Source organism: Macaca fascicularis, chromosome 15 (genome assembly GCF_037993035.2).
Source record: "Macaca fascicularis isolate 582-1 chromosome 15, T2T-MFA8v1.1".
Classification (NCBI taxonomy): Eukaryota; Metazoa; Chordata; class Mammalia; order Primates; family Cercopithecidae; genus Macaca; species Macaca fascicularis.
This window is the reverse complement of record NC_088389.1, coordinates 118,818,264-118,962,442: the sequence shown is the minus strand read 5'-3', so window position 1 is coordinate 118,962,442 and position 144,179 is coordinate 118,818,264. Positions and strand designations below refer to the sequence as shown.

Sequence of the window (144,179 nt, the reverse complement as noted above, 5' to 3'; positions counted from 1 at the left end):
GGCATGAGTTCTGTTAAGGATTACATTCACCTGCTTCAGTTGTCGTTACAAAGGACCACAGATGGGCTGTTGGGGGAGTTGCTGAAACAGCAGAAATCTATTGTCTCACAGTCTTGAAGGCTGGATGTCCAAGATCAAGGTGTTGGCAGGGTTGGTTTCTCTAAGGCCTCTCTCCTTGGCTTGCAGATCACTGTCTTCTCCCTGTATACTCACATGGTCATCCCTCTGTGTGTGTCTGTGTCCTCATCTCCTCTGCCTATAACACACCAGTCAGGTTGGATTAGAGTCCACTGGAAGGATCTCATTTTACCTTAATCACCTCTTTAAAGACCCTGTCTCCAAATACATCACATTCTGAATTACTGAGGGTTAGGACTTCAAAATATGATTTGTTGTTGTTGTTGTTGGGGGGGGGATGCACTTCAGCCCACAACAAGGACATGCTTCCTTTAAGATCCAAATGAAAATGTTTATCAGGCCATTGTACCATGAAGCCTAGAGCACAGAAGAGAGGACTGCGCTGGGAGTGGACAGACAGTTTGAGAGGGAAACTAATTGAGAGGTGCAGGTGGCTGTAGGAAACCCCAACCCAGGACAAGCTGGGTTGGGGGTGGTGAGTCAGAACACTCAGATCATCATGCCTGCTCAATGCCATTCTCCAGCAACAGGAAGGAGGGCTCCTCAGAGAAATATCTGGTCCCAGGTCTGGTGCAGGGAACACATAAGATGAGCCTGGAGGGTCACACAGCCCTGGAAATTAAGGAAGTGTTAGAAGAGGATGGAGACACAGCAAGAGGACCCAGGAGCCAGCTGAAAAAGGCATCCACTGGTCAAATTTGGAATAATTTGAACTAAATAGTGATAATGAGGGATTATAACCTATATCATAGACAAGGAATCCATGTACCCACACAGATATGAGCAAATAAATATGGGAGAAGGGCCAGCTCTTCCTTGCAGGGGAATGCCAACCCATATATGCAAAAGAAATGACAGAATTAGAAAACCACTTGGCACCCACAACTGTAATGACTGTTTTAGGCAAAAATCATCAAAAGATGCTAAAATCAACCGGCAAATGTGTGATAAGAAGCAGGATATTTGCATAGTCTCAAAGTATCACCTCCCAAGATTCTCATTAATAACAAAGGGGAAAATAGGAACTTAGCAGTGAAGAAACCTGTGGCACTGTGTTCACCAAGTAACTGTCGCTACCATCACCAGCGATGGGGCAAATTGCTACCACGTTCCTCCTGATCTGACACAGCACAACTTCTGTTGTATCTCTGCCAAAAATGCATGAACTGTATGCCCATGCACGCATCACAAACACACACTGCACACGCACATGCACACACACGTACACACACACATGTTCTGCAGAAACATCAGTCAAACCCATTTGGAGGAATATTCAACAAAATAATGAACACCACTCTTCACAAACATCAAAGCCACGGAAGATTAAAAAAAGACTAAAGAACTATTCCAGATTAAAGGATACCAAGGAGACCAGACAACGAAAAGCAATGTGGGATGCTGGATCAGAAAAATAACAATAGTGCGACACCTAGAAATACTGGAATAAGGTCTGTAGATTAGACAATAGAATGGTATTGATGTTAATCTCCTGCTTTGATAGTTGCACTATAGTTATAAAAGAGAATACCCCTGGGTTTTGGATATGCACACTTAAGTGTTCCAATAAGAAAACCACATGTCTGCAATTTATTCTTTTTTTTTTTTAATTTATTTATTATTATTATACTTTAAGTTGTAGGGTACATGTGCATAACGTGCAGGTTTGTTACATATGTATACTTGTGCCATGTTGGTGTGATGCACCCATCAACTCGTCATTTACATCAGGTATAACTCCCAATGCAATCCCTCCCCCCTCCCCCCTCCCCATGACAGGCCCCTGTGTGTGATGTTCCCCTTCCTGAGTCCAAGTGATCTCATTGTTCAGTTCCCACCTATGAGTGAGAACATGTGGTGTTTGGTTTTCTGTTCTTGTGATAGTTTGCTAAGAATGATGGTTTCCAGCTGCATCCATGTCCCTACAAAGGACACAAACTCATCCTTTTTGATGGCTGCATAGTATTCCATGGTGTATATGTGCCACATTTTCTTAATCCAATCTGTCACTGATGGACATTTGGGTTGATTCCAAGTCTTTGCTATTGTGAATAGTGCTGCAATAAACATACGTGTGCATGTGTCTTTATAGCAGCATAATTTATAATCCTTTGGGTATATACCCAGTAATGGGATGGCTGGGTCATATGGTACATCTAGTTCTAGATCCTTGAGGAATCGCCATACTGTTTTCCATAATGGTTGAACTAGTTTACAATCCCACCAACAGTGTAAAAGTGTTCCTATTTCTCCACATCCTCTCCAGCACCTGTTGTTTCCTGACTTTTTAATGATCGCCATTCTAACTGGTGTGAGATGGTATCTCATTGTGGTTTTGATTTGCATTTCTCTGATGGCCAGTGATGATGAGCATTTTTTCATGTGTCTGTTGGCTGTATGAATGTCTTCTTTTGAGAAATGTCTGTTCATATCCTTTGCCCACTTTTTGATGGGGTTGTTTTTTTCTTGTAAATTTGTTTGAGTTCTTTGTAGGTTCTGGATATTAGCCCTTTGTCACATGAGTAGATTGCAAAAATTTTCTCCCATTCTGTAGGTTGCCTGTTCACTCTGATGGTAGTTTCTTTTGCTGTGCCAAAGCTCTTTAGTTTAATGAGATCCCATTTGTCAATTTTGGCTTTTGCTGCCATTGCTTTTGGTGTTTTAGACATGAAGTCTTTGCCCATGCCTATGTCCTGAATGGTACTACCTAGGTTTTCCTCTAGGATTTTGATGGTATTAGGTCTAACATTTAAGTCTCTAATCCATCTTGAATTAATTTTCGTATAAGGAGTAAGGAAAGGATCCAGTTTCAGCTTTCTACTTATGGCTAGCCAATTTTCCCAGCACCATTTATTAAATAGGGAATCCTTTCCCCATTTCTTGTTTCTCTCAGGTTTGTCAAAGATCAGATGGCTGTAGATGTGTGGTATTATTTCTGAGGACTCTGTTCTGTTCCATTGGTCTATATCTCTGTTTTGGTACCAGTACCATGCTGTTTTGGTTACTGTAGCCTTGTAGTGTAGTTTGAAGTCAGGTAGCGTGATGCCTCCAGCTTTGTTCTTTTGACTTAGGATTGTCTTGGAGATGCGGGCTCTTTTTTGGTTCCATATGAACTTTAAAGCAGTTTTTTCCAATTCTGTGAAGAAACTCATTGGTAGCTTGATGGGAATGGCATTGAATCTATAAATTACCTTGGGCAGTATGGCCATTTTCACGATATTGATTCTTCCTATCCATGAGCATGGTATGTTCTTCCATTTGTTTGTGTCCTCTTTTATTTCACTGAGCAGTGGTTTGTAGTTCTCCTTGAAGAGGTCCTTTACATCCCTTGTAAGTTGGACTCCTAGGTATTTTATTCTCTTTGAAGCAATTGTGAATGGAAGTTCATTCCTGATTTGGCTCTCTGTTTGTCTGTTACTGATGTATAAGAATGCTTGTGATTTTTGCACATTAATTTTGTATCCTGAGACTTTGCTGAAGTTGCTTATCAGCTTAAGGAGATTTTGGGCTGAGACAATGGGGTTTTCTAAATATACAATCATGTCATCTGCAAACAGGGACAGTTTGACTTCTTCTTTTCCTAACTGAATACCCTTGATTTCTTTCTCTTGCCTAATCGCCCTAGCCAGAACTTCCAGCACTATGTTGAATAGGAGTGGTGAGAGAGGGCATCCCTGTCTTGTGCCAGTTTTCAAAGGGAATTTTTCCAGTTTTTGCCCATTCAGTATGATATTGGCTGTGGGTTTGTCATAAATAGCTCTTATTATTTTGAGGTACGTTCCATCAATACCGAATTTATTGAGCGTTTTTAGCATGAAGGGCTGTTGAATTTTGTCAAAAGCCTTTTCTGCATCTATTGAGATAATCATGTGGTTCTTGTCTTTGGTTCTGTTTATATGCTGGATTATGTTTATTGATTTGTGAATGCTGAACCAGCCTTGCATCCCAGGGATGAAGCCCACTTGATCATGGTGGATAAGCTTTTTGATGTGTTGCTGAATCCGGTTTGCCAGTATTTTACTGAGGATTTTTGCATCGATGTTCATCAGGGATATTGGTCTAAAATTCTCTTTTTTTGTTGTGTCTCTGCCAGGCTTTGGTATCAGGATGATGTTGGCCTCATAAAATGAGTTAGGGAGGATTCCCTCTTTTTCTATTGATTGGAATAGTTTCAGAAGGAATGGTACCAACTCCTCCTTGTACCTCTGGTAGAATTCAGCTGTGAATCCATCTGGTCCTGGACTTTTTTTGGTTGGTAGGCTATTAATTATTGCCTCAATTTCAGAGCCTACTATTGGTCTATTCAGGGATTCAACTTCTTCCTGGTTTAGTCTTGGAAGAGTGTAAGTGTCCAGGAAATTATCCATTTCTTCTAGATTTTCCAGTTTATTTGCGTAGAGGTGTTTATAGTATTCTCTGATGGTAGTTTGTATTTCTGTGGGGTCGGTGGTGATATCCCCTTTATCATTTTTAATTGCGTCGATTTGATTCTTCTCTCTTTTCTTCTTTATTAGTCTTGCTAGCGGTCTGTCAATTTTGTTGATCTTTTCAAAAAACCAACTCCTGGATTCATTGATTTTTTGGAGAGTTTGTTGTGTCTCTATCTCCTTCAGTTCTGCTCTGATCTTAGTTGTTTCTTGCCTTCTGCTAGCTTTCGAATGTGTTTGCTCTTGCTTCTCTAGTTCTTTTAATTGCGATGTTAGAGTGTCAATTTTAGATCTTTCCTGCTTTCTCTTGTGGGCATTTAGTGCTATAAATTTCCCTCTACACACTGCTTTAAATGTGTCCCAGAGATTCTGGTATGTTGTATCTTTGTTCTCATTGGTTTCAAAGAACATCTTTATTTCTGCCTTCATTTCATTATGTACCCAGTAGTCATTCAGGAGCAGGTTGTTCAGTTTCCATGTAGTTGAGCGGTTTTGATTGAGTTTCTTAGTCCTGAGTTCTAGTTTGATTGCACTGTGGTCTGAGAGACAGTTTGTTATAATTTCTGTTCTTGTACATTTGCTGAGGAGTGCTTTACTTCCAATTACGTGGTCGATTTTGGAGTAAGTACGATGTGGTGCTGAGAAGAATGTATATTCTGTTGATTTGGGGTGGAGAGTTCTATAGATGTCTATTAGGTCTGCTTGCTGCAGAGATGAGTTCAATTCCTGGATATCCTTGTTAACTTTCTGTCTCGTTGATCTGTCTAATGTTGACAGTGGAGTGTTGAGGTCTCCCATTATTATTGTATGGGAGTCTAAGTCTCTTTGTAAGTCTCTAAGGACTTGCTTTATGAATCTGGGTGCTCCTGTATTGGGTGCATATATATTTAGGATAGTTACCTCTTCCTGTTGAATTGATCCCTTTACCATTATGTAATGGCCTTCTTTGTCTCTTTTGATCTTTGATGGTTTAAAGTCTGTTTTATCAGAGACTAGTATTGCAACTCCCGCTTTTTTTTGTTCTCCATTTGCTTGGTAAATCTTCCTCCATCCCTTTATTTTGAGCCTATGTATGTCTCTGCGTGTGAGATGGGTCTCCTGAATACAGCAGACTGATGGGTCTTGACTCTTTATCCAGTTTGCCAGTCTGTGTCTTTTAATTGGAGCATTTAGTCCATTTACATTTAAGGTTAAGATTGTTATGTGTGAACTTGAGCCTGCCATTATGATATTAACTGGTTATTTTGCTCGTTAGTTGATGCAGTTTCTTCCTAGCCTCGATGGTCTTTACATTTTGGCATGTTTTTGCAATGGCTGGTACCGGTTGTTCCTTCCCATGTTTAGTGCTTCCTTCAGGGTCTCTTGTAAGGCAGGCCTGGTGGTGACAAAATCTCTAAGCATTTGCTTATCTGTAAAGGATTTTATTTCTCCTTCACTTATGAAACTTAGTTTGGCTGGATATGAAATTCTGGGTTTAAAATTCTTTTCTTTAAGAATGTTGAATATTGGCCCCCACTCTCTTCTGGCTTGTAGAGTTTCTGCCGAGAGATCTGCTGTTAGTCTGATGGGCTTCCCTTTGTGGGTAACCTGACCTTTCTCTCTGGCTGCCCTTAAGATTTTTTCCTTCATTTCAACTTTGGTGAATCTGGTAATTATGTGTCTTGGAGTTGCTCTTCTCGAGGAGTATCTTTGTGGCGTTCTCTTTATTTCCTGGATTTGAATGTTGGCCTGCCCTACTAGGTTGGGGAAGTTCTCCTGGATGATATCCTGAAGAGTGTTTTCCAACTTGGTTCCATTTTCCCCCTCACTTTCAGGCACCCCAATCAGACGTAGATTTGGTCTTTTTACATAATCCCATACTTCTTGCAGGCTTTGTTCATTTCTTTTTCTTCTTTTTTCTTTTGGTTTCTCTTCTCGCTTCATTTCATTCATTTGATCCTCAATCGCAGATACTCTTTCTTCCAGTTGATCGAGTCGGTTACTGAAGCTTGTGCATTTGTCACGTATTTCTCGTGTCATGGTTTTCATCTCTTTCATTTCGTTTATGACCTTCTCTGCATTAATTACTCTAGCCATCAATTCTTCCACTTTTTTTTCAAGATTTTTAGTTTCTTTGCGCTGGGTACGTAATTCCTCCTTTAGCTCTGAGAAATTTGATGGACTGAAGCCTTCTTTTCTCATCTCGTCAAAGTCATTCTCTGTCCAGCTTTGATCCGTTGCTGGCGATGAGCTGCGCTCCTTTGCCGGGGGAGATGCGCTCTTATTTTTTGAATTTCCAGCTTTTCTGCTCTGCTTTTTCCGCATCTTTGTGGTTTTATCTGCCTCTGGTCTTGATGATGGTGATGTACTGATGAGGTTTTGGTGTAGGTGTCCTTCCTGTTTGATAGTTTTCCTTCTAACAGTCAGGACCCTCAGCTGTAGGTCTGTTGGAGATTGCTTGAGGTCCACTCCAGACCCTGTTTGCCTGGGTATCAGCAGCAGAGGCTGCAGAAGATAGAATATTTCTGAACAGCGAGTGTACCTGTCTGATTCTTGCTTTGGAAGCTTCCTCTCAGGGGTGTACTCCACCCTGTGAGGTGTGGGGTGTCAGACTGCCCCTAGTGGGGGATGTCTCCCAGTTAGGCTACTCAGGGGTCAGGGACCCACTTGAGCAGGCAGGCAGTCTGTTCTCAGATCTCAACCTCCGTGTTGGGAGATCCACTGCTCTCTTCAAAGCTGTCAGACAGAGTCGTTTGCGTCTGCAGAGGTTTTGGCTGTGTTTGTTAGTGCCCTGTCCCCAGAGGTGGAGTCTACAGAGACAGGCAGGTTTCCTTGAGCTGCTGTGAGCTCCACCCAGTTCGAGCTTCCCAGCAGCTTTGTTTACCTACTTAAGCCTCAGCAATGGCGGGCACCCCTCCCCCAGCCTCGCTGCTGCCTTGCCGGTAGATCACAGACTGCTGTGCTAGCAATGAGGGAGGCTCCGTGGGTGTGGGACCCTCCCGGCCAGGTGTGGGATATGATCTCCTGGTGCGCCTGTTTGCTTAAAGCGCAGTATTGGGGTGGGAGTTACCCGATTTTCCAGGTGTTATGTGTCTCAGTTCCCCTGGCTAGGAAAAGGGATTCCCTTCCCCCTTGCGCTTCCCAGGTGAGGCAATGCCTCGCCCTGCTTCAGCTCTCGCTGGTCGGGCTGCAGCAGCTGACCAGCACCGATCGTCCGGCACTCCCCAGTGAGATGAACCCAGTACCTCAGTTGAAAATGCAGAAATCACCGGTCTTCTGTGTCGCTCACGCTGGGAGTTGGAGACTGGAGCTGTTCCTATTCGGCCATCTTGCTCCGCCCCCCGCATGCTCTATTCTTAAATACATCAAAAAAAACTATGAACTATACACACGAACAAGTGTGCACACATACACACACGCACACATGGGGCTGGGATGAGAACCAAATACTCGGTAACATTATACTATTTTTTGCAATTTCTTGTAAGTCCAAAATTATTTCAAAACAAGAAATTGTTAAAAGGAAAGAAATGACAGCAGCAATAACAAAACAGAGTGGGATGTGTGGAAGTACCCGGTGAGCTCCTGTGTTGCTCTAGTTCTCAACCTGGAACAGCTTACCATGTACATGCAGCTGTAATGAAACAACTAATTCAAACAAAATTCTTCTTGTCATTAAAGGCAGGCATCTGGTGGACCTTCTTCTTCTTAGATTGTGATTCAAAAGCCCAAACCATTCCTCACTGGTCTGAAAAGTGAGTCAATTGCCGAAGCCTCCTGAACCTGGATGTGGGAGGGTTCTGCTTCTAGAGAGGTGATTTCCTTTCCTTTCAAAGCAGCTGGCTAATGACCACATGCCCCTCTAGGCATGAAGACAGGGGAGCAACTGACCTTGGAAGGGAAAACTAGGAACCATAACACAGTTTCTTATCTCCTCACATTCTTGGCCTCATTTGATCAATCCAAGTAGTTTCCAGCCTTTGAACATGGCCAGAACAGCCCAGAAACCAAGTTCCCATTTTTGGGCAAAGAGCTGAAAGAGTTTCCAAAGGTGAATTGCCAGGTCACCTTCCTCCTCCTCTCTCCTCCAGCTGCTTAGAGGAGTAGAAGTTAAAAGCTGATTAAGTAACTAATATTAAAAAATAATTTGGAGAATCACAAAGATTCTCACACAAGAGGACTTCACATCGCATAGTCCAACTCTGATTTTCTAGATGAAGAAGCCGGAAGCCCATTGAAGCAAAACAGTTTGTTCAAAGTTACTCTGGTCGGGGCAGGCCAAGACAAGAGATTGTACCAGGGGCCATAGGGCATACAGAGGACACCTGACCCAGATTGGGGGTCATTAGAGAAAAGTGTCTGGAGAAAGAAAGCAGTGAGACAGAATCCTAAGGAATTCAACAGTGGGAGCTGACACATGTCCTAAGGAGACGGATTCACAGCCCAGAGCTGGCAAAGCAAGGCAGGGTGCGGGACACAAGCAGCAGCCCCCCACATGTGGCCTGTGGGCAGATGAACCTGCAAGGAGCCGCAGAGTCCGGGGCCCAGGGAGAGATTGGGGTTCGATCCAGAGGACATGGGGAGCCTTAGAGGAGTTCAAGCCAGAACTTTCATTCTCACATTCCGCACTGCACTCCAGGCAAGGTATGGCATTGTTTCTCCTCCTTCACTCCACCTAGGCTTAGAGTTCTTGACACCAGCTCTAGACCCAGAGGGAGGTCTCCAGCAGAGAGACTGGGATGAGCTCTGGACCCTGAACTGGTCAGTCTCTGTCACTCCTGGGGTCTTCCGTCCCTGTCTGGTGTGCCCTTCCAATGGCTGGGCCTTGAGTGGCCACTCCTGTGGTGTCAGCTTCCAAATGCTGGTTATTTATCACATACATCACACACACCCTCCACACATTGCACACGCACACACCTGATAACCAAGATGAGTGACTAAGGTACCAAGGCTTATCAAGCCAGCTTTAGGGCACATCTGGAAAAAAAGAAAAATGAGCCACAGACACATCTGTGGCTGTTCTTCCAAAGATGTTTTCAGGAGCCTTAGTATTTATACATTTCCTTAAATTGAGGGATGGCAGACAGAAAGAGGGGCAGATAGGTAGTAAAGCAAATGGTTACATTCCTGTTAGACTTTAGTTAGTGCCCAGTTAATCTACATTTCACATAAGAAAAGGTGAATGTTTGAAGGGAAAAAAGGGGAGTAAAGGAAGAGTGAATTCTGCAGCCACCTCTCGGTAGGAGGGAGGAGTCTTCATTCCGAACCTGGGAAGATAAGCTTGTAATTGACATTATCAATATGGAATGAGTAGACTTTAGTTTTAGGAGCTAGACTTAGATTGTACACCTAAAACTACAATGGGCAGGCCCTTGTTTATGGGAGGCCAGCAAAAAATTTACTCCTGAATCATCTGTGGGGCAGCCCATGGTAGATCCCTGAGGCTTCCTACCTGTCCATGGGGACCTGGCTAGTGCACAATGCTAGAGCTATTCATTTGGAAGCTGGTGTTGCATGGCTCAGCCTCCCTGCTTCAGTTTGGGAGTCGTGGTATTTTTTATTTTCCTTTACACACCATACACATTAGGCACACTATACACACACCATACATACATCACACACACACACACACACACACACACACGTCCTCAGTCACATACTTGCTCTTTCTCTTCCTCTTTCTTACTATTTCTCTTACCCTCTTCCTACTAGTTTCCTGAGAGCTTCCTCTTCATTACTAAAGGGGGACCCTTACAGAGGGGTAGACTGAGGTTGCTTATGCTGCCCTCTCTGGCCCCTCTTTCCTGACCAATTCCTGCTCTCTGAGCCCAGCACCTTTGTGAGACTGAGTGCCCAGTGCTGCCATGCTGCCAGCCAAGAGCTGGGGTGAGCAAGGTTCTCTCCTTCTCTTGGCTGAGAATGAATATGCCCAACATCCCAAACCTGCCCTCACCCTGTGCCCTTTATTGACACATAGGGACTCAAAGCCACTTTGTCTCTGGGCACCTTACTCCTACCTGCAGGGAGCTTTTCATAAGCTGATGACCATGCAGTAATACTGGAGTCACTCCCAGCCCAAATCACCACGCAGAGATGCAAGCCAGCCCCTTCTCTCACACAAGGGAAATTTCAACTCATTGAGATACTCAAAATGGATGCCCTGGGCTTATCAAAATTTTGATGCAATATTCAATTTTGTTTAAAAGTCATACATACAGATATGCATGAATATATATACTGTATATATAGATAGGATTAGAAAAAGTTATTGGAAGAACATACACTAAAACACATGTTTGAGCAGTAGTAGATTTACAAGTGATTTTTTAATGCCCTGTTTTATTCGATTTTGGTATAATAAATATGCAACAGTTTTAGAATCAGAAAAGACATGACATAAAAATTGCCCATGAGACTAGAACAAGTAGAAGAAAGAATTTTAGGGCTTGAAGACAAGGCTTTAGGATTAACCCAATCAGAAAAGACAAAGAAAAAAAGAATCAAAATAAATAAAGTCATCAGGAAATATGGAATTTTGTAAAACAGCCAACTCTAAGAATAATTGGTGCTCCTTAGGAAGAAAAGAAGTCTAAAAGTTTGGAAAACTTATTTGAGAGAATAATTGAGGAAAACTTCCCTGGTCTTAGATACTTCCTTGGTCTGAGAGATCTAGATATCCAAATACAAGAAGCTCAAAGAACTCCTGGGAAATGCATTGCAAAAAGATCATCACCAAGGCACATAGTCGTCAGGTTATCTAAAGTCAACATGAAGGAAATAATTTTAAGAGCTGTGAGACAAGAGCATCAGGTAATCTACAAAGGAAAACCTATCAGTCTAACAGCAGATTTCTCAGCATAAGCCTTACAAGCCAGAAGAGACCCAGGACATATCTTTAGCCTTCTTAAACAAAATAATTGTCAGCCAAGAATTGTGTATTCAACAACACTAAGCTTCATAAATGAAGGAGAAATGAATTATTTTTCAGACAAACAAATGCTGAGGGAATTTGCCACTACCAAACCAACACTACAAGAAATGCTGAAAGGAGTTCTAAACCTTGAAACAGAAGCTCAATATAAACTAAGATAGAACCTCCTTAAGGCATAAATTTCAAAGGGCCTATAAAACAATAACACAATGTAAAAACAAAGTATTTAGGCAACAACTAACAAGATAAATAGAACAGTACCTCATATCTCAGCATTAAAGTTGAATGTAAATGGCCTAAATGCTCCACTTAAAAGATACAGAATGGCACAATGGATAAAATCACCAACCAAATATCTGCTGACTTCAGGAGACTCACCTAACACATAAGGATTCATATAAACTTAAGATAAAGGGGCGGAAAGAGATATTTCATGCAAATATAAACTAAAAGCAAGCAAGAGTAGCTATTCTCATATCAGACTAAACAGACTTTAAAGCAACAACAATAAAAAAAAAAGAAAGAAAGACAAATAAGGGCATTATATAATGATAAAAGGATGAGTCCAACAGGAAGATATTACAATCCTAAATTTGTATGCACTCAACACAGGCACTCCCAGATTTATAAGGCAATTACTACTAGACCTAAGAAATAAGATAGACAGCAACACAATAATAGTGGGGGACCTCAATACTCCACTGATAGCATTAGACAGATCATCAAGACAGAGGGTCAATGAAGAAACAATGGACTTAAACTATACCCTAGAACAAATGGACTTCACAGATATTCACAGAACATTCTACCAAACAACTGCAGAATATACATTCTTCTCATCAGCACATGAAACATTCTCCAAGATAGACCATATGATAGACCACAAAACAAGTCTCAATAAATTTAAGAAAGTAGAAATCATATAAAATATCTTCCCATACCACAGTAGAATAAAATGGGAAATCAACTCCAAAGGGAACCCTCAAAACTATGCAAATACATGGAAATTAAATAATCTGCTCTTAAATAATTTTTTGGTTAACAATCAAATCAAGATGGAAATGTAAAAATTACTTGAAATAAATTATAATGTGAGACAACTTACCAAAACCTATGGGATACAGCAAAAGTGGTACTAAGAAAACGGTTCATAGCATTCAATGCTGACATCAAAACATCTGAAAGAGCACAAATAGACAATCTAAGGTTATACCGCAAGGAACTACAGAAACAGCAACAAACTAAACCCAAACCCAGGAGAAAAAAGAAAAAGCAAAGATAAGAGCAGAACTAAATGAAATTGAAAGAAAACAACAACAACTACAAAAACAACACAACGGCTGGGTGCAGTGGCTCATGCCTGTAATCTCAACACTTTGGGAGGCCACAGCAGTCAGATCACTTGAGCTCAGAAGTTTGAGAAGAGCTTGGCCAGCATGGTGAAACTCGTCTCCAAAAGAATATAAAATAATTTTGTATTTTTTTGTAAAAATACAAAAATTATCCAGGCATGGTGGTGCACACCTGTCATCTTAGCTACTTGGGAGGCTGAGACAGGAGAATCACTTGAACCAGGGAGGCAGACACTGCAGTGAGTCAAGGTCATGCCACTGCACTCCAGCCTGTGTGACAGAAGGAGACTCAGTCTCACAAAAAGAAAAAAAATACAAAAGAGAAATGAAACAAAAAGCTGTTTCTTTGTAAAGATAAACAAAATTGATAGACCATTAGCAAGATGAACCAAGAAAGGAAGAGAAAAGATACAAATAAGCTCAATTAGAAAGAAACTGGAGATATTACAACCAATACCACAGAAATACAAAAGATCATTCAAGGGTACTATGAACAGCTTTATGCACACAAACTGCAAAATCTAGAGAAAATGGATAAATTCCTGGAAATATGCAACCTTCCTAGATTAAGTCAGGAATAAATAGAAATGCTGAACAGACCAATAACCAGCAGCAATATTGAACTGGTAATTTTTTAAATGCCAACAACAAAAAAAAGTTCAGGACCAGATGGATTCACAGCTGAATTCTGTCAGACATTCAAAGAATAATTGGTACCAATTCTACTGAAACTATTCCAAAAGATAAAGAGAATCCTCCCTAAATCATTTTATGAAGCCAGTATCACTCTAATACCAAAACCAGGAAAAAAAATAAAATAAAATAACAAAAAAAGAAAACTACAGACCAATATCCCTGATAAATATAGACATAAAAATCATCCACAAAATACTAGCTAACTGAATCCAACAGCATATCAAACAGATAATACATCATGATCAAGTGGGTTTCATACCAGAGATGCAGGGATGGTTTAACATACACAAGTCAATAAATGTGATACATCACATGAACAGAAATTTTTTTAAAAACCATATGATCATCTCAATATGCAGAGAAAGCATTTGATGAAATTCAGTAATGCTTTATGATTAAAAAAAAAAAAAACCCTCAACAAAATAGACATAGAAGGGACTTACCTCAAAGTAATAAAAGCCATATATGACAAACCCACAGCCAACATTATACTGAATGGGGAAGAGTTGAAAGCATTCCCCTGAGAACCAGAACAAGACAAGAATGCCCACTTTCACCCCTTATATTCAACATAATACTGGAAGTCCTAACCAGAGCAATCAGACAAGAGAAAGAAATAAAGGGCATCCAAATTGGAAAAGAGAAAGTCAACCTGTTGCTGTTTATTGATGATATGATTGTATACCTAGAAAACCCTAAAGACTCACCCTGAACGTTCTTTAGATTTGATAAATGAATTCAATAAAGTCTCAAAATACAAAAATCAGTGTACACAAATCAATAGCACTGCTATACACCAACAATGATCATGCTGAGAGTCAAATCAAGAAATCAATCTCTTTTACAACAGCTGCCAAAAAAAAGTAAAGTATGTAGAAATGTACTTAACCAAGGAGGTGAAAGATCTCTACAAGGAAAACTACAAAACACTGCTGAAATAAATCATTGAGGACACAAATGGAAACAATCCCATGCTCATGGATAGAAAGAATCAATATTGTGAAAATGACCATATTGCCAAAAGCAATCTACACATTCAATGCAGTTCCCATCAAAATGCCATTGTCATTCTTCACGGAACTAGAAAACAATACTAAAATTCATATGGAACAAGAAAAGAACCTGCATAACCAAAGCATTACTAAGCAAAAGGAAAAAATCTGGAGACATCACATTACCCAATGTCAAATTATACCACAAAGCTATAGTTACCTAAACAGCAAGGTACTGGTATAAAAATAGGCATGTCAGTCAATGGAACAAAACAGAGAATCTATAAATAAAGCCAAATACTTAGAGCTAGCTGATCTTCCACAAGCATACAAAAACATAAATTGGGGAAAGACACCCTGTTCAACAAATGGCACTAGAAAAAACTGGCAAGCCACATGTAGAAGAATGAAACTGAATCCCCATCTCTCACCTTATACAAAAATCAACTCAAGATGGATCAAAAACGTAAATCTAAACCAGAAATTATAAAAATTATAGAAGATAACATTGGAAAAATTCTTTTAGACAATGGCTTAGGCAAATAATTCATGACTAAGACCCCAAAAGCAAATATGACAAACTCAAAAATGAATAGACGGAACCTAATTAGACTTAAAACCTTTAGCACAGCAAAGGAAATAATCAACAGAGTAAACAGACAACCCACAGAGTGGGATAAAATATTCATTAACTATGCATCCAACAAAGGATTAATATCCAGAATCTACAAAGAACTCAAATCGGTAAGGAAAAAACAATCCCATTAAAAAATGGGCAAAAGACATGAATAGACAATTCTCAAAATAAGATATACAAACAGCCAACAAACAAACATATGAAAAAGTGCTCAACCAGGAAGAAATTGAGTCCCTGAATAGACTAATAATGAGCTCTGAAATTAAATCAGCAATAGATAGTTTACCAGCCAAAAAAAAAACAAAAACAAAAACAAAAACCCGGGACCTAATGAATTCATAGCCAAATTCTACCAGATGTACGAAGAAGAGCTGGTACCGTTCCTACAGAAACGATTCCAAAAAATTGAGGAGAAACTTCTCCCCAACTCATTCTATGAGGCCAGCATCATCTTGATACCTTGAACATTGATGCAGTGTTCATCAAATCAGCAATATCTCAACAAAATACTTGCAAACTGGATCCAGTAGCACATCAAAAAGTTAATCCAGTCTAGGCACAGTGGCTCATGCCTGTAATCCCAGCACTTTAGGAGGCCAAGGCAGGGGGATTGCCTGAGCTCAGGAGTTTGAAATTAACCTAGGCAACATGGCGAAACCCTGTCTCTACTAAAAATACAAAAAAATAGCTGGGCGTGGGCCGGGCGCGGTGGCTCAAGCCTGTAATCCCAGCACTTTGGGAGGCCGAGATGGGTGGATCACGAGGTCAGGAGATCGAGACCATCCTGGCTAACACAGTGAAACCCCGTCTCTACTAAAACTACAAAAAAAAAAAAAAAAAAAAAAAAAAAACTAGCCGGGCGAGGTGGCGGGCGCCTGTAGTCCCAGCTACTCCGGAGGCTGAGGCAGGAGAATGGCGTGAACCCGGGAGGCGGAGCTTGCAGTGAGCTGAGATCCGGCCACTGCACCTCAGCCTGGGCGACAGAGCGAGACTCCGTCTCAAAAAAAAAAAAAAAAATAGCTGGGCTGGTCAGGGGCCCCTCTAATCCCAGTTACTCAGGAGGCTGAGGCTGGAGAATTGCTTGAACCTGGGAGGCAGAGGTTGCAGTGAGCCGAGATCATGCCACCGCACTCCAGCCTGGGTGACAGAGCAAGATTCTGTCTCCAAAAAAAAAAAAAAAAGTTAATCCACCATGATCAAGTAAGCTTCATCCCCAGGATGAGAGGTTGGTTCAACACACTCAAAACAATAAATGTGATTCATCACATAAACAGAACTAAAGACAAAAACCATATGATTATCTCAATAGATGCAGAAGAAAAGGCTTTTGACAAAATTCAACACCCCTTCATGTTAAAAACACTCAATGAACTAGGTATTGAAGGAAGATACCACAAAATAGTAAGAGCCGTCAATTACAAACCCACAGCGAACATTATATTGAAAGGGCAAAAGTTGGAAGCATTCCCCTTGAAAAGTGGCACAAGACAAGGATGCCTCTCTCACCACTTCTATTCAACATAGTATTGGAAGTCCTAGCCAGAGCAATTATTGGATCATTCGATCCAGCAATCCCACTACTGGGTATCTACCCAAAGGAAAAGAAGTCACTATATGAAAAAGACACTTGCACACACATGGTTATAGCAACAAAATGTGCAATTGGAAAGATATGGAACCAACCTAAATGCCCATGGACAAACAAGTAGTTGAAGAAAGTGTATATACATAGCATGGAATGCTTCTCAGCCATACAAAGGAATGAAATAATGTCTCTTGCAGCAACTTAGATGGAGCTGGAGGCCATTATTCTAAGTGAAGTAACTCAGGAATGGAAAACCAAATATCATATTTGCTGTTTATAAGTGGGAGCTAAGCTATGAGGACTCAAAGACACAAAAATGGTATAATGGACTTTGAGGACTCAGCAGGGAAGGCTGGAAGGGGGTACGGGATAAAAGACTACATACTGGGTACATCGTACACTGCTCAGGTGACAGGTGCCCTAAAATCTCAGAAAACACCACCAAATAACTTATCCTTGTAACCAAGAACCACCTGTACCCCAAAAACTATTGAAATAAAATTGTTTTTAATGCCTCATCGTTTTAATTTAACTTGAAAGAAAATCATGTTGCATTTTTAAAGTTTATTTTCAGGAAAACATTGACCATGACTTTATCTTCATTCCATGAAGGTTCAATGAGAGGGTAATGATTATAAAAATAGTGGCTATGTCCAGATAATATCTGGATGATTGGTATCGCAAGCTGGTACTTTTCCAAAATATTTCTGAAAACTGGGCTAAGGCCCACGACTTGGTGAAAACAAAAAAATGTTGATCTTTTAGGGACTTTGATTCCAAATAAGGGCTCTGATTTATAATAAGGATATTATAAAAATTTATATTATCTTGAACAGCAGTTAGCTGCTCAATGAATATGTTCATGTTTTCTAGGAGAAAAGAGTTTTGCCTTATAATCATCTTTAAAACAAATACTTCTTGAAAGAAACCTGCAAAAATATTTTGAGTCACATGGAAACCTCAATGATAAACATGCAAACGGTACAATAATGTGGTTTACATTCTGCTGGTAAACGTGCTAGGGATGAGCCAAGGGCATTGAAAATGTGTAAATATTCACAATGAGCTCACTCCTCCCACCCAGGAAAATTCTTGGTCCACTGTCTACAACTTCAGGAAATGCATGGAAACTGATTCCTGAGGCTGGTGAAACGGCTTCTAAGGTCAACCTCTTCTGAGTCCATACACATAACTCCAGAGCATGTTCCTTAACAGCAAATGGGCTCTGGGGTCTGCAGACAGATGCTTGCACCAGTGACATTCTCTGTTTCTTCTCTCTTCCTGTCCCTGTTCTTTCTCTAGCCCTGTCTTTTTCCAATTATTTTGTCTCTTACTATTAGTATCTACAGAGACAAAATACTGTTGTGATTTTCTTGCAATCATAGGGACAAATACCTGAATTAGTCAAATAATGGAGCCATTAGCATATTGCTTGGAGTTATATTGTCCAGACCATTGCCTCGGGAATTCACTTGTGGATAGCCGTAGGCTTTATAGCTCAGAGGTTTAGAACCACAACTTCCAAGTTGTAGTTTTTTCCCCAGTGCTTCACCAAAATTAGAGAACAATGCATTTTTCTCCAGTAAAGTGGTTCTCAAGTATGGTCCAGGGACTCCGGGGGTCTCCAAGATCCTTTCAAGGGATTCATGAAGTCAAAACTATTTTCATGATAACACTAAGACATTATTTGTCTCATCCTCTTATGAGTCTAGAATGGAATTTTCCAGAGGCTACATGATGAGTGACATCACGACAGGCTGAGTGCAGAGCCAGCTATGAGAATCCAGCTGCCTTCTATTAAGGTAGGCATTAAAGATATTTTAAAAATGTAAAACAATGCCATTCATCTCCCTAAATAGCCTTTATTTTGGAAAATGTAGTTATTTTTATAAAAAGATTTTATTTATATTAACATGTAATGGTTTATATTCTTATTTTTAAATAAATAAGTTAATTTTTAGATTTGTTTTAATTTCTAAAACAATAAATATCAATAGCTATGATCCACTTAAACAAAAGCTATTTGGGATCCTCAATTATGTTTAAGAATGTCAAAGAGGAATGACAGAAAAATTGATTACTGCTTTTCTAGTACAATTTAAAACAAACAACTTTATTAAATTGGCTTATTTTATTTTGGCCTTGTCTGATAGAATCTCTTTGGGGCTAGATATGGCAGCTTTGTAAGGTGTCCACTTGGCCAGGCTGAACCACATTTCCACAGTTGCCTTTCTCATGTGTTTCTGGCCAGAGGGAGCCAAAGAAAGACTCTAGTGCAGTATTTGAAGCACAGACATGAAGCAGCCACCATCTTGTAACTCACCTTACCATATCTGCTTCCAAGAAATAGCCACTTCAAGTCATTCACATGCCTTTGGTATTCACCCCTCATCTGCGGATGCACCTCCTTGGCGCGAGGCACAGCCAGGCCTCCTGCTGCTCCACCTTCCCCCCAGTCCTCCTTCAGGTTCTCTGACTGCTGGGCCAGCTGTGTGTGATGAAAGACCTGGCTTCTCCAGGACATGCAGACCATCAAGGGCAGAGGGAACACAATAAAGGGTCTGCATTTCTATCTGTTCTCCCGGGCTCCAGCTGATGCATTTCATCTCCTTCTTGCTCTCCCCATTTCACATTCATCTTATTTTCCAGGTACCCTTTCTGTGGGTACCTTCAAGCTCTAGCACCAAATATGAAGGTGACTGCTCTCACCAGCTCCCACCCCTACCTGAGGTCAAATCTCTGAATGGCATATAACACACTAGAGCAATTAAGAGGATCTAACTAATGGTAGGGAAGGAAAAATGTGTGTACAGAGGCAGGAAGTCATGGACACAGTTATATTGAAAGATACAATGACCTCCTCCTCCTTATTGTTATATTATCATGCCTTTCCACACTTGGGCTTCTGAGATTGTTATGCTGAAAGTCTGCCCTAACTACAGGGTCACACATAGAACTGTGTCCACAAAGAGGCAGATTGATTGCAGGATGGTTTCATGGGCATATATTTATCTCCAAATTCATCAGATTGTATACATTAATTAAATACAGTTTTTTGTGTTACAATTATACCTCAATAAAATGAGAGCTTTTTTCAAAAAAGAGGGGAAGAAGGCTGGGCTCATTTGAAACAATGGCTCAGGTTGTCACACCTGGAAGCACATTTGTTATCAGGCCAAGGAAGTTGGAAAAAAGACCTTCATGGCATCATTCTGGCCATCTGTGTAAGACAAATAGCCAGCCTCCTAGCTGGGGATAAATGGCAAGTGTGCCTACATACATTCTGCTTCCCTGTCATTCTTCCCTTTAATTTCACTTCGTTTTTCAAGTATTTGTTGAATTTCATGCCCTCTATGTGACCAGCACTGGGTTGGATTCCATGGGCAAATACATGTATTTTCGTACTCGGGGAATTCATTAGTTACCTATTGCTGCATAACAAATTACCCCCAAAACTTAGCAACTTAAAGCAACAATTCTCTATTAACTCACAAAGTTCCTGACAGTCAAAAATCTTGGAGTGGTTTATCTGGGTCTTTCTGACTCAGGCTCTCTTATGAGGTTTCAGTCAAGTTGTTGGCCAGGACTGCAGTTATCTGAAGGTTTGACTAGGGCTGGAAGATCTGCTTCCAGGAAATAGCCACTTCAAGTCATTCACATGCCATTGGCAAGAGGCCTCAGTTTCTCATTATGTAGACTCCTCCATAGGTGATACGGTTGAGATGTGCTTGCCCTCCAAATCTCATGTTGAAATGTGGTCCCCAGTATTGGAGGTGGACCTGGTGAAAGGTGTTTGGGTCATGGAGGTGGATCCCTCATGAATGGCTTAGTGCCCTCCTTGCAGTAATGAGTAAGTCCTTACTCTGAGTTCATGTAAGATGTAGTCACTTCAAAGAGCCAGGCAGCTCTCTCCTCCCTTTTTCTTGCTACTTCTATCACCATGTGACATGCTGCTCCCTCTTCACATTCCACCATCATTAGAAGCTTGCTGAGGCCCTCACCAGAAGCAGATGCCATCAACATGCTTCCTGTACATCCTGCAGAATCATGAGCCAAAACAAACCTCTTTTCTTTATAAATTACCCAGTTCTGGTATTTCTTTATAGTAACACAAGTGGACTAACACAGAAAATTGTTACTGAGGAGTGGGATGTTGCTATAAAGATACTTGAAGATGTGGAAGAAGCTTTGAAGTTGGGTAGCAGACAGACATTGGAAGAGTTTGGAGGGCTCAGAAGAAGACAGGAAGACAAGAGAAAGTTTGGAACTTCTTAGAGACTGGTTAACTGGTTGTGACCAAGGTACTGATAGAAATATAGACAGTGTTTTTCCAACAAGAAACTATAAGAACAAAAAAAACTTAAAAAAAAAAGAAATACAGACAGTGAAGGCCAAGCTGATAAGGTCCCAGACAAAACTGAAGAAGTTACTAGGAGCAAAGGTCACCCTTATTATACCCTAGCAAAGAGCTTTGCTTCACTGTGTCCATGTCTTACAGTTTTATGAAAGGTTGAACTTAAGAGTGATGACTGAGCATATCTGGCAGAAGAAATTTCTAAGCAGCAAAGCATTCAAGATGTGCCCTAGCTGCTTCTAACAATCTAAGATCAGATATGGAAGCAGAGGAAAAACTTAAGTTGGAACTTGTCATTAAAAGGGAAGCATAGTGTAAAAATTTGGAAAATCTGCAGCCTCGCTATGTGGTAGAGAAGAAAAGAGTATTTTCAGGCGAAGAATCCAAGCAGGCTAAGGAACAACCACTTGTTAGAGAGACTAACATAACTAAAAGTGAGCCAAGTGCTAATAGTCAAGACAACAAAATAAAGTGCTTGAAGGCATTTCAGAATCTCTGAGGTGGACCCTCCCATCACAGACCTAGAGGCCCAAGAGGAAAGAACAGTCTCAGGGGCCAGGCCCAGGGCTCCATTGCCCTGCTCCCAGAAACCCAGCAGTTCCATCTCCAGCCTCAAGTGAAAAGGACCGCAGATATAGTTCAGGCCACAACTCCAAATGGCACAAGCCATAAACCTTGGTGGTTTCCACATGGTGTTAAGCCTGCAGATGTGCAGAATGCAGAAGTGAAGGAGGTTTGGAAGCTTCCTCCTAGATTTCAGAGGATGTATTGGAAAGCCTGAGTGCCCAGGCAGATGCCTGCAACATGGGTGGAGCCCCCACAGAAAAACTCTGCTAAAGAAGTGCTCAAGGGAAATATGGGGTTGAAGCCCCACACAGAGTCTCCACCACCAGGGCACTGTTTAGTGGAGCTGTGGGAAGAAAGTCACTGCCCTCCAGACCAGAAAATGTAGAGCCATCAGCAGTTTATACCCTGAGCCTAGAAAAGCTCCAGGCATTCAACTCCAACCCATGAAAGCCGCCAGAGGGGTTGCACCCTGCAAAATCACAGGGGCAGAACTACTAGGGCTTTGTGAACCCACACCTTGCACCACTGTGCCCAGCATGCCGGACATGGTGTCAAGGAAGATTATGCTGGAGCTTTAAGGTTTAATGTCTCCCGTGCTGGATTTCAGACTTGTGTGGGTCGTGTCGCCCCTTTCTTTTGGCCAATTTTTTTCCTTTTGGAATGGAAATCTTTACCCAATACCTGTTCCATCATTGTATCTTCTAAGTAAATGACTTGTTTTTTATAATTTTACAGGCTCATAGGTAGAAAAAACTTGCCTTGAGTCTCTGATGAGACTTAGGACTTTGAACGTGAGACTTTTGAGTTAATACTAGAATGAGTTAAGACTTTGGAGGACTATTGAGAAGGGATTATTGTTTTTTGCCATGTGAAAGGACATGAGATTTGGAGGGCTGGGGGCAGAATGATATGGTTTGTCCCCTCCAAATCCCATGTTGAAATGTAATCCCCAATGTTGAAGGTGGGCCTAGTGGGAGGGTTTGAATTTTGGGGGTGGATCCCTCATGAATGGCTTAGTGTCCTCCTCACAGTAATGAGTGAGTTCTCACTCTGATTTCACACAAGATCTGGTTGTTTAAAAGAGTGTGGCACCCTTTTTGTCTCTTGCTCCATCTCTCATCATGTGACATGTTGCCCCCTGCCTTCACTTTCTGCCATAATCGGAAGCTCCCTGAGGCCCTCCCCAAAAGTAGATGCTGGCACCATGCTTCCTGTACAGCCTGCAGAACCATGAGCTAAATAAACATCTTTTCTTTATAAATTACCCAGCCTCTGGTTTTCTTTATAGCAATGCAAATAGACTAATATGATAGACTTTTAGTGAAATGGCAGCTGACTTCTCCCAGAGTGAGTGATCAGAGAGAGAGAGAGAGAGGAAAAAAAAAAAAAAAAACCAGAAGCAACAGAGTCTTTTATAGCCTGTTGAAGTGATATGTCATTACTCCTGCTATATTCTGTTGGTCACACAGAACAATCCAGAAAGTAACCCACAAGGGCATGAATCTTGGGAGGTGGGAATCTTGGGAGGTTGGGAACTGCCATGGAGGCTGTCTACCATAAGGAACTCCTCATCTTATGACCCAGGAAAAGATAGAATAATGAACACATAATCCTCAAGCAACTAAATTAATTTTTCTTTACATTTATTCATTGGTTCATTTTATTTTCATGGAAAAAATTAATGTGATGCCAGCAAGGAGATATTATTTCTTTTTTGTGGATGAGAAAAATGAAGCAAAAACAATTTTTGACTTGCCCTAAGTAATCAAGTAATGATGCAGCTGAGACCAGATCTTGAACTTTTAGTTGACTGGGTTTTCCACCTCTGCTTTTCCATTACAGAGTGAGGCAATGAGGGTTCATAATGAAGTTCCCCATGGGATGGAATAAAGAATGACTTGCAGACAGGAGATAAAGAGAAGGTTTCTGCCATTTCAGGAGAATTTCCTACATGATCGTCCTTCATGATTTTCAGATTAGTAGTTTTCAAATAATGCCCTTTCTCTCTACCCTGAACAAGATGTCCTGCTGCTAAAATTAAATTATGCCAAATTTTTACCAAATACTCATACATATACAATATTGGATAAAATTTTCTTTATTTTAAGTTTTTCTCTCCTAAATTTTTCTTAAATTTAGAAGCTTGGTACCAATTATCCACTGAGAACTGGTAGAAAACAAAATGAATAAAGAACAAATGACTAGTAGAAAAAAACATAAACAATATGTTCAGTTAATGCTTTGTGGCATTTTGAATGTATTTTCACATGCAGTTAAGATTATTTCACATTATGCAAATATATTTTCATAATTATTCATAACTTGTGTGTTTCATTAAATGAATTGATATTTGCAGTGTCTTACCAAGGCATACTGTGACCCCTATCTGGAGATTAGCTTCTTGAACAAAATCAATAGCACTGAAGATGAGATTCGTTCTAATTCACCATCTCTCCTGGTCAGTATAATTCTGATCTTTATCTTCCATGAAAATATACATTGGAGGAAAACAATTTTTAATGTTCTGCCCTGGGAGATATAGACTAGGAAAATATCTTCCTAGTGGCACCCAGTTAGCTTAATTTTCTGGGGCCACTATGCTCTCCTGTTATTGAGATATCTAAGAGGAAGAAGAGTCTTCCCTCATACCTGGAAATTCTTTTCCTTCCCCTCTGATAACATGTGCAAACTTGTCATTAGCAATGCCTATGGGGCTATTCGCCTCTCCAGGGTAGGAATCCTGCATCCTTAGCCTCCCACGGTACCTTGTTATAGAGAAGTGGTAAATAATTATCTGTTGAATGAATGACAGTCTCAGAAGCCTCAGAAGGCCTAAATCTGTTCCCGGAGCTTTCTCATCACAGCTTTCTTCAGCCAAGGATCCACAGGAGAATTAACCTACAGGCAAGTTGCAGAATGCAAGGTAATAATTTCTTTAAAAAGTTAATTGCTTTCTTACATAGCAACAATGAACACTGAAATTGAACGTTAAAAACACAATATTGTTTTTATTGTCACCAAAAAGTGAAGTCCTTGGGTATAAATCTGTAATGGAAATGGCACAGCAAAGGTTGCTGTGTCTAGGCATTAGAAATAGAACGCCATGCTCAAATAGCTCAAGCCAGTGGCCAAAGATAAGAACTTAGAGGTTTCTCTCCCACCTAGCAAACTGGGCTCTCTGTTTTTTCTACTGCTTCCTTTAAGCAGATGAGCCTTCAATCTGAATTTGTGCCTTCCATCTGAAGAACCAAGGGCTACCCCAGGCTGGGTTTTCCCTGGGAAACTAAGGAGAACTCAAGGTTGGGCTACCAGCACCAAAGCAATACTCAGGTAGGCATAAATCGGACACAGCTCAAACAAGAACCACAAGGTCATCTGCTAAGGTAAACAAGTTTCCTGTGTGAGGGACACTGGCCGTAGGTCAGACAATGAGGCATTAGGCTGTCTACCAAGTAAAATAAGGATCCTGTGAAAGCCACTCTATAAACACCCCCATTTACTACTCTTCATTTCCTATTAGGGTAGGGTTACTAGCCACTGTGGTACTGGAACACCAATTTAGCTAGGGGCTTTCAAAACAAAACCTAACAAAATACGTGCAAGACCTATATGAGTTGCATAAAAACCACAAAACTACGATGGAAGTCAAAGAATACCTAAATAAATGGAGAGATATTTCATGTACATAAATAGAAAGATTTAATATTGTCAAGATGTCAGCTCTTCCCAACTTGATCTGTAGATTCAACATAATCCCAATTATAATCTCAGCAAGCTGTTGTGTGGATAAGGACAATAAGACTCTAAAGTTTATATGGAGGGGCAAGAGACCCAGAATAGTCAAGACAATATTATAAAATGGCAAAGTTGAAGGACAGAAACTAATTTCAAGACTTACGATAAAGCTAAAGTAATAAAAACAATGTGGTATTGGCAGAAGAATAAATAAATAGATCAGTGAACAGAATCCAGATACCAGAAACAGACCCACATAAATACAGTCCTCTGATCTTTAACAAAGGAGCAAAAACATTTTGGTGAAGAAAGGATAGTGTTTTCAACAAATTAGGTTGAAACAATAGGACATTTACAGGAAAAATAAGGATCCAGACATAGCCTTTACGCTTTTTACAAAAATTAACTCAAAATGGATCATAGCCCTAATTGTAAAATGCTAAATTATAAAATTCCTAAAAGGTAATATAGAAGAAAACCTAAGTGTCCTTGGATTTAGTGTTTAGATGCCACACCAAAGACACAATCCATGAAAGAGAACATTGATAAGTTGGACTTCAGTAAAATCAAAAATATATGCTTTGTGAAAGATTATGACAATAAAAAAAAACACAGACTAGAAAAAACATTTGCAAAACATATATCTGTTAAAGGACTGGTATCTAAAATATACAAAGGCCTCTTAAAACTCAGTAATGAGACAATAAACAACCCAACTGAAAATGAGGCCACAGATCTGAACAGACACTTCACTGAAGAAGATACACAGATAGCAAATAAGCATATGAAAATATGTTCAACATTATATGTCATTAAGGAAGTTTTTGAAAAGCAATTAAGGCCAGTCGCAGTGGCTCACGCCTGTAATCCCAGAACTTTAGGAGGCTGAGGCGGGCAGATCACAAGGTCAGGAGTTTGAGACCCGCCTGACCAACATGGTGAAACCCTGTCTCTACTAAAAATACAAAAATTAGCCAGGCATGGTGGCATGCACCTGTAATCCCAACTACTCAGGAGGCTGTGGCAGGAGAATCGCTTGAACCCAGGAGGCAGAGGATGCAGTGGGCCGAGATCGCCCCATTGCACTCCAGCCTGGGTGACAGAATGAGACTCTGTCTCAAAAAAAAAAAAAAAAGCAATTAAAACAATGAGATACTGCATTTCTATTAGAATGGCTAAAATTGAAAACACTAAAGGTGTTAGTGACATCAGTAAGATGTCAGAATAGGAAGTTTTCAGCTTTATTTCCCAACACACGAAGTCCAACTGGCAACTACTCACAGACAAGAACACCTTTGTGACAATCCCAGAACCTGGGGGTGAGGTTGAGACATTCCACCTAATTGTGGGGTCCAACCATTATTATCACCTTGCCAGGACCACAGCCCACAACTCCACAACCAGAGGCAATTGTGGAGCCCAGTTAGTGGCACCACACAACTAAGAAGCCCAGCCAACAACCTGCCTGAACTCGGAGCCCAGCCAGCAGCCTTGCTTGACTACAGGCCCTGCTAGCTGACCCACCTGACTTCAGAGTCCATCCAGCAACCCCACCCAAGCTCAGAGTACAGTCAGTGGTCCTGCCCAACTAGAGAATTAACAGCAAGCCCCACTTGCCCAATGACACTACCAACTGGTCTGTCCAGACCCCAGGTTGGACTGAATGGTTAAGGTATATCCCTGCCAAAGTGAACTTGTAAAGCTAGACAAGGAGAGCACTTCCACAAATGCACAGAAACAAACACAAGAATACAAAAATTGGAAAGAGTCAGGGAACATGACACCATCAAAGGAAACTAACAAAGCTCCAATAATTTACCCAAAAGAGATGGAGACCTATAAACAGTCTAAAAAACAATTCAGAATAATCCTCTTAGGAAAGTTTGATGAACTACAAGAAAACATAAGTGGATAGCTAAACGATATTCAGAAAAACAGCACATGACCAAAATAAGTAGTTCAACAAAGAAACAAAAGACAACATAAATTTTTTTATATCCCAAATAGAAATCCCATAGATTAGGAATGCAGTGACTGAACTAAAAAGGTCAGTAGAGAACTTCAACAGCAGACTCAGTCAAGCACAATAAAGAATCAGAGGACCAGAAGATAGGTCATTTGGAATGATCTGATCAGAGGGCAAAAGGAAAAAAAACAAAAAGCGGTGAGGAAAACCTACAAGATATATGGGACACGACCAATAGAAACAAATTTGCATTATAGAAATTCCAGGAGAAGATGGAGAGAGAAAAGGACAGAATGTGTTTTTAAAAATAATGACTGGCCAGTTGCAGTGGCTCATACCTGTAATCCCAGCACTTTGGGAGGCCAAGGCAGGAGGATCAGTTGAGGTCAGGAGTTTGAGAGCAGCCTGGCCAACATGGTGAAACCCCATTTCTACTAAAAATACAAAAATTACCCAGGCATGGTGGTGTGCACCTGTAGTCCCAGCTACTTGGGAGGCTGAGGCTAGAGAACTGCTTGAATCTGAAAGGCAGAGGTTGCAGTGAGCTGAGATTGTGCAATTGCACTCCAGCCTGGGTGACAGAGTGAGACTCTGTCTCAAAAATAAATAAATAAATAAATAAATAAGGCTGAAACCATATCCAGAAAATTGAAACTGGATCTCTTCCTTACATCTTATACAAAAATTAACTCAAGATGGATTAAAGACTTAAATGTAAAACCCAAAACTATAAAAATCCTAGAAGAAAATTCGGGCAATAGGCCATTCAGGACATAGGCATGGGCAAAAATGTTATGATGAAATCACCAAAAGCAATTGCAACAAAAGCAAAAATTGACAAATGGGATCTAATTAAAGAGCTTCTGCATAGCAAGCAAAACTATCATCAGAGTGAACAGACAACCTACAGAATGGGAAAAAAAATGTGTGCAATCTATCCATCTGACGAAGGTTTAATATCCAGAATATACGAGGAACTTAATCAAATTTACAAGAAAGAAACAAACAACCCAATTAAAAAGTGGGCAAAGAATAAGAACAGACACTTCTCAAAAGAAGACATTTACACAGTCAACAAACATATGAAAAAAGCTCAACATCCCTGATCATCAGAGAAATGCAAATCAAAACCACAGTGAGATACCATCTCATGTCAGTCAGAATGGTGATTATTAAAAAGTCAAGAAACAATAGATGCTGGCAAGGCTGTGGATAAATAGGAACACTTTTACGCTGTTGGTGGGGGTGTAAATTAGTTCAACCATTGTGGAAGACAGTGTGGTGATTCCTCAAGAATCTACAGGCCAGGCACGGTGGCTTACGCCTGTAATCCCAGCACTTTGGGAGGCCAAGGTGGGCGGATCATGAGGTCAGGAGATGGAGACCATCCTGGCTAACACGGTGAAACCCCATCTCTACTAAAAATACAAAAAAATTAGCCAGGCATGGTGGCAGGCACCTGTGGTCCCCGCTACTTGGGAGGCTGAGACAGGAGAATGACATGAACCCAGGAGGTGGAGCTTGCAGTGAGCCGAGATCGCACCACTGCACTCCAGCCTGGGTGACAGAGCAAGACTACATCTCAAAAAAAAAAAAAAAAAAAAAAAATCTAGAACCAGAAATACCATTTGACCCAGCTATCTCATTGCTGGGTATATACCCAAAGTGATATAAATAATTCTACTATAAATACACATGCACACGTATATTTACTGCAGTGCTAGTTAATAGCAAAGACATGGAGCCAACCCAAATGTCCATCAGTGATAGACTGAATAAACAAAATGTGGTGCATATACACCATGAAATACTGTGCAGCCATAAAAAGGAATGAGATCATGTCCTTTGCAGGGACATGGATGAAGCTGGAAGCCCTCATCCTCAGCAAACTAACACAGGAACAGAAAACCAAACACCACATGTTCTTATAAGTGGGAGTTGAACAATGACAACACTTAGACACAGGGAGAGGAACAACACACACCGGGACCTGTCGGGGGACAAGGGGAGGGAGAGCATTAGGACAAATACCTAATGCATGTGGGGCTTAAAACTTAGATGACGGGTTGATAGGTGCAGCAAACCACCATGGCACATGTAAACCTATGTAACAAACCTACACTTTCTGCACATGTTTCCCGGAAATTAAAGTAAACTGTTTAAGAAAAGAAAGAAAAATAGCTCAACATCACTGATCATTAGATAAATGCAAATCAAAACCACAGTGAGATACCATCTCACACCAGTCAGAATGACGATTATTAAAAAGTCAGGAAACAACAGATGCTGGTGAGGTTGTGGAGAAATAGGAGCGCTTTTACACTGTTGGTGGGAATGCAAATTAGTTCAACCATTGTGGAAGACAGTGTGATGATTCCTCAAAGATTTAGAACCAGAAATACCATTTGACCCAGCCACCCTATTACTGGGTATATACCCAAAGTAATATAAATAATTCTGTTATAAAGATACATGCACATGTATTTTCACTGCAGCACTATTCGTAATAGCAAAGACATGGAATCCACACAAATGCCCATCAGTGATAGCTGGATAAAGAAAATGTGGTACGTATATACCATGGAATACTATCCAGCCAAAAAAAAGAATGAGATCATGTCCTTTGCAGGGACATCGATGAAGTTGGAAGCCATTATCCTCAGCAAACTAATGCAGGAGCACAAAACCAAACACTGCATGTTCTCACTTATAAGTGGGAGCCGAACAATGAGAACACACGGGCACAGGGAGGGGAAGAACACTTACTGGGGCCTGTTGGGGGACGGCAGGGGTGGGAGAGCATTGGGGAAAACAGCTGATGCATGCTGGGCTTAATACCTAGGTGGTGGGTTGAAAGGTGCAGCAAACCACCATGGCACACATTTACCTATGTAACAAACTTCTACATCCTACACATGTACCCCAGAACTTAATTTTAAAAATAAAAAAAATTAAAAAGTGTTAATTGGACAAAAAAATTGGCTGAAAACTTCTAAAACTTGAGAAGAGAAATGAACATCCACACTCATGAGGCCCAAAAGTCTCCAAATAGGTTGAGTTCAAAAAGTCTACACCAAGACACATTATAATTAAATTGGCAAAAGTCAAAGACAAAGAGAAACTTAAAAGCAGCAAGAGAAAAGCAACTCATTACATACGTGTAAGCCCCCTTAAGACTACCAGTAGATTTTTTTAACAGAAACCTTGTAGGCCAGGAAGGAGTTGGATGATATATTCAAAATAGTGAAAGAAGGCCGGGCGCGGTGGCTCAAGCCTGTAATCCCAGCACTTTGGGAGGCTGAGACGGGCGGATCACGAGGTCAGGAGATCGAGACCATCCTGGCTGACACGGTGAAACCCCGTCTCTACTAAAAAATACAAAAAACTAGCCGGGCGAGGTGGCGGGCGCCTGTAGTCCCAGCTACTCTGGAGGCTGAGGCAGGAGAATGGCGTGAACCCGGGAGGCGGAGCTTGCAGTGAGCTGAGATCCGGCCACTGCACTCCAGCCTGGGTGGCAGAGCTAGACTCCGTCTCAAAAAAAAAAAAAAAAAAAAAAATAGTGAAAGAAAAAATACTGTGAACCAAGAATACTATACCTGGAAAAGCTATTCTTCAGAAATAAAAGAGATAAAGAGTTTCCCAAACAAAAACTGAAGGAGTTTATCACCACCAGACCTGCCTTATAAGAAACACTAAAGGAAGTTTTTCAAGCTGAAATAAAAGAACAGTAATCAACAACATAAAAACATATGAATGTATAAACCTCACCATAAAGGTAAATATATAATCAATGTCAGAATTCCCTAGTATTGTAATAATGATGCATAAATCAGTTTTAATTCTGGTATAAAAGTTAAAAAACAAACATATTAAAAATAATTGTAACTATAATGATTTGTTATTGGATACACAATGTAAAAAGATATAAATTGTAACATCAATAAACTAAAATGTGAGGGGGAGAAGTAAAAGTACAAATTTTTGTTTGCAATCAAAGTTAAATTGTTATCAGTTTAAAATAGTGTAGTGACTATAGTTAACAATACTTTTTTTTTTTTTTTTTTTTTTTTTTTGAGACGGAGTCTCGCTCTGTCACCCAGGCTGGAGTGCAGTGGCTGGATCTCAGCTCACTGCAAGCTCCGCCTCCTGGGTTTACGCCATTCTCCTGCCTCAGCCTCCCGAGTAGCTGGGACTACAGGCGCCCGCCACCTCGCCCGGCTAAGTTTTTGTATTTTTAGTAGAGACGGGGTTTCACTGTGTTAGCCAGGATGGTCTCGATCTCCTGACCTCGTGATCCGCCCGTCTCGGCCTCCCAAAGTGCTGGGATTACAGGCTTGAGCCACCGCGCCCGGCCAACAATACTTTTTCCTATACTAAAAATTTGCTAAGAGAGTAGACCTTAAATATTCTACTATGCAGAAATGTTCTACTAGCACTGGTAAAAAAAAAATAACTAGGTGAGGTAAAAGATTAACTTGATTATGGTAATCATTTCATAATATATATGTATATCAAATCACCATGTTGTACTCCTTAAATTTATACAATTTTACTTGTCAATTATACGTCAATGAAACTAGGGAAAAAACAAATACTGGTAAGGATGTGTTGCAATGAACAACAGAAAGTCTCATTTATTGCTGATGAGAATGCAAAATGGTACAGTTACTCTGAAAGACAGATTGGCAGTTTTATACAAAACTAAACATACTCTTACCATATGATTCAGCAGTCACATTTTTTGGTATTTACCCAAATGAGCTGAAAAATGTCTACACAGAAAGCTCTTCACAAACATGTATAGCAGCTTTATTTGTAATTGCCAAAAGTTGGAAGCAACAAAGGTGTCCTTCAATAGGTGAATGAATAAACTGCAACATATCCACACAGTGGAATGTTATTTAGCAATAAAATGGAATAAGTTATTGAGCCATGAAAAGAGATGGAGGAATCTTAAATACAAATTATATAGCCAGCTCTGTTCTTTAATCAGGAGATAGAAATATAGTCTCAGAAAAGCAATGCACCAATTATTAAGTCAAAAAAATCAATCTGAAACAGCTAAAGACTATGATTTCAACTATATGACATTGAGCAAAACTGCATAAACTGTAAAAAGATCTGTGGTGGTAAAGGCTTTGGGGAGAAAGACAGGGATAAATAGAGCGCAGGGTATTTTAAGGCAGTGAGACTATTCTGGATGATACTGTAATGGTGAATATAAATTATTGTATATTTGTCAAAATCCACAGAATATACAATGCGAAGAATGAGCCCTAATGTAAACTGAACTACTAACTTTAGTTAATAATAATGTGTATCAATATTGGTTCATCAATTGTGACAAATGTACCACAGTAATCCAAAATGTTAATAATAGGAGATTCTAAGGGTGAAGGAGTGAGGTGATAAATAGAAAATCTCTCTATTTTCCACTCAATTTGTCTGTAAATGTAAAACTGCTTAAAAAGTAAATTCTATTTTTAATAAAAGAGAAATTAAAACATTCTAATACACAAAAACTGAGTTTGTCACTAGCAGACCTGTTGTACAAGAAATTCTAAAAGGGTCCTAAGGCTGAAATACAATGACACTAAACAGTAAGTTAAATATTACAAAGAAATAAAGAACACCAGTAAAAGTAGCTACATAGATAATATGACAGTGTTAATGTATTTCTTGTTTGTAACCCCCGTTTTTCCTAGATAATTTAAAAGACAATTGCATAAAGCAGTAATTATAAATATATGTTGTTGAGCATGTAATGTATAAAGACATAATTTGTGATAATAATATAAAAGGAGAGGAACTGGAGCTGCATAAGAGCTAAGTTTTGGTATACTATTGAAAATTAAGTTGTTAGTAATCTAAATGAATTATTATAAATTAAAATGTTAATTGCAATTTCCAAGGTAACCACTAAGTAAATATATTTTAAAACATTACAAAAGAAGTGAAAAGAGAATAAAACGGAACACAAGAAAATACCTATTCAACAAAAAAAATTAAGGAAGGAATTGAGAAAGAAAAAAGATGTAAGATATAGAAAACCAATAGCAAAATGGCAGAAGTCTTTCCTTATCAGTAATTCTATTAAGTATAAATGGATGAAACTATCCAATTAAATGGCATAGCCTGGCAGAAAGGATTTTTTTTTTTTTTTTTTTTTTTTTTTTTTTTGAGACAGAGTCTTGCTCTGTTACCCAGGCTGGAGTGCAGTGGTGTGGTCTCAGCTCGCTGCAACCTCTGCCTCCTGGGTTCAAGTGATTCTCCTTCCTCAGCCTCCTGAGTTTCTGGGATTACAGGCGCACACCGCCACTTCCGGCTAATTTTTGTATTTTCAGTAGAGACAGGGTTTCACGATTTTGGTCAGGCTGGTATTGAACTCCTGACCTCGTGATCCATCTGCCCTGGCCTCCTAAAAGTGCTCAGATTACAGGCATGAGTCACTGCACCCAGCCAAAATGGATTATTTTTAAAACATGGTTCAATTATATTCTGTCTACAAGAATTCACTTGAGATTTAAAGATGTAAGTAGGTTGAAAGTAAAATGTTGAAAAGATATTCTATGCAAATAGTTATCAAAGGAGAGCTGGAATGGCTATATGCATATCAAACAAAATAGACTTCAATATAAAAATTGTTAAAGAGATAAAAAGGACATTATATAATTATTAATATAAAAGAGTCAATTCATCAAGAAGGTATAACACTTATAAACATATATGCACCTAAAAACAGAGCACCACAATACACAAAGAAAAAATTAACACAATTGAAGGCCAAATAATAGAGTTTAACAATAATAGTTGAAGACTTTAATAGTAATTTTCAATGATGTCTAGAAAAACTAGATAGAAAATCAACAAGAAAATAGAAAACCTGATCAACACTATAAGCCAATGCAATCTAACAGATATCTATAGAACACTCCACCCAATAACAGATGAATACACATTCTTCTCAAGTGAACTATTCTCCAGAATGGGCCATACATTAGTCCAGAAAAACATATCTCAACAAATATAAAAATATAAAAATTATGCCAAGTATATTCTCCAACAATAGAATGAAATTAGAAATCATTAATAGAAGAAAATTTAGAAAATTCACAAAGAGTGGAAATTAAACACTCCTAAATAACTGGTGAGTCAAAGAGCACATCACAGGGGAAACTAAAACATATTTTCAGGTGAATTAAACCAAAAACATAGCATACCAAAACACTGCTCAAAGAAATCAGAAGTGACACAAACAAATGGAAAAACATGCTGTGCTCATCAATAAGAAGAATCAATGTCATTAAAATGGCCATACTGTCCAAAGTAATTTACAGATTCAACACCATTCCTATCAAACTACCATGATATCCTTCATCGAAGTAGAAAAAAACTATTTTAAAATTCATATAGAACCAAAAAAGAGCCTGAATAGCTCTTTAAGGCAATCCTTAAAAAAAAAAAAAAAAAAAAGACCAAAGCAGGAGGCATCATGTTACCTGACTTCATTTTCTTTTTTTTTTTTTGTGGGGGGGTCAGGGGGTGGGGATAGAATCTTACTCTGTCACACAGGCTGGAGTGCAGTAGAGTGACCTCGGCTCACTGCAACCTCCGCCTCCAGGGTTCAAGCGATTCTCCTGCCTCAGCCTCCAGAGTAGCTGGGGTTACAGGCATGCATCACCATGCCCAGTTAATTTTTGTATTTTTACTAGAGACAGTTTTGCCATGTTGGCCAGGCTGGTCTGGAACTCCTGACCACAGGTGATCCACTGGCCTCAGCTTCCCATAATGCTCGATGACAGGCACGAGCCACTACACACAGCCACATTGCCTGACTTCAGTTACTAAAACAACATGGTAAGGGTACAAAAATAGATGTATAGACCAATGGAACAGAATAGAGAGCCATAAATAATGCTGCATACCTACAACCATGTTATCTTCAACAAGGCCCACAAAAATGAGCAATAGGGAAAGGATTTTCTATGCAATAAATGGTGCTGGGGTAACTAGCTAGCCATATGCAGGAAATTCAAACTGGACCCCTTCCTTAAGCCGTATGCAAACATTAACTCAAGATGGATTAAAGACTTAATGTAAAATCCAAAACTATAAAAACCCTGGAAGAAAATCTAGGCAATGCCATTCTGGACATAGGACCTGGCAAAGATTTCATGGCAAAGACACCAAAAGCAATTACAGCAAAACCAAAAATTGACAAATGGGACCTAATCAAACTAAAGAGCTTCTGCACAGCAAAAGAAACTATCAATGGAGTAAACAGACAACCTACAGAATGAGAGAAAATATCTGCAAACTATGCATCTAAAAAAGGTTTTATATCCAGAATCCATAAGGAACTTAAATTTACCAGCAAAAAACAAACAATACCATTAAAAAGTAGACAAAGACCATGAACAGACACTTTTCAAAAGAAGACACGTATGCAGCCAGCATGCATATGAAAAAATGCTCAGTATCACTAATCTTTAGAGAATTGCAAAACAAAACCACAGCGAGGTACCATCTCACACCAGACAGAATAGCCATTATTAAAAAGCCAAAAAATAACAGACGCTGGTGAGGTTGCACAGTAAAGGAACACTTAAACACTGCTGGTGGGAGTGTAAACTAGTTCAGTCATTGTGGAAAACAGTGTGGCAATTTCTCAAAGAACTGAAAACAGAATTACCATTCAACCCAGCAATCCTATTGTTGGATATATATCCAAAGGAATACAATTTGTTTTGCCGTAGTGACACATGCACACATATGTTTACTGCAGCACTGTTCACAACGAAGACATGCAATCAACCTAAATGCCCATCACCAGTAGACTGAATAAAGAAAAGTGGTACGTATATACCACAGAATCCTACACAGCCATAAAAAAGAACGAGATTATGTCCTTTGCAACAATGTAAATTGAGCTGGAGATCATCATCATAAGCAAACTAATGCAGAAACAGAAAACCAAATACTGTATATTCTCATTTATACGTGGGAGTTAACCAATGAGAACACATGGATACAAAGAGGAGAACAACTGGACACCAGGGCCTACTTGACAGTGGAGGGTGGGAGGAAGAGGATCAAGAAAAAATACCTATTGGGTATTATACTTATTACCTGAGTGACTAAATAATTGGTACACCAAACCCCCATGACACACAGTTTACCTATATAACAATCCTGCACAAATACCCCTAAACCTAAAATAGAAGGTTTTTAAAAAGACTCTAGAAAAAGAAGAGCAAACTAACCCTAAACAAGAAGAAGGAAAAAAATAAACATTATAGGAGAGATAAATGAAGTAGAGAATAGAATGACAATGGAAAAAATTAATAAAACAAAAAATTAGTTATTTGAAAAGATCAACGGTGTTGAGAAAACTTTGGCTAGACTAACCAAGAAAAAAAAAAAGAGTAGACTTAAACTATTCAAATCAGGAACAAAGGAGATGTTGCTAATGATCATAGAGCAATTAAAAGCATTGTAAAACAATACTGTGAACAATTATATGCCAAAAAATTAGATAATCTAGATGAAATGGACAATTTTTGGAGACACATAAGCTGCCAAAATTGACTCAGGAAGAAACAGAAAATCTGGCATAGACCTATAACAAATAAAGAGATTGAGTCAACCATCCAAAAACTTCCAATAAAGAAAACCTGAGGACCACATGGTGAATTCTACCAAATTTTAAAGAATTAGTAGAAATACTTCTTAGACTCTTCCAAAAAAATAGAATTGAGAAAACTTCCTAACTCACTCCATAAGGTCGGCATTACCATGATACCAAAACCAGATAAAGACATCACAAGAAAAGAAAACTGTAAACCAAAGTCTCCTATGGATGTAGACGCCAAAACACTCAACAAAATACTAGCAAACTGAAGGCTGGGCATGGTGGCTCACACCTGTAATTCCAGCACTTTGGGAGGCCAATGCAGGCATATCACTTGAGGCCAGGAGGTCGAGACCAGCCTGACTAACATGGTGAAACATCTTCACTACTAAAAATACAAAAATTAGCCTGGTGTGGTGGCACATGCCTGTAATCCCAGCTACTTGGGAGGCTAAGACATGAGAATCACTTGAACCTGGGAGGCAAAGGTTGCAGTGAGCCAAGGCAGAGCCATTGCACTCTAGCCTGGGGGACAGAGTGAGATTGCATCCCCCAAAAAATAAAATAAAATAAAAAATACCAGCAAACTGAATCCAGGAGCATATTAAAGGGATTATGACCAAGTGAGAGTAATCCCAGGAATGTGAAAGTGGTTCCAACATATAAAAATCAATCAAAGTAACACAGCATTGTCAATAGAATAAAGGAAGAAACTGATTCTTCAGTGTGTTGCATTCTGGATTCAGAGCTTTCCACACCCCAATAAATTGCCCTAAGATCACCAATTGCAAGTTCACTGCAGAATTTAATAGATTTTAATCTTTCTGTCACTTGATCCCTCAAGGACATGAGGCCTGTTGGCCACATGCTTCTGGTTCTCCTCATGTCATCCAAGCATTTCTTTCCAGTCTCCTTCATGAGGCTTCCTGTCTATTCTTTGACAAGTGACCTTCTTCTGTTCATACTCTACCATCTCCCTGAATACAGTCATCCACTTTTTGGTTTAACTGCCACCTTATATCCTATCCCAGGATCCTCCCCTGCCCTCCAGACCCATGTATCCTTTTGCCCACTGGATAATGCAAACTGGATAATTCCAAGTTGTTCAAATTCCACGTGGCTAGAATTGGACTCCTTATCTTCCACCCAAAACCTTCTACTATTCCATGATCATTTGATACATTTAAAAGAATAACCACAAGCCTGTTATTATTAGTCAACCCAGTTGTCCAAAGCACAACCTTGGAAATCACTGCTGACCTCTTCCTCAACACACAGCATTCAAGAGGTCACTAAATCCTGAGGATTAGTCTTCTGACACAGCTCTGCCAAAATCTATACCATCTGTTTCCTGGAATATTACTTTAGGCTCCTAAATGAATTTTCTTTTTTTTCCCCTTCAATCCGTTATTCACATTGCAACCAAAGTGATCTTTCCATAACTAATGTGATCCCATGACTCCGAATAATACCCAAGATACACAAACATATACACAAATAATAGTAACAGCATTATTTCAATTCTTAAACATCGCTGGATTCTTTCAGATCCAGCTAAAACACCCCACTTTTGGTTAAAAAATGACTTAAAATTTCTCTTAAAATCCTATGAGAACACCCTCTTTTGTGCTCCAACGCTTCTCCCCAACACACATGCACACCTCCTACCTCCTACCTAGCTATGGTCAACCACTCAATACACATCTCTCCTGTATGACTTCAAGGTCCTTGAAGAATGAACCTTATTGTTATTCATTTCTGTACCCTCAGGGTATATATCACTGTCTGACATGTTATGAATTAAGAGCTTAAGAGCTATTTCTACATAGTCAATGGATTATTATGAATTATAATACTATCTCAGACAGTATTAAAGTCTGCTACTTATTCTGAGCACAGAGCACCATAATTTAATGGGCACATGAAGAAAGAGGAGAAAATATGAGAAAAGCGTCTAACGTTTGGAAAATTATACTTATTCGGAGACTAAAGAACATCTCAACTTGAAAAATAGAGGCTGAGGAGGGATTTAAATATATCTTCAAATACAGCCATTATGGTAGAAAAGAAATCCTTGCAGGTCAAGGAGACCAAGCCTTTCTTCTACTCCTAACTAGCTGTGGGAACCCAGGCTTTCTGGGCCCAAGCTTTTGTTCCAGTTAAATTCTAAGGCTCTAAGCTCCCTGACAGCACTAGTGCTCTACGATTCTAAAGTCCTACATTACACTGAAGCAGAATAAAGAAAAATACACAAGTGTCAGCATAAGGGACTTTGTTAAACCCAAGAAATAATTTCCCAGAGCAGGAACTGGTTTCAGAGTGGAGTGACTGTGAGCAGGGTTGTACAGACTTGTTTGCTGAACACCCTGATCAACAGAGGAGTTTTCAGTCATCCTGCAGGATTCATTTTGTGTTCTCTGGAGGGAGTAGAGGGGCTCAGGGGAGAGTTTGAGACAGATTACCCAAACCTGAACCTCTGATATTTTCATAAACATTATGTGTCAAAGAAGGTCTTCTTTTCTAGAAAGATCACACCAACTCCTCTGGGCATATAGAAAAAAATCAAAGGGTCATCATCAATGCTTCCTGTCATCAGAATAATCAAGAGTGATAATCCTATAAAGAGTGGCATGTTATGGGGTATGAGGGCAAGGGGGCTTTTTGTAAAAAGATAGCAGAATTTTGTCCTAAAACTAGAAATTCAAATATAACTGGGAATATATTTTCACAGCAGTGTGAACTCCCCTCTACAAATCCACAGCAGTTGACCTCTGTGCTTGATCTTAAGGAAGTTGAATGCTGGGGTGAATTCACTGTTTTCTGAAAAAAGATACAAAAAATCCAGATGGCAGCTTATGGCCTCAGTCAATGTTCTGCCATCAGTCCTCTCTAAGTCTATATTTAGCATGATCTGATTGAGTAAGATCACATGCTCAGAGTAAACTCAGTCCAGAATATCAGCTATGATTTACTTCCAGAGGCAGTAATAAATCTCCCTGGTGGAATTTTATTCAGTTGCTGCTGGCTAAATTCTTTGTCCATTTGTATTATGCCCTGAGGCTGTAAATATGTAGAATTAAAATGGGCAAGAGATATCTGTATTTATATCTGTTTCAATATCTCTATTTCTATCTATCTATCTGCTCTACTGCTTGCCTCCTGCAGAATGAGATTAATCCCTTTAAATATTATTAATCATGGTCATTTGCTCAAGACAATACAATAGGGGGAATAAACAGCTTCCAGGAACCACCTACTGCACTGTGGATTTCCCACCAAGAAAAATAAATACTGAATTTTTCTCGGCTACTGAAAATAGCAATTCCACCACAGCAGCAGAAAAATAACCTTAGTAGGTAAAGACGTTTGAGCCAAGTTAGACTTTGGGAACATAGTGACCTGGTCTTGAGATGAAGCCAGGGGAAATCAGCTCTCTGTCCATTTATGGGAACTGAATTTGAGCAGGAGGAGGAGAGTTGGGCACATCTTGGAAGTGACAAGTTTAACGTTTGCATTTCAGTGATCATAGCCTGCCCTATCCCAGGACGAGGATATGCGTCTGTCCTTCCCAAAATAACCCTGAGTCTTCTGCTGGCCTGGATAAGCATCCTCACCCAATGAGTCAGGAGGGGCTGGATGGGAAAGGGGCATGTCTAGCCCGGACCAGATGAGGCCACACCATTTTACTGGGCTCATGGGGCTCAGGTTCGGTGCCCATTCAAATACAGCCAGATATTTCTTCCCAGATAAAGTAGAAGACTCCACATCTACCTTGTGTACTCCCACCGTAAACCAAGTTCGACTGGAAACTTCAACTGGCCTTTCTCAATAAAGATTGCTGGTAGAATAAAAGCTCCAGTCCATGAAGGCAACCAAATACCTAACAAATTAGCTTATCTCCTCTCCATCTACAATGGTACTAGCTATGTTGCATTCTTGGGAAATGGAGAATTAGTCACTGAAATCACTTGTCTGTAAGCTAATTCTCTTTTGGGACCCTGATTGGAAAAGGCTACAGTTAGAAAACTTCAGGGATAAGATGAAGCCTTCTGAGACTTGAGGACCAGATCTGTGGACTTCAGTCTAGAACACAGGTGGAGACTGGGGTTTTCTGGACCTTATCCAGTCTTGGCATGGCAAGCATGCCTTTTGTCCCACAGTGGGGCCTATCAAGATTTAGTAGCAACTCCGGACCTTGCTATTGCAGTGCAGGCCTATCACCCTATTACTCCTGCTGCCTACAATAGCTGTTCATACAGAGGAAGCATGCCAGTGATTCACCTTCGTTTTTGTCCTGTATCTAAGAATTAAGAGTGAGTTTCATGGTGACACAGTGGGCTGAAAATCTTAGTCAAGGGCATTTATAGACTTGATTATACTGTTTCTTTTTTTGTTGAAATACACTCTCATTGGCTTTATGGTGTGAAGATTACAATTGCGGGTACTTGAAACAGACAGACCTGAGTCTAGTATTGCTTTGTGTCTTATAAGCTATGTGTCCTCAGAAACATTACTTAGCCTCTCTAGACTAACACAAGGCAGTGAAGGACAGTGATCCCTGAGTGAGCCTCTCTCACCCAGGAGTGAGGGTGGCTGCTCTCCCCCATCTAACAAGATAGAAGTTGAACGTAGTTGAGGTGATTCTGAAAAAACAGTTTTTTATTTGGAGTAGCAAGGAAATTATTGGGAACCAAAAATAAATACTCTATGCAATGTTTCTCAACCTTTTCCCATGTTATTCACTTGTCTACAGAAGGAATAAATTAAACTGCATGATTTTAAAAATTTATATCAGATAAAAATTTATATGCCACTTATTTTCTCTCAACAATATATCATGTCTATTCTTTTATGTCAGCACATATAGATGTATCTTATTCTTTTCAAAAACTTATTTATTAGGTAAGTCAAAATTATATATACTTACATTGTACCATATAGTGTTGGTGCAATGGCTAAATCAAGCTGTGTAACATTTCCATTACCTCACACATGATTTGTGGTGAGAACACTTAAAATCTACTCTCTTGGCAATTTACAAGTATATATATATTTTTAATTATACCTTAAGTTCTAGGGTACATGTACAAAATGTGCAGGTTTGTTACATAGTTATAAATGTGCCATGTTGGTTTGCTGCACCCATTAACGCATCATTTATATTGGGTATTTCTCCTAATGCTATCCCTCCCCCATCCCCCTACCCCATGACAGGCCTCAGTGTGTGATGTTTCCCTCCCTGTGTTCAAGTGTTCTCATTGTTCAATTCCCACCTATGAGTGAGAACATGCAGTGTTTGGTTTTCTGTCCTTGTGATAGTTTGCTGAGAATGATGGTTTCCAGCTGCATCCATGTCCCTACAAAGCACATGAACTTGTCCTTTTTTATGGCAGCATAGTATCTCCATGGTGTATATGCCACATTTTCTTAATCCAGTCTATCACTGATGGGCATTTGGGCTGGTTCCAAGTCTTTGCTATTGTGAATAGTGCCGCAATAAACATATGTGTGCATGTGTCTTTATAGTAGCATGATTTATAATCCTTTGGGTATATACCCAGTAATGGGATCGATGGGTCAAAAGGTATTTCTAGTTCTAGATCCTTGAGAAATCGCCACACTGTCTTCCACAATGGTTGAACTAATTTACACTCCCACCAACAGTGTAAAAGCATTCCTATTTCTCCACATCCTCTCCAGCATCTGTTGTTTACTGACTTTTTAATGATCGCCATTCTAACTGGTGTGAGATGGTATTTTACCATTGTAGTTTTGATTTGCATTTCTCTGATGACCAGTGATGATGAGCATTTTTTCATGTGTCTGTTGGCTGCATAAATGTCTTCTTTTGAGAAGTGCATGTTCATATTCTTTGCCTACTTCTTGATGGAGCTGTTTGTTTTTTTATTGAAAATTTGTTTAAGATCTTTGTAGATTCTGGATATTAGCCCTTTGTCAGATGTGTAGATTGCAAAAATTTTCTCCCATTCTGTAGGTTACCTGTTCACTCTGATGATAGTTTCTTTTGCTGTGCAGAAGCTCTTTAGCTTAATTAGATCCCATTTGTCTATTTTGGCTTTTGTTGCCATTGCTTTTGGTGTTTTAGTCATGATATCCTTGCCCATGCCTATGTCCTGAATGGTATTGCCTAGGTTTTCTTCTGCGGTTTTTATGGTTTCAGGCTAACATGTAAGTCTTTAATCCATCTTGAATTAATTTTTGTATAAGGTGTAAGGAAGGGATCCAGTTTCAGCTTTCTACATATGGCTAGCCAGTTTCCCCAGCACCATTTATTAAATAGGGAATCCTTTCCTGATTTCTTGTTTTTGTCAGGTTTGTCAAAGATCAGAAGGTTGTAGATGTGTGGTGTTATTTCTGAGGCTTCTATTCTGTTCCATTGGTCTATATCTCTGTTTTGGTACCAGTACCATGTTGTTTTCGTTACTGTAGCCTTGTAGTATAGTTTGAAGTCAGGTAGCGTGATGCCTCCAGCTTTGTTCTTTTTGCTTAGGATTGTCTTGGCAATGTGGGCTCTTATTTGGTTCCATATGAACTTTTTTTTTTTTTTTTTTTTTTTGAGACAGAGTCTCACTCTGTCGCCCAGGCTGGAGTGCAGTGGCTGGATCTCAGCTCACTGCAAGCTCCGCCTCCCGGGTTTATGCCATTCTCCTGCCTCAGCCTCCCGAGTAGCTGGGACTACAGGCGCCCGGAACCTCGCCTGGCTAGTTTTGTTTTTGTTTTTGTTTTTTTGTATTTTTTAGTAGAGACGGGGTTTCACCATGTTAGCCAGGATGGTCTCGATCTCCTGACCTTGTGATCCGCCCGTCTCGGCCTCCCAAAGTCCTGGGATTACAGGCTGGAGCCACCGCACCCGGCCCCATATGAACTTTAAAGTAGTTTTTTCCAATTCAGTGAAGAAAGTAATTGGTAGCTTGATGGGAATGGCATTGAATCTATGAATTACCTTGGGCAGCATGGCCATTTTTATGATATTGAGTCTTCCTATCCATGAGCATGGAATGTTCTTCCATTTGTTTGTGTCCTCTTTTATTTCATTGAGCAGTGGTTTGTAGTTCTCCTTGAAGAAGTCCTTCACATCCTTTGTAAGTTGGATTCCTAGGTATTTTATTCTCTTTGTAGCAATTGTGAATGAGACTTCACTCATGATTTGGCTCTTTGTTTGTCTGTTATTGGTGTATAGGAATGCTTGTGATTTTTGCACATTGATCTTGTGTCCTGAGACTTTGTTGAAGTTGCTTAACAGCTTAAGGAGATTTGGGGCTGAGACGATGGAGTTTTCTAAATACACAATCATGTCATCTGCAAACATGGAAAATTTGACTTCCTCTTTTCCTAATTGAATACCCTTTATTTCTTTCTCTTGCCTAATTGCCCTGGCCAGAACTTCCAACACTGTTGAATAGGAGTGGTGAGAGAGGGCATCCTTGTCTTGTGCTGATTTTCAAAGGGAATGCTTCCAGTTTTTGCCCATTAAGTATGATATTTGCTGTGGGTTTGTCTTAAATAGCTCTTATTATTTTGAGATACGTTCCATCAATACCTGATTTATTGAATTTTTAGCATGAAGAACTGTTGAATTTTGTCGAAGGCCTTTTCTGCGTCTATTGAGATAATCATGTGGTTTTTCTAGTTGGTTCTGTTTATGTGATGGATTACATTTATTGATTTGCATATGTTGAACCAGTGTTGCATCCCAGGGATGAAGCCAACTGGATCGTGGTGGATAAGCTTCTTGATGTGCTCCTGGATTTGGTTTGCCAGTATTTTATTGAGGATTTTCACATTGATGTTCATCAGGGATATTTGTCTAAAATTATCTTTTTTGTTTTGTGTCTCTGCCAGGCTTTGGTATCAGGATGATGCTGGCCTCATAAAATGGGTTAGGGAGGACTCCCTCTTTTTCTATTGATTGGAATAGTTTCAGAAGGAAGGGTACCAGCCCCTCTTTGTATCTCTGATAGAATTCGGCTGTGAATCTGTCTGGTTCTGGACTTTTTTTGGTTGGTAGGCTATTAATTATTGCCTCAATTTCAGAGGCTGTTATTGGTCTATTCAGAGATTCAACTTCTTCCTGGTTTAGTCTTGGGAGGGTGTATGTGTCCAGGAATTTGTCCGTTTCTTCTAGATTTTCTAGTTTATTTGCATAGAGGTATTTATAGTGTTCTCTGATGGTAGTTTGTATTTCTGTGGGATTGATGGTGATATCCCCTTTATCATTTTTTATTGCATCTATTTGATTATGCTCTCTTTTCTTATTAGTTTTGCTAGCAGTCTATCAATTTTGTTGATCTTTTCAAAAAACCAGCTCCTGGATTCATTGATTTTTTGAAGGGCTTTTTGTGTCTCTATCTCCTTCAGTTGTGCTCTGATCTTTGTTATTTCTGCTAGCTTTTAAGAATTTGTTTGCTTTTGCTTCTCTCATTCTTTTTTTTTTTTTTTTTTTTTTAATTTATTTATTATTATTATACTTTAAGTTGTAGGGTACATGTGCATAACGTGCAGGTTTGTTACATATGTATACTTGTGCCATGTTGCTGTGCTGCACCCATCAACTCGTCATTTACATCAGGTATAACTCCCAATGCAATCCCTCCCCCCTCCCCCCTCCCCATGATAGGCCCCGGTGTGTGATGTTCCCCTTCCTGAGTCCGAGTGATCTCATTGTTCAGTTCCCACCTATGAGTGAGAACATGCGGTGTTTGGTTTTCTGTTCTTGTGATAGTTTGCTAAGAATGATGGATTCCAGCTGCATCCAAGTCCCTACAAAGGACTCAAACTCATCCTTTTTTATGGCTGCATAGTATTCCATGGTGATACCATCTCACACCAGTTAGAATGGCAATCATTAAAAAGTCAGGAAACAACAGGTGCTGGAGAGGATGTGGAGAAATAGGAACACTTTTACACTGTTGGTGGGATTGTAAACTAGTTCAACCATTATGGAAAACAGTATGGCGATTCCTCAAGGATCTAGAACTAGATGTACCATATGACCCAGCCATCCCATTACTGGGTATATACCCAAAGGATTATAAATTATGCTGCTATAAAGACACATGCACACGTATGTTTATTGCAGCACTATTCACAATAGCAAAGACTTGGAATCAACCCAAATGTCCATCAGTGACAGATTGGATTAAGAAAAAAAAATGCTTCTCTCATTCTTTTTATTGTGATGTTAGGGTGTCAATTTTAGATCTTTCCTGCTTTCTCTTGTGGACATTTAGTACTATAAATTTCCCTCTACACACTGCTTTAAATGTGTCCCAGAGATTCTGGTACGTTGTGTCTTTGTTCTCATTGGTTTCAAAGAACATCTTTATTTCTGCCTTCATTTTGTTATTTACCCAGTAGTCATTCAGGAGCAGGTTGTTCAGTTTCCATGTAGTTGTGCGGTTTTGAGTGAGTTTCTTAATCCTGAGTTCTAATTTGATTGTACTGTAGTTTGAGAGACAGTTTGTTGTGATTTCTGTTCTTTTACATTTGCTGAGGAGTGCTTTACTTCCAACTCTGTGGTCAGTTTTGGAATAAATGCTGTGTGGTGCTGAGAAGAATGTAGATCCTGTTGATTTGGGGTAGAGAGTGCTGTAGATGTTGATTAGGTCAGCTTGGTGCAGAGCTGAGTTCAAGTCCTGGATATCCTTGTTAACCTTCTGTCTTGTTGATCTGTCTAATATTGACAGTAGGGTATTAAAGTCTCCCATTATTATTGTGTGGGAATCTAAGTCTCTTTGTAAGTCTCTAAGGACTTGCTTTATGAATCTCGGTGCTCCTGTATTGGGTGCATATATATTTAGGATAGTTAGCTCTTTTTGTTGAATTGATCCCTTTACCATTATGTAATGGCCTTCTTTGTCTCTTTTGATCTTTGTTGGTTTAAAGTCCATTTTATTAGAGACTATGATTGCAACCCCTGCTTTTTTTTGCTTTCCATTTTCTTGGTAGATCTTCCTCCATTCCTTTATTTTGAGCCTATGTGTGTCTTTGCACGTGAGATGGCTCTCCTGAATACAGCAAACTGATGGGTCTTGACTCTTTATCCAGTTTGCCAGTCTGTGTCTTTTTATTGGGGCATTTAGCCCATTTACGTTTAAGGTTAATGTTGTTATGTGTGAATTTGATCCTGTCATTATGATGTTAGCTGGTTATTTTGCCCGTTAATTGATGCAGTTTCTTCATAACATCAATGGTCTTTACAATTTGGCATGTTTTTGCAGTGGCTGGTACTGGTTGTCCCTTTCCATGTTTAGTGCTTCCTTCGGGAGCTCTTGTAAGGCAAGCCTAGTGGTGACAAAATCTCTCAGCATTTGCTTGTCTTTAAAGGATTTTATTTCTCCTTTGCTTATGAAGCTTAGTTTGGCTGGATATGAAATTCTGGGTTGAAAATTCTTTTCTTTAAGAATGTTGAATATTGGCCCCCACTCTCTTCTGGCTTGTAGAGTTTCTGCCAAGACATCCACTGTTAGTCTGATGGGCTTCCCTTTGTGGGTAACCTGACCTTTCTCTCTGTCTGCCTTTAACATTTTTTCCTTCATTTCAACCTTGGTGAATCTGACAATTATGTGTCTTGGGGTTGCTGTTCTAGAGGATTATCTTTGTGGTGTTCTCTGTATTTCCAAATTTGAATGTTGACCTGTCTTGCTAGGTTGGGGAAGTTCTCCTGGATAATATCCTGAAGAGCATGTTCCAACTTTTTTCCATTCTTCCTGTCACTTTCAGGTACACCAATCAAACGTAGATTTGGTCTTTTCACATAATCCCATATTTCTTGAAGGCTTTGTTCATTTCTTTTTACTCTTTTTTCTCTAAACTTCTTTTCTTGCTTTATTTCATTAATTTGATCTTCAATCACTGATATCCTTTCTTCCGCTTGATCAAATCAGCTATTGAAGCTTGTGCATGCATCACGTAGTTCTCATGCCATGGTTTTCAGCTCCATCAGGTCACTTAAGGTCTTTTCTACACTGTTTATTCTAGTTAGCCATTCGTCTAACTTTTTTTTAAGGTTTTTTAGCTTCTTTGTGATGGGTTAGAGCATGCTCCTTTAGCTCAAAGAAGTTCATTATTTCCAACCTTCTGAAGCCTACTTCTGTCAACTCATCAAAGTCATTCTCCATCCAGCTTTGTTCCATTGCTGGCAAGGAGCTGCAATCCTTTGGAGGAGAAGAGGTGCTCTGGTTTTTAGAATTTTCAGCTTTTCTGCTCTGGTTTCTCCCCATCTTTGTGGTTTTATCTACCTTTGGTCTTTGATGTTGGTGACCTACAGGTGGGGTTTTGGTGTGGATGTATTTTTTGTTGATATTGATGCTATTCCTTTCTGTTTGATAGTTTTCCTTCTAACAGTCAGGTCCCTCAGCTGCAGGTCTGTTAGTTTGCTGGAGGTTCACTCCAGACCCTATTTGCCTGGGTATCACCAGCGGAGGCTGCAGAACAGCAAATATTGCTGCCTGATCCTTCCTCTGGAAGCTTCGTCCCAGAGGAGCACCTACGTGTATGAGGTGTCTGTTGGCCCCTACTGGGTGGTGTCTCCCAGTTAGGCTACACAGGAGTCAGGGACTCACTTGAGGAGGTAGTCTGTTCGTTCTCAGAGCTCAAACGCCATGCTAGAAGAACCACTGCCCTCTTCAGAGCTGTTAGACAGGGATGTTTAAGTCTGCAGAAGTTTTGCCTCCCTTTTATTCAGCTATGCCCTACCCCCAGAGGTAGAGTCTATAGAGGCAGTAGGCCTTGCTGAGCTTCAGTGGGCTCCACTCAGTTAGAGCTTCCTGGCCACTTTGCTTACCTACTCAAGCCTCAGCAATGGCAGATGCCCCTCTGCCTGCTGGGCTGCAGCCTCACAGGTCGATCTCAGACTGCTGTGCTAGCAGTGAGCAACACTCCGTGGGGGTGGGACCTGCCCAGACAGGCACAGGAGAGAATCTCCTGGTCGGCCAGTTGCTAAGATCATGGGAAAAGTGCAGTATTTGGGCTGAAGTGTCCCATTTTTCCAGGTACAGTCTGTCACAGCTTCCCTTGGCTAAGAAAGGGAAATCCCCCAATTCCTTGCGCTTCTTGGGTGAGGCAATGCCCCGCCCTGCTTCAGTTGGCCCTCCATGGGCTGCACCCACTGTCCAACCAGTCCCAATGAGATGAACCAGTACCTCAGTTGGAAATGCAGAAATCACCCATCTTCTGCATCAATCATGCTGGGAGCTGCAGACTGGAGCTGTTCCTATTTGGCCATCTTGGAATGGAGGGTGAAGCATCTTTCGTTCTAATGAGGCAACTCTTGGTGGCTCCCTAGATAGCTTGAGGATTGGAACTAGTGGCCAAAAAGATCAAGCCTTCATTAGAAACTTGGAACTTTTGTCCCCACTCTTGACCTTTAGGGAGGAAGGAAAGGCTGGAGGGGAGTTAATCACTAATAACCAATAATCAATCATGCCTATGTAATGGAGCCTCCATAAAAACAAATTAGGGGTTCAGAAAGCTTCATGGCTGGAGAATACATGGAGATGGTGGGAGGATGAGGTACCCAAACAGGGCATGGTAGTTCCCCACCCTTCCCCCACACCTTGCCCTCTGTCTCTCTCCCTCAGGCTGCTCCTGAGTTTTAACCTTTATAATTAACTGGTAACAGTAAGTGAAGCACTTTTCTAAGTTCTGTGAGTCATTCTACCAAGTTATTAAACCTGGGAGGGGGTGTGGGAACCCCAATTTTGTAGCTAAATTAGACAGAAATGTAGGCAACCTGAGGATTTGGTTCTTGCAACTGGAGTCTGAACTGGGGACTATCTTGTGGGACTGAGCCCTTAAACCTGTGGGGTCAGCTAACTCCAGGCAGTTCATGTCAGAATTATGGAGTCCTAATTAGGGAAAAGACTGGTGAGACCAAGAAAAAACAAAAAGGGAAAACAGATAAGCTCTAAGTCTGCCTTTCTTCATGATCCAGGACACATAACCCTCCTGTGCAAATAACTCACAATCTTCCTGTGCCCAACTGTCACCAGATACCTGCAAGCCAGTTCACTGCAACCTCAGCATTTTCAGTACTGCACAAACTCTTCTTCGGCTTATAGCATAAACACTATTCTATAAAATCCCCACCAAGTCTTTGTCTCCTTGCAGTCGCTCCTCTCTTGCTGATTCTGTCCATTGCTTTCTTACAATGTATTTTCCTACTTCCTCTAATAAATCTGCCTTTCTTTGCCTACAACTGTCTTGATAAATTATTTTACCCCTGCACCACTGGCCCAGGCAGTCACTGCTTGCCCACAACAAGAATAGGACTGAGTTACTGGACACTCAGTTTGTGTTTGGAGAGTTGCAGAATTGGTTGTTGGTGTGGAAAACTGACACACTAGTGTAAGTAAACATTGTGAATAAAAAAAGACCTGTGTATGTGTGTATGTGTGTTTACAATTACATCTCTGTCTACAGAGAGAGAAGGAATGATGAGGCAAATATGGTAAAATGTGAAAAATTGGAGAATCTGGCTGAAGGGTGTCAGGGGCTCTTTCTATGCTTTTTGTAATTCTGAAAAAATGCTGTTTTGTTAGTGTCCTTTGTGCTGCATGACACACTGCTCCCTCGCATGGAAGGAACCACCTATTTCACCCAGTTTGTCCACTGGCAATGACTTTGTATTCTTCAAATTTAATTTGAACATGTTATATCAGGTGTATATATACCAGGTAGGTATAATAGTTCTCAATGCTGTGTAGCAAATTATCACACACTTATGGTTTAAAACAACACTTCACCAGCTCACAGGTCTGTAGCTCAGAATTTTGCAATGGCATGGCTGGGTTCTCTGCTCAGAGTCACACAAGCATAAAATCAAGGTGTTGACAGGCTGAGTCTTCATCTGAAGGCTCTAGGGGAATATTTGCTTCCCAGCTCATTATTGTCATGTCAGAATCCAGTTCCTTGTAGCCATGGGCCTGGGGTATATGTCTCCTCACTGACTGACTACAGGCACTCTGCTGTCTTCTAGGCCAGCAGAGCCAGAGAAGGGCTCATGTGACTAGGTTAGCCCACGAGACCGTCTCCCTATCTGAGGTCAACCATGCTACATACCCTAACCTAATCACAAGAGTAAAATTTGTCACAAAGGACATTAAGTGAAAATTCATAGTCCCAGGATGTGCATAATCTTCAGAGATGTCTTATAATTCTGCCTACCACATACTTCTATAGATAAGAACTTAACATATTTTAACACACCCAACTGTAATGAATTAGTCAATACTTGCTGCTAGAAAAATTATTGACCTCATTAAGGGAAAAAATAATCAGCTTTCTAGTCTAACTTCACGTTATCAAGATATGTTATCAAGGTAAATGTTGAATGGATTAAAAGGTGAAATATAAATCTGAAATCATAAAAGTATTAGAAAAACTGTAGGTGAATAGTTATCTTCCTTTTGCATGGTGGTAGGAAATTTTGCATAAAAAACAGCAAAAAAAAACTAATAGAACTCAAATTACCATAAATAAAATTAAATAATGCAGTAAGCAAAAGGGGAAATGTTCACATTAAATAGGAGAAAGTTTATATTCATAATATTTCAAGAGCTCGCAAATTTGGTGAGAAAACCCTAATTGAAAAAGAGGCCAGGTGTGGTGGCTTATGCCTGTAATCCCAAGACTTTGGGAGGCTGAGGCTAGGAGGATTGCTTGAGCCCAGAAGTTCAAGACCTGCCTGGCCAACGTGGCAAAACCCTGTCTCTACTAAAAATACAAAAATTAGCTGGGCATGGTGGTACACACCTGTAGTCCCAGCTACTCAAGAGGCCAAAATGAGAGAATCACCTTAGCTCGGGAAAGCAGAGGTTGCAGTAAGCCAAGATGGTGCCACTGCACTCCAGCCTGGTCAGCAGAGCAAGACTCTGTCTCAAAGAAAAAAGAAAAAAAATAAACAAGAGACAGAACCTTCAAAAAAGAAGAAACACAAATATGCAAACAAGTGCCTGTATGAATGTTTGCACTCACGGTCATTAAAGAAGTTCAGATTTAAGCCATACTGGAATGGCATGTTTTGCCCACGAAATTGTAAACATTGAAAATGCTAACAGCCTATGACAGCAAGGATGCCATAGGAAGCCCACTCCACTCATCCTACTGCTGTTGAAATCGTGAATTGGGACAGCATGTCTGAAAATGAGAATTTAACAATGTGTATCAAGAGGTTAAAAATTATTTAAATCTCTGACCTAGCCGTTCCACTTCTAAAAATATATACAAGGGAAATTAAATGAAAAAGAGACAAAATTATATCCACACAGTGATGACAAGAGTGCTGTTTCTAATGGTCAAGAAATGGGAACAGCCTAAAAATCCAACAGTAACCTATGGTTCGGAGACGGAGTATTATGTAGCCATCAAAAAAGAGTTTGTGAAGAATTTTTATGGAAAACGGCTTTTTGAAAGCATAAACTTTTGAGAAAGACTGAAAAGAAAAGCAAAATGTTAACTGTGGTGGCTGTGGAAATATGGTTTGGTTTTATTTCCTGCACTTTGCAAAATTTTCTCTCAGGGTATTCTTAACCTGGAGTTATGGGCCCCCTGGTGGTGAAGGGGATCTATAAAAACCCTCAACAATTGTATATTGGGTGTATGTGCAATTTTCTCACATATAAATCAAGCACTTGAAATGAAATTATGTGGGCTCTAACCACCAAGAAGCTGAGTCATTTTTTTCCTCAAGAAAGCAAAGAGCCTGAGGACCTACACATTCTTTTCCCCACCACAGCCTACCCTTTCCAGGGGCAAAAGAGAACCATGGTGCCCCACAAATCCCTCCTGCCGAGAATCTGCCTCAGGCAGTGCCTCTAGAACTTCTGGGCAGGTGGAGGAGGCTGCAGGGGGCTGCAAAGAAAAAACCAAGTTTCCATTTGGCATTTGCAAAGCCTTGACACAGAATGAGGTTTGCCTTTGGTTTTTTGTTTCTTTGTTTGCTTTTGCACCTTTTTGTAGCTGCATTTTTTTTCAAAAGGCAGAGAATTTCCTGGCTCGTTCCCCTTGTCTGCCTGAAAGATGCAGATGGAATGTGTACCTGTATCCCCAGTGGAGATTCGTTCAAGGTCCTGAGCCTGCAAAATGATCTGCACTTGTTCCTTCTTCATGGAATCACAAGAATAAAAATGTTAGTAATCTCGTCCTCTTTGTCTGTGAGTCAGTTGCTCTGAGAGTGTCCCAGGCAAAGACTTTTGGATCTCCCTGTTGCCCCAGAAGCCTCACCTGCGAGGTGTGCACCCTACACTCGCCATTGTTGCTCCTGCCGAGCTGCCTGGCCTGGGCTTGAACAACCAGACTGAATGACCAGACAAATCAGTAAGATCCAACGGGCCGAGGGGACACATAGTCCTCAGCGCCAGTCTACAGGCTCTGCACAGATGCCGATAGGTCATTTTTAATCATGACTTTCGATTTTTCGACCCCAGAGTGCCTTATACACCCAAGTCTCACTGCAGATTCCCTTCTTGAGAAATTGCGGAGCTGCATGGAAAGAGGCTGCCGGCAAGCTTGTGCTGCCTGGGTCAGCGTCTTCCATGGGTCACTGATCAGGGCTCAGAAGGCTTCGAGGAGCGCATCTCAGTGTCTTTCCAAAAGCCCAAAATTCTGTATTATGTGGCATCCTCAGACTGGTCTAGGAGAGCCCAGAGCTCCTCCAACTGCTCCTGAGATCAGCTTTTCAGGGGTTGAGAGGGAAAACACAACACTGAAACACGCACATAACTAACAATAATATCCTTCCTCTGCTGGTAGCTGAGGCCCGAGAATGAGTTTGAATAGTTTGGGAATGGCCCGGCCCACTGACCTTTCACCTAGCCGCAGATGGTGCACTTTTATTTTTATTTTTACCAACTCTTTCTCCTTCTCCTGATCCCTTCAGGTTTGAACTCCATCCTACCTGTTGTTCCCCTCTGTGTGCCCATTGCTGCAGATTCATTACAGTAACCTATGGTTCGGAGACAGAGTATTATGTAGCCATCAAAAAAGTAAACTCGTGCACAGCGGTTTGGTATACAGGTTATTTTGTCACCCAGGTACTAAGCGTAGAATGTAGAACCCACCAGTGAGTTTTTGTAATCTGGCCCTGAACCTAAAATAAAAGTCGAATAAAAAAAAACAAAAAAAACTACCTATCAGGTACTATGCTCACTGCCTGGGTGATGATATCATGGTAGTACTCACACCCCAAACCTCAGCAACATGCAATTTACCCATGCAACAAACCCACATACATACTCCCTAAACCTAAAATAAAATCAAAAACATAAAAGAACCATGTCCTACACAGATAGAAATCATTTCAAAACATACCCCAAAATGCCAGGACCTCATGCTCGTTTGCCACCTGGTTAAGTCACAGATATCTCACGTGACTGTTATATGAGTTTCCTTCCAACATGAGCCTTCTTCTTAACAGAGAGTTGTTCCTGACTTGGAAACTCTGCTTTTCTGTGGGCGATGAGGTGCCCTTCACTCACTTGCAAAGTGCAGGGAGGTTCGTGAGCTCCCCTGCCTGGAACACAGCAGGCAATTTCCTCCATGAAGCCTAACTTTTATTTTATATAAAAATAGATAAGTTTTATGTACAACATATAATTTTTAACTTACAACAAAGTATAGCAACATAATTTTATAGTGGAGTTTTGTGATGACACATTAGGTCAAAGTAAAGAGCACAAAGTTGAGCTGCAATCCTGCCAGTTGCGACGCTGCCCACACGAAGGGAGCTGGTCCACAGTCACGTGTGTGGCACGTTCATGTCCTCACAGCAACGACGTGGCTTCTGAGCTCCATTCTCTGCCTGGAACCAAGCAAGTCTATTCTGCTGCTAATAGTAAGGCCCATTAAAGAGAGAAATAATTCTGTGTTGAGACTCAACAAAATACTGTTCTCAAAATGTGTGCAGCTGCTGCGGGGTCCTCATTCACTGGCCTTGCCAGGAACCCACAGAGTCAGCAGGCAGAACACGATGCCTACACTGAGTGGAGAATTTCTGTTTCTAATGAAATCTTCCATGCAACGGATGGCCTGCATACCCTGGCCTACTTTCCACAGCAAACAGAGTCCTTCCAGAAGATTCATCAACTTAGCAGTATGCATTACATATGCACACAATAGACCCTTTCCCTCTCCATTACCACCTCTCAGCTGACTGCATTTGGCCTGAGGCATTTCAGGGCTAGAAAAATCAATAGTGTGGAGGGCAGCCACCCCTTGCCAGTGGATCCATTATCTGTCTCTTTCCTATCTCCATTTGTAGAGGGAAATGTTTTCTTAGTGTTATGCTAATTAGAGAAAGAAGCAATGTCTGCCACGGAATGTTGTATTTGTTAAAATTGCCTCTTTGGTGGAAATTTGTCATAAAGTATCTCTGACCAAAGGTTAAAATCACCCAAGACTCCTGATTCACTTTCCCTCTTCCTGCTCCCAAGAGAGCATCGGCATTGGAGGTGCATGCTCTCCAGGGGACGTGGATGAGAGTGAGGCAGGATATTTTCTTGACCCTTTGTGGGACTCATGAGAAGGGTGCCCCTTGTACTCAGCTGACCGTGCTCACCCCTCACAGGAGGGAGCACATAAGAGAACCAGTGCAGGAATCAGCCAGCCACTTCTGACTTCCGTGCAAGCAGGAGCAAACTCTGTTTACTCCAGTCCACCACACTCCACCCCTTGCCAGAGGGAGCGAGCAGGCAAGCTAGTGCAGGAACCAGCGGCCACTCTGGCACCAGCAGAGCAAACTCCGTGTAGGCCTTGCGTCAGCATCCAGGTGGGAGTGCCTGCAATCCCAAGGCCCCAGAGGGCATGTTGCAATACTCTCTTAGCTCTGCTGTCCACAGACGGCAGTGTGTTATCAGCTCAGTGGGCCTTTTGCCTCACTGCGTGGGGCAGCTGCCCTCTGCCAGTGAGGGCAAAGGGCCAGTGTGACAGCCTTTTTGGGTACCTGCACTTGGTAGGTCTTGAATTCTTGTCCAGTGTCCAAGAAGAATGAGGTCACATGAACAAATTGAAGGAGAGTGAATGTGGAGAATTTTATTGAGTGATGAAAGTGGCTCTCAGCAGAGAGTGGAACCGGAAAGGGGACAAAAAGGACAGGTCACTCTGCCCTGAAGTCAAGCAGCCTCTGCCGCCCTCCTCTGAAATCAGGTTGCCTCTCTCCGAAGTACAGCTGCTTCTCTCTACCAGCTAAATCTGGGGTCCTTACAAGCACAGGATGGGGGGTGGGGCAGGCCATAAGTAGTTTTAGAAAAGGCAACATTCAAGTGGTAAAAACACATTATTCAGAAAAAACCAATAGGGAGAGCAGGCAAACAGAGACGGAAGTTCTCACTTTGAGCCGTGGGTGTCAGGCTTTTTGGCTTGAAGGTGGGACTTTGCCAGGGATCCACCCCTGTCTGTCTAAAGTTTCTCTGCCTCCTGCCTCTATCAAGAGGAAATAGTAAAAGTAAGTGAGGTGACAGCCATGCCCTGTTCCGGGTATCAATGTACAGTGGGTCGCAGGCAAGGCAGTGGGGCCAGTGGCTCCCTGCTGGGCCTTGTCTTCAGATGGGCACAGTGGGTGGCTCACAAGGAATTTGAGAGGTCTTCCCCACTGCCTTCCATTGATTCTGGAGCCTGTGTGTGCCAGCCTTCCAGTCCCTGCAGGGCCACCCTCCCTGAAGGCATCTAGAACAGGGATGATGCTGGGGTTGCCCCACACCACGCTCAGCCCTGCCCTCAGTCAGGCTCACCGCAGGGAGACAGGGTATGCAAGAGGGGTGTCTACACACCCCTACACCAGGCCAGGCCAGTGGGGACTTCTGGAGGCATCACAGGTGTGCATGTGGCAAGAGGCACATTTAAAGCTGGGTTCTAGTTCCTACAGAGAAGAGGAAACCAGAGCTTCTCTCCTGTGCCCTGTGTGTGCACAGCCTCATTTTCAACCTTGCTTACCAGCCTTGGCACCATCCCCGGGAACATTCCAGTTTTTAAGCCTCTCTGCCTCTCTGTTTAACTCTGGCCCCCTCGTCACACCAGAGCAAATCCTGTGACACAAAGGTGTCGCAGCAGGACATGGGGTTGACAGAAAAAGGCTATGGGGTGGTAGAACAAACTAAGATTCGGAGCCCAAGTTCAGTTTCTCTTGAGGTTTCTCCATGGAACCAAGTGAAAATAATGACCCGCAGCCCTGTGCTTACACTGTCCCGGCATGGACACACACACCACAACCTGCCATGAGCAAAGGAGAATTCTAGGCAGCACAAGCTACTGTGGCTAAATCCAGAATTAGGGCCCATTTTCCTAGGGTGATATCCCCTTGCCCACAGCTGGTTGCCTTCCCTGCTCATGCATAGAGCAGACACTGAGGCCCAGGACACCCTGCCCCACAGCCGAGCAGGGCAGACAGATGCAGATCAAATCTCTCTTTCCTTTGTGTGAGGTTCTTGGGTATCTTTTGCCACTATTTTCTGTAGGCAGAAAAGGGATGGTATAGAAATGTGTCATCTCCCACCCACAAGACCTCCACAGTCAGGAGAGAGGTAAGGGTTGTTCTGCCAGCTCCTATTCACTTTATTCGTTATTGAAGACTTTAAAGACAAGGTCATGAGACACCCTGGACCCTGTTGAAGTATATCAATAGTAGAATTTTTAAAAACAGAGCATGGCCCCTCTGCACAAAACCCACAAACTTTTTTTTTTTTTGGAGACGGAGTCTCCTGTCGCCCAGGCTGGAGTGCAGTGGCCGGATCTCAGCTCACTGCAAGCTCCGCCTCCCGGGTTCACGCCATTCTCCTGCCTCAGCCTCCCGAGTAGCTGGGACTACAGGCGCCCGCCACCTCACCCGGCTAATTTTTTGTATTTTTTAGTAGAGACGGGGTTTCACCAGGTTAGCCAGGATGGTCTCGATCTCCTGACCTCGTGATCCGCCCGTCTCGGCCTCCCAAAGTGCTGGGATTACAGGCTTGAGCCACCGCGCCCGGCCTAAAACCCACAAACTTTTGTATGTCTGCATGGCTTTGGGGAGAGAATGGGCAGGATTGACGCCACTCCTGCCATTCCACCAACCAACCTCCCTGGCAGGGTCCTTCCTTCGAGGAAGCTCAGCCAATGAGTGGTATTAGTTCCTGTCTTCGTCTGTTCGGGTGGCTATCATGGAATACCATAAACTATGTGGTTGATAAACAACAAAAATTTATTTCTCACAGTTCTACAGGCTGGGAAGTCCAAGATCAAGGCACCAGATTTGTTGTCTGGCCAGGTGAAGGCTCCTTCCTCAGAGACAGCACCTTCTCGCTACATGGTAGAAGAGGTGAGGCAGTTCTCTGGGGTCTCTTTCAGGAAGGCACTAGTCTCACTCACAAGAGTTCTACCCTCGTGACCTCATCCCCTCTCACAGGCCCCGCCTCTTAATGCCATCACACTGGAGATTCAGTTTCAGCACAGGAATCTCAGGCGACACAAACATTCAGGCCCTAACAGTTCCTTTCCCATGATCTTTAGTGCACTGACCACTGAAGATCACCAAACTAATCACCTCCATCTGTACTCTACCTCCACCTGTCCCTATCTTCTCTTGACCACCCCCCACCCCGTCTCCTGCCTGCATAGGAGAGACCTGCTCAGCAGCCTGAAATCCATATGGAAACATCTTCACAGACCCAACACACCTAGCAAGAGCAGGGGCTCCGGCCATGGAGGATCCTTCAGAGCCCATAAAGGCTGTGTTTGGCCTGGGACATTGCACAGGCACCTCATGGTGAAGAAGAGGTTCTGAGAGGACCTTGTGTTTCACCCTGAACAAATGCACACCCTGCTGGATGACCGCAAAAAAAGGACAAGATCCCACCACCTACACCTGGGGAACCCTGAGACCAGCCCTCCCTGCACACCCAGGGATGCTCCAGACCAGGTCCTGATCCATGCACGGGGATATGGGGACCAGTGGCCCACCCACACACTCAGGGACATAGGGATCAGAGCCAACTGTCCTTGTTCTCTTCTACCATGTACCTCAGGAGCTTAAGGCACTGGCTTGTGTGCCTGGAAAAGCAGAAGATTGCAGAAACTGTGTTTTGAAGGGAAATGAACTTGCAGGGGATTTTTGGTGACAGGAAAGGCTGTTCCCTGCCTGGATCCTAAATTTGTTTGTGAAGCATCTTTCTGAAGGTGGTCTGTCTTTCAAGGGTCAGAGCCTAGTTTTCTAAATTCAAAATCATAATTGATTTTCATGCTTTCACACAGGCCAAGTTTTATTCTCCTTCCCTCCCTTCCTTCAGCAGTGGGCAGGGACCTGATGTCAGCCTGGTGCCTGGGCTCCATCACTGGGCAGAAAGGACCCAAGAGGGTGCTTGAGAGAGTTAGAATTCAACCAGGAGCACATCCTCATGCCCACACTTCCTCTGCTGCTCCTTAATTTCCTTGTCTTGGCTCTTGTCTCCACTGCAGCTCTATAGAGGAAACACGCAGCCCTCACCCAAACACAGCCTGCAGCCCTGGCCTCAGTGTCACCCTGTGCTGTTGGCACCCAACCGTGGCTGGCTGCCAGCAAAACTGAAGAAGAAAACACGACCTGAGTCAGTCCTTCAGATCTATTGAGAAATAGATGAGTCATTCCAATTTGAAAGGAAAGACAACCACAAGTTGGAGAGTAGGGGGTGGCTATCTTTTAACAAAAAAATTAACAACAACAAAAAACCCTGCTAAGAAAATGACAAAACACTATTTTTTTATAAAGGGAAAGATATTTGGATGTACTGATAGACACAAACCACCTAGACAAAGACCCTCCAGCCTGTAAAGAATGACCACTGTGAAGCACTAAGCACTGGCTCAGTGTTAAGCAAACAGGTGAATGGGTTGTATAAAGGAGGTAGAACTAGGGGCATCTTTAAATCTTTAACTTTAAAGTTAAGGCTTCACGTACCACCTCATCATCAGTGAAGATGTTGTGTTTCCTCCTATCTTCCTGAAGACACTCATACCTAAAAAACTCCAAGGGAAAATTATTTTCAGCCTGAAATTATACATTCAGCAAAGTATTCGTCACATGTAAGGACAGACTAAAGAAATTCTCATACATACAAAGATTCATAAAATTGACCTTTCTTGATCCTTCCTTAAGTAGCTACTGAAAATAATCTCCAGTAACATTAGGAAGACGAGGAAGCAAAGAAACGGTAGGCCCCACCCAGGAGAGTAAGAAGCAGCTCCAGGGTGAGAAATGTGCCACAGACCTAGACAGCAAGCAACCCAGATGTGATGGGTTTATAGAAGTATGCAGAAGGGAAGGCTCTTGGGGAAAGGGAGAAACCTAGTAGAACAAATTATAAAAATTGAACATTTGGAGACATAACAAAAATATGTGACTAGAAAATATACAAGTGAAAAATGAGGCAATTAAAAACTCCAGAAGAAACAAAAAGCTCCACAAAACAGGAAATTGACACATTGTATATTCACCTCTTGGGGCCTCAGTGAACAATATGTAAATAGCTATCCTAGTAATCAAAATATTGATTATTGATTCAACTGTATGATAAGACATGAGAGAAGACAAAAACATGAGGCAAGAAAATTTGTCATTACAGAAAATCATTTCACAATTACTTTCTAAAATTGATCAAATTAAGAAGTAATTATATGAGCATACTGGCTAAAAGCTATGGAGGTGACTACCAGAAGAAACTGCTAAGAAGTTTAAAAGTGAGTGACTCTGAGAAGCTGGGCTGGGGGACCTTGGGGAGGGGCAAGGGGACTTATTCTTTTCATTGTGAGATTTTCAGTTCTGTTTGATTCTTTGAATAAGTATGTTTTGCATTGATAAATATGTATTTATTGATTTTAATAAATAAATATTCCCAATGGATGAACAAACCAATGTCTGGCCTATGAAAGGGCAGAAAGAAGTAGGGTAGCAATTGGTGGTGAATGTGATGCAATAAATAACCAAGGCTGGAGGGTAGGACTTCCAGAGGACAGGTGCAGGCAAACCCTTGGAGACAAGTACAAAATTCAGATAGAAGGGGAAAGGTGAGAGGGGCCTTCCATTCAAGTCCTGTCCAGTCTTCACTGCCGGGAGAAATTTATTGTCAAATGTGGTGTCAATTCAAATAGAAATGTCTTCACTTTCATTACTCCTTTTTTACTCTCCTAAGCAATACTAGGAAATATTTGCTTTTGGGATTCCTGGACACTTGGCAAGGAGTAGAATTTGTTTGTAACACACTGCTGCTGTGTTTATGCACATGACTGGAACACATTCAGGGAAACTGTGCCACAAAAGTCCAAGAAATGTAATTCCCAGTGGTGAAAATAAGCATGGTTTCTGGAGAAAATGCTACATATAATCATTACATGTTTGTCTGGATTCAAGAGAATGTTAAAATCACTTCTCGAGGAAAAGAAATCATCCAGGATAAGTGCACAGAATTGACCATTTTCCAAGACAATGATGGCAGAATTTCAGCTCTGTCTGGTATTATTGGTGTGTCTGGCTCAAAAAAAAACTTAAGAAAATAATTTCTCCATGGAAAACTGAGTTGACTTGCTGGGGTGTGTCTTTACTTCTAATGTACATATATGTGAGAAGGGACATAGCTACATAACCTAGACTTCATAAAATGAAGTGAGAATGTGCTTTCTCGTTAATTTATCAAGGGTTCTGTGCTTAATGACATGTAGGTGGTGATCTTTGTGTCTCACCATTCAGAAATGAGATGTCATGAGCTAAGACTTCAAATAGAGCTAAAGTTGTTGCCTCTAATCCTTCACCCTCTTCATCAGGACGCACTTCTGAACTGACTTAGAAATACAACAGGAGAGGCAGGCGTGGTGGCTCATGCCTGTAATCCCAACACTTCGGGAGGCCAAGGAAGGCAGATCACTTGAGGTCAGGAGTTTAGGCCAGCCTGGCCACCATGGTAAAACCCCGTCTCTATTAAAAATACAAAAATTAGCTGGGCATGGTGGCGTGCGCCTGTAATTCCAGCTACTCAGGAGGCTGAGGCAGAAGAATTGCTTGAACTCGAGAGGTGGAGATTGCAGTGAGTCCAGATCATGCAACTGCACTCCAGCCTGGGCGTCACAGTGAGACTTCATCTCAAAAAAAAAAAAAACAGAAATGCAACAGGAGAAAATACACATCCACACCCCATACCTCATTGTAGCTCAGGAGACTAGCCACAGGTGAACTCCCCTGTCCTTAGTGTAATACCTAAGCTTATTTTTACTAACTTTGTTTTTAGACTCTCCCTTTCTCCCTTAATCACCTAGCTTTGTTTCCACATGAATAAGCTCTCCCTTAGCTGAGAAAGCCAGACAAACTCCATTTGGCTCCTTCATCTACAAGACATCAAGGACTCCTTACCCACCCGCTTCCTCAAGGAGTTAACTTGTGTAAGCAGACTCTCAACATATCAAAGAGACCAATTAACTGATAAGGTACTGAAGCAAGCAATGTACATGTTCCCAGGATTTTGCTCAAGAGATAACACCATAAAGCCTTGAGCTTGTTCCAGCAGAGCCCCCATATCTAACATCTTATGAAAGATTCGGAGCCCCTGCACCTGGAACTGCTTGTTTCTCTGTAACCATTCGTCTTTTTAATTTTTTTGCATGTTTTTACTTCTGTAAAATTGTTGCAACTGAACTCCCCTCCCCTTCCTAAACTGAAGTATAAAAATCGAGCCCCGGCCGGGCGCGGTGGCTCAAGCCTGTAATCCCAGCACTTTGGGAGGCCGAGACGGGCGGATCACAAGGTCAGGAGATCGAGACCACAGTGAAACCCCGTCTCTACTAAAAATACAAAAAATTAGCCGGGCGTGGTGGCGGGCGCCTGTAGTCCCAGCTACTCAGGAGGCTGAGGCAGGAGAATGGCGGGAACCCGGGAGGCGGAGCTTGCAGTGAGCCGAGATCGCGCCACTGCACTCCAGCCTGGGCAACAGGGTGAGACTCCGTCTCAAAAAAAAAAAAAAAAAAAATCGAGCCCCTTCCTCGGGGCCAAGAGAATTTCAAGCATTAGCCGTCTCTCGGTCGCCAGCTAACAAAGGACTCTTAAATTCATCTTAAAGTGTAGCGTTTCTCTCACTCGCTCGGGTACAACATTAGAGCCTCTAGGAACTTGAGTTGATAGCTCAGATGGCTCACACTCAGGAGGAATGATGACTGATCCTCCCTGAGTGGATGGTTTCTTCGCCTCACACGTGTTTTTTCTCTGTGGACATTAGATGACTGTATTTGTCCGTTCAGGCTGTCATAACAAAATACCATAGGCTGAGTAGTTTAAACAACAGACATTTATTTCTCACAGTTCTGGAGGCTGGAATTCCAAGATTAAGATGCCCGGCAGGATTAGTTTCTAGGCAGAGCTCTCTTCCTGGCTTGCAGACAGCCGCCTTCTTCTTGTGTCCTTGCATGGTTTTTTCTCAGTGAACGCACACACTTCCTGGTCTTATAAGGACACAGGTCCTATCAGATTAAGGCCCCACCCTCATAATCACATTTAAAGTTAATTACTTCCTTACTCCAAACACAGTCAATGATGAGTTGTATGACCTTGGGCAAATCACCTCAACAGCCTTGACTTCTTCTGAGATGATTTCATATTTAGAAATACTAAAAACAGACTGACTGTCAGGCTAAAGAATTGCTTCTTAGTTCCACCAGCTTCTTCCTAGTGATGCTTTCAGATGATTCTGCAGGCATTTGGATTGCTTCCACCAGATGGCTTGGAACAGAAAGCACAGGCATGGAGAGAAGGTGGCCGCATGTATTAGTTGGCTCAGGCTGCTGAAACAAAATACCACTGACTGAGTGGCTTACAGAATAAAGAAAATTACATCCTCATAGTTCTAGAGGTGGGGAAGTCCACATCAAGGTGTCAGCTGATTTGGTTCCTGGCAAGGGCTGTCTTCCTGGCTTGCAGACAACTGGCTTCTCAGTGTGTTCTCACATGGTGGAGAGAAAAGAAGCTCTTTCTCTTCTTCTCCTTATAAGACCACAGTCATATCAGATTAGGGCCTACCCTGTGACACATTTAACCCTAATTGCATCCTACAGACCTTGTTTGCAGACACAATCACATTGGGCATGAGGGCTTCAACACATGAATTTGGTAAATGCAGGACACAATTCAATCCACAGCAATGATAAACCACCACCATCATGACCAAAGTCTAGCTTTCATCCCAAAACATCAGAGCAGCACCATCTCAGCACCATCCCAAGATTTCATACCCCCAAAGTGGGGGGGTCTGTGTAGGGTAGAGTCACCTGTGAACAGTCAGACCCCTCAGATGCTGACCAGAGACCAGTGGGGTGATGGAAATCCATTTTAGGGCCAGATTACCATGCAGCATCAAATACCATTATTCCTGCTCAGACCTAAGAAAGCGAGCTATGGATTGGGGGAATTCAGAGAACATTCCCTCTCACTCTTGGAAGTTGTGCCATGGTGACAGAGTGAACCCTGATATTCCAAAGGAACCAAAAAGATAACACTGAGCGGGTCTCCATGAGCATGCCAGGCATTAGGGCTTTCGCCCACATTTGCAGTGCAGCAGTAACAAATGCAGCAGCAGCAGAGACTTGAACAGTGCTGCACAGGCTTGGAACCCCAAAACCACCATGGGAATGAGCCCAGCTGGGCCTGCCAGGGGATAAGAGGCCACAGAGAGCAGCATCAGGGTGCCCTAGCTGCCTGGCTGCCCACTGGTCACAGACACATGGAATTGTCCAGTAGAGACCATCAAGCTGGCCCAAACTAGAAGAAATGCCCAACCAACTCCTAGACTAGTAAACCAAAGAAAATGGGTATCGTTGGGCCAGGCTCAATGGCTCATACCTGTAATTCCAGCACTTTGGGAGGCCAAGGCAGGAGGATCACTTGAGGTCAGGAGTTTGAGACCAGCCTGGCCAACATGGCAAAACCCCATCTCTACTAAAAATACAAAAATTAGCCCGGTATGGGGCGCATATCTGTAATCCCAGCTACTCAGGAGGCTAAGGCACAAGAATTGCTTGAACCCAGGAGGTGGAGTTGGCAGTAAGCCAAGATTGTGCCACTGTACTCCAGCCTGGGTGACAGAGCAAGACTGTCAAAAGAAGAAAGAAAGAAGACAGAAAGAAAGAGAAAGAGAGAGAGAGGGAAGGAGAGAAAGAAGAAGGGAGGGAGGGAGGGAGGAAGGAAAGAAGGAAGGAAGGAAGGAAGGAAGGAAGGAAGGAAGGAAGGAAGGAAGGAAGGAAGGAAGGAAGGAAGGAATTGTTTTAAGCCTCTAAGTTTTAAGATATTTTGCTATGCAGCAAATGATGCATAACACTTGCTAATGGTGCAATCTCCCCACTTAGACTTTTTCTTCTTCTTTTTTTTTTTTTTTTTTTTTTTTTGAGACAGAGTCTCGCTGTGTCACCCAGGCTGGAGTGCAGTGGTGCAATTTCAGCTGACTGCAAGCTCCGCCTCCCAGGTTCACACCATTTTCCTGCCTCAGCCTCCCGAGTAGCTGGGACTACAGGCGCCCACCACCACACCCAGCTAATTTTTTGGTTTTTGTTTTTTGTTTTTTGTTTTTTGGTTTTTTTGAGATGGAGTCTCACTCTGTCGCCCAGGCTGGAGTACAGTGGTACAATCTCGGTTCACTGCAAGCTCCACTTACCTAGTTCACACCATTCTCCTGTCTCAGCCTCCCGAGTAGCTGGGACTACAGGCACCCGCCACCACATCCGGCTGATTTTTTTTTTGTATTTTTAGTAGAGATGGGGTTTCACCATGTTAGCCAGGATGGTCTCGATCTCCTGACCTCGTGATCCGCCCACCTCAAACCCCCAAAGTGCTGGGATTACAGGCATGAGAATTTTTTGTATTTTTAGTAGAGACAAGGTTTCACCATGTTAGCCAGGATGGTCTCAATCTCCTGACCTCATGATCCACCCGCCTCGGCCTCCCAAAGTGCTGGGATTAGTTGTGGTGACCCGAGATCGCACCATTGCACTCCTGCAGCCTGGGCAACAAGAGCAAAATTCCATCAAAAAAAAAAATAAAGTGGTTGCTTAATTTAAAATTACTCATATTCACTATTGCCAAACTCCCCCAAAAAGTGGTAGCATTGCCTTTGTCTTTGGGTACACTGGTGCTGGAGGTCATTGATGAGGAACTCCATGTGGACCCCCAGTCGGTTTTGTCCTCTTGGTTTCAGTGCAGCTCCAGTTAGGCTTCACCCCTTTCCTGCAGTGGGTGCCTGCAGACAGAAGCTCCTTCCAAGGCAGTGGCTAGGACAGCAGCTAAAAGACTTAACTTGGCAGACACTGTGAGTCAGTGCATGAAAAGGCCAGTGTGGAGATATAGATTAATTACATAGGGGAAAATAGCAACTGTCCAGAAGAGAAAGCTGCAGACAGCACCTTCACCAGGTGAGCGGGATTAGCATCATCAGTCATGCCACATACTGGCCTTAGGTGCCCTCTGATACCATGCACTGAGGAGGACACCATGTCACTCTTATGATATTTTTGCAAAAAAAAAAAAAAATGCATAAGCTACATTTAATCAGGAGGAATAAGCCACAAAGTCATGGCCAGTACTCTTCAAAAGTCTAAAGGTCATTAGAGACAAAGAAAAGTTGTTTCAGACTGAAAGAGACCAAGGACATTTGATGACTTAAATACAGCATGAGATATTGGACCGGGTCCTGAATCAGATAAAGACATCAGTGGGACCATGGATGAAATGTGAAGAGGATGGGTGGATTCGTTAACAGTACTGCATCAATGCTAAGTCCCTGGGATTAACTATCTTAACATAATTACGTGAGGTGTAAACACTGGGGAAACTGGGATAAGGCATACGGAAAATTAGTGTACTGTTTTTGCAACTGTAAGTTCCAACTTATTTCAAAATCAAGTTAAAAAAGTAAAAAATAAAATCTCTTTAAAATTTAACAAGAAGGGGGGAAAAAAGAGAGAGAAACTCCCATCACTGTTGGCTGACATCGATCTTCTTTAAATTTAGTAGGAAAGAAATGATCATTTTTGACCAGGCAAGGTAATCCCAGCACTTTGGGAGACCGAGGCAGGTGGATCTCCTGAGATCAGGAGTTCGACATGAGCCTGGCCAACATGGTGAAATCCCATCTCTACTAAAAATACAAAAAAAATTAGCTGGGCGTGGTGGCTGGTGCCTGTAATCCCAGCTACTTGGGAGGCTGAGGAAGGAGAATCACTTGAACCAGGGAGATAGAGGTTGTATTGAGCTGAGATCGCACCATTGCACTCTAGCTTGGGCAACAAGAATGAAACTCCATCTCAAAAAAAAAAAAAAAGAAAGTATTTTTTTTTTTTTTTTTTTTTTGAGATGGAGTCTTGCTCTGTCACCCAGGCTGGAGTACAATGGCGTGATCTTTACTCACTGCAATCTCTGCCTCCCAGTTTCAAGTGATTCTCCTGCTTCAGCCTCCTGAGTAGCTAGGACTACAGGCGTGTGCCACCATGCCTAATTTTTTTTTTTTTTTTTTAAGTAGAGATGGGATTTTACCGTGTTAGCCAGGATGGTCTCAATCCCCTGACCTCGTGATCCGCCCTCTCGGCTTTCCAAAGTGCTGGGATTTCAGGCATGAGCCACCACACCCACCCATGATTTTTGAATTCATTTGGCTACTGGCCCTCAGAAGGTTAAGAGACAGCCATGTGGTGGACATTTGTTTGGGGCCATCCTGCATCACCCACTCACCCACTTCTCTTGCCCTAGGTTTTCATTGAGGAGTCTATTGTTCGCTTGACTCGCAGTCATAAGATTCTGGGGAAGGAGCTGCTAACTCCAGCCCTAGGAAAGAGGTGTGTGGCCCAAGCCTACCCAGCAGCATATTCTGTCTCCTTGGCCCTGGTCTTGGTCTTGCTCTGTTGCCCAGGCTGGAGTGCAATGGCCCTCCACGGAGGGCATGCGACAGCAGGAAGAAGACTTCATTCTGAGAGTCCGGCTTAAGCATCAGGAGGCTGTCACGACCAGCCCCACCTCCACTGGACCTGAACGAGCACAATGGGGACCAAAGCTACCTCTGTGACCAGCTGCTGCTAGGAGGGCGTCTGTCCCAGCAAGGAGCCAGCTCTGAAGCTGCAGAAATGAGTCCTGCCACAGCACCCGATCCCTGGTCAGGCCACACCTGACTCCACCCGTGGGCCTTGTAGCTAGAAGAGGTCACGAAGCCCCCTGTCCTTCAGGCACTCCAGATTGCAGGGGCCTCAGGCAAACAAGACAGCCATGTTTAGCTGAGTTCCATCTCCTGCTGAGAAAGTCAAGATCAGTCAAACCACATGCTGCGGTGTCAGAGCCTCAAGTTAGGAAAGGCAGCATCAGTGGGGTAGTGAGGACACGAGGAAAGGGCAAAGAGGCCACCACTGTGCCTCTGGGAGGACAAATGTTTTGCATTGGCCAGCAAGCCCCCATACTTTGGTGTTCTGACAACCCACCCCCTTAATCAGCAGGAAGTCTAGCCTTTCCTGTGATTCCCATGTCTGGTTCATCCTTTGCAAGTTCCTGGGCGGGGAGCAGAGTGGCTGTCACATAGACACAGATGTAGGCCGCCCACCAGTGCCTAGATCTCCAACTTCAAGGTCCCCTGCTCTGTCCACTGCTCCTCAGATGGCCTGGGCATCCCTGAACGTGGCCAGCCCTTTCCTCGTGAATCAGTTCCCTGCATGGAGTCCAGGTGGGTCAGAAAGGCCTGTGGACAATGTCTGAGCCCCAGTCAAGGCTGAACTTCTCCACCAGATCCTGCCTCCTAAGAAAGTCAGGAGATGGGGCTGAGCGTCCAGCCTTCCGGAGGTCGGGGCCGGCTGCCTAGCGGATGACCACGAGGGGGCAGTGTGGAGCAGCTGGTAGGCCAGGCCGGCGGCTCCTGGCTGACCAGCCGGACCTGACTTCCCAACCTGAAATCCAGCCGGAAGGAAGAGAAAATAGGCGGCCAGCGGCAAACAGCCAGTCCTGAGTGGCGGGTGGCAGATTATGCTTATTTCCCAAATGTCCTGTAATTGATAAGTAACTGATTACCAAATAAGTTTTATTACTAAAAAGAAAGAAAGAAGCCAGATCAGTAGATACCTGTTTTTCTGCATTATTTGTATCCAAATTCACACATTTGTCCAACTACAAAGATCCTGGACAGGCAGCACGGACCACTCCAGGACCAGCAGGGACTGCTTCAGGCAAGGGAGATTTGTACCCCTGGGAGCCGCTGTGCCCGTCTCCACCTGGGATCCAGCGCAGTCCACCTGGGTTCCGGGAACCCTCGCCTTGAGGACAGGTGTCTCTTATCCTAAGTCCAGTTATTTTGGTTGTGACGGAACCCCATTTTCTCTTGGAGATTAACAGCACCTGCACTGTGTAGGCTTGAGGACATTGCCAGGGGTGCTCTCTACCACCCTGCTCTTGTTTTCATAGCAACATTTCCCAAATTCACAGTCATTTCACGTGAAGCCTTCCCAGTTTCTCCACCATGAAGACACTGGACACGGAGTGACATGAGGACTGAATACAATGGCGGGGCCTGTGCCTATGGGCAGGTCCCACAGCAGGACACAGCAGTTCCAACAGTGGCTTCTTGCTGCCAGACCCACTGCTGGACCCAGGGTTTCTAAGCATTGATGACTCCCAGCCACCCAGGGTTCTTGTTATGGACAGGATCATGTGCCCATAGTTCATATGTTGATGCTCTAAACCCCAATATGGCTTGGAATGGCCCTTGGAAGGACATACTGGATCAGGGACTCACACTTTTGAAATAAGGTCATAAGTGAGTCCCTGATTCAATATGATGATGCATGCTTAGAAGAAGAGGAAGAGATGCATGGTGCTGCACTTGCTTGGTCTTCTCTCTCTCTCTCTCTCTCTCCACATAAGCACAAAGGGAAAGGCCACGTGAGGACACAGTGTCCACAAGCCAGGAAGCAGGCCTTCATCAGAAACCAGGTTTGCCAGAACCTTGATCTCAGACTTCAGCCTCCAGAACAGTGAGAGAATGAATGGCTGCCGCTTGAGCGCCCAGCCTGTGGTATCATGTGAGGCAGCCTGAGCTGGCACTTCTCTTCAGACCGTAGAGATGCTCACCTGGGACAGAGACCACCGTGTCCATCGTCTGTGCAGGGCTGTCTGAACCCCTGCCCAGGGGTGCACCACAAACACCTGATGGTCTCATGCCGCCCCCAGCCACAAACACACACTCCCCATCCATGACCAGTAGAAATAAGCATCCAGGAAAGGAATCAGGGAGCTAATTCCTCTTCCTAATGCTGAGAATTGTTCAGCAATCCACGCACTTTACCCCTCTCACTTGTCTGGGGCTCTGACAGACCTCCCTCTCTGGATGGCAGCTGTGTGTGCTTCAACCTGTTTCAAAACAGGTACCCCACTCCCCTGCCTCCCCTCTGCTACTCATGGCCGGGACACTTCGCAAGGACCCTCCCTCACCCTCTACCTTGAGGGAAGCCATAAGCAGTAGCCTGGAGCTTGGGGGATGGGAGCTGGGATCCCCCTATCTACCACTCTATGGGGGATGGCTCACCCCAGTTGGCGATAAGGCTGCAGGGAACACAGTGTTGAAGCCCCTTAAGCATGGCCGAGAAGAAGCACTTCATGGAGACACTCAGGCAGGAATATGGCAGGGGCAGTGTCTGGTGCTCAGGCTCCTACGTCCCAGAGAACCCAGAGGAAAGCAGGGCCGACCTCCCTGCCACAGGCTGCCTCTAGTCTACCCCATAGTCCCAGGAAAACAAGCTCTGCCCTTTCCCTTTGCGGGGCTGGTGGGGAGGGGAGCAGTCCCAGCCAAGAAGACACAAGTTCAGGAGCATCCTTCCAGGCCTGTGGGCCCCAAGGAATAGCTGCCCCTCCTGCACCTCCATTGGCCATTCTTGCTCTTCCCCTTCTCCCCTCAGGAGAGCAGACATGTCTCCCTTGTCACCTGCTGGCAAACTGGAGGTCTCTCTCCTTCCTTCAGCAAGCACCCCTGAGAGTCTTTATCTTCAGCAGACAAGCTCTTTGCTCACCCTGCACAGGGAGAACTCGGAAGGCCTTGGAGGTCACGGGGAAACCTGGCCCACGTGGGAGCTGGGGGTCCAAGGCCACCACATAGGTGTGAGCCCCCAAATGAGAAAGAAACAGCCACCTGTTGAACCGGGTATAAAAGGAGTAGAGAAATCTTGAGAAGTCTAGGTCCATCGCTGTGGGCTCACGTGTCGGGAGGGTCTAGCGCATTGGGTTTTTGTTTGTGTTTTTCAATATTTTGTTTGGTTGGTTTTTTTGTTTGTTTCTGAGACGGAGTCTCGCTTTGAGGCCCAGGCTGAAGTTGAGTAGCACAATCTCAGCTCACTGTAACCTCCGCCTCCCCGGCTCAAGCAATTCTCCTGCCTCAGCCTCCCAAGTAGCTGGGATTACAGGCGCATGCCACCACACCCAACTAATCTTTTGTATTTTTTAGTAGAGACGGTATTTCACCGTGTTGACCAGGCTGATCTCGAACTCCTGACCTCGTGATTGACCCGCCTCAGCCTCCCAAAGTGCTAGGATTACAAGCGTGAGCCACCATGCCTGGCCTAATTTTTTTATCTTTAGATTTTGTGGGTACATAGTAGGTGCATATATTTATGGGGTACATGAGATGTTTTGATACAGGCATGCAATGCATAATAATCACATCAGGAAGAATCGGAGTATTCATCCCTTCACGCATTTATCTTTTGTGTTACAAACAATGCAATCATAGTTATAGTTATTTTTAAGTGTACAATCAAATGATTATTGACGGTAGTCACACTGCTCTGCTATCAAAGATTAGGTCTTATTTATTCTTTGTATTTTTTTGTACCCATTAATCATTCCCACCTTCCCCCCAACCCCACTACCCATTCCAGCTTCTGGTAATCAGCCTTCCATTCTATGTCCAGAAGTTCAATTGTTTTGATCGTTAGATCCCACAAATAAGTGAGAACATGTGATGTTTGTCTTTCTGTGCCTGGCTTATTTCACTTAACATAAGGGCCTCCAGTCCCATCTATATTATTGCAAATGACAGAATCTCATTTTTTTAAAGGCTGGAGTACTCCATTGTGTTTATGTACCATGTTTTTATGTACCACATTTTCTTTATCCATTCATCTGTTGATGGACACTTAGGATGCTTCCAAATCTTGGCTGTTGTGAACAGTGCTGCAGTAGATATGGGGGTGCAGGTATCTCTTCAATATACTGGTTTCCTTTTCCTTTCTTTCGGGTACATACCCAGCAGTAGGACTGCTGAGCCACATGGTTCCAGCACATGGTTGATGAGCAAAGACTCGCAGAATGCAGGACAGGGATGGTGCGGCGGGAGAACAGCTGCACTCTCAGGGTGTCCAACTCCTCTTCAATATCTTTCCCTCACCTAATTCACAGCAATGGCATCAAAGGAATAAGAAGGGGAGGGTGAGCTTAATGCCAGATCTTTTAATGACCTCCTTTTAAGCTTGAAAATGTGGTTTCTAAATCAAAGAGTCCTATAAAAAGAAATGATTTAAAGTAAGTTATGCAACATGTGCCCTTTGGAAAAACAGCACTGTCCTTAGAGTTATGCCCTCAGGATGGCAGGAGACAGGCCCTACATCTGCAAACACATGTGTTCAGACCACCGGGCCCCTGCCAGGATCCCCCGTCCCTGGCCCTCTGCAAGTTTCCAGTCTGCAAAAATCCATTCAAGTCTGGAAAACATTCCTCTCCCCCACAAGCTGGCTCCTTCCCTCTATTCAGATCAGCTAACAATCCTCTTCCTAAGGATCCAGCCCCAAATATGCTGTATAAGGAAGTCCCCGCCTCAGAATCTCCACTGCTCTATTTCTTACTAAAATTCCTGTGGACGAAGAACAGACAGAGCTTAATGTCAACTCTCTGCACACTGACATAAATGCACATCTAATTGCTTCCTTTGGAACAACTAATCAGAAACTCGAAAGAATGTAATCGTTTGCCTGTTATGTACCTATGACCTAGAAGCTCCCTCCCTGCTTCAAGTTGTCTCACCTTTCTGGACCAAACCAATGTACATCGTACATATATTGATTGATGTCTCATGTCTCCCTAAAATGTATAAAACTAAGCTGTGTCCTGACCACCTTGAGCATATGTCATCAGGACCTCCTGAGACTGTGTCACAGGCATGTCCTTAACCTTGGCAAAATAAACTTCCTAAATTGATTGAGACTTGTCTCAGATACTCTTTGGTTTACAGTATGGTACCACATTTGTGTATCCATTCATCAATTGACAGACATATGGCTTGCTTCCAGTATTTGACAATAGTGAATAACACTGCTAGGAACATTTGTGTATATGCCCCAGAAAGGCATATATATATATATATATATGGAATTGCTGGACCATATGAAAACATTTAACTTCTTAAAGAAACCACTAAACTATTTTACAAAGAGGTCTCACCATGTTACAATCCCAGCAGGAATACGGATGTTCCAGAGGCTCCACATCCTCACCAATACTTGTTATTAATAGTCTTTCTCATTCTAGCCATGCTAGTGGCAGGGAGGTGGTATCTCACGGTGTTTTGATTTGCATTTTTTTGATAACTACTAACGTTTAGCACCTCTTCACATACTTTTTGACCACTTGTATATTTTCTTTGGAGAACTGTCTATACAGATCTTTTTTAAAATTGTGGCAAAATGCTCATAATGTAATACCATGCTAAACAGTTTAGTGTACAGTTCAGCAGTGGTCAGTATGTCTGCCCTGTTGGGCAACCCGTCTCCAAAACATTTTCATACCCACTAAAAACCATGCCCCATTTCCCCTCCCCCTGCTCTTGGCAACCACCAGTCTACCATTTCCGTGCATTCGACCACCTGTTCTTGAGTGCAGTGAGTAACTCTGTTCAATCCGCCAGTGTGATGATACTACATAAAACATTTCCATTTTATTATGGAACTCTCTGGGGCACCGATCTCTGTTAGAGCATCTCTCCAATATCACCCAAGACATTATGAGTATTTCATGTTTCAAGACTACTGTATGGCCAGGCACAATGACTCATGCCTGTAATCCCAGCACTTTGGAAGGCTGAAGCAGGGGGATCACTTGAGTCCAGGAGTTAGAAACCAACCTGGGCAGCATGGCAAAACGCCTTCTCTACAAAAAATACAAAAATTAGCTGGGCATGGTGGTGCATTCCTGTAGCCCCAGCTATCTGCGAGGCTGATGTAGGAGGATTGCTTGAGCCCAGGAGGTAGAGGCTGCAGTGAGCTGAGATTTCACCACTGCACTCCAGCCTTGGTGACAGAGCAAGATCTTGTCTTAAAAATAAAAAAAAATAAAAATAAATAAAAATAAAAATAAATTTGACTATTTTATGTCCTTCAATCAATCATAGGAACAATTTCCATTAATGTTCAATAGCAAGCTAGTAATTGCTCCTCACATGGGAACTCCCTGGTCCACAGGTAACTCTGCCCTTCAGGCAATATTAACTGGACATTTTAATGGGAACGAGCGAGATTATCGAGGCCCACACAGGGTGCCAATTTCAACAGTGCAGAACAGAGGCTGCAGTGCTGGCACCAAAGTCTCTGCACAATGGCCTCCTGTGGACACAGACTGAGGCTTATAGCACCAGCCTGTGAGCACATCCCAGCCACACTTGATTTAGATCCATCTCTGTTTTGGGCACCTCTTCACCAGGAGGACTAAAGAAGAATATTGAGGGTGCCGTCAAAGTGCTGGGCTTCCTTCTCCTAACTCAGATACTCCTAAGGTGACATGGAGGATGGAGATCTAAGGTGTCCGTCATTAAAGCAAGGCTCAGCCTCACCTCGGAGGGAAGCTCATGATCCCCCTTCACCTCCCAACACCCAGGTCGCGGCACAGGCCAATCGCCTGTGGTTTGCCAGAGTTGGCGACTCCTTCCAGCTGAAGGAGCTTCCACTGCTGAGCATGTCGCCTAGTGGGGGCACGGCTCACCCGGTCCAAGGGCATCTCCAAATGCTTGTCACCTGTCACATGTGTGACTACCTGCAGAGTGTGCTGTGCGTGTTTAACACTCAGCTGCAGGAGGAGCCGCCACTTAGAAGTGTTTTCTGATTTCTGCTCTGTGAATACTCCCCCATGGCCCATTTCAGTCTCGTTTCCTGCTGTGGGTGGGAGGCCGAACAGGGGTTTGCAGGAGGGCCCTAGGAGCTGTCCCCAGCTAGGATCTACTCCACCATCCACAGAGTCAGAACGTGTGTGTCCCAAGAGCAGGCACAAGGGCTGGGATAGAGAAGGCCCCCCATAATACAACACAGTGAAAGAATGAGTGCATGCCCCAGAAACAACGCTACCAAAAGTGTTAAAGGTTCTAGTGCTACAGATGCATCTGCCTGGAGGTGGGCTATGGGAGACTGAGGGAGGGAGAAACCGCCTTCTCGGGGCACATGCTCCTCAGCCTTGGGACACCTACTCACCTTCTTCATTTGTTTGGGGACCAGAGGCCACTTAAGTCTGTCAGGAAGAGATAAACATGGACCCTGTGTGGCCAGGACTCAAAGTCGGGCACCCTGTAACCGAGTTATGTTTCCACCCCCTCCCTGCGTGCCCTCTGATGATGGAAATGTTTCTCTGAATAGATGTGGTCCTGCCTCTCCTGGCTGAAGGTCTCCGGTGGAGACTTTAAATGGGCAAGGCACAATTCTGAGGAGGACTGGCCTGCTTTCTTTTCTTTGATGCTTTCTTTTCTTTTTCTTTTCTTTCGAAGGCCTGTACGTGGGAATGTACAGTGAGATGCCCCCAGGTGTTGCCCAGTGAGATGCCCCCAGGTGTTCAAGGCCTCATGGTGGGACTGGGCCCCTCCTCCTGATGGAGCAAAGCCCTTGGTGAATTACACAGGACTGGACTAAACCCACTGACACAGGAACTTGCCATTGAGTTTAATTCAACCCTTGCTTGGAAACAGGAGCTCTTTCCATAGCAACGGTGGAATCACAAGGTTCCCTGCCCACTCCACACGCGCAGCACGGTTACCAGAGCCAAACTGTGGTAGGAGAGAAAGGGAATTTCAACAGAAAAATAAAACATCAGTTCTGATTCTGCCAACTAGCTTTAAGATTATTAAGATCTTTAAGATTTTCCCATGTACAGGCCTCAACATTCTTCCTACACAGTGGGGGCATCTTCCAAAGCACCTACAACTCCAAGCTCTGATCATTTGAAAGCATCAAAACAGGGCCAGACGCGTGGCTCACACATGTAATCCCAGCACTTTGGGAGGCCGAGGTGGGTGGATCACCTGAAAGTCAGGAGTTCGAGACCAGCCTGGACAACATGGTGAAACCCCATCTCTACTAAAAATACAACAATTAGTCTGGCATGGTGGCACGCACCTGTAGTCCCAGATACTCAGGAGGCTGAAGCTAGAGAATCGCTTGAACCCAGGAGGTAAAGATTGCAGTTAGCTAAGATCACACCACTGCACTCCAGCCTGGGCAACCAAGCAAGACTCCAGGAAAGGAAAGGAAAGGGGAGGGGAGGGGAGGGGAGGGGAGGGGAGAAGAGGGGAGGGGAGGGGAGGCATCAAAACAGTATCGGGGACCTGGCACTGGTGGCTCACACCTGTAATCCCAGCACTTTGGGAGGCCAACTCAGGTGGATCACCGGAGGTCAGGAGTTCGAGACCAGCCTGGCCAACATGGTGAAATCCTGTCTGTACTAAAAATACAAAAATTAACCAGGCATGGTGATACACTCCTGTAATCCCAGCTCCTCGGGAGGCTGAGGCAGAAGAATCATTTGAACTCAGGAACCAAGGTCCCTCCACTGCACTCCAGCCTAGGCGACAGAGTGAGACTCCATCTCAAAAAACAAAACAAAACAAAAACCAGTATTGGACTCTTCCTGTTAAACCTGAGATTCTCTGAAGCTAGCCAAAGGAACCAAGCATTTACATAATGTTTGCTGGTTGCTGGATGCTCTTCTAAGAAGTCTGCATATATTCACAATCCATCTATTCCCCCAACAACCTTATGAGATAAGTTTGATAATTACCTCTATTTTACAAATGAGGAAATTGACGCATGATGAGGTAAATAAACTTGCCCAGGAGTTTGCATCTAAATAAAGGATTCAAACCTAGTACATCTCCATACTCTATTCACCAAAAAGAAAAGCACATCTTTGAAAATTAAAAACAAGTTAAACCTGCCGGGCATGGTGGCTCACGCCTGTAATCCCAGCACCTTGGGAGGCCAAGGCGTGGAGATTGCTTGAGGTCTGGAGTTTGAGATCAGCCTGGCCAACATGAAGAAACCTCATCTCTACAAAAATACCAAAATTAGCCGGGATGGTGGTGTGTGCCTGTAATCCCAGCTTTTTGGGAGGCTGAGACAAGAGAATCACTTGAAGCTGGGAAGCAGAGGTTACAGTGGGCGGCGATCACGCCACTGCACTCCAGCCTGGGCAACAGAGCAAGACTTTGTGTCAAACATAAAAATAAAAATAAAAATAAAAAGTTAATTAATTTTAAAAAATTAAAACAAGCAAAATCAAGAGTGGCACCCTATGAAAAACCACCGAGTACACTGCAAACTACGCGGGTGGGTGGACGAAGCCCTGAATGGGCATGGAGGTTTGCAGACATGAGGCCCCTGCAGAGGCCTTCAGAAAAGACTGCACATTGCTGGGAGTGGCAAGATCTGGGGGCAAAAAGGGCAGAAGAAATAGCATACAAAAAACAATCTCTGCAAATAACCTAAATAAAATATTAGCAAATCTAATTCTAAAACTCATTAAAATAATAATAAACCATGGCCAAATAGAATTTATCTCACAGTAATGCAAAGAAAATTCAAATTAAGAATCTATTAACATAATTCACATATTAATAAGTCAAAGAAGGAAAACCACATAATTGTCTGCATACAGCTAAAATGGCACTTTAAAAATTCAGCATTCCTGATTAAAATTTTAAAACACTTAATAACAATAAGTGCATATTATTATAAAGAGCATATCTTCAGCCAAAAATAAGTGTTAAACTTGAGACCAAAACACCAGACATATTTTCATTACGCCTCTGCCATTATTAAATGTCAATTTAAGGCAAGAGAAAAGCCAAAGAGATGAAAAATTATACAAAGGAAGACAAAATTGAAAGATGGTACCTCCATGTGCTTGGGAAATCCAGATACAACTGAAATGCCTTAAAAACAATAAGGTGGCCGGCAAGAAACTACATGCTACACAGAACTTCTTTTCTATATATAAAGTTTGAAGGAAGAAAAAAAAGGAAGAAAGGATTATCTTTACAATGACAACAGCAATAACATATGTGAAAAGTTGCAAGCCATGCAGACTTGTATGGAAAAAACATTAAAACTCCAGCAAGTGGGCCAGGCATGGGGGTTCACGCATGTAATCCCAATATTTTGGGAGGCGGAGGCAGGAGGACCACTTGAGACCAGGAGTTCAAGACTAGCCTGGGCAATGTGGTGAAACCCAGTCTCTACAGAAAAAATACAAAAAAATTATCCTGGTGTGGTGGTGCATGCCTGTATTCCCAGCTACTCAGGAGGCTGAAGTGGGAATATCGCTTGAGCCTGGGAGGTTGAAGCTGCAGTGAGCCATGAGTGTGCCACTGCGCTCCCGTCTGGCTGAGAGTGAGACCTTGTCAAAAAAAAAAAAAAAGAAAAGAAAAATTCATCAAGAGTCATGAAACAAAATTTGAATAAAAGATCACTCAGATCTTCTTGTTGGATCGAAGCCTCCGTGATATAACCAAGTGGATTCTCATCAAATTATTATAAACGAATATGGAATGAATGTGGATTGATGTAAACACAACAGGATTCTCTTCTGAACTACATATTGACATTTAGCTTATTGCAGAAAAACTAAACATGTGGGAATACCAAAGAAGTTCTGCAAAAGAAGAAAAAACAGGGAAGATTTGCTCTACCAGATGATAAAACATTATAATGACACAGAAATTAAAATAGCTTGATAAGACAAACAGATTGATGGACTCCATGGAAAGACTAGAAAGAGGCCCATGTATAAACATAAATTTGGAAAGATAACGCCGATGCAGGTAACTCAGAGTTCGAGGTTGTGGCCACCACTGCTGATCCCCTAGGGGGCCCAGTGTCCCGTCAGTCTTTTCAGTGGCACCAGGCCTGCCTCTCACTCTCCCCGGTGCGGAGCTGGGTTCATGGCTGTCTGACCAAGGACGACACCCCCAGGCTGTCTCTACTCAAGTACAGCCATGTGACCAAGTCTTGGCCGGAGAGAGGAAAGCTGAAGTGCAGAGTAGGGATCCCCCTGTGCCATCCCATTCAGTAGCCACTAGCCACGTGTGAGCGTTTAAATTTAAATTACTTAAAATAAGCCATCGTTGGCCGGGCGCGGTGGCTCAAGCCTGTAATCCCAGCACTTTGGGAGGCCGAGATGGGCGGATCACGAGGTCAAGAGATCGAGACCATCCTGGCTAACACGGTGAAACCCCGTCTCTATTAAGAAATACAAAAAACTAGCCGGGCGAGGCGGCGGGCGCCTGTAGTCCCAGCTACTAGGGAGGCTGAGGCCGGAGAATGGCGTGAACCCGGGAGGCGGAGCTTGCAGTGAGCTGAGATCCGGCCACTGCACTCCAGCCTGGTTGACAGAGCGAGACTCCGTCTCAAAAAAAAAAAAAAAAAAAAAAAAAAATAAGCCATCGTTAAAGATGCAGTTAGTTGCACTAGCCATATTTCTTGTGCTCAAATAGTCGCATGTGCCTGTGGCTGCAGTGTTGGGCTATAGGGAATTCCGTGTACCTGATCATCTCTAACTTAAAAGCGAGTCACTTCCCCTGGGTATCCCCCAGCCCAGCCTGGCTCCACCCACGGTAGTAACCATCTGTGGTCACACAGTAAGAACACGACCTGTGTTGGGGGCAGGGCTGGGACTGGGTGAGGCAAGCCACGTACCTAGGTTGCAAAATTTAAGGAGGGACTGGCACCCAGCGTCACCCAAGTGAGGGTCCCCCTGAATTCTGAGCATCAGTGCCTCCCTCAACTCGGGCTGGTCTTGACTCTGCTGTAGGGAGTGGAGAGCAACCCGATGGAGAGAGTGCAGGGGCTGGCCTGGAGTCTGGGCCGCTCCCCACACAGAGAAGAAAGGCCTGAGTACTTAAGTCACAGCTCAAGGCCCTTGCGGTGCAAGTGAGAGATTAGTGCCTTACGTATTAGTGTCTTACTGTATTTGTGGGAGAAAGACAGATTATTCCTAAGTCGGGATGGGACACTGGCACACTGTTTAGAAAAACAGAGATGAATCACTTTTTTTACTCTTTTACCAATTCTTCTTCAAGTTAACTGTAGTCCAACAAAAGTCCTGGTTGGCAAATGTACGAGGACATTTATTGCAATAATAGTTAAAGACTGGCATCAATTCTATCAACAAAGGACTGTAGAGAAGAAATTATAGTATGCCCACTTTCACATGCTGCATAGACATTAAAAAGAATTCAAGGTCAGGTGTGGTGGCTCATGCCTGTAATCCCAGCACTTTGGGAGGCTGAGGCGGGCATATCACAAAGTCAGGAGTTCGAGACCAGCCTGGCCATCATGGTGAAACCCTGTCTGTACTAAAAATACAAAAATTAGCTGGGGATGGTGGCAGGCGCCTGTAATCCCAGCTACTCGGGAGGTTGAGGCAGGAGAATCTATTGAACCTGGGAGGCAGAGGTTACAGTGAGCCCAGGTTGCATCATTGCACTCCAGCCTGAGCAACAGAGCAGGACTCCTCCAGAAAAAAAAAAAAAATTCAATAAGTCAGCAAACAGTTATAGAGAGTCTACTACACACCAGTTCTATCAACCAGGCAGATGGAATTTCTGCTCGCAAGGAAGTCACAGTCTGTCTGTGGAGAAAGAAAACATATTAGAAGATTAGATAGATAGATAGATAGATAGATAGATAGATAGATAGATAGATCATAGATCATAGATTAGAAATGATAGAGAGATGATAGATAATAGATTAGATAGAAAGATAGATAATTACCACTTTCAATAGCATCAAAAGTAATAAAATATTTAGGAATAAACGTAACTAAAAAGTTGAAAGACTTGAACACTGAAAACTACAAACTTTGATGAAAGAAGTTCAGTAAGTGGTGTTGGGAAAACCAGAAAAGAATGAAACATGCAAAAGAATGAAATGTGCCCTTTGTCTACACCATACACAAAAATCAACTCAAAATGGATTAAAGATTTAAATGTAAGACCTGAAACTGTAAAACTCCTAAAAGAAAACATAAGGGATTGGCCGGGCATGGTGGCTCACGCCTGAAATCCCAGAACTTTCCGAAGCTGAGCTGGGTGGATTACCTGAGGTCAGGAGTTTGAGACCATCCTGGCCAACATGGTGAAACCCCGTCTCTACTAAAAATACAAAAATTAGCTGGGTGTGGTGGCCGGTGCCTGTAGTCCCAGCTACTTGGGAGGCTGAGGCAGGAGAATCGCTAGAACCCGGGAGGCAGAGGTTGCCATGAGCCGAGTTCACTCCACTGCACTCCAGCCTGGGTAACAGACCAAGACTCCATCTCAAAAAAAAAAAAAAGAAAAGAAAAGAAAACATAAGGGAAATCTTCATGACATTGGCCTTGGCAATGATTTAACAGATCTGGCACTAAAAGCACAGATAACTAAAGCAAAAATAGACAAGTGAGATTACATCAAGCTGAAAAGCTTCAACACAGCAAAGAAAACAATCAACAGAGTGAAAAGGCAACCTATGCAATGGGAGAAAATAGCTGTAAACCGTATATCTGATAAGGGGCTTATTTCCAAATTATATAAGGAATTCATACAACTCAATAGCAAAAAAACAAACAAAAAAAACAAGAAACTAATAACTCAGTTAAAAATGGGATTAGGACTTGAATAGACACTTCTCCAAAAACATACAAATGGCTAACAGGTATATGAAAACATGTTCAACCTCATAATTATCAGGGAAATTCAAATCAAAATCATAATGAGATATCACCTCACACTTGTTAGAATGGCCATCGTTAACAACAACAAAAATACAAGTGTTGGCCGGGCACGGTGGCTCATGCCTGTAATCCCAGCACTTTGGGAGGCCGAGGCGAGCAGATCACCTGAGGTCAGAAGCTCGAGACCAGCCTGGCCAACATGGTGAAACCCCGTCTCTAAAATACAAAATTAGCCAGGTGTGGTGGCAGGCGCCTATAATCCCAGCTACTCGGGAGGCTGAGACAAGAGAATCATTTGAATCTGGGAGGCAGAGGCTGCAGTGAGCCGAGATCATGCCACTACACTCCAGCCTGGGCGAGACAGAGCAAGCGTCTATCTCAAAAATTAAAAAAAAAAAAATTAAAATTAAAATACAAGTGTTGGAGAGGATGTGGAATAATTGGAACCCTTGTACCCTGTTGGTGGCAACGCAAAATGATGCAGCTGCTATGGAAAACAATATGGAACAATTCCTCAAAAAATTAAAAATAGAACTCTCATATGATCCAGCAATCCTACTTCTGGGTATTTATCCAGAAGTATTGAGATCAGGATCTGGGAAAGATACCTGCAGTCCCAAGTCCCCTACAGGATTATTCATGATAGCCAAGATGGAAAAATAACCATCATGTCCATCGACAGATGAACGGATAAAACATGTGGCACACATGTATCATGGAATATTATTCAGCCTCACAAAAGAGAGAAACCTTGCCATTTGTGACAACACAAACGAACCTTGAGGATATCATGCTCAGTGGAATAAACTAGGTTGCAGAAGGACAAATACTGCAGGATTCCACATATAGAAGGTGTCTAAAGCAGTCAAACTCACAGGAATAGAGTAGAATGGTGGTTGCCAGAGGCTGGGGGAGGAGAAAATGGGAGGTTGCTACTCAGTGGATATGAAGTTTCATGTGTGCAACATGAGTAAGTTCTAGAGACCTGTTCCAAAGCATTGTGCCTACAGTTGGCAATACTGCATTGTCAACTAGAAATCTGCTAAGAGAGGAGATCTTATGTGAAGTCTTCTTACCAAAATAAAATCAAAATAAGAATCGAGAGATCTAAAGAAAAAGAAATATCAATAAATGTATAATGGACAGATGATTAACAGAGATAAAGATAGATGAGAAAGAAAAAGATAAATAAAAGACAGATAATAGATTAGACAAATTAGTAGACAGATACAGCTGGGCACAGTGGCTCACGTCTGTAATCCCAGCACTTTGGGAGGCCGAGGCGAGCGGATCACCTGAGGTCAGGAGTTCAAGACTAGCCTGACCAACATGGAGAAACCCTGTGTCTACTAAAAATACAAAATTAGCCAGGCATGGTGGCACATGCCTGTAATCCCAGCTACTCGCTTGTACCCGGGAGACGGAGGTTGTAGTGAGCCGAGATCGCACCACCGCACTCCAGCCTAGGTGACAAGAGTGAAACTCCATCTCAAAAAAAAAAAAAAATAGATACGTACATACATTGTACATATATACATGATAGATAATAGATGACAGATAAACAGACGATAGCTCTACATAGATGATAGATAGATAGATAGATAGATAGATAGATAGATAGATAGATAGATAGACAGACAACATTAGAGAAGGGCATTTTTTTTTTAACAGAGTTTCGCTCTTGTACCCCAGGCTGGAGTACAATGGCACTATCTCAGCTCATGGCAACCTCTGCCTCCCAGGTTCAAGCGATTGTCCTGCCTCAGCCTCCCAAGTAGCTGGGGTTACAGACATGTGCCATCACACCTGGCTAATTTTTGTATTTTTAGTAGAGACAGGGTTTCACCATGCTGGCCAGGCTGGTCTCAAACTCCTGACCTTAATCGATCCACCCACTTCAGCCTCCCAAAGTGCTAGGATTACAGGTGTGACCCATCACGCCCGACCCAGGGAAGGGCTTTGATGAAACTCAAGTGCACTAGAAGTCAGGTGCCAGTTTTGAATGGGAGGGTCAGGGAAGGATCCTCTGAGGAGATATTTAGGCAGAGGTGCGAACAATTGCAGAGTGATGACTGCAAAGAGGTGGGGAAGGATGTTCCTGAGAGAACGCCCAGCCAGCCACAAGCTCTTGAGAGAAGAGGGTGGTGTGTCTGGAGGGGAGAAAGGGAGGTGCAGAGAAACAGGGGAGCAGCAGAGCGGTTGGGAGAGGACTGGGCTTTAGTCTAAAGGCACTGAGAAGCAGCAACACCACATGATCCAATTTAAACCTCAGAAGGCTCATTTGAGTGGCTGCATGGACAAAGCATTATAGGGGAGCAAGAGTGGGTACTGGGAATCCGTCGGAGAGCCAACTGTGACCGTGCAAGTGAGAGGTAAGGGGGCGCGAGGAGGATGGGAGTGGGCGGTTCGAGATAGATGCCTCCCAAAGCACGGGGGTCTGGGATATGAGGAACAACAGGCACTGGAGATGACTCCACAGCTTTTGACCTGAGCAACAGGAAGTCAGGAGAAGAACTAATGTATGAATATAAAGTAGTCAGCAACAGATGCGGTGACATGAGAAATTCAGGGTGCAGAAAAGTCAGAATAGAAAGTGGCCAAGAGCGCACATGTGTGTGTGTACACACATTTATATGTGTGAGCATGCGTGTGCACGAGCATACATGTGTATGTCTGTTCGCTGTGTCCATTACCACAAACAGGAATCAAGTCGGTCTATCTCTGTGTTCTGATCCCAGACCCCACATGTGGTAAGCCCTCAGTCTGTTTATTTTATTTCTATTTTTATTTTTATTTCTGAGACGGAATCTCGCTGTGTCGCCAGGCTGGATTGCAGTAGCACGATCTCAGCTCACTGCAACCTCCGCCTTCTGGGTTCAAGCAATTCTCCTGCCTCAGACTCCCAAGTAGCTGGGACTACAGTTGTGTGCCACCACGCCCAGCTAATTTTTGTATTTTTAGTAGAAACAGGGTTTCACCATCTTGGCCAGGATGGTCTCGATCTCTTCACCTCGTGATCCACCCGACTTGGCCTCCCAAAGTGCTGAGATTTTGTCAATAAGCAAAATTTCTTCTGCCTTCTGTCCTACTATTTGTATTTCTTTTAATGCCTCATTACAATTTTTTTTCTTTTTTTTTTTTTTTTTTTTTTTTTGAGACAGAGTCTTGCCCTGTCACCCAGGCTGGAGTGCAGTGGCACAATCTCAGATCACTGCAACCTCCACCCACCGGGTTCAAGTGATTCTCCTACCTCAGCCTCCTAAGTAGCTGGTATTACGGGCCACATCACCATGCCTGGCTAATTTTTTTAATTTAGTAGAAGTGGGGTTTCACCATATTGGCCAGGCTGGTCTCGAACTCCTGACCTCAAGTGATCCAGCCACCTCAGCCTCCCAAAGTGCTGGGATGAGCCACTGCTCCCAGCCTCCTTACTACAATTTAAATTGCTTTTCTTTCTTTCTTTTTTTATTGTTTATTTGAAAGTTAACAGGAATGAAGGGCCTGATGGATTTTCACAAAGTGAACACAGCCGTGTAACCAGCACCTAGATGGAGATGCAGAATGCCTCCAGCACTCCCAGCCACCCCAGCCGCACCCTTGGGTGCCCTTTGCATTTCTAACCACCCCTCCACCAAGAGCGAGCACTCTCTGACTTCTAACAAACACAGATCAATCTTCTCTGCTTTTGTATTTTCTATCAATGGAAACATACAGTATGTACCTGTGTGTCTGGCTCCTTTTCCTCCACGTTAATTGTTGAGATTCATCTCTATTGTACGTAGTTGCAGGTTGTTCCTGCGTCGTATCCTGTTGTGTAAATATACTACAAATGATTTACGCATTCTACTTCTGAGGGGTGATGGAGTTATTCCCAGTAAGGACCTGTTACAACGATTGTTGCTATGCAAATTCCTGGTCTTGTCTTTGGGTAACATAGGATCTGTTGGGATACTCCTTGGAATTCCTAGATGTGCACTTTTTCAGCTTTAGTGCAATCAGCCAAATTCAATTTCCTGCATGGCTGTATCAGTCCGCATCCCCACCAGCAGCACAGAGACTTCCGGTTATTCCACCTCTTCTCCTGACTTGGTTTTCCCACCTTTAGGATCAGAGTCCTTCTGGTGGGTGTGCACCAGTGTGTCACGGCTGGTGTGGTTGGTTTCTAATCCTCTGGGCGGAGGTTCTCGGCACATTGGGATTACTGTCCACACAAGGCTCCCCTCTTGTTATTGTTGCTTATTTATGCCCCTTCGTATCCCCACACCCCTACCTTTCCCCCTCCTCCAGCATTAGGAATTCACTCTAAGGCTTTTATTGTGTAGACTGGTTTGTGTGTGTCATTGTCCCATGTATTAGTCAGGGTTCTCCTAGAGGGACAGAACTAATTGGATAGATAGATGACAGATAGATGATAGATAGATGATAGATAGATAGATAGATAGATAGATAGATAGATAGATAGATAGATAATAGATAGATAGATAGATGATAGATAAAGAGGAGTTTATTAAGTATTAACTTACATGATCACAAGGTTCCACAATAGGCTGTCTGCAAACTGAGGAGCAAGGAGAGCCAGTCCGGGTTCCAAACCTGAAAAACTTGGAGTCTGATGTTTGAAGGCAGGAAGCATCCAGCACGGGAGACAGATGTAGGCTGGGAGGCTAGGCCCGTTCCATCTCGTCATGTTTTACTGCCTGCTTTACATTTGCTGGCAGCTGATTAGATGGTGCCCACCTGACTGAGGTGACTGCCTTCCCCAGCCCACTGACTCAAGTGTTAATCTCCTTTGGCAACACCCTCACAGACACACCCAGGATCAATATTGCATCCTTCAATCAAGTCGACACTCAGTATTAACCATCACAACCCATGTGTGGGGTTTTCTTGTATGTGTACGTATATTTTTAATTACATAAATGATAATGTTGCACACGTAGCTCATGTATCATCCCATGTTTTGCTTTCCTCGCCCAGTGCAGTGCTCTCAATATCCATCCCTGCTGCTGCAGGATCACATTCTGGGTCTCAGCCCAAGGCCACCCCTCTCCACTCTACACTGCGATGCTAGGAATGAGAACCTATAGTGACATTCAACATTCCCAGGCTCATTGTCTGCAGCTTCCTAAATCTTCTTTCTCTTTTTTAGAGACTGGATCTTACTATGTTGCCCGGGCTAGATTTGGACTCAAACTCCTGAGCTCAACCTCAGCATCTGGAATAGCAGGGATTTATAATGCACAGCACTGAGCCTGGCCTGTGTCTTTCTTGCTCTCCAACTTTGCATAGCCAAGATATTTCTGCATGCTCTTCTCTCTGTTTGTCACAGGTAGCATAGTTTCCCTTTTCTAACTGATTCGGTTACACTTCATAAACATCTAGTCCCCTGCATCCTAGATGCTGCGTCCACCATATGGATCTCCGCTTTGGTGGACAGCCAGGCCCCTCCGATTCCAGAGATGCCCCGGTGATCCATTTCTCTGATGACAAGTGAGGTTTAGCATCTCCTCGTGGGGGCATCAGTCTTTCCGTCTCTTTTCTGTGGCTTGCCAGTTTGTGTCTTTGTCTAGTACTGGGTAGGAGCTCCAACAAGCCGAAAGGCAGTGCGGGGATCTGAAGGGATAACTTCCCTCTGGCAGAGAGATGCGTCCACGTCCAGAGGTCCAGGAAGGGCTGTCTTGCAAAAGTGACCAGACATTTTTTCATCATCTTCACTGAGGCCAGAATTTACTGGGAATTGTTTAAACCGCTGCCTAAGGACGTGGATTAGGTCCCTGATGATGAAAGACAGGAAGACCCTGCAATTATTCCCAGGGAAAACGACAGACCTCCTTCCACGAGCCCCACTAGATCCTGAGGCCACGCAGCATGGCCAGGACAGGGCAGGCCATGAAAGTTAACCCAAAAAGGTTTCAGAGACCCTCCAGACACTCACATCCTGTGTTTACACCTGTCCCATTTCACTCAAACCTTTTATGTTCTCAGGACAGGCTGACTTCATAAAACCTGCCACTTGGTGACTTTGCTCTGTATGAGGAGTGGAAATGGCCAGGAAGGGCACTGGCCTGTCCTGAAAGATGGGCACACATGCTCTTTCTTCTGAGGCCATTTGTTTTGCAATTTCAGGGTAGAGGGACTTACTTGTGATTGTTCTGAAGTGTGGGATTTAAACAAACTGGGCAAGCAGAATGAGGCTCTGACCACAGGCAGTGCATGGAGTGTGGATTCTGTGCTCAGAGTTTGGCTCAGGGGCCTGCTACAGTAGCTGGCCACCTAGGCCCTCGAATCCCCATTCAAGGGACAGGACACTCAGCCCCAGGCCTACGGATGGCAGGGATGAGGTCAAGCAAGTGAACATGCTTGGTAGCGAGGAAGCCCTTTGCAGTTCAATTACTAGTATTGCTGTTTTTGTTGCTGTTGGAGGGGCAAGTACCAGAGGCTGGCTGGTCATGAAGGACAGAGCCTTGCAAGGGGCAAAGCTCCGGGTCTCAGGGGACGAGCTCCCGTTGCAGCCTCCTCTCTGGGCTGTCATTAGAGCCCAGCATCATGGGTGCCTAGAATTAGCTTTCAGTCTCCAGAGAGCTGCTGCTATTCCTGGTGGCATAGATCATACTGGCGTGTTACCTGTAGCCCACGGGCCATGAGCAGGCCTCCTCCGGGGCCTGAGCACATGCCTTCCCAACAGATGAAAGGCACCAAGCTCCTTGTCCCCATCCCTCCAGAGGCCACCTGGAAGTGGAAGCAAACAAGAGAGCAGGCAGTGGTCCCTATGGGAAAGGGGTGGTCTGAGGGCTACCTGGACCCTCTGACTTTTCTTTGTTGTCCGTGTCTCTTGGGAAACACAGAGGGTATCAGTTGCATGCAGAGGCATCTATTTGCTTAGCATGAGAACTTAAGGGAGGCTGAGTGTTGGGTCCCATAATGGGGAAGATGGAGACAGGGATACCATCAGTGCTGAGGGACCTGCTACCTGGAATCAGAGAGGACTATCTCCCTGCCATCTCTCCCTACCTGCCATCTCTCCCCTTGAGACCTAAGCCCCTACGGGCAGAAGGAGGCTAAAAGATAGGAAAAACCAAGGTGTTTCTCTTATTCTCACTACCACTCACCACTCATTTCTGACATTAGATGTGTGGGGGTTTTCCCTACACATCAACCAGTTCTCCAGTGGATGCCAGCTAGGAGTCCTATAACTCAATTCCATTTCGACACAAGCTGCCTGTAGTTAGCAGGCAGGTTGGGATATGTCGGGTCATATCCCACAGGTTAAGGGATCAATCCCACAAGATGGCCTCTTCCACTTTAGACACCAATGAAGCCTCAGGTTGTTCAACCTGTGCTTTTGACCCACTGGCTATACATCGGGTTCCCATGACCCTCCCCTTAAGTTTGTTTAATTTGCTACAGCAGCTCACAGATATCAAGGTAACACTTCACTTACATCTATCCATTTATTATAAAATATAGGAAAAAGGATACAGATTATGCAAGGATGTCTGAGGATGAAGAGATGCTTAGGGAGATGCATATGAGAGAAGGGGTACGGAACTTCCATGCCCTCTCCGGGAACACCATCCTCCAGGAATCTCCACGTGTTCAGCTAGCCAGAAACTCCCCAAACTCTGTTCTGTTGGGGTTTCATGGAGGCTTTATTATGTAGGCATGACTGATGACATCATCGGCCATTGGTGGTCAACTCAATCTTCAGCCCCTCTCCCCTCCCAGGAGGTCCCATTGGAGCTGAAAGTTCCAACCCTCTGACCACATGTTTGGTTCCCCTGGGAACCAGCCCCATCCTGAGGCTATTCAGGGGCCCCCAACCAGCAGTCATTTCACTGACGTACAAAAGACTCTTATCACTTTGGAGATTCCAAGTGTTTTATGAGCCATGTTCCAGGAAACAGATGAAGCCCAAATATATATTTCACAGAGTCACAGAGGCACAATCCTTTTCCCACTGAACGTGTTCTCAGTGATGTCTGCTGAATGAAGCAAGAGCAGAAAAACTGCTGCAGGGGAAATTTCCTGGAAAGAGAGAGCAAAGGCCCCTCATTCCAACTGTATGCTCAAACAGGAGAGTGAAATAATCCCTCCTGGAAATTATGCTCTATCTAACCCACAGATTCTTGAGTGACTGCAGGGATTCTGATGAGTGGCTGCCGGTTGGCTGGTTTTCTGGGCTTTGCCATTCTCCCCCTCTGGGTAGTGTGAGGTGGAAAGCACAACTGTAAACCAAGGTTGCCAGTCAGTGCTCATTTTTGGACAAAGGTCAGTTGTTCAGAAATTAGATTATTCCTGCCTCCTTTCTCAGCTGTTGGTGGCTCCCCTCCACCTGAACACAGAGAGTAGGGAAGTCATTTCAAGCCCAGTGATTCTGCAAATTGGAATGACTCTGACAGTAAAAGTTGTTTGTTCATGTGTCTGTGCATTTGCTTAATTCACATTTACCTTAAGAACATGTTCACCCTGTGAGCTCTGCAGAAATCCTGACTCTGGTGCAGAAGCCTCCACTAGGAAAATTTGGAAAATTTGATGCCCAGCATGAAAGGAAAGCCACCGAAGCCTATGATTTCTCAGGTCTCTTTCAAAGCTGATGTCCCAACAGTGTTGTCAACCTAAAATAATCAAAAGGTTCAAAATCCAGTTTGAAGAGAATTTACCCCAACAGTACAAAGTCGAGGACAGTCCACTTGGGAAGAATGTATTCTGAAGAATGGAATTCAGTGCTTCAAAGTGTAGTAGAAGTTTGGGATTGCTTCTATGAACAAAGCTTAAGGAAACTTAACAGAATTTCAACATCTTACTTTTTTTTTTTTTGAGATGGAGTCTCGCTCTGTCACCTAGGATGGAGTGCAGTGGCGCGATCTTGGCTCACTGCAACCTCCGCCTCCTGGGTTCAAGCAATTCTCCTGTCTGAGCCTCCCGAGTAGGTGGAATTACAGGTGTTTGCCACCACACCCAGCTAATTTTTGTGTGTGTGCATATTTTCAGTAGAGATGGGGTTTCACCATGTTGGCCAGGCTGGTCTCAAATTCCTGACCTCAAGTGATCCGCCCACCTCGGCTTCCCACAGTGCTAGGATTACAGGTGTGAACCACTTGCACCTGGCCTAACATCTTTCTATGGAAGGCTTAATGCAGAGTTACAACAACCTGATGAGCCAAAGTGTTGATAGCAGTAGGAGGCAGACAAATTCCTAGGCAGACAGGGGCAGGTCCCCAGTGAAACCCGACCTTCAAACCATAGACAGCCTGAAGCCTGCAAACCAAGCAGCCAGCTCCAGGTAGAGTCCATGACCTGAGTGAGAAATTCCTTGATATTTTATAGCCAATCAAATGGTGCTTTTTCCAGGCCTGCTTATGGACCAGTCAGCACACATTCCCCCATTCTGAGTCCATGAAACCCCCGGACTCAGCTACATGTTGGGACTCCCCACCTTCAGATGGGGGTTACCCACTTCAGGTCCCCTCTCATGCCAAAAGCTGTTTTGTCACTCAATAAAACTCTTCTCTGCCTTCCTCACTCTCTGCTTGTCCATGTAACCTCATTCTTCTTGGACACAGGACAAGAACCCAGGACCCACCAAACAGTGAGCAAGAAAGGAGCTGTAACACTGTAGCCCTCCTGCCCTCTGCCAGTGCCAGGTCACCACCCCACGTGACAGGAAGCAGCAGTGGGGCCAGGCCAGCCCAGGAGCCACAGGCTGAAGTGGACTGGCAGGACCGAACAAGCTGTAACACAAATGAGCTGAAACATATTCCTGGCTGGCCCACTAAGTTGCAGGCGATGATGCACTCTCATTCACCAGACTACGAGAGAAGAGCTGTGACTCTCTGGGGGCCCAGATCTCGGGACTCCCTGAGTCAGAGCTGTGACCCACTGTAACACCCCCTTCGGGCTCCAGGGTTGCTGTGTCTCCGAGTTTCTGGGAGCCACTATGTTGCCCTCACCCAGATGCCAGCACCCAAGGTGGAAGCCATTCAAGGCACGCCTGGTCCAGCTGCAGCCTCACATGGAGCCCATGCCTGTGCTGGCACCTAGAGCTGCCCACTCCACCACGACGGCCAGCATGCCTGGCTGTGCACTGTGGCCGGACCCTCTGCTCACCGGCTCACACACCCTTTGCCGCTCTGCGCCTGGCTTGCCCGCAGAGGGTGAAGGACCTGGGACAGTAGCAAGAACTGAGCGCAGCCTGCCAGGCTAAGTGGGAGGAGCGAGGCCAGCGCCAAGCCGAGAGCCAAGTGAAGCCTAAGCAAAGGCACTGCCAGACAGAGGTTTCCAGCTGGCAAAGCAGCACCCAAAGAATCTCCAGTGCTTTTTTCTTTTCAGAAAAAGTATATTTACATTCCACACTGAAAATAGAACTGTCATCGAGATAGGAGTCTGCAAGTTTGAGAAAGGAGTTTGTGTCTTTGTTTCACAAGACGCAGGTCACAAAGACCCTGCTGATGTGGCAGAGAAGCAGGTCCAAACCAGCTAGAAACAAGATAGCTACGAAAGCAACCTCTGCTTGTCCTCCTGGCTCATTATATGCTAATTATATAGTGCATTAGCATGCTAAAAGACACTCCACCAACGCCATGACAGTTAACAGATGCCATGGTAACTTCCAGAAATTACCCTATATGGTCCAAAAAGAGGAGGAATCCCTGGTTTTGAGAATTCACCACCACTTTCCAGAAAACTCATCAATAATCCACACTTTGTTTAGCATATGATCAAGCAATAACCATAAAAATAGCCAACCAGCAGCCATGAGGGTTGCCTATGAAGTAATCGCCCTTCTATTCGTTCACTTTCTTAATAAACTTGCTCTCACTGTCTCTGTCAGCTCACTCTTGAATTCTTTCCTGTGCAAAGCCAAAAACCCGACGTGACCTCCTGGGCTAAGCCCCAGTTTCAGGGTTTACCCTGCAACATCATCAAGTCTTGAGCACCATCTGGTCTGAGTTAGGTACAGGACAATAAATGAAGCAGTTCAATCTATAACAAAGATCAGTGATTGGAAGGTGGGTGGATCTGGTATCTGGTCTCTCCTAGTCAATTCTAGGACAAGAACAGTGAGTAAGAGAGTTAAGCGATAAGAAGAAGCAGAATTGCAAACAACGTGCTACGTGACTCAGTCTCCAGGGCTTAACTTCTCCCATGGCATAAAAATTTGTAGGGTCCTGAAATTTTATTTTCTTTTACAATGTCCAGGGAGAGGCCGGAAAAAGAGAAGCCTCATTCAGGTGAGATATGTAAACGAGACGGCAACCTGCCAAATATACTTGTTGTAATTAGTATTGGTTGCCGCAATGTTGTTATATTCAGGGCTGTGCAATACAGAGAAATATTCCTAAATGATTTCCTTCAGTGCAGATAGATAATTCTTGGTTCAACTCCAGCAGATGGTTATTATCAACGTAAATAAATAAATCATTCTCTGCCAAAGGCATCAGATTTCCTCTCCGGGAAGTGGTCATTGAGGTCTTCTTTAAAGGGCCATGTCTGGGTGCGGTGGCTCAAGTCTGTAATCTCAGCACTTTGGGAGGCCAAGATGGGCAGATCACTTGAGGTCAGGAGTTTGAGACCAGCCTGGCCAATGTGGTGAAACCCCGTCTCTACTAAAAAGACAAAAATTAGCTGCTGTGGTGGTGCACACCTGTAGTCCCAGCTACTCAAAAGGCTGAGGCAGGAGAATCGCTTGAACGTGGGAGGCGGAGGTTGCAGTGAGCCGAGATCTCGCCACTTCACTCCCGCCTGGGTGACAGAGAGAGACTCCATCTCAAAAACATAATGAAAATTAATAAAGAGCCATGGTGTCAGAATGGGGCAGCGGTCCTTACAGGTTCCTCCAGCCTCACTCTACCTTCTCCCTCTGAGCTTCATCCCTGCCTGAGGCCCTGACTCCACCACCTCATCATATACCATTATAACAATGAGTTTCATGTCAGCCCAGGCCCAGAAAGACAAGAACCAAATGCCTGTTGAATGAATGGATGAATTAATTAATTGATATCTAAAACCTTCTACTAATACATTTATCTGAAGATGATGATTTGTAACAAATAAAATCATGATAACACATACATAAGGAAAGAAGAATATAGATCATTACTTTTCTGTTTCAGAAAGTGAAAATAGAAAAGCAGAAAGAACATAGGAATGAAAAATGATGTATCTTATGCCTTATCACTGCAAATGTTTACCCAAAAAAAAAAACATAAGGCTTTAATCTTGAGGATTTATTCCAGGTAAATACATCTGGAATAATATCAGATCTTTTACATGAAGTATAAAGGAGATATGATTTTTTATGTCCCTAGCCAGCCCTCTCTCTGTCACTCCACAGCTAGATTAGAAAAATGTTCTTTTTACCCTGTCGGACTCTCCACCTCCCCAACCCGCTAAAAAGAGCCTCTGGGTTAAGACCCAGCAGCAGATGTAGCACCAGGAGAAAAAAATAAAGCAATGCAGATTCAACAGACGTGCTGCAACATGCTATGTAGCAAGGAATTCAGAGACAAGGAGAAGGAGGGTGGGGAGCAGAGCCACATGGGCTGGGCCTCAGAAGGAGTGGATGGAAGACTCTGGAGGGCTATTTGGGGAGGAGAAGCAAGGGTTTTTTGTTGTTGTTTTTTGGGCTTTTTTGAGACAGAGTTTCGCTCTTGTCACCCAGGCTGGAGTGCAATGGCACGATCTCAGCTCACTGCAACCTCCACTTCACAGATTCAATCAATTCTCCTGCCTCCACCTCCTGAGTATCTGGGCTTACAGGCGCACACCACCATGCCTGGCTAGCAAGGGGGGTTTTAGATGAGTAGCCTTGGGTTGTGAAGTGGATCTCCTCTTATTTTTCAAATGATGCAAGTAACAATTGGAGTTTGCTTTTTGCAATTATTATGGGATTCACTGAAGGCAAGACTGGGTCCCATGGGACATTAGATTATAGATGGGTTTTTCATGTGGTGTGGAAGGTTATTATCCAGGATTTTAGATCTAAGATTCCTAGCTAGCTGCACCCAGTTTAAAATCATCCTTTTAGGTCTTAGTCATGGGCAATTTTTCCGCCACTTCCTACCTCTGGTGTAAAGTGGTCAGATTCAATTGGGCACAATTTTTCTCATTCTCATACTCCAATGGCAAAGTCAGACAGATATTGTAAAAATAACTTTGAACTTGTCATTACAACTGTGGAGGTATTATAAAGGTTAAGAATGCATGTTTCACTAGGCGCAGTGGCTCACGCCTGTAATCCCCTCCCTTTGGGAGGCCAAGGCAGGTGGATCACAAGGTCAGGAGATCGAGACCATCCTGGCTAACACGGTGAAACCCCGTCTCTACTAAAAATACAAAAAATTAGCTGGCCATGGTGGCGGGCGCCTGTAGTCCCAGTTACTCAGGAGGCTGAGGCAGGAGCATGGCCTGAACCCAGGAGGTGGAGCTTGCAGTGAGCTGAGATTAAGCCACTGCACTCCAGCCGAGGTGACAGAGCAAGACTCCGTCTCAAAAAAAAAAAAAAAAAAAAATGCATGTTTAAAGCAGAAAACTAGATTCACATGGCATTTTGTCAGTTCACTAAATTAAGTAAAATTTTAAAAGGAGTCTTCCTTGTAGAATTACAAACATAAAATTAACTTTTCTCAACAATCAGGCAAATAGGCAGTTTAAACACATGCATGTAATTTCACTCCCTAATAGAGCCGTTGAAATGACAGCAAAGGGATTTGTTTTTTAATGATGGGGAAAACAAAAGAGTAAACAAAACAAAAACATGTTTGGAAGCTGTAAAAGCGGAAGGGGAGTGGAGGCTGACTCCACAGACACACAAGCGTGATCTGGGCCAGAGCTGGAAAATGTGAGAACCAATTGGTTTATCCCAAGGAATCCTCAAATGCCTGGGGGCAAGTGGCTCCAGAAGCCTCCTTGAAGTAGTAATACAGGCACCTGTAAGGAAGAGTGTGATGTGTTTACAAAGTGGTTTGATCTCCAGGCTCCCTCCCACCTCCACATGCTGAGTGATTGAACTCACCACCCCTGAAGTGTCAAACGGGCTCTCTTGGTTGAGAAATATGTGGCTGAAAGTAAGAGTGCCAGAGTGAAATCAGGGTAATTTCAGGAAAAGCTGTGATCCTACCCAGGTCCCAGAACACTGAGCCTTTCATCCCTCTTCCTGATGGGAGACAAGAGGATGCTTTCTAGTAAATGTGACAAGCCAGAAACAGCAATCTTGCTAACAGAATGGTCGCGGCAGGATCACTCTATAGGGAAGCTCAGCGTTACCAAGCCCCACTGATGTTCTGCTAAGTCCCTCCCAAAGTAAACAGGAGAGAGAAGCAACAGAGGAAGGGGAAGCCACTTGGGGTGAACAGAAACTGTGCAGAAAGAAGACATTTCAAAAATATGGTTAATATCCTTAGAGAGGTGTGAGGAGATACTGCTTTCGTGGAACTAGAACAGAATGCTATGAAAGAAGGAGATAGGAAGGGAAGGAGGGAGAGAAGAGAGACAAAGAGACAAAGAGAAACTGACTCAGACAACAAAGAACTCTTTATATGTATTAAAATCCTGATCACAGATAAAGGGCTTGAAGGCAAATTTGAAGAAATCTCTCAAAAAGTAGAACAAAAATCAAAAGAGATGGCAGATAGAAGAGAAAAATGTAAGAATGGTAGAGGTTCAATCTAGAAAGTCCAACATTCAAATACTAGGAACTGCAGAAAGACAAAGCCAACAAAACAGAAGACAGAAAATTAAGAAAAATAACTCTGAAACATTTTCCAGAAGAAAACTAGTGTGTTTCCAGCTTGAACAGCTCACAAGAGCCAACAGGCCCTAGGGTGAAAACAGAGGCTCACTAAGTCATCACGAAAGTGTAGAACAACAGGCAAGGAGAATATTTGACAAGTTCCCAACAGAGAATAGACCACACTTGAGATGCAGCAGGGACCCCTCTTGGTGGCCTGCCACCCCCCACAAGCATGGAAATAAAGGAACATTTTGAGTTTCTTTAAGGGAAATTCCAGGCACCTACCTAGCCTTGAGAAGTAAATAAGCAACCTAGTGAACAAGAAGGTGAGGAGAGCCTCACACAATAGCCAAGGAAGTCAGAGCCACAGAATGTTCGGTTCCCTACAGAAACTAAAGATAACACCTTAACAATGTTCTTGAGTTGCTTTTCAGAAACCTGGACCATACCAAATGGAAAATGTCATCTACTGGTGCATAGACCTCAGAGAAGAGAAAATTGAGGACCGATCTGTGACCACTGTTCTCTATTCTAAATTTCTTCCTACTAACGGGCATGGAGGAAGTCACACCCACAGGCCAGAGTTCAAGATTGCTTTCTGCTGACCCCAAGATTTTAGACAAAGCTTAACCAATCACAAACTGGAAAATCTTTGAATCTACCTATGACCTACGAGCTTCCCTGCTTCAAGATGTCCCACCTTTTTAGGCCAAACCAATGTATAGCTTCCATGTATTCATGTATTACTTTGCATGTAAACTTTGCCTCCCACCTTTAAAAACCCTTACACGTAAGCCATCAAGTTTGGGTCTTAAGCCTGAGCTGCCTGATTCTTGTTGGCACTCTACAATAAATGCCTCACTTTCTCTCACTGCAATCACCATGTCAGTGTTTAGCTTTGCTGTGCTGGGTGGGGCAGACCCAGGTTCAGCTTGGTCACTGATGTAGTCTGGATGTGTGTCCCTTGCCAAATCTCATGTTGAATTGTAACTCCCATTGTTGGAGGTGGGGCTTGGTGGGTGGTGATTGGATTATGGGGGTGGATTTCTCATGAATGGTTTAGTGCCATTCTCTTGGTACTGTCCTAGCAATAGTGACTGAGTTCTTGCAAGATCTGGTAGTTTAAAAGTGTGTGGCGGGCCGGGCACGGTGGCTCACGCCTATAATCCCAGCACTTTGGGAGGCTGAGGTGGGCAAATCACCTGAGGTCAGGAGTTCGAGACCAGCCAGACCAATATGGAGAAACCCCATCTCTACTAAAAATACTAAAAAATTAGCTGGGTGTGGTGGCACATGCCTGTAATCCCAGCTACTCAGGAGGCTGAGGTAGGAGGATTGCTTAAACTTGGGAGGCAGAGTTTGCTGTGATAGCAACACTACACTCCAGCCTGGGCAACAAAAGCAAAACTCTGTCTCAAACAAACAAACAAAAAAAAATGTGCGGCACCTTCCCCCTCCCTTTCTTGCTCCTGCTCTGGCCATGTAACATGCCTGCTCACCTTTCACCTTCTGCCATGATTTAAGATTCCTGAGGCCTCCCAAGAAGCTAAGCAAATGCCAGCATCATACTTCCTTTACAGCCTGCAGAACCATGAGCCAGTCTCAGATATCTATAGCAATGCAAGAATGGCCTAATACAGTAACCACTCACAGGGGCCAGGGGTCACAGTGTAGTTGGATCTCTCAACAATAACAAAGAAACAAAAAAAAACTATGGGGTAGTGCCTTCAAATCACTGAAGGAAAGTACTTCCAACCTAAATTCTGCACCTGCCACTCATCCAGTGAGTATATATAGAATGGAGGTTTTTCAGACTCTGGAGGATTCAGAGTTTGCCCCCTTTCACCCATCCTTAGGAAACTATTAGAGGATGTATTCCAACAAAACAAGGGTGGAAACCAAGAAACAGAATGATAGGAAAGAGAAACTCAATGCAGGAGAGAGCCATGCAGTAGCCTTGGGATCATTCCAAAGAGTGACATCGGGTTGACAGATACACCAGGCACATAGCTCCCCAGAACCTACAGAGATGTCGGGGGGCTTCAGCATAGGTTTCCTCAAGAAGATAGAAGAGACAGACCAATATATGTGAAGGGGTGGCCTGCCCCTCCACACCTGTGGGCGTTTCTCATTAGGTGGAACGAGAGACTTGAGAAAAGAAATGAGACACAGAGACAAAGTAGAGAGAAAGAAAAAGTGGGCCCAGGGGACCAGCACCGGTCTCTGAGTTCCCTCAGTATTTATAGATCATTCTTTACCATCTTAGAAAAGGGAAGTGGCAGGATAATAGGATCATCGTAAGGAGAAGGTCAGCAGTAAGACATATGAATAAAGATCTCCGTGACATAAGTTTAAGGAAAAGTGCTGTGCCTTGATATGCATATGTAAACATCTCCATAAACCTTTTTTGTGCATAAAGAGCAGCATTGCGCTAGCAAGTCCCACCTTTTGTCCTAAGGCGATTTTCTCCTTTCTCAGTAAACAGAACATACAATCAGGTTTTACACCGAGATGTTCCATTGCCCAGGGACGGGCAGGAGACAGATGCTTTTCTCTATCTCCGCTGCCAAGAGACCTTCTTTCCTCTTATACTAATCCTCCTCAGCACAGACCCTTCACAGGTGTCAGGCTGGGGGACGATCAGGTCTTTCCCTTCCCACAAGGCCATATTTCAGACCATCACATGGGGAGAAACCTTGGACAATACCTAGCTTTCCTAGGCAGAGGTCCCTGCAACCTTTGGCAGTATACGTGTCCCTGGGTACTTGAGATTAAGACAATGGTGATGACTTTTCACTAGCAAGCTGCCTTCAGGCACTTGTTTAACAAAGCACACCCTGCACAGCCCAAAATCCGTTAAACCTTGAGTCACCACAGCACATGTCTCTTGCAAGGACAAAGTTGGGGGTAGGGTCACAGATTAACAGCATCTCAAATACAGAACAAAATGGAGTCTCTTATGTCTTCTTTCTATATAGACACAGTAACAGTCTGATCTTTCTTTTCCCCACAATATGTGTCTGCGTATATCGAGAGAAGACCTGGAGAGCCAGCGGAGGATTCAGGTTAAACTACTTATAGGCGCTGCCCTCGTCTGTTCAGGCTGCTATCACAAAATACCAAAGACGAGGCTGTTTATCATAATAGAAATTCATTGCTCACCATTCTGGAGGCTGGAAGTCCAAGGTCAAAATGCCAGTAGTTTCTGTGTCTCCTAAGGACCCACTTCTGGCTCACAGATGGCATCTGCTCACTGTGTCCTCATATATCGGAAGGGGTGACCTGAGGGTCTCTCTTAGGAGGACACTACTGTTTGGGTGAGGGAGAAGGGACAAAATGGAGGAAGGTGAACAAGAAGGCATAATCCATGTTGCTTCCGGGTTCTTCCTCACCAACTTTCCCGCGCGCGGGAAAATGCAGCCCGCCCCCGGAAGATGCAGATCAGCTGAGCATGCGCCAGGTGATGTCAATCCGAAGAGATTGAAACTTACCCGGCCACGCCTACGGAGACGCCTATCACGCCCTTATCCCGCCCACTGCCCTCCCCCTTCCAGTACCAATGCATAAAAGTCTGCTGCCGGCAGGAGCCAGTGTGACTTCTTCGACCCTCGCATTTGTGGACCGGAGAACATGACCCGAGAGCGCCGGCGCGACTTCCCTGGCCCCGCACACCTGAGGACCAGAGAACTTCGCCCGAGAGTGTGTGCATATTTGCAATAAAAGACTGCCACTTTCTTATGTACTTTGGCCTCATGCTTAATTATTTAGCTCTCCTAAATTAAATTAAAACAACTACTCCCATTTATGAGGGCTTCACCCCACCCTCCTGACCTGATCACCTCCCAAAGGCCCCACCTCCTAACACTACCATCACCTGGGGGTTAGGACTTCAACACAGGAATTACACAGGATGGAACCATTCAGACCATGGCAAGTACATAGAATAAAATACACATACAAAGCAAACAGCCAGATAAGATAATTCTGGGTTTTTTTTTGTTTTTTTTTTTTTTGTTTTTTTTTGAGACGGAGTCTCGCTCTGTCAACCAGGCTGGAGTGCAGTGGCCGGATCTCAGCTCACTGCAAGCTCCGCCTCCCGGGTTCACGCCATTCTCCTGCCTCAGCCTCCCAAGTAGCTGGGACTACAGGCGCCCGCCACCTCACCCGGCTAGTTTTTTGTATTTCTTAATAGAGACGGGGTTTCACCGTGTTAGCCAGGATGGTCTCGATCTCCTGACCTCGTGATCCGCCCGTCTCGGCCTCCCAAAGTGCTGGGATTACAGGCTTGAGCCACCGCGCCCGGCAAGATAATTCTGTTTTTGTTTTGTTTTGTTTTGAGATGGAGTCTTGCTCTATCACCCAGGCTGGAGTGCACTGGTGCCATCTCAGCTCACTGCAACTTCCACCTCCCAGGTTCAGGCGATTCTCCCACCTCAGTCTCCTGAGTAGCTGGGACTACAGGTACGTGCCACCATGCCTGGCTTTTTTTTTTTTTTTTTTTTAAAGTAGAGAAAGGGTTTCACCGTGTTAGCCAGGATGGTCTCAATCTCCTGACCTCATGATCCGCATACCTTGGTCTCCAAAAGTGCTCGGAGTACAGGCGTGAGCCACAGCACCCAGCCTTTTTTCTTTTTTCTTTTTTTTTTTTTTCCGAGACAAAGTCTAGCTCTGATTGCCCAGGCTGGAGTGCAATAGCGTGATCTCAGCTCACTGCAACCTCCACCTCCCGGGTTCAAGCGATTCTTCTGCCTCTGCCTCCTGAGTAGCTGGGATTACAGGTGCCTGCCACCATGCCCGGATAATTTTTGTATTTTTAGTAGAGACAGGGTTCACCATGTTGGCCAGGCTGGTCTTGAACTCCTGACCTGAGGTAATCCACCCATCTCAGCCTCCCAAAGTGCTGGGATTACAGGCCACAGTGCCCAGCCCAGATAAGATAATTCTTAAACAAAAATGCAGGAGAGAAGGGTAATCCAGTTTACCAAATGGCTCAAAGGTTCTAGATAGCTGGCAAAGTGGAGGTGATTAAAACAGAGGCTCTTTTCCATCAAAATTAGCACAGGACACCCTATTGAAAGGATAGGGTTTTAAGGTACCTCCCATGGTGAGTCATCGTGTTTGTAAATTCTGCCTAAGTCAGTCCAGCCCAACAGAGCGTAATTCTCCTGACTGGTGAGCTCTGTGTTACCCCTCGTCTTCCTTTCTCTAGGAATGTCTGTGTCTGTGTGTGTGTTTGTGGTGTGTGTAGGTTGTATGTGTGGTGTATATGTGTGTTCTCTCAGTGACTGCCCCTCTCGAGTGCACAGTGACCAACACTTCATGAGTCTCCCCAAGGCCTGCACGTGCTCCTACAGGAATGCCAGTGGCTGGGCCTCTCCTGAGAGAGGGGAGAGCCCCCACCTGCCCCAGGCCTGATGGCTTGTGGAGCACCTTGGGCTTTGATAAAGATGCCCCAGTTGTGGATTGACTGAAATCAGTGGATTGACTTCAACAAATTTAGTGGACAAGACACCTTTGCAGAGCCGTGCTTCTCAGATGTTAGTGCCCAAGGGGCTAATCAGGGAGTCTGGATGAGACGTAGGCCTGGGCGGGGTCACAACGATGCTGCATGTCTTTCAACCCCCACCCCATGGTGCCCACACCACGCTGCCACTGCTTGTCTATGTCCACACGCAGAGTGGCAAGTGTATAAAGATGAAAAGCAATGTGTACACGCAGAAAAAATAAAAAGGTGGTGACTTTAGTGGGACATATAGATGGACTAAAACATCCATCGTGGCTTTCCCTCAGGACGATGGAATTTTTTTCCTGATGTTTGTCCACAGTGAGCATGTATTGCTTCTGGAACACAAGCGGCACAAGGTACTTGTAGAAATGTCACAAATTACACAGTTCTCGGAGAGAAGGCTGGAATACTTTGCCTTACATCAAGAAAAATTGTTTGGGATGTTTATAATATTAAAGTATGCGTCGGCCAGACGCAGTGGCTCACACCTGTAATCCCAACACGTTGGGAGGCCAAGGTGGGCAGATCACCTGAGGTCAGGAGTTCGAGACCAGTCTGACCAGTATGATGAAACCCCATTTCTACTAAAAATACAAAAATTAGCCGGGCGTGGTGGCGCACGCCTGTAGTCCCAACTACTCGGGAGGCTGAGACAGGAGAATCCCTTGAACCCGGGAGGCAGAGGCTGCAGTGAACCAAGACCGTGCCAGTGCATTCCAGCCTGGGCAACAAGAGTGAAACTCTGTCTCAAAAAAAAAAGAAAAAGAAAGAGAAAAAAAGAAAATACTATAATTACCAAATACCAAAATACCCCATCTCTGAGTTTTGGAAGAAAACTGAATTCTTACATGACTTACTGGGGGGTGGGGCGGCAAATAACAATCAGGTTAGCATAAATGCACCCTTAGTCAACCTACAGGGCCCCCAGGAGACTGGGTCTCAGTGGTCAGGGAAGTTAACTGACAGCACAGAGGGTGAGGGAGATTGAAGGGACTAATTAACTAACAGCTTATGTCTGCACGGTTCACTGAGTGTCACCCACTGGGCTTCTTTACTCTGCTATCCCTGGTCATAGTGGTGTCAGCTTTGCTCCAAATTCTCAGCTGAGGAACCCAGCAAGCTGACCGGATCTGCAGGTGAGGACTTGGCCAGAGACGGGTATTGGTATTTTCACAACCCCAGCTGATTGGATAAGAACGAGGCTGGAAAGCAACAGGAAAGACCCGCCAGCAAGAGGCCACAGGGCAGGCTGGGACAGTAATCTGAACCACTGATGGCTTTCCCACCATTAACAACGATTGTAAATGGGCTTTTTGTTTACTTCGATGGATTATTAACTTTTAGGTAATACTGAGGTTTGATCTTGAAGATGTGGAAACACACCCTTGAAAATTTCATTGCTTTCTAGGATATTGCAATGCTGTTACAAATAAGTGTGAAGAAAACGGCCGGGCGCGGTGGCTCAAGCCTGTAATCCCAGCACTTTGGGAGGCCGAGGCGGGCGGATCACGAGGTCAGGAGATCGAGACCATCCTGGCTAACACGGTGAAACCCCGTCTCTACTAAAAATACAAAAAAAAAAAAAAAAACTAGCCGGGCGCGGTGGCGGGCGCCTGTAGTCCCAGCTACTCGGGAGGCTGAGGCAGGAGAATGGCGTGAACCCGGGAGGCGGAGCTTGCAGTGAGCTGAGATCCGGCCACTGCACTCCAGCCTGGGTGACAGAGCAAGACTCCGTCTCAAAAAAAAAAAAAAAAAAAAGTGTGAAGAAAACAAAGAGAAGAAGAAAATTCCAAGATGACACATAATTAAAAACTACCACCTGTGACAAATAAAACATATTTAAGCATGGTATTTGTCAAGAGACTCCTTTTCTTCCTATTGGCACTTGGACTGGAATGAGAAGGAAGGCAATAGGCTTGTTTGTTAAAGCACACAGCTTGCAAACTTTATTAAGATAGTTGTGAAAGCGTATCATTAAAATAAACAGATCACCAGAAAATGTTATCAATAAATAGATTATTTTACCTGAAGAGACTTGTACAAATAAATGTCTTGCATAGATTTCCAACAGCTCAGGATAAACATATGAGAATCCTTCCTTAAGCACAGGTGGATAAAGGTATGCAAAGAATAACAAAAATAACTGTAATACAAGCAGGCTGCATGATCAAAACAGGGAGTGCATTATTTCCTGAGCAATAGTTGCTTTTGAACACAGCTTAGTGCTTCTGCTCTGAAATACAATATCACACCAACAGAGGAAGGAACCCAGCATACTCCTCTTTGCCCCAGCGTCTGTGCTGGAAAAGCAGCACCTGTCCTGGCCCTCTGAGATCCCTCCCACTTCAACCGCAGAAATTCTGGAAGATATCGGCCGCCTCCACCCAGTCCTGGAAGCAGGCCAGCCCCCGCTCCCGGATCTGCTTCCGCCCTTTGTTGGTGATGACCTCCCCATTTTGTTTCACAATCACAAGCTTGGGGATGGCTGTGACGTTGTACCTCTTCCTCAGCTCACTGCAGGAGAGAAGAGTGGTACCGAAGTTAGCACTTCCACATGCACATCTGAAGAGACAGGCCCCCTCCCTCCAACCTGAAGTACAGCCAACTTCGAGGAAGCCACCGGGTGCCCCACCGCGCCTGCTCCTGCTTTCCCTCCTGCTGGGGTGTGGGCTCCTTTCTTCTTGGTGCTACTATTTCTTTTTCTTTTTTTGAGACGGAGTTTCGCTCTTGTTGCCCAGGCTAGAGTGCAATGGTGTGATCTCAGCTCACTGCAACCTCCACCTCCCACATTCAAGCGATTCTCCTGCCTCAGCCTCCCAAGTAGCTGGGATTATAGGTGTGTGCCACCACGTCCAGCTAATTTTTTGTATTTTTAGTAGAGACGGGGTTTCACCATGTTGGCCAGGCTGGTCTGGAACTCCGGGCCTCAGGTGATCTGCCTGCCTTGGCCTCCCAAAGTGCTGGGATTACAGGCATGAGCCACCACACCCAGACTTGGTGCTACCATTTCTAACCCAGTTCCACCCCAGGGAGCTGCCTGCAGCAGTGAACTCTCCATATCTGTGCTACCCAATCCGGTGGCCACCGGCCACATATGGCTGGGAGAGCTCAGAATGTGGCTAGTGTGCCCGAGGAACTGAAGTTTTCATTTTTAATTTTAATTAATTTTTACTTTAAATTTAAATTGTCACAAGTGGCTAGTGGCTACCAGATTGGATAGTGCAGGTCTGAACCCACAAATAAACCCAGTAATTTTTTATGTCCTCTACATCTCAAGGGGTTGAAAAATATCAGATACATATAATGGTAAAAGTTAAAATTCCAGCCAGGTGTGGTGGCTCACACCTGTAATCCCAGCACTTCAGGAGACTGAGGTGGTGAGGTGGGAGGATGGCTTAAGCCCAAGAGTTCAAGACTAGCCTGGGCAACATAGTGAGACCTTGTCTCTACAAAAGTTAAAAAATTAGCTGGGCGTGGTGGCACGCACCTATAGTCCCAGCCACTCGAAAGGCTGAGGTGGGAGGCTCGCTTGAGCACAGGTCAAGGCTGCAGTGAGCCGTGTTAGTGCCTCTACATTCCAGTCTGGGCAACAGACTCCATTTCTAACAACAAAAAAAAAAGAAAAAAAAAAGTTAAAATTCCATGAGTTCTAAATACATCTAGAGCCTCATTTGACTTTCTACTCTACAAATTCAATGATGCACCAATTGCCATTATAATGATGAGAGGTTTCTTAGATTCATTTTATATCATTTACATTTACGGTATCTATAATCTGATGAGTGGTCTTTTTACAAAATTATTTGTATTCATTTAAGGAAAGGAGCATCTGCCTTCTTGGTTTTGCAATTCTTGGGATCTTCACTGGGATTACACCCTCAAGAGAGGGCAGCCAAGTGAAATCCCTTTCCTGTTTACCATGGCCAGCTCACGAGGGCCTCACAGGGACAGTAATCAGATTTCCTTGATCTGTCACCCTCAGGATTGTGAACCTGAGTGGAAGGAAAAACCCATTTGAGACTCTCCTATTAGCAAATTTCCCCTTTGACATGTCCATCAAGCTCTTCCTGCCAGTTTCTGGCATCCAGATGAAAAACACACCATCACTCAAGCAGGAAAAGATACAGTGTCCCCTGTGCTCAACAGAGAGAGAATATGCTTTGTTTCCAAACATCTATGAAGCAGTGACAAAATCAATCATGTTCTCAGTCACAAAGGAAGTCTTAACGAATTTCAAGTGGTCAATAACATATAGATCACTTAATGAGACCAAAGGTAATGGAATTGGAAACCAATAAGAAATCATTTTTGGGGCCGGGAGCGGTGGCTCAAGCCTGTAATCCCAACACTTTGGGAGGCCGAGGTGGGCGGATCATGAGGTCAGGAGTTTGAGACCAGCCTGGCCAGCACAGTGAAACCCTGTCTCTACTAAAAATACAAAAAATTAGCCGGGCATGGTGGCACGCACTTGTGGTCCCAGCTACTGGGGAAGCTGAGACCGGAGAATTGCTTGAACCTGGCAGGCGGAAGTTGCAGTGAGCCAGGATCACGCCACTGCACTCGAGCCTGGGTGACAGAGTGAGACTCTGTCTCAAAAATAAAAATTAAAAAACAAAGATTTCTTTTTTGGTTGTTTTTGTTTTTGTTTTTTGAGATGGAGTCTCACTCTGTCACCCAGGCTGGAGCGCAGTGGCATTATCTCAGCTCACTGCAAGCTCCGCCTCCCAGGTTCACACCATTCTCCTGCTTCAGCCTCCCAAGTAGCTGGGACTACAGGCGCCTGCCACCACGCCCAGCTAATTTTTTTGTAATATTTTAGTAGAGATGGGGTTTCACTGTGTTAGCCAGGATGGTCTCAATCTCCTGACCTCGTGATCCACCTGCCTCGGCCTCCCAAAGTGCTGGGATTACAGGCCTGAGCCACTGCACCCAGCCAAAAAGAAATCATTTTTAAGAATGAGTTTTAAAACTAACTATATGTTATATGGGAAACAGCAATGCAGATGACAAAATATTTAAAGCAGAACAATATGGAATATACTACAAATCCCAAGCTGTAAACACAATTAAACACACTTAGGAAGCTGTAGCCTTAAACACGCTTATCCAAAACTTGTATATGGATGACTTATGGATCTAATCCAAGAAACTAGAAAAATAAGGATGGCACAAACACAAAGAAAGTAGAAAGAAGGCAGAATAAGATTGAGAACAAAAATTACTGAAATAATTTTTGTTGGAACAAAAATTATTTTTTTGTTGGACCAACAAAAACCAACATGGGGTGAGCAATAAAACCTAATCTGGTTCTTAGGAAACACTAACATGTGAAACAAATGTCTACTGAGCCTGGGCGCAGCGGCTCACACCTGTAATTCCAACACTTTGGGAGGTCAAGGTGAGAGCATCACTTGAGCCCAAGAGTTCAAGACATACCTGGGCGACATGACAAGATCCTGTCTCCACAAAATAAAAAAAAATTAACCAAGTGTGGTTGTGCACACCTGTAGTCCCAGCTACTCGGGAAGCTGAGGCAGGAGGATTGCTTGAACCCAGGAGTTCAAGGTTGCAGGGAGCTGTGATCGCACCACTGCACTCCAGGCTGGATGACGGTGCAAGACCCTATCTCTAAAAAACAAATCTACTGAGATTGAGTAAGGAAAAAGAGAGAAGGCACAAGAATATAAAAAATCAGGCCAGCCTGCTCATTACACAGTCCCAGTGTGGACTGAACCTTCTTGAGGGGACACTGGTGGGAGGGTTGTGGCCTTTCTGGGGATGCATGACCCCTGCCAGGAAAGGCCTATTCCCCAAAGAACCAGTGGACACAGCCCCCACCCTGGCAGCTCCGGACCTGCTTCCTGTGGTGTCCAATGACTCACCTGGGGAGGGAAAGGAAAGGTGGGAAAAAATAAAAATGTAAACTAGTCTCTAAAACCTATCATGCGTAGTGAAAAAAGACACAGCAGAGACCACTCAGTCAAAACTGTATTTGCAGAACTGAGAAAGTCATGTCTCAAACACAGAGCAGATGTGAATTCAGGTCAAACTGCAGGTTTAGGAGACACCAGCTCCTTCACGAACAGCCATGAGTGCTCACCACAGGGGAGGCTCGTGTGGAACTCGGCTGGATGGAGCCTGCACAGGTCAATGAACGACAGCAGTGGGCATGAAAGATGTGGCAGAGACGTCCCTCTCTAGCACCTTACGAATCCTGCCCGACACCTAAATTTTTTTAGATGGAGTCTCGCTCTTTTGCCCAGGCTGGAGTGCAGTGGCGCAATCTCGGCTAACTGCAAGCTACACCTCCCGGGTTCAAGTTTTTTGTATTTTTAATAGAGACAGCGTTTCACTGTGTTAGCCAGGATGGTTTCAATCTCCTGATCTCGTGATCCGCCCGCCTCGGCCTCCCAAAGTGCTGGGATTACAGGCGTGAGCCACCGCACCCGGCCGCACAACACCTAAAATTTAAAATGCCTAAGCAATTAGCTTTTCCCAAAGGCATAAAACAAAAATGTGTGGCCCGGTGCAGTGGCCCACACCTGTAATCCTAGCAATTTGGGAGGCCAAGATGGGTGGATCAGCTGAGGTCAGGAGTTCCGAGGTCAGCCTGGTCAACATGGTGAAACCCTGTGTCTACTAAAAATACAAAAATTAGCCGGATGTGGTGGTGGGTGCCTGTAATCCCAGCTACTTGGGAGCCTGAGGCAGGAGAATCCCTTGAACCCGGGAGGCGGAGGTTGCCGTGAGCCAAGACTGCGCCACTGCACTCTAGCCTGGGCAACAAAAGTGAAACTCCATCTCAGGAAAAAAAAAAAAAAAGGAAAGAAAAAGAAAAAAGTGAAGAAAAGAGAAACAATCAAGTAGCTCTTTGCATAAAGACTACAGCAAAATGGCCAGCAGCCTGATTTAAGCTCTTTATCCAGCAGTTTTGGCAAATGGGTTATTTCAGCATCTGTACTTTGGGCAGTGGGACAGGGCAGGGCCGCACACGTCACTTCCAGAAGGGAAAGCAGACTGCCCGGCTGGGGCCAGACCAGGTGGGACTCTGTCATCCCAGGAACCTGGAATCTCCTCCCCAAGGTCATGAGGACTCCTTGGAGGGCTGCTGCACGTGGTTCGTGAAGGGGATGGGATGCCAGCAGCAGCAGCAGTATCTCACCTACAGATTCCTGAGCACCCCCAGGTTCCACAGCGTCTGCACTCCTGATTGATTCCCAACGGACACGGGTCCATGCACCAGCCTTTGACCAGCACTGTCAGGAACAATGTGGGGTCCCAGGAGCAGCAACACCAATATCACCCGGAAACTCATCAGAAACGCAGTCTCCCCACCCCTGACGCTGGGGCGGTGCCTGAGATCCGGTGGTTTATGCTCGCTCAAGTTGCCCAGCCCCGCGGCTGTCTTCCAGGGCTTTCTGCATTCCCTGCACCAACTGGGAGGAGGTAGGAGAGAGCGAGCGGAGAGGAGGCTGGTCACGGTGCCCCTGACAGCACAGGAGGTACAGGCCTATGGTTTGCTGCGCTCAGCATCTGTGACCCTCCTTGGGAAACCATGTCTCCTTCATTTTCTGGCATGAACTGGCTGTGTGTCATGGGCAAGCTAGTCAACCTCCTGCACCTCGGGTTCCTCATCTGCACCACGGGAGTAACAGAACCCACCTCCTGGAGTTGCTGTGAGGATTAAATAAATAGCTTGATGAAGAATGAGGCTTGGCACATAATAAGTACTTGATAAATGCTAGCTGTTCTCACTGCGTGGGAAAGGCCCACCTCCAGTTCCACCTGGGCCGACTGCGCAGTCGGCATATCTATCTGGTGGCCCCTGGTTACACTTCCTAGTACAGAAATGGGGAACTAGCCGAATCAGAATCAGCGAGGCTTGGTGTGGCACTTGGCTGTGTGCTGGGAAAGAGGAAGGTATGGGAATGTGCAGTCTGAGACACAGCAGCCATTCTACCAGCGTGAGGAGACACAGGATTTGCCAGGCAGCCACTGCCTGTAGCCTGAGCAAGGGGCAGACATTGCAAAAGACAAGCCACAAAGCGTCATCCTCAGTGGCCTCCAACTTTCCCTTGAAACCATCTTCTGGCTGATGGGTGTTTCATTAAAGCCAGCCCATAACCTTTACTGTTTAAGCTCTTTGAGTTGTTCTCATTGTTGTTGTTTTAATCACTTGCAACATTAAATCAAGCTCTGACACAGTCAGGGGGATGCAGAGCAGGCTGGGCTTTGAGGAATGAGGAAGGCTTGAGGTAGTCATTTCACTGATATTCCAAGAGACACTCAGTACCAGCCCTCAAATCCCCAGGCCGGCAGCCTCTGCCTGGGGACAAATGTAACCTTGGAGCTGCCATGAGAGGCAAAGAACCACACTTTTTCCCTAATGTCATCTCAGTCCCCTCTGGGCCCTGAGCTGTGTCCACAGAGAAAAGAACTTGTTTCTGGAGGAGAGAACGTTGTCATGGTAATAACTTAGGACTTCAAGCCTTTGGGGAAAATCCAAGAGCCCGGTTCCTCCTTGTCCTCAGCGCTGCTGCAACCAACGTTGGTCCCTGCCCTCAACGAACACAGCCACATCCTTGTGGCTGGCATAAACCACACTTCTGGGTTGCCATAGCAACTCCTGACTCTAGTCTCTGTTATCTCAGCCAGAAGCAGGCTGTGGCCAAGCAAATCTCTCTGCAGAACTGTCTTTTGCTCACTTGCTCCAACCACTCACCAAACACACTCCCTGGGGATGCCAGGCACTGAACCATGTCTGGCTCCGTCCTGTGGGCAGTGGAAACCCAGGAAACCCCCAGAGAGTTGGAGCAAGAGCCAATCAGATGGGAACACCAAGGCCCTGCAGACCTCTTAGGGGAATATTCTAAAGCTCCAGAACCTGAGTGAAGGAAACAGAAACGAGTAGAAAGACAGAGAAGGATCTGAGAGCTGCAAAATCAGTGGATTCAGAGGCTGTGTTGAGACCAGAGGGCCCAGGAGGCAGTGGGAACACAGAGCTGGAGAGGGTCAAGGGATGGAAAGGCAGAGTCAGGAATCGTTGGCACAAGCACTGATTCTTCCCCCACTGAGCCATTCCCTACCCGAGAAATGAAGCCCTTTTTTTCAGCCAGTTTTTCCTTTTCCATCAGATCTAAACTTGTGGGCCTGGAAGTTGAGGCACACTGCACCACCAGCCATGGCCAGGAGGCAGTGTTGAGAGCCTGAGCAGGCAGGAGGAACGGACAGCCTCCTCCAGTGCTCTTTGGGGTCCACTGACGTTCTGGAGGCCAAGTAGGGATGACAGCTGTTATGAGACAATCATTATAATAAAATCATATAAAATCACCATTGATCATGTCTTTCGTGAACAGTGGCATGTAATGGGAATTCCTGCTGGTGAATCTAGAACTTGTTACTTCATTCTTGGACAGATAATGAGTTTTACTCATAAACCCAGTAATGCAGGGAAGAAAGACAGGGCAGGATGGAATCTCATCCTGAAACATGCCTCCAGGGCATGCTGGCATGTGTCACCGCAGCTGTCCCCACATTGAGGCTTGGCACCTCCTCCTAGCCCACCTGCACTGGGGCACTTAGACAGGGAACTGCTAGCCCCAGCCACACACCCGCATCTCTACTTTCAGGGACGTTAGTAAACAGTTGCCTCTCTGGGGGCTGAAGGCAGTCGTCACTGCTGTGTTGAGTGTATGGTGCAGGGTACACTGAAAAGCTGAGATCTACACAGCTTAGGGGACAAGGTGAGGGCTCCAGGCCTCCTCTCCCTGCAGGTACATCTGCCTCCAGCCACGCCAAGAGTAACTCCCAAGGGCGCCATTCTGTGATCTCTCTGGAAGCAGCCATTTTTCTTCCCCTCCCTTGACTCAGATGATTTACCAGGAATTCAGTGGAAGGAGGGTGATGAGCTCAGGCCTCTGAGGAAAGGAAGCACGAGGCCCTGTGACCCTGTACCTGCCAAGTGGAGTTCCCATAATGCCACCCACCTGGGCCCCACCTCTCCACAGCACCAACCACAAAGTATTGTGTTCTGCACACATTAGCAACTTCCCAAAATGCCCCTGAAGCCTTTGTGCATTTCTTTGTGCTTCTTGGCGGTGGCTATTTCCATTTTCCTCATGATCTGATTCCACAAATCCAGGATAGGATAAGCAGAATTTAGGGCATAGCTCCAACAATTCCCACAGAATATCCCACTTCCTAGCTTACACATGACAACAACAGGGTTAAGGAAGTTCAGTGTGGAAAGGGGTAGGGACAAACAGCTAAGTTTACAAAAAGAAAAATCCCTCCCAGGCCAATCAGGCTGAGAAGATTGGAGCGCACCGCTGACCCACGTCAGGCAGCTCACTGCCTCCAGCTGGAGCTCACCGGCTTGACCAGAGCATCAGAAACAGAAGAGCGGTGTGCATGGACGAGGCCTGCTTTAAACCTAAGTCTGGACTCTTACACCATAGGAGACCACAGGAGACCCACCCCAAAAGCAGAACAATCAATCCCCATATGCCCCTCTCTGCCAATCCCTACCCACTCCTTTCCAACAGCTAGAGTAATAAAGTTTACAGTAATGAGTTTTATGCCTCTCTAGTGATGAAATTCCATCAGCGTCGGTAAAAATGAAACCGCAAAGGTGGCCAGCACCTGAGTTCCTGCCAGCCCTGGAGTCCCCGTCCCTCCCTCCCAGCACACCAACCACGGCCTGCACTGTGGGTGCCTGTCACAGAGCTGATGTCCTCGCAGGTCATCCCTCATCCCTGCATCCAGACACCAGGTCGTGTCCCTGTGCTTCCTGCCCACTAACTGGGAGGATGACGCAGCGGCGCCCGGAGTTCAGGGCTGACTGGGCCGGCGGTTCCCGGAGCCGAGCCACGAACCCACAGCATCAACACCACTGCGAGCTCCTTCGCAATGCAGATTCCCGCAGCTCCAGACCCTAAGCAGAAATGGGCCCGCGTCCATGCTCCACAAGCCCCGTGGGGGTGTCGATGCCCTGGCTTTTCGAATCTGGTCTGCACCCTCCCTGGTCTCCAAGGGAGGCTGAAACTGAGACTGAGGGTGATTTACCAGAGTCCGGACGGGAACCAAGAGACGGGGAGGTGGTGGGGGAGGGGGGCGTCATAAAGAGCTCCCCAGTGCAGAGTAGGAGGCCTGGGGGAAGATGGGGGCGACGCGCCCGGAGGCCCCCGCCCCCCAGGACCCCCACTCACTGCCGGTAGGGGTCATGGAAGGGCAGCGCCAGCCAGGTGCCATGCAGCTCGCGCATGAAGTTCAGCATCTCCTGGGAGCTGTCGTCGGCTGACACGAAGACTACTTCGAAAGGCGCGGGCCGCCGCGCCTCGGCCACCAGCGCCGTGTAGAAGTCGCAGAGCAGCTGCGTGAAGTCGCGGCTCGGCCCGCACCGGGCCGCCGCGAAGTACAGTGCCACCACCTTGTTCTGTAGCGCCGCCTCGGCCTCCACCGCCGCGCCCTTACGGGTCACCAGGTGCCGCCCGCCCAGAATGTCAACCATGGCGCGGACGCGCAGCCACCTGAGGCCCGAGGACACCTGCAGGAGGATGATCACTTGCGGGAAGGAGGCGGCGAGCGCCGCGGTGCCCCGCCACTGTCCGCACCGACGGGCGCTGGACTTCTCAAGACCTGCCCAAGATACGCCCACACCTCGGGCCCGGCCTCGCCCGTAGCTGGGGCAAGAGTGTCAGCGCTGACAATGAGACACTCAGACACCGGAGACGCCAGATGCCTGGGCGACAGCGTGGCACCCGCCTCTGGGAGCCGAGCCAGCCGGGCAACCTCAAGCCCTCAGGTCTCCGCACCCTCCCCCCACTGCGCCAAGCACACATCCCGTACGCTCCACCCACTGCGCCCCGCCCACAACCCGCACCGTCCCCCACTGCGCCTCGCCCCGCATCCCCACACTTTCCCCCCACTGCGCCCTGCCCACATCACTGCACTCTCCACCCACTGCGCCCCGCCCACATCTCCGCACCCTCCCCCATTGAGCCCTGCCCGCATCCACACTGCGCGCGGCCCCCATCCCTGCGCTTTCCACCCACTGCGCCCCGCCCACATCTCCGCACCGTCCCCCACTGGACCCCACCCACATCCCCGCACTCTCCTTTAGCTGCACCTCGCCCACATCCCCACACTCACTCCTCACTGAGCCCCGCGTACACTCCCGCTCCCTCCCCCCACTGCGCCCCGCCCACACTCCCGCGCCCTCCCCCTAACTGTGCCCCGCCGACATCCCGCGCCCCCGCCCCCATTCCTACTGCGCCCCGCCCACATTCCCGCGCCCTCTCCCACTGGTTGCCCAGCCCACAGCCCGCACTCGCCCTCCACTGAGCCCCGCCCACATTCCCGCACCCTCCCCTCACTGCGCCCCGCCCACACTCCCGCACTCTCGCTCCACTACGCGCCCCCCGCACACATCCCGCGCCCCCGCCCCCATCCCCACTGCGCCCCGCCCACACTCCCGCGCCCTCCCGCCCCTGGGCTCTCCCTTCATGGGCTCTCTTCCCAGCGCGTCTACACTTTCTCCGGACGCAGCGCCCCGCCCTCCGTCCCGCCCCACCTACTGCCTCTTGCGCCTCACCCACACCGTGCTCTTCCTCCTCCTTCACTTCCTCCCACTCCCCCGCTCCCCTTAAGCGCCCCACGCCACCCCTCCCCAGAAACCCAGCGTTGCTCTCCTTCCCTCCTGGGCTCTCTTCCAGTCTCGCGCTCCCTGCCCGGCCCCGCCGCATGTGTCCCGCAGCCGTCACCCCAGGGCGTTTGAATCCTGCCTTGGAGCTCTTGCCGCGACCCAGCCCCCTGGAGGGGGCATGGGGAAGATGGGACGACGAGGAAGGGGAAGGGTAATTGGGCTTGGAGCGGACTTGGGCGGGGCAGTAGGGAACCTGAGCTCCGTTGGTTCAGGGTGTTTGCCCCTGACATCCTGTGTCCTGGCCGGGAGGATTCGTGAAGTTCAGGAAGAATTTGGGAGCAGTCCTTACAGAATGTTTTATTTGGAGAACCAAGAGTATTAATTTTTTGGCGAGCACTGTTGTAGGCCCTGGGAATTCAGCAGTGAGAAAAACAGTTGCAACTCCCTGCCAGGCCCGGGCTAGAAGGAGGCAAGCGAGCGAGGCACTCGCTCAGTAATCAGGGTAAATAATGTTTTAATACAATATCTTAAAAAGTCAAAATGAATGCAAAGAAAAGTTTATAATGAACAAAATATTAAAAACTTAAGATAGTGAAGGAAACCAAAATATGCCATCCTAAAATATGCCGCTTTGGTATCTTGATTATTTTGAGCGAGAGGCACTTTGAAAACAGCAAATGCAGAGAGACCTTCTCCCCTTACCTGTCTAAAGACGGAGCCTCCAAAAGAAACTGTCATAAATTCCCTCCCGGGAGGATGAACTCTTATCACAGCCGAAGTCCACACCACACCTAGACAAACTTTGTCACAAACTCATAAAGACCTATTCATTTTTCCTAAAAATCGGTTACTCTCCCCTAAGTGGCCTACACCAGCTTCCAGTTCCCCTATTCACTGGTTTGGGGGGTTTTCACCTATTTTCCTGCAATGCCCCCGTGCAGGTGATATTAAAGATTAATAAATGTATATTCCCGTTCCCCCGTTCAACTGCCCTTTGGCAGTTAATTTCATAGAGCCAGCCATGGAACCAGGGAAGATAGAGAGAAGGTCTTTGCTCTCCTAAGACGAGATGGATCCCCCACTAACTTTGCACTCCCATCACGCTCACTGACCCCTGAGTCCTGCCCCTGTGCCTGCCTGGAGCTTACGTTCTGATGCGCACAAAAAAAATAAATAAGGAAGATATTTTGCAGGTGCTATGCCAAAAGAAGAGCCATGAGGAGGGGCGCAGGGTTTTGTTTTGTTTTATTTTGGTTTGGTTTTGTTGGTTGTTTGAGGCGGAGGCTCTTGTTGCCCAGGCTAGAGTGCAATGGCTCAATCTCAGCTCACTGCAACCTCCGCCTCCCAGGTTCAAGCCATTCTCCCGCCTCAGCCTCCTGAGTAGCTGGGTTTACTGGCGCGTGCCACCACACCCAGCTAATTTTTGTATTTTTAGTAGAGACGGGGGTTTCACCATGTTGGCCAGGCTGGTCTCAAACTCGTGACTGCAGGTGATCCACCCACCTCTGCTTCCCAAAGTGCTGGGATTACAGGCTTGAGCCACCGAGGGGCGCAGTTTTAATCTAGCGGTGAGAGGAGTAGGGGAAGGTGAGATTTGCGCTTCCTGAGGACACGCCTGCCGGCGCGGGCTCCCCCTAGTCTCGCCGTTAAATGAACGGAAATTGGCGGACGCCGTTGCCTGCAGGCACAGCCCGTCAGCTCGGTCGCGTAAATGTACTTAGCAGCCAAAGCTGAGTGGAAACCCTGCGGGAGGATTGATTGGCGCTCTTAGGTGAAGCAGGCTGTCAGAGCCCCGATTCACTGTCCTCTGGGGAAAATGGATAGACAAATCGAAGGAAAAAATTGAGAGGAACGGTGAGCAGTATAAATCTTGTATGAGGAGGTCCCTGACTTACGTTAAAACTCAGAGGTAAGAGGAATGAAATGCAGCTAAGCTCTCAAAATCATCCAGACTATTTTGTTTGGTCGTTTTATCCTTGAACACACAATAAGCCAAAGTAGACAGCATTCCTAATTAGCTGACGGTGCCACCCTCCCGAGAAAATCAATAGTCATTGGCGTTAATCCTGCCCGCGCTGGGGAACTACCCAACCTCCATCCAGGAATGGATCACACTTCCTGCTGCCAATGTCGGGGCAGGGCGGCTTCCTAGGCATGCAGCCCCTCAGAAGCACGCGGCCCTGCACTCACGTGGGGCTCAGTGTTCTGCGGTTGCAGTCTTTGTTGCTTTGTTTTTTGTTTAGAAACTGAATCTCACTCTGTTACCCAGGCTGGAGTACAGGAGTGGGATCATAGCTCACTGCAGCTTCAAACTCCTGGGCGCCAGGGATCCTCCCGCCTCAGCCTCCTGAGTAGCTAGGACTATAGCCACAAGCCACTGGGCAAAGCTATTTTAAAAAAATTTTTTTGTGGAGATGGCGGTCTCCCAGTGTTGCCCAGCCTGGTGATTTTTTTTTTTTTTTTAATGGTGTGTTGGTTGTGGCCCAGGCTGGAGTGCAATGGCATGATCTCAGCTCACTGCAACCTCCGCCTCCTGAGTTGAAGCTATTCTTCTGCCTCAGTCTCCTGAGTAGCTGGAACTACAGGTGTGTGCCACCATGCCTGCCTAATTTTTTTATTTTTAGTAGAGATGGGGTTTCACCATATTGACCAAGCTGGTCTCGAACTCCTGACCTCATGATCCACCCGCCTCAGCCTCCCAACATGCTGGGATTACAGGCGTGAGCCACTGCACCCGGCTGAAATTCTTAATTTATCTTTGAATTTGTGTGGTATATGAGAGGTCTTGGACAGTGGCACATATATGAGTGTTTGGACCCTAGCTCATGTGTGCTCCCACCTGCCGCTGCCTCCCTACCTCCCTAAGACAGATTCTTCTCCTTCTTCTCCTTCTTCTTCTTCTTCTTCTTCTTCTTATTATTATTATTATTATTATTATTATTATTATTATTTTGAGAAGGAGTCCCACTCTGTCACCCAGGCTGGAGTGCAGTGCTGTGATCTCAGCTCACTGCAACCTCCACTTCCTGGGTTCAAGCAATTCTCCCTGCCTCAGCATCCCGAGTAGGTGGGACTACAGGTGCCTGCCACCACACCCAACTAATTTTTGTATTTTTAGTAGAGACAGGGTTTCACTATGTTGGCCAGGCTGGTCTTGAACTCCTGACCTCAGGTAATCTGCCCACCTCAGCCTCCCAAAGTGCTGGGATTAAAGGAGTGAGCCACTGTGCCCAGCCCAAGACAGGTTCTTGACTGCTCAATCCTCCCCCTCCCTTTGGTGTCCTGGGCCACACCTGGGCTCCCCATCTCCACCTCCACCCAGGAACCGCTAGTGTCCTCTATGGTCAGTGGGGTCCCAGGTGGTGGGGGGAAGACTGACGTCCGAGGCCTTTGCCCCACAAGGTCTCAGGGTGGGTACGGCATAGGAATAGCTGGTGGCCTGCATGCCCACCAGGTCACTGGGCAGGGTCCCCAGACAAGGATGAAAGTTGACATTCACCCTGTGCCCAAAAAAGTGTGACATTCAATGGCAAATAAAAGACCATGCTAGAAAGAGAAATGCTTTTGCATGTTAGTGCCTTTGCTGGGACCTTCCTGTCCTGGAAGGAAGGGGCACTGCATTTCCATTGCTGGGGAGAGCAGCCCAGTCAGTGTTAAAGGAAAAACCAAACTCTGTAAACTATTTGAAAGAGGTTTATTCTGAGCTAGTATGAGTGACCACAGCCCAGGGAAAGACATAAACTGAAAAAGCCTTGAGTCAGTGGTCCCAGGGCAGTTACATTGCAACTCTGTCTTACACATTTCAGGGAAGTAGAAGTTACGAAAAAGTCATACATCGGTACGTGAAGATTAGACATTGATTTGGCCCAAAAAGGCAGAATATCTTAAAGTGGGGGCTTACTGGTCATAGGTTGCTCCAGAGTCTTCCATTTGCAATTGGTTAAAAGAGTAAAACTTTGTCTAAAAATTTTGAGTCAGCAGAAAGGAATGTTTTCAGTTAAGATAAGGAAGTCTGTTAACCAAACCACTGGGTCAGAGTGACCCATGGGGTGTATGACTTAATCCTTGCCTGACATGGACTTAGGTCCTATTTATCATTTGGTACCATATTGTCACATAGAATTTGTTTTGTCTTATGATCTCTATTTTAACATTTATGCTGGTCAGTTCTGCCTAAACTCCAAAAGGGAGGGCATGTAACAAGGCATGAGTCCAACCTCCCTTCCCATTGTGGCCAGGAATTTGGTTTTTAACTTTTTTCTGGGATCTTCTTGGCCAACAGGGGGTCTGTTCAGTGAGTAGAGGGTTAGGATTTTATATTTCGTTTATATCAGACACCTGGGTGAAGCGAGTAAGCCCTCCAGGGAGATGTGATCATGGGGGAACGGAGTCAGCCACCCCCATCCCAGATTCTCTTTGGACGGCCTGCTCTGAGCGGCTGTGTGTAAACAGCAAGGAAGAGGGGTCCTCCTCAGATGTGTGCACCAGAGACTCCAGAATAGCTCAGCCTGGCTCACTCAGCTCCACCTGTAAAGGGCATTCTTGAGGGTCATTGCTGACTCTTCCGGGGCAACCAGTCTTCAAATGGACTTTTGCAAACCCCCTCCTATTGCAGAAGGCCTGCATCATTTGCCTCCAAATGCTATCGCCCTGACCTCTCCCTGGGTAGGGAGTGGGCTGCAGGGGCCACCGGATGCAGCATGAAGCCTTGCATTCTCCCACCGCTGCTGGAGCCAAGTTCTCCTTCATGTTTCCCGCTGCACGACACGCACAGGAACACTCACAAATGCAGTCCTGGAAACAAGATTAGGTGGCCCCTACTTTGCTAGCTGAGATATGCAAAGTCACTTTCATACCAAACCTCCTTCCAGGGCATCTAAAGGTGACATGAGTGTGGGCATCTGTAAGCAGCTTTACTTGCCTCGGACACCCACAGGGAAACTGGGCAACCAGTCCCACTCTAGATGCTGGCCCGCGAGACCCCAGTGAAGGCTCCCTCAGGCCTGCCCTCCCTCCCCGAGCCCTTCTCCCCACCCCACTGCCCCTGATTTAAGGGTAGTCTTTTCTGCATTTCCTCCCGAGAGCATGATAATAACTCACTGCTCGACCAACTTCAGACAGGCTCCTCTGGCACTCTTCTCAACTAGGCCTCGTCCTTGGACCCCGTGCTCAGCCTGCCTGAGCCAGTCTTCACAAAGAATCCTGTAAAGTCCTCCTCTGCCCTTGGTATCCAATCAGCCCAGTCTGCCTGCAGCAAGCGTCCTGTTAAGTTAGTTTAGCAAGATACCCCCTACTGTCAAGGTCCCCTCTATTTTCCATCTGCCAGCCCCCCACCTCCACCCTGTTCCTCAGCTGTAAACCCCCACTTGTCCTTGTGTTGGGAATTGTGCTTGGCGCTTTCCTTTTGCAGTAGTACTGAACAGAGTATTTTGCCGTGGATAGTATTCAGTTCTCTTTCTCATTAACAGTTATGACGGGCTGTGACACCTTGCTTGGCTTTCAGCCTTGACATAGACTAAAAGGCAGAGGCTTCCAGAGCTCATGCTGGATGGCTGGGCAGATGGGGTCTTCAGAGACTCTCCAGGGAGGTATGGCTCTGCCTTTCTACTCAGCATGCAAGCCCCCCGGACTTCTGAAGAGGCGTATTTCTCCTTAGAGAAAGTCTCCCTGAATGTGGGTATTTCATAAGTTCTTGGACCAGTTCCACTCTTCTTGCTTTTCGTCGACATACATTGAATCGCTTCTCCCTGGCAAAAGAGCAGCATGTGAAGAAAATGTGATCCTTGGTGGTTTGACGTGAAATTGACTTTTTCTTCTAGCAACACTTATGAATATTCAAATACAATTATGGAAAAAATTTTTTGCACTGATCAGCGTAACAAACAAATTAGACATCCCAGTGTGCAAATATAACTTTCTGAATTTCCTGGTTTTAAATATTCCAGTGGCCAGGATACCCTATCCAGAGGAAACAGGACCGTCTCAGCTGACCAGGGCCCTTGCCTGCTAATAGAATCATGCATACCTTGTTTCTTCATGAGGCTGCTTGGCCAGGCTCCAATCCACCAGGAGTTCATCTTGTATCATAGTTGATGGATCCCGTGTCTCGTTTCTAAGTTGGAGCATCACTTTGCAGCTCCCAACCAGGGCCAGCCACATAATTTGAAAGGCCTGGTGCAAAATGAAAATGCAGAGCCCCTTGTTCAAAAAGCAGCAAAAGAATGGGCCAGCAAAGGAACTAAAACAAAGGCTTTTCCCTTTCTTCCATGGTCTCTCTTTTGACCAATCATGGTGTTTTTATTTGCTACTGAATATCATGCTTTCTTGGGACAGGGTGAGTGTCAACTTTCACACTTGCCCAGAGGCCCTGCTGAGTGACATGGTGGGTACACAGCCCACCAGCTGCTTGCATGGCCATGTCCACCCTGAGATGCCACAGGTAGTGCAGTAAAAGCATCTGATGTCAACCCCACACCCCACCACACAGACACACTCAGGCTCCCACTGACCATGGAGGGCACCAGTGGTTGCTGGGTGAGGGTGGGGATGGGGTGGCCATGTGAGGCCCAGGACACCAAAGGGAGGGAGATGAGCAGTCAAGAATGTGCCTGGGGGAGGTAGCGAATCAGCAGCAGATGGGAGCACGCATGAGATAGGCTCCAGGTGCTCACGTATGCTCCACTGCGCGATGAGGCCTCACTTATACCACACAAATTCAAAGATAAAAATAATTAAGATTTTTTTTTCTTTTTTTTTGGAGACAGAGTCTCACTCTGTCAACCAGGCTGGAGTACAGTGGCACAGTCTTGGCTCACTGCAACCTCCACCTTCCAGGTTCAAGTGATTCTCCTGCCTCAGCCTCCCAAACAGCTGGGACTACAGGTGCCCACCAACATGCCTGGCTAATTTTTTGTATTTTTAGTAGAGACGGGGTTTCTCCATGCTGGCCAGGCTGGTCTCGAACTCCTGACCTCAAGTGATCTGCCTCCCTTGGCCTCCTAAAGTGCTGGGATTACAGGCATGAGCCACCACGCCCGGCCTGATAAAATAATTAAGAATTTCAAGACAGCAACCACAGAGCACTGAGCCCCAAGGGCAGGGCCCTGTGCCTCCGCGGGGCTGCATGGCCATGAAGCCACCCTGCTCCAGCATTGGCAGCAGGAAATACAGTCCATTCCTGGATGGAGGTTGGGTTAGTTCCTCAGGGCTGCTGTAACAAAGACAACCTGGGTAGCTCCAAACAACAGCAATGGGCTGTCTCATAGCTCTGGAGGCCAGAAGTCTGAAATCAGGGTGGCACAGGGCCGTGCTCCCTCTGAAACCTTAGGGACTCCTTGCTTGCCTCTTCCTGGCTTCTGATGGCTGTTGCAATCTTTGGAGTTCCTTGGCTTGTGGCTGTGTCACTCCAATCCTAGATCTTCACCGGTCTCCTTTTTATAAGGACACAGTCACATTGGGTCCCTCCAGTGTGACCTAACTTTAACTATTACATTTGCAAGGATCCTGTTTCCAAATAAGGTCACATTTTGAGGTCCTGAGAGTTAGGACTTCAGAACGGTTCATCTTTTGGGGGGATGCAATCCAACCCATAATAGAGGTGTGGAGGAAGGAGAGTTTCTTCAAGGGGCACGACTGGGAAAGAGTTTGGAAGGAGGCTGGACCTTGAAAGAGGTGGCAAGAGCGGAGCCAGAGCGGATTGGGAGAGGGAAGAGTGAGCTGCTCTGTTTGGGTGCCGTGAACGTGGTGTTTGGGAGGTAGAGAGGACAGTGGGAAGGTGGCTTTTGGCCAGGGTGGCCCTGGATGCCTGATGTATAATAACAATGATGGTGTTTATTGAGTGCCAGGCCCCCTTTTAGGTACTTTACCTATTTTATGTTAATTTGTTAAATCCTCAAAAAACTCCTGTGATGTATTTCAGAAACAAAATAATATATGGAACTCCTCACTCTGAAAAAAGAAACTATGATATCAGAAATGTGGACTTTGGTTTTATTAAAAATGAGAAACAGGCTAGGCACAATGGCTCACGCCTGTAATCCTAGCACTTTGGGAGGCTGAGGCAAGAGGATTGCTTGAGGCCAGGAGTTCGAGACCACCCTGGGCAACATAGTGAGTGAGACTCCTCTCTACAAAAAATAAACCTAAAACTTAGCTGGGCTTGATGGGACATGTCTGTGGTCCCAGCTACTCAGGAGGATGAGGTAGGAGGATCACTTGAACCCAGGAGGTCCAGGCTGCAGTTAGCTGTGATCACACCACTGCATTCCAGCCTGGAGAAGAACAGAATGGAATTTTGACACAGAGAAAGACCCTGTATCAAAAAATATATAAATAATAATGAATAAAAATATAAATATAAAAATAAGAAACCATGAAGTCCGAAAGCAGTCTGCTTGTTCAGACACTGTAGCTTTCCATGGCTAATCCTGCCTGCCACCCTCCACAGAAGCAGGACAACACAACACTTCCTTTCCAAGCCTTCCCCAGGCCTGGCCAGTGGGAGGATATAAAGCTCTTCCTGAATGATGTACTTCTTTCTGATACAAGAGGAATAAGAAGAATCCCCTGCCTCATGCTGCCCCCTCTTCCTGACTTTGAATCTGAATGAGGACATGTCTGGAGCTCCTGCAGCAATCTTAACACTGTGGGGAAAAAAAAAGACCAAGAGAATTTCAGAGACATCTGCCTAAACTTCTGAAATTGTTGTATCTACAAACCCAAACCAGTAATGATCTACCCCCACACAGCTCACCAAAAAAATACATCCCAACTGTAGACAGTTCTCAAAGCGTGTTCTGCAGAACCCCAGGTGATGACGCAAGACCCATAGAGGTGGTTTGCAAGGTCAAAACTTTTCTTTTTTTTTTTTTTTGTTTTGTTTTGCTTGTTTGTTTGTTTGTTTGAGATGGAGTTTTCACTCTTGTCACCCAGGCTGGAGTACAATGGTGTGTGATCTCGGCTCACTGCAACCTCCGCCTCATGGGTTCAAGCAATTTCCTGCCTCAGCCTCCCTAGTAGCTGGGACTACAGGCACCCGCCACCACGCCCAGCTAATTTTTGTACTTTTAGTAGAGATAGGATTTCACCTTGCTGGCCAGGCTGGTCTCGAACTTCTGACTTCAGGTGATCCATGCCTCAGCCTTTCAAAGTGCTGGGATTACAGGCATCAGCCACCATGCCTGGCCAAAACTGTTTTCTTAATAACACAAAGATGATATTTGTCTTATTCACTGTGCTGACATTTGCCCTGATGATGCCAAAGTAATGATGGATAAACTGCTGTCAGGACCTGAATCAAGCCAGTGGCACCAAACTATACTCAGTAGTCACTGTATGCTTCTCTGCCAGATACACAATAAATAAATAAGCCAGTTTCACTTAAGAATGTTCACAGTGATGCTCAAGAGTTACTCATTTTATTACATCTCAAACCCTGAGTACAAATCTTTTTAATATTCTGTGGGACAAAATGGGGAGTTTGCAGAAGGCACTTTTGCATACCAAAGTATGTGGGTGTTCTTGAGGAAATGCAGTTGTGTGATTGTTTCAGTTACCAGCTGAACTAGCCACTTTTTCATGGAACATCATTTCTTCTTGAAAGAACAATTGAGGCTGGGTGCAGTGGCTCACACCTGTAATCCCAGCACTTTGGGAGCCCAAGGCAGGCAGATCACTTGAGGTCCGGAGTTTGAGACTAGCCTGACCAACATGGTTGAAACTCCATCTCTACCAAAAAATACAAAAATTAGCTGGGTGTGGTGTTGGGTACCTGTAATCCCAGCTACTCAGGAGTCTGAGGTGAGAAAATCACTTGAACCCAGGAGGTGGAGGTTGCAGTGAGCTGAGATCATGCCACTGCACTACAGCCTGGGTGACTGAGTGAGACCTTGTCTCAAAAAAAAAAAAAAAAAAAAGGAACAAATGACAGATGAACTATGAATATTTAGACATAGGTATGTGACAGACATTTTCTTAGATATGAATAACTTGAACCTGTCCATTTAAATGAATCAACTGACACCCTTTGTTGCCAGTGATACCATTCAATATTTCAAGCAAAAATTAGGATTTTGAAAAGCAGCTACCCGGCACCAAGAGCTTGACAGCGTCCGAATACTTACAGACTTCTCGGGAGAGACTGGTGGTGGTATTAACAAATGTGATTTATGTTTTATGTTATATGAACTAGGTCAACATTTGAAAGTTCTGGCCGGGCACAATGGATCACACCTATAATCCCAGCACTTTGGGAGGCCGAGGTGAGTGGATCACCTGAGGTCAGAAATTCAAGTTCAGGATTTCAGCCTGACCAACACAGTGAAACTCCATCTCTACTGAAAATACAAAAATTAGCCCCCACGCCCTGATAATGCCCCCCCAAGCCCCTATGCCCCCTCACGCCCCTCCCACATGGAGCCTTCATGTCCACTTTGACCAGGTGTTGTCCCCCTCTCCCCAGATGGTTCAGCATCCACCAACGGACCCAGTGATTCTCGTCTTTTTATTTCAAGATAGCTGTAACCTAAACAGGACCAGGAGGATGGCTCAGTGCAGAACAGAGCAAAAACTGCAACTTACCTAGAGCAGCTGAGCGTTGAGAATCTCTCGCTGACTCTCCTGCTCTTTCGGGGTTTTTCTCTACATAGCTTTAAGGGCCCCTATCGACCCCAGGCCCTCTCTAAGTCATGCCATATGGTGTGGTTACTCAGTGAGGATTTCCTGTGTGTATCCCTCAGCTTTCCTTCCCATCCAAGAGAACAGAGCCCTCCCTACCCACCAGCAAGCCCTGTCCAACCCTTTCCTGGCAATTCTGCTTGGCCTCAGGGCCAGAGAACTGTCCTCCTCCCAATAATTTGCAAATCTGTCTTCAGACCTTCCTCTGGAACCTTCACAAAAGTCAGCTACTATCACTGGAGTTAAAAAGAGCTTCAGAAATCATTTTAAGAAATGTGAACCTGGTGAGCCAATAAATGCCCACATTCATTCCCTTGTGCATTTACCCACAAATCTTTATGGGTGGTGCCCTCCTATAGTACCAGCTGGCCAAGATGGAAAGCAAGAAGTCAGAGAGTACCTGCCCCCAGGTAGCTCCCACCTAGAGAGGTGACAGATGTACAGTATCAACACACTGTGGCAAGATCTGCAAGAGGGTGGCTGTCACTGGCTGCAGACATCTGACCCCACTGTCAAGTTCTAGGGCTGGGCACACTGTTGCCCAGGAAGCAGGATCTGGTCAAACCCCTATGGAGATTTCCTAGGAGATAAACCCCACGGCCCAGGCAGGGCACGACAGAACAGACTGTATGGGGGAAAGAGGTTCAGCTGACAGGACTCTTGATAACACAAGGAAGGGTGGAAATGAAGAGGGAACAAGCCATGACCGTCTGCTCTGCAAACGTAACTTGTCACATTAAAATCACCCACTCTCTGCCCAGGCACGGTGGCTCAAGCCTATAATCCCGGCACTTCAGAAGGCCAAGGTGGGTGGATCACCTGAGGGCAGGAGTTCGAGACCATCCTGGCCAACATAGTGAAACCCCGTCTCTACTAAAAATACAAAAATTAGCTGGGCGTGGTGGCGCGTGCCTGCAATCCCAGCTACTTGGGAGGCTGAGACAGAAGAATCGCTTGAACCGGGAGGCAGAGGTTGCAGTGAGCCAAGATCATACCACTGCACTCCAGCCTGGCGACAGAGCAAGACTCCGTCTCAAAAAAAATAATAAAAAAAGAAAACCTACCAGGGCACCTGAAAGATGCTTCGCTATGACACAGAACACATTTCTATAGCTTGTATTTTTTAAAATACGTTTCCAGGTGCCCAGGACTTTTGATTTTGGTGTTCTGTTTTGTTCTGCTTTTCCAGCATTTTTCCAGCAGCATTTACAAACAACATTTCCAACAGTCACCATCACTTCATCACACTCCCCAAAACTAACCACACGAGCTACTCCTAATTATGACAGCAGCAAGCCCCCTAGCACGAAGTCCTTTTCGTTTCAGAACAAAACCCTTGACATAGACAGCATTCAGTCATCTGTTAAGCCTGACCAGAGAACTACCATCGCCAAGTCAGAAAATCACGAAAACCCAATAGTCCTAACCCACAGCTGAAAATTCAGTCCAGGTGCAGCGACTCGTGCCCGTAATCCCAGCAAGTTGTTAGATCAAGGCGGGAGGATCACTTAAGCCCAGGAGTTCGAGACCAGCCTGGGCAACATAGCAAGACCCCCATCTCTACAAAAACAAAAAAGAAGAAAATTCAGTCTTTAACTTAGCATGCATCCATATGTGAGTGTGTGTGTATGGTGGTGTGTATATGAGTGTTGTGCATGTATGTACATGTGCATAAGGGTTATAGGTGTATATATATGCATGTGTGTCCCAGCTTCCAAGCCCCATGGATGGCCCCTCTAGGACTCGGGGCTAGGTCTTGCCTGCATGGAAGCCTCCTTTGCTCCTCCCTGACTCGGCAGCCGCAGCCTGGCACAGTCATGGGCTCAGCCCATGAGAGGCTTCTCTCCCCCTGCAACAGGGAAGAGGTCACTCAGTGGGAAGGGCCAGGGTGGCGGCTTGTAGAGTGCAGGGCAGGACCCACCCTTGGGTTATGCCTATTTCTAGAGCCAAACCTGCCCTTGGACCTTTTTAAAAGAATCTATATGCACCACCACCCCACCCCCACCATCCCCTGTCCCCTCTGAGAAAGACTCTCTGTTGCTTGGAGCCAAAACCCCTGACTGCTGACCCAGAGTGGTGTTCATGCCCCACGTCCTATCACATCCTTGTGAAATGTACCATTTCTCCAGATGAAACCATCTCCAAAGACCTCATTTCATGTGAGGGGAAATTTGAAGAAAGAAGGAGCTGTACAAAAATTGTGTTAACAGGAAATAGCTGTTCATGTCGGGGTGAGGTGGGGGACTCCATTGACCCACACAGCTTTTGACTTGGAACTTTTTCCTTTGAATTTGTATCCCCTGAGTACAACCCAATAGTATCCAGCTTTTGAGACCTGTCATTGTTTTATCATTTTATCAGAATGTTTGTCCACGTCCCCTCCCTCCCCAACTCCTGGCCAGTTACTTGCTTTTAAGAGATAATCCCAGCACTTTGGGAGGCTGAGGCGGGCGGATCACCTGAGGTCAAGAGATGGAGACTAGCCTGGCCAACGTGGTGAAACCCCATCTCTAGTAAAAATACAAAAATTAGCCGGACGTGGTGGCGGGCACCTGTAATCCCAGCTACTCAGGAGGCTGAGACAGGAGAATCACTGGAACCTGAGAGGCAGAGGTTGCAGTGAGCCGAGATCGTGCCATTGCACTCCAGCCTGTGCGACAGAGCAAGACTCCATCTCAAAAAAAAAAAAAAAGAGAGAGAGAGAGAGATTTGATGAATTCTTAAAGGCCAGCCCCTGGGGTGGAGGGTACCATGGCTAGGATGCCTCCATGCCACACCGAAGGTCATTAGGGATACAGGACTCCCTGGGCTCCTTCCTGGGCCATTTTTAGCATGTGCAAATGCCCAGGGTCTTAGAGTCTCGCCTGAGAACACGTGACTTCACCTTAGACCAAACCTGGAGACCTCAAGTCACCTGCATTTGGATAATGAGAAACCACCACATTATCAGACTCATTCATCTTTGTATCAACTTCAGCAAAAAGCAATTAAAGCAGGAAGTGGGGCATAATACATAGTTATAGGAAATCATTTCAACTCTTCGGTACCCAAGTCAAAGACAAAAGGCAAGAGCTTTTTTGCATAAAATCTGTGTAGCATAAAAAGTCTGCTAGACCTCCCTAGAAAGGACACATTCCAGCAGCCTACGCATAGACATTTTCTCAGTCCTCCCCATTTTTTCCTGATCTCATCCATGTGTTTCTTCCAGCTTTGACTGTAAAACAAAAATGAGATTCAGAAAACCACACAAAACATACAGCTGAATGAGTTATCTTCAGAGGAATACCCCTGCACTCCTCACCTAAGTCATGAAGAAGCTTTGCCCCCACCCAAGGTTTTCCCAGGCTCCCTCCCTCCCCAGGAAGGTGGCCACATCCTGATGTCCCTAGAAATCGCCCCCTCACATTTCTTCCTGGTGCATCACCCCGGCCGCATCCCTAGACACTGTTTCTATCTGTTTGTCCAAGTCCATCTCTTTCTTTGCCTTACAATTTACCTATTGAAGCTTCCCCCGTCGCTGGCCCCACTGCCCCACTCTAGTTTGTACTACCTGAGATCACTCCCAATATTAATAATTTATACTCAGCTGGGTGTGGTGGCTCACACCTGTAATCCCAGCACTTTGGGAGGCTGAGGTGGGCAGATCACCTGAGGTCAGCAGTTTGAGACTAGCCTGGCCAACATGGTGAAACTCCGTCTCTACTAAAAAAACAAAAATTAGCCAGGCATGGTGGGGGGTGCCTGCAGTCCCAGCTACTCGGGAGGCTGAGGCAGGAGAATTGCTTGAACCTAGGAGACGGAGGTTGCAGTGAGCCGAGATCGCATCACTGCACTCCAACCTGGGCAACAAGAGCAAAACTCCATCTCAATAATAATAACAATAATAATAATTTATACTCAAATGCTCATCTCAGGTACTGTGTGAAAAGGCAGGGGTTGCTTCTAACCAGCCCAATCCAAGACAGCCCCTTCAACCACAGCCTCAGGTTAGGTGTCACCCACCCAGTGTGGCCTAGGCCAGCATCTAGATTGGGCCCTCAAGGACAGGACCAGTGTCCTCTCTGTCTTCCTCCCCACTGGCCACACAGAAGGGAGGGTGCACTCAACTGTGGAGAAGACAGGATTTGGGGTTCCGCAGAGCCACCCAGCTGAGTGACCCTGTGCCTTCCCAGAGGGAGGATCTCACGATGTGGCCAGGATAAAGGGGAGTTAGAGGCCCTTGGAGAGAGTGGGATGGTCCCAGACCCTCCTCATAAAAATGGACATTGTAAAGCAGTGAAAGTTAAATAAATAAATAAATAAATAAATAAGATGGGTCCTCATCTGGCTCTGCCTTTATTTTAACTTGCTTTGAGGATGAAAGAGTCAAACCCTGGGGAGTGACCAGTTGTCTGAGAAAAAGAAGAAAATGAGAGGCTCCTCGGGTCATCTCTCCAAAGCGTGACCTGGTCTGGGCTCCCCTGAATCTGCTCTGCTCCTTCTTGGCACTCAGGTTAGGAGAGCCTCCTTCTCTCCTTCTTCCTTTGGGGGTAATTTTCTGCAAGACACTCAGTTGGCCTTTCTTAACTGATACGAGGTTTCCTGTATGTTGTCCATGCCAGCATACTATTTGACTTTTTTTTTTTTTTTGAGATGGAGTCTCGCTCTGTCACAAGGCTGGAGTGCAATGGTGCGATCTTGGCTCACTGCAACCTCCGACTCCCTGGTTCAAGTGATTCTCCTGCCTCAGCCTCCTGAGTAGCTAGAATTATAGGCACGTGCCACCGCGCCTGGCTAATTTTTTGTATTCTTAGTAGAGACAGGCTTTCATCATGTTGGCCTTGACTCCCTTTGTCTGTCTCTTCCTCTCTGTCCCTTCGTCTCTCTCTTTGCCTCTTTTCCTCTCTGTCTCTTTCCTTTCTCTCTCTCTCCTGGTCTTTCCTTGCCTCTGCCAGCTGCTTAGACTGCTATTTTCTCAACCACTGTGTGCTGGGGGCGGGGGGGTCTAAAACCAGCTGTAACCAAGTGTCTATGTACGAGAACTGGTCTGGGTTCCCCGGCTTACAGGTTACCTTGTGCCATACCTTTGAAATAAGGGACCTGTCCAGGCTTCCTTCTAATATCCAACCTACCTCTAATGCTGGCCAGTCTATCTTACACAAAGTTATAAGTTTTCTTGGTGTCATAGTACTCCATAGTCTCCCTTAAATCCTTTTTTGAAATTTTTCAACATAGTTCCTAGTAGTATGGCCTTATTTGTGCCTGACCTATGCTTCTTCAAGACAAAACACCATGCTCCAACCACATGCACACCACAAAACAAAGAACAGGTAAAAAGGGCACACACACACTTTTGCAGTTTGCACCAAACCAAAATCAAAACCAAACTCAGAGTATCCAGAAATCCAAGTCAGGTCAAAACCAAAGTGTCAAGCAATCCAAGTCAAAAACAAAAACCAAAGTGCCGGTACAGGCACACCATGTGTGATCAGGCCACGCTTCCACTCAAATGGAGTAGGCAAGTTCCAAGACCAATCCCGTCAAGCAATTCAAACCAAGTCAAAACCAAAACCAAAGTGCCGATAAAGCCACGCCGTGGGTGATCAGGCCACGCTTCCACTCAAATGGAGTGGGCAACTTCCCACAACCGGTCCTGTCAAGCAATTTAAACCAAGTCAAAGCCAAAACCAAAACCAAAGTGCTGATAAAGGCACGCTGTGGGTGATCAAGCCACACTTCCACTCAAACAGAGTGTGCAAGTTTCAAAGACTAGTCTTACCAAGTTTTAGATGTCCAGGCTCCAAGTGCTAGTTCCTTCCCGGTGTTCAGCTACTGCATTGATCCTCCACAGAGGCCTGCAACACACTGCTCTGGCGAGGTGCCCCGCTGGGGCAAATGCCTACCCGGGAGCGCTCTCAGGATCCGTGTCGCTCGGGCTGGTCAGAGTCCCCCGCAGGGGTGTTTACAGGGCAGGCTTAAGCCGCCTAAGGAGCTGCCTCGACCATCTGCCAATCACCTCGCTTCCAGGTCTGGGAACCAAGAAATGTAGCAGGAAGAGCCGTAGACAAAACTCCTCAGACACTGAATTAAAGAAGGAAGGCGTTTATTCTGCCGGGGGCATTGGCAAGACTCCTGTCTCAAGAGCTGAGTTCCCCGAGTGAACAATTCCTGTCCTTTTTAAGAGCTAACAACTCTAACGGGGTACACGTGAGAGGGCTGTGATCAATTGAGCAAGCAGCGGGTACGTGACTGGGGGCTGCATGCACCGGCAATTAGATTGGAACAAAACAGGATAGGGATTTTCACGGTGCTTTTCTATACAATGTCTGTAATCTATAGATAACAGAACCGATTAGACCAGGGGTCAGTCTTTGACTACCAGGCCCAGGATGTGGTGTCGGGCTGTCTGCTTGTGGATTTCATTTCTGCCTTTTAGTTTTTACTTTTTCTTTCTTTGGAGGCAGAAATTGGGCATAAGACAGTATGAGGGGTGGTCTCCTCCCTTACAATCAGCCCTCCTCCCCCACCACAGGCACTTACAAATTCTGGAAATATCACTGCTTTGAGAAAACAAATAGGTTGTCAGGACGAGCGTGTCTAAGGGGAAAATGCTTTTCCCTGGTGGAATGAAAAACATTAAATCACAAGAATTTCTGTCTATGTGCCACCACCTGAAATGGAAAGTTTTGTTCATTCCACCAGACAAACAGCTGATGTTTGAGTCTTGACCCTGGGTGCAGTGAGGTCCTAAAGCGTATAGCATAATCATCAGCATGGCCCACTGTTGGGGGTGTGGGGAGGAGTGGAGACCAGGAGCCTATGGGCACTGGGGCCTGGGGATCCCGCAGTCAGGTTGTAACCACCCAGGTGTTTCTTCATGCCCATTGTATAAAAAAAGACCACAGCATTGCAGTAAAGAAAAAGTTTAATAGACATGAGGCCATTCACGACCATGGGAGATGGAGTTTATAATCAAATCGTCTCGTCCAAAGCTCGTGGGTTAGGGATTTTTGTTTGTTTGTTTGTTTGTTCATTTGAGACCGAGTCTCGCTCTTTCACCTAGGCTGAAGTGCAATGGTGCAATCTCGGCTTACTGCAACCTCCGCCCCTCGGGTTCAAGCGATTCTCCTGCCTCAGCCTCCTGAGTAGCTGGGATTATAGGCGCCCGCCACCACACCTGGCTAACTTTTTTGTATTTTTAGTAGAGCCAGGGTTTTGCCATGTTGGCCAGGCTGGTCACCCACCTCGACCTCCCAAAGTGCTAGGAAGGATTACAGGCATGAGCCACCACCCCTGGCCAAGGGTTAGGGGTTTTTCTTTTCTTTTCTTTTTTATAGGGAGTTTTGCTCTTGTTTCCCAGGCTGGAGTACAATGGCACAGTCTTGGCTCACAGCAACCTCCGCCTCACGAGTTCAAGTGATTCTCCTGCCTCAGCCTCCCGAGTAGTTGGGATTATAGGTGCCCACCACCACACCCAGCTAATTCTTTGTATTTTTAGTAGACATGGGGTTTCATCACGTTGGCCAGGCTGGTCTCGAACTCCTGATCTCAGGTGATCCACCCGCTTTGGCCTCCCAAAGTGCTGTGATTACAGGCGTAAGCCACCATGCCCGGCCAGGGGTTTTTCAAAGGCATTCTGGGGAAAGGGGTGTGGGTGGCTGGGTAACAGGTGCTTGCTGCTGATTGGTTGGGGTGGAGATGAAATCACAGTGGGTGGAAGCCGCACTCCTGTGGGCTCAGTCGCTTCTGGTGGGCCACAGGAGTGGGGCTGGTAGGTCCAGGTGGAGCCATAGATGTCAGACATGAAAATAAAACTGAAAAGATATCTTAGGTTCTACAATAGTGATATTATTTGCAGGAGTAATTGGGGAAGTTGCATATCTTATAATCTCAAGAATAATGGCTGACAATCATTTATGTCTGCGCCTTAGCAGGATGCAGGCTGCTCTCCACCTCCCAGCCTGATGGCCTCCGATTAGCTTTACAAAAGTGGTTGAATTTGCAGGAAGAACTATTAACACTATATCCTAAAAGTCTCTCACAGTTAGCTCAGCCCAATAGCCCAGGAATAATTAAGGGGAAGGCAAAATGCGGGGCAGGTTAGCTCAGATCTCTTTCACTGTTATGATTTTCTCACTGATATAGTTTTTGCAAAAGCAAAAACTTTATAGTTTTTTCAAGACCATAGCAAGGGGCAGAAACCAGCTCCTCCTCACATCTGAGCCCCCAAAGGAATTCAGGTGGAGAGTCAGCATCCATGGCCATGGTCACTGGAGAATTCAGGCTCAGAAATCCTGCACATGGGTGTCTAAATATCTGTGGCTCACTTGACTTCTTATGGAACTGAAGACTTTTCTGAAGGGGAAAAAGGCCCCATGGTGGACATTCTAGGGTAACCAGCCCCTATTCTGTGCTTCTGCTGAGATGACCCCTGGATGCCAGTGATCAGGCCAGAATTGGGATCCACTAGTAGGGACATCCTATCACCAGAAAGCAGGGATGTTCCTGAATGTTCCATGGTCCCTTTCCTGATGACTGTGTCTAACCCACGTTTCTCTACTCTTAGATCCAAGCAAGGCATTGGCTACCTGCCCCCACCAGACATTTTATTCACCTGCCACATCTTCTAAGTTGAGATGAGCCCTTTTTTAACCATCCAGAAACACATTGATGCACTGTATAATGTTTCCGCCAACTACAGATGGCATAGACAACGGTGGTTCTATAAGATTATGATACCGTATTTTTACTGTGCCTTTCCATGTTTAGATATGATAGATACGCAAATTCTTCCCACTGTGCTCCGACTGTATTGAGTACAGTCACACACTGTACAGTTTTGTAGCCTAGGAGCATTAGGCTTTATCATATGGCCTCCTCCTGGGTGAGTAGGAGGCCGTACCATCTAGGTTTGTATGAGTACACCCCATGATGCTCACAGGACGACAAAATCGCCTAGCACCACATTTCTCTGAACATATTCCTGTCTGCCGGGTGTGGTGGCTCATGCCTGTAATCCCAGCACTTTGTGAGGCTGAGGTGAGTGGATCACCTGAGGTCGGGAGTTCAAGACCAACCTGGCCAACATGGTGAAAGTCCATCTCTGCTTAAAAAATAAAACATAATAAATAAATAAATAAATACATAAATACATAAATAAATTAGCATGGCAAGATGCGGTGGCTTAGGCCTGTAATCCCAACATTTTTAGAGGCCTACATGGGCGGATAACCTGAGGTCGGGAGTTCGAGACCAGCATGACCAACATGGAGAAACTCCATCTCTACTAAAAATACAAAATTAGCCAGAGGTGGTGGCACACGCCTGTAATCCCAGCTACTTGGGAGGCTGAGGCAGGAGAATCACTTGAACCCGGGAGGCGGGGGTTGTGGTGAACCAAGATCACAGTATTGCACTCCAGCCTGGGCAACAAGAGCAAAACTCCATCACGAAATAAATAAATAAGTTGGGCATGGTGGTGCAACGCCTCCAGTTCCAACTACTTAGGAGACTGAGGCAGGAGAATCACTTGCACCCAGCAAGCAGAGGTTGCAGTGAGGGGAGATCGTGCCACTGCACTCCAGCCTGGGCGACAGAGCAAGATTCTGTCTCAAAAAAAAAAAAAAAGCATATTCCTGTCATTAACTGACACATGACTGCTCCAGTGTGTTATCTCTAAACATATAAGACTCTTTGAAAAAATTAACTACAGTGCCATTACCACACCTACTAAAAAGTAAAATAATTCTTTAATACCATCCAATGGCAAACTAGGTTCCAATTTACTTAATGGAAATTCCTGTTCAAATTCTCCCAAGTTTCAAAGCTTAAAAGGTTAAAAAGTCTTCTTTTTTTTTTTTTCACACTTGGTTTGCTCAGAGGACCCAAAAAAAACCACTCATTAAATGTGGTTGACTGAACAAACATATGAAAAAAGGTTATCATCAGTGGTCGTCAGAGAAATGCAAATCAAAACCACAGTGAGATACCATCTCACACCAGTTTGAATGGTGATCATTAAAAAGTCAGGAAACAACAGATGCTGGAGAGGATATGGAGAAATAGGAACGCTTTTACACTGTTGGAGGGAGTGTAAATTAGTTCAACCATGGTGGAAGACAATGTGGCGATTCCTCAAGGATCTAGAACTAGAATTGCCATTTGACCCAGCAATCCCATGACTGGGTATATAGCCAAAGGATTATAAATCATTCTACTATAAAGACACATGCACACGTATGTTTATTGCAGTACTGTTCACAATAGCAAAGACTTGGAACCAACCCAAATGCCCATCAATGATAGACTTGATAAAGAAAATGTAGCACATATACACCATGGAATACTATGCAGCCATAAAAAAGGATGAGTTCATGTCCTTTGCAGGGACATGGATGAAGCCAGAAACCATCATTCTTAGCAAAGTAACACAAGAACAGAAAACCAAACACCGCATGTTCTCACTCATAAGTGGGACAATGAGAACACATGGACACAGGGAGGGGAATATCACACACTGAGGCTTGTTGGGGGGTGGGGGACTAGGGGAGGGATAGCATTAGGAGAAATACCTAATGTATATGACGGGTTGATAGGTGCAGCAAACCACCATGGCACGTGTATACCTATGTAAAAAACCTGCACGTTCTGCACATGTACCCCAGAACTTAAAGTATATTAAAAAAAAAAAAAAGTGGTTGGCTGGGCAAGGTGGCTCACACCTGTAAACCCAACACCTTGAGAGGCCTAGGTCAGGAGTTGAAGACCAGCTTGGCGTGGTGGTGCATGCCTGTAGTACCAGCTACTCAGGAGGCTGAGGCAGGAGAATGGATTGAACTTGGGAAGCGGAGGTTGCAGTCAGACTGTACCAATGCACTCCAGCCTGAGTGACTGAGTGAGACCCTGTCTCGAAAGAAAGAAAGAAAGAAAAAGAAAGAAAGAAAGAAAGAAAGAGAGAAAGAAGGAAGGAAGGAAGGAAGGAAGGAAGGAAGGAAGGAAGGAAGGAAGGAAGGAAGGAAGGAAGGAAGGAAGGAAGGAAGGAAAGGAAAGGAAAGGAAAGAAAGGAAAGAAAGAGAGAGAGAGAGAAAGGAAGGAAGGAAGGAAGAAAGAAAGAGAAAGGAAAGAAAAGAAAGAAAGAAAGAAAGAAAGAAAGAAAGAAAGAAAGAAAGAAAGAAAGAAAGAAAGAAAGAAAGAAAGAAAGAAAAGACAAAACAAAATGTGGTTGATCAGTCTCCAGGCCTCTTTCAATGTATTAAAGCCTCCTCCGCCTAGTTTTTCCCACACTGTTTACTCACTGAAGAAACCGAGTTGTTTAGCTTAGAGAATCTTCCAGTCTGGATTTGGCAGATTGTTTCCTTGTGGTGTCATTAATTTATCCCTCCATGCCTGATTTCCTGTAAGACATTGGTTTAAACTAGAGGTTTGGCCGGCGCAGTGGCTCACACCTGTAATTCCAGCACTCTGGGAGGCCGAGGCAGGCGGATCACCTGAGGAGTTTGAGACCAGCCTGACCAACATGGAGAAACCCCGTGTCTACTAAAAATAAAAAATGAGATGGGCGTGGTGGTGCGTGCCTATAATCCCAGCTACTCGGGAGGCTGAGGCAGGAGAATTGCTTGAACACAGGAGGTGGAGGTTGCTGTGAGCACAGATCGCGCCACTATACTTCAGCTCTGGGCAACAAGACCAAAACTCCATCTCAAAAAAAATTAAAATTAAAATTAAAAAAATAAACTAGAGGATTGATTTTTTTTTCTTTTTTTGGTGAGACTACCTCTTAGATGATGCTGAGTGCTTCCCACAGCATCACTTCCATCAAAACTGATCAGTGGTTTCAGGTGTTGTCATCCTGATCTGTCCTTTAAAAGTTTTCCATCAAAATTTCCCACGTGGCTTTAGCATCCACTGATTATTTTTGTCTCAGTCTGTTACTTCAGTGTGTTTAACGTGGTGACTTCCTAATCCAATCCTCCCTTTAGCTTTCTGCGCTGACATTTTTCCATAAAGACCTTTCGCTCCTCTGGTATGGTTTCCCTGAGGTGCCGTTCATGCAGAAAAAGCTGGACACATGTTTCATTCCTTATGAATTTTCAAAACGAGTTACACCCACCAACCTTGAAAGGGAGCTAATGCATTTTATTAAATATTTTTATTAATACATATGGAATTTTATAAGTTTGATGTGCTTTGATCCATTGTAGTAGTTTTTCTTTCTAATGCTCGAATTGTCATTTCTGTGACCAGTAGGGCTCCTTTCAAATTAGCTGTGTCCTTCTAAAATGACCCAGAGCCGGGTGCGGTGGTTCATGCTGTAATCCCAGCACTCTGGGAGGCCAAAGCGGACAGATCACGAGGTCAGGAGTTTGAAACCAGCCTGGCCAACATGGTGAAACCCCTTCTCTATTAAAGATACAAAAAATTAGCCAGGCATGGTGGGATGCGCCTGTAATCCCAGCTACTCGGGAGGCTGAGGCAGGAGAATCGCTTGAACCCGGGAGGCGAAGGTTGCAGTGAGCTGAGATCACGCCATTGCACTCCAGCCTGGGTGACAGGGCGAGACTCCATCTCAAAAATAAATAAATAAATAAATAAATAAATAATAAATAAATAAATAAAATGACCCCTGTAGTTTTTGTTGCCTGGGACAAAATGTGCCCCAGGTTTGTCTCGTGCATTTCCTGTCCCCAGACCGGAATCAGCCATTGCTCCAAAGAGCCGTACTCTTTTTTTTAGAAGAATACGGTATTTAGCAACCAAATTAGAGAATTAGAAGTGTTACACGACAGGGGTCCCAATCCAGACCCCAAGAGAGGGTTCTTGGATCTCATGCCAGAAAGAATTCTGGGCAAGTCCACAGTGCATAATGAAAGCAAGTTTGTTAAGAAAGTAAAGGAATAAAAGAATGGCTACTCCAATGGCCAGGCGTGGTGACTTATGCCTGTAATCCCAGCATTTTGGGAGGCCGAGGGTGAGCGGATCATGAGGTTAGGAGATCGAGACCAGCCTGACCAACATCGTGAAACCCCATCTCGAACCTGGGAGGCGGAGGTTGCAGTGAGTGAGCCGAAATCACAGCCATTGCACTCCAGCCTGGGTAACAAAAGCAAAACTCCATCTCAGAAAAAAAGAAAGAATGACTACTCCGTAGACAGCGCAGTCCCAAGGGCTGCTGGTTGCCCATTTTTATAGTTATTTTTTGATGATATGCTAAACAAGGGGTGGATTACTCACGCCTCCTCTTTTTAGGCCATATAGGGTAACTTCCTGACATTCCATGGCATTTGTAAACGCCAGGGCGCTGGTGGGAGCGTAGCAGTGAGGACGACCAGATATCACTCTCGTCTCCATTTTGGTTTTAGTGGGTGTCAGGCCTCTGAGCCCAAGCCTGCACGTAAACATCCAGATAGCCTGACACAACTGAAGAATCACAAAAGAAGTGAAAATGGCCAATTCCTGCCTTAACTGATGACATTACTTTGTGAAATTCCTTCTCCTGGCTCAGAGGCTCCCCCACTGAACACCTTGTGACCCCCCACCCCTGCCTGCAAGAGCAAAACCCCCTTTAACTGTAATTTTCCATTACCCACCCAAATCCTACAAAACTGTCCCACCCCTATCTGCCTTCGCTGACTCTCTTTTCAGACTCAGCCCGCCCGCCCCCAGGTGATTAAAAAGCTTTATTGCTCACACAGAGCCTGTTTGGTGGTCTCTTCACACAGACGTGTGTGACAGTGGGTTTCGGCCGGCTCCTTTCCTGCAGCTGCAAGCTGTTTTATCAGCAAGGTCTTTGTGACCTGTCTTTTGTGCTGACCTCCTATCTCATCCTGTGACTCGGAACGCCTTCACCGTCTGGGAATGCAGCCCAGGAGGTTTCAGCCTTATCTTACCCAGCTCCTGTTTAAGATGGAGTTGCTCTGGTTCACACGCCTGACAGAAGTGCTCATCGCTACCAGGTTATCATGGCTTCTAGGTGTTTTCATGGCCAGAACCAGGAAATATTTATGTTGTAAAAATAGAAAAATAAATCCTGAGTTCATTCTGATATTTCTAACTCAGATCGAAAATTACAGAGGTTTTACTAAACTTAAATCTTTTTTTTTTTTTTTTTAAGACAGGGTCTCACTCTGTCACCCAGGCTGGAGTGCAGTGGCACAATCTCGACTCACTGCAACCTCCACCTCCCGGGTTCAAGTGACTCTCCCGCCTCCGCCCACCAAGTAGCTGGGACTACAGGCACATGCCACCATGCCCAGCTAATTTTTGTATTTTTAGGAGAGACAGGGTTTCACTAAGGGAGGAGACCACCCCTCATACTGTCTTATGCCCAATTTCTGCCTCCAAAGAAAGAAGAAGTAAAAACTAAAAGGCAGAAATGAAATCCACAAGCAGACAGCCCGGCACCACACCCTGGGTCTGGTAGTTAATTGACCCCTGACCTAATTGGTTATGTTATCTATAGATTACAGAAAAATGTATAGAAAAGCACTGTGAAAATCCCTGTCCTGTTCTGTTCCCTTCTAATTACTGGTGCATGCAGCCCCCAGTTACATACCCCCTGCTTGCTCAATCGATCAGGACCCTCTCACGTGAACCCCCTTAGAGTTGTGAGCCCTTAAAAGGGACAGGAATTGCTCACTCAGGGAGCTTGGTTGTTGGAGACGTGAGTCTTGCCGAAGCTCCCAGCCGAATAAAGCCCTTCCTTCTTTAACTCAGTGTCTGAGGGGTTTTGTCTGCGGCTCTGCAGCTTGTCCTGCTACATCACCATGTTGGCCAGGCTGCTCTCAAACTCCTGACTTCAGGTGATCCACCTGCCTCAGCTTCCCAAAGTGCTGGGATTACAGATATGAGCCACCGCACCTGGCCCTAAACTTAAAATTTTGTACCTGTATCTGTCTTCTTTAACACTATAAAGTTTTGTTCTAAATGATCAAAAATTACTGATTTATTTTATTCTACAGTATGAATGTAATAGTTTCCAAATAACAATAGCAATCTTACTACTAAAATTGTCATCAGAATACAACTTAAAATTTCTTTGTGGTTCTTTAGTCCTTAGGATCTATCCTACTGGAGATCAAACTATTGATTTCAAGAGATAAGACTTTAGAAATCTTTTACTTAAAGAAAAAAAAATCTAAATCAACTGAATTAAAAACTTTAAAATGCTTTTACTCATTTCTTCTTCCTCTACACCTTCTCCTCAACCCTTAGGTTCAAATCCTTCATTCTCTACAAACAAAGGCTATTCAAAGGCTATTAGCACCTCTGTTTATAAGTAACAGGGACATAAGAGGTGACCCTAGACTGTCACTATTCACTTGTCATCAAGACAATCTTAGCCTCATGGAATGAATTGGAAAGCACCTTTGCAGAAATTATAACTGAGAAAATTATGCCAGTGAAAAAGACCTGACCTAACCGACTCTATCCTGCTTCTAACCTCTAAGTTGTGTTTGTTCAATCCTGGGACAAGGCTGAACTAACTTTGGGAGGAATTTATAGTTCAACTTTGAAACAAAGAAGATAACAGTACTCTCCTAAAATAAACCCCCTTCTTGCCTGGTTACCAGTCTGCCTTTGTAGGACTAACAAATTAAGCTACAAAATTAGAAATTGCGGTTTAGAAGTCACGCAGCTTCCAGCTGCAATGTCTAACCCTCCACAAATTGCTCTTGGGATGTTAATCACTGTTGTAAAACCTGAGATCAGTGCTTGAGATATTTTGCAAACCCTGCATTCCGATACACAAGCTGAGGCCACCCGGACTGGTAATCTGGCTCAACTTGTTCTGCAATCCCACCCAGGAATAGATGACATCAAGAAAAACTCACTTAGATCCCCTAAGATTTCATCTCCAATCCAACCAATCAGCACCATTCCCCACTTGCCCACCCCCTACCCACCAAACTATCCTTAAAAACTCCGATCCCCAAATTCTCTAGGAGACTGATTTGAATAAAAATAAAACTCCAGTCTCCCGTAGAGCCAGCTCTGCGTGAAGTAAACCTCTTTCTCGGGGCCGGGCGCGGTGGCTCACGCCTGTAATTCCAGCACTTTGGGAAGCCAAGGCAGGTAGATCACGAGGTTAGGAGATCCAGACCATCTGGCTAACACAGTGAAACCCTGTCTCTACTAAAAAATACAAAAAAATTAGCCAGGTGCGGTGGCGGGCGCCTGTAGTCCCAGCTACTCAGGAGGCTGAGGCAGGAGAATGGCATGAACCTGGGAGGTGGAGCTTGCAGTGAGCCGAGATGGCGCCACTGCACTCCAGCTTGGGTGACAGAGCGAGACTCCGTTTCAAAAACAAAAACAAAAACAAAAACACTACCTCTTTCTCTATTGCAATTCCCCCTGTCTAGGCAGCGGGCAAGGAGAACCCCTTGGGCAGTTACAAATTGAAGGGCTTTCTCTCTTTTATTCTTCTTAGGTGCAACTTATAAAAGTAGAGATGATCTGTTCCTTGAAGGGTTTGGTAGGTCACATCTGCAAAATCATCTGGGCTTGCCTTTTGTTTTGTTTCTGTGGATACATTTTTGGTGATTCAGTTCATTTAACAGTTAAAGGTCTATTCAGGTTTTCTATTTTATTCAGTGAGTTTTGGTCACTGATTTTTCTAGAAAGCTATTCATATTGTCTAAGGCTTTAGTTCAAAGGTACAAAATATTCATAGTATTCTCTCATAACTATTAAAATATTTACTTTATTCATAATTGGATACTTTTTTTTTTTTTTTTTTTTGAGATACAGTTTCGCTTTATCGCCCAGGCTGGAGCGCAGTGGCGCAATCTCGGCTCACTGCAAGCTCCTCCTCCCGGGTTCACGCCATTCTCCTGCCTCAGCCTCCCGAGTAGCTGGGACTACAGGCGCCCGCCACCATGCCTGGCTAATGTTTTTGTATTTTCAGTAGAGACGGGGTTTCACCGTGTTAGCCAGGATGGTCTCCATCTCCTGACCTCGTGATCCGCCTGCCTCAGCCTCCCAAAGTGCTGGAATTACAGGCGTGAGCCACCGCGCCCGGCGGATACTCTTCTTTAAATTGTTTGTTTCTTTTCTTTTATCAACTTGCCTGGCTTTGGTACCCTGTGGACACTGAGTGTTATATATAAAGTTTGGGTACTGCAAAAGAAATAGTACTTGAATATAAAATTTTCTTTTTGATTCTCAGCAAGGCAAGATACTTCTACAGAAGGGTGCACCCTCACAGATGGAGCAATGGTGAGCACACACTTGGACAAGGGAGGGGAAGGGGTTCCTATCCCTGACGCAGGAGGTCCCTGCTGCTGTGTCCTTCCCCTGTTGGCTAGGGTTAGACTGCACAGGCTAAACTAATTCCGATTGGCTAATTTAAAGAGAATGGTGGGGTGAGTGCTTTGGCGGGAGTCAGGGCAGAGCAGGTAGCAGGTAATCGGAATGAGTCAGGGTGGAGCAGGTGATTGGAATGAGTTAGGGTGGAGCAGGTAATCAAAAAAGGTTGCTTTATGAGGAAGTTAAGTTTAAAAGTAGAAGGCGGGCCGGGCGCGGTGGCTCAAGCCTGTAATCCCAGCACTTTGGGAGGCCGAGACGGGCGGATCACGAGGTCAGGAGAGAGACGATCCCGGCTAACACGGTGAAACCCTGTCTCTACTAAAAAAAAAAATACAAAAAAAAAAACTAGCCGGGCGAGGTGGCAGGCGCCTGTAGTCCCAGCTACTCGGGAGGCTGAGGCAGGAGAATGGCGTAAACCCGGGAGGCGGAGCTTGCAGTGAGCTGAGATCCGGCCACTGCACCCCAGCCTGGGCGACAGAGCAAGACTCCGTCTCAAAAAAAAAAAAAAAAAAAAAAATTAGCTGGGTGTGGTGGCGGGCACCTATAGTCCCAGCGACTTGGGAGGTGGAGGCAGGAGATTGGCGTGAACCCAGGGGGCGGAGCTTGCAGTGAGCTGAGATCCGGCCACTGCACTCCAGCCTGGGTGACAGAGCAAGACTCCGTCTCAAAAAAAAAAAAAAAAAAAAGTAGAAGGCAAAGAATTGAACATACTGACATATTATTTGAAAAGAAATTTAGAACTCCTATCTAACAACAGGGACAATTGTGTATGTTACCTACATATAATTAATATATGAGCTACATACAATGAATGAGCTTGATATAAGGACAGGCATAGATCCCTTTTGGTGCAGGGATCTATGCCTGTCCTTATATTAAACTCATTAATTATATTGTTCAAATCTTCTGTGCCCTTTTTGATTTCTCTCTGCTGATCTCCCAATTTCTCAGAGAGTTATGTTCCATTTTCCCATTGTGGTAGCTGACTTGGCAATTTCTTTGTATTCTGTCCTTTTCTGTTTTATATATTTTATCAGAATTTTTTTTTTTTTTTTTTTTTTTGAGAAGGCGTCTCACTCCACTGCCCAGGCTGAAGTGCAGTGTTGAGATCTTGGCTCACTGCAACCTCTGCCTCTCAGGGTCAAGTGATTCTCCTATCTCAACCTCCCGAGTAGCTGTAGCTGGAACTGCAGGCACCCACCACCACGCCTGGCTAATTTTTGTAGTTTTAGTAGAGACGGGGGTTTTACCATATTGGCAAGGCTGGTCTCAGACTCGACCTCATGATCCGCCTGCCTCGGTCTCCCAAAGTGTTGGGATTACAGGCGTGAGCCACCATGCCCAGCCTGTTTTATATCTTTTGAAGGTATATTTTGAATCTACAGGA

General features: G+C 44.8%; 1 protein-coding gene and 1 long non-coding RNA gene across 5 annotated transcripts; both read right to left on the bottom strand.

The window, feature by feature from the left end:
* Positions 1-67,472: 67,472 nt before the first annotated feature.
* On the bottom strand, positions 67,473-114,003 carry NXNL2 (nucleoredoxin like 2). Of its 4 annotated transcripts, none has more exons than XR_006692605.2 (3): positions 113,400-114,003; positions 99,849-99,995; positions 67,473-72,498 (listed from the first exon to the last, which is right to left on the bottom strand). XR_006692605.2 is itself a non-coding variant. In XM_065530780.2 (3 exons), exons 1-2 carry the CDS (start codon positions 113,699-113,701, stop codon positions 105,680-105,682), a joined length of 417 nt encoding a protein of 138 aa, XP_065386852.1. In that variant the 5' UTR covers positions 113,702-114,003; the 3' UTR covers positions 104,112-104,706. The 4 variants fall into 4 exon arrangements, 2 of the variants coding, with proteins under 2 accessions (XP_065386852.1, XP_005582157.1); XR_012424841.1 differs by lacking the exon at positions 67,473-72,498 and adding an exon at positions 83,845-90,570; XM_065530780.2 differs by lacking the exons at positions 67,473-72,498; positions 99,849-99,995 and adding exons at positions 104,112-104,706; positions 105,680-105,794.
* Positions 114,004-118,517: 4,514 nt separating this feature from the next.
* LOC141408683 (uncharacterized) lies at positions 118,518-123,829 on the bottom strand. The gene is made up of 2 exons (XR_012424842.1): positions 120,861-123,829; positions 118,518-120,582 (listed from the first exon to the last, which is right to left on the bottom strand). It is a non-coding gene; the product is annotated as an uncharacterized lncRNA (long non-coding RNA).
* Between the last annotated feature and the right edge of the window lie 20,350 nt (positions 123,830-144,179).

Excerpts from the sequence above, each read along its gene's own strand:
- NXNL2 (XM_005582100.5), bottom strand. The coding sequence starts at position 113,701 with ATGGTTGACATTCTGGGCGGGCGGCACCTGGTGACCCGTAAGGGCGCG. Across the intron at positions 104,707-113,399 it reads TTCCATGACCCCTACCGGCA|TGAGCTGAGGAAGAGGTACA; the intron begins GTGAGTGGGGGT and ends TCTCTCCTGCAG.